Source organism: Amphiura filiformis, chromosome 15 (assembly GCF_039555335.1).
Source record: "Amphiura filiformis chromosome 15, Afil_fr2py, whole genome shotgun sequence".
Taxonomy (NCBI): Eukaryota; Metazoa; Echinodermata; class Ophiuroidea; order Amphilepidida; family Amphiuridae; genus Amphiura; species Amphiura filiformis.
Window position 1 is genome coordinate 10,700,556 of NC_092642.1, and position 124,150 is coordinate 10,824,705.

The window sequence follows — 124,150 nt, forward strand, 5'->3', positions numbered from 1 at the left end:
ATGACATGCTTCCACCAGATCTGTGCTTCCCATTCTGCACACAACATCATCTGCTTCTTGGAATTTGTATTGGTTTCATTGGAGCTCTATAAATAAATGAGTTGTAGATTGATTGATCTTCGCTGATTTGCTGACATTTAAGATTACATAATAATAGCCAATCTGTGTACCTACTACACAATCGCTTCCGTCACCTACCGGTCCTGATAAGTGTTAATCAGGGGGCACACTGACCCCAGTGTATTCTGGACTCATTTTCTCTCAGGATAGAGTTAGCTAATGTAGTCTCACACAACATTTGCACTGATAGACTATTAGTGTAATTGGTGGAACAACTATTAATTATCTAATTTCCTTCATTTCACCCGTTTTCAGGTTTGCTTCTAAAATGTGCTGCTGTCACTGCTAGTATGACACACATAATCAATCAGTGGGGAGGGGATATGGGACAAATCCCCCAGTCACAATGTCCTTATCATCTAGTCCTCCTCCCATCAGCTCATGTACAAAATTAAAAGTGCACAACTTTTTTTGTCAAAATTATTTTTCATATTTCATACTCCCCTAGGTTTGGTTTACATTTCATCCCCAAAATGGTTAAATTTCAAAGAGAGCTCTAGTCCCCCTCCCCCCCTAGTGACTTTGCTACATGTCCCACGACTTGCCAAGGATCCCCAATTGTTGAGGTTGCCCTTCACTCTTCCAAAATTTTACAACAAAAAATATTAAAATCTGTGCTTTATATTTTTAAACAGAATATAAATTTGAACCTCATAGTCTCCAGTACTATCTAAGGTATTGAAGTACAAATGTACAAGCCCAAAATTGGGCAATTCCGGTTGAAATCCATACACCCCCATGAAAGACAAGACCTTTAATCCTCCACACAGAGATTCAGGGAAGCATGAATTTCAAATGGGCTTACCTGAATGGTCTTCCATAGGGTGTGTATGGATTTCAACTGGAATAGCCCAAAGCCAACTGAATATTGTTTGTGTTGTTTGCTACTATTAGATTGTTTGTTTGAACTTTGTTAAGTAATTAACAAGGTTAAGTGTTTGCTTGATCGCTTACTCCCACGCTGGTGTGTATAAGATTGTCAAAAATATATTCCTATTTCTTGCTACAAGATAATATTTCTATACATTTTGATTTAATTTTTGGCATTTTTCTGTCTGACAAATCTGGATATGGAGACAAAGCAATCAACAACCAAGGGGGTGCAGCATTCAATCTCAGTCACATTTATGACCATTTTATACTAAATGTGGCATTTAAGACAAACAACCCCTAACCCTAATCCCTAACCCTAATTAGCATATGGTGATGTTTCTGTCTATAAAAATTTAAAAATACCACATCTACCTATTTTAAACTGAACAATTTTAGAAACATCTTCTAGAAACACCACCAGTGTTGCTGGATCAAGTCATCACTCATGACTAAGAAACCAGACAAGTAGGTTTCGAAACGTCTCCTCAAAAAAGTATAGGTTTTATATAACTTAAAAGGGGTACTACACCCCTGGCCAATTTATGCCTATTTTTTTTTTTCTTAAAATTATAGCACATTGGTGACAAGTAAGATATGCATATTATAGGGGCATGGACTACAACTACTGTACTAAAAATTCAGCAACTCAAAGCAAGTAGTTATTGATTTATTGATCAAATATTGGTTTTCCCTCATTTTTGACTGTAACCCCACAACTGTTGTTTGTGCTGAAATAAAATTTACTGCACAGTAGTTGTATCCTTGCCCCTATAATATACATATCTTACTTGTGCCCAATGCGCTATAATTTTTAAGAAAAATGCTAAAATAGGCACAAATTTGGGCAGGGGTGTAGTACCCCCTTAAGCTACTTATGTTAATACTGTTTTTCAAACATACCTATAAATATAAGTCTGATTCTTTAATTTTATTGAGTAGTATGAACACTGATTTATATAATTAAAACAACAAGTAAACAGTTTTTAACCTATACATGGTACATGCCTGTACATTGTACATGTAAGGAAAGAAATATGATTGACCTTTTATTTCTTGCAAAACTTTGTTGTCTAAACTCATGAAGTGTCATACTTCAGATCAGAAATATTGAAATCCTAAATATATTTGTGTGCGCATATCACACATGGATACGCACCATTTCATTCTATTCCACTATTGTGTATTTGATATCCATTAAAAGTCTTGTCTAGAATATTATTTCACCTTTGTGTTTGCAATGTCACTTTCTTTCATAACTCTTTTTCTGAACCTAATCAATGTATAGGAAGGATCTATATAGTTAACCACATAAAGTAACATTTAATAGTAACAAGGAAATTTCCATTTTTTATTTGTATTACGCAAAACTGAAACTTGAATGGATATGTGTGCACTTTTCTTGGACATAAAATATGTCTAATCATGCCATTAAGGAAGTAAAATGTATGTCTATATACTGCTACTAAGAGTTCTTTCCATGATTAGGCCTAACAAATTGTTTGATTGGCATAACATCACTCTTATAGAGTGAAATGACAAGAGTAAATTATTCTCTGGAAAGAGTGTTATTCACTCTGGAAAGAGTCATCACTAGTAAGCAATCCATAAAAGAGAATATCAAGGCTTTCTCTCATTGAGCTCTGGTTGAGCAAGATCATGCAATTGTGTTCCCAATCCTCTTCTTTTCCCATCCCATCCCCTCCTCTTTCTCTTTTTCCTTTTTCATCTTCCCTTCCCACCCATTCCTCCTCATCTCCATTTTTTCCTCCTCTCCTTTTCCACATGTGAGCAAGCTTCAAAATAACCAGGCACCCAGGTGCCATTTACCCAATGGTCATAACATTTTGGCTCCTGGTCCACACCAAAATCATATGAAGCAGGCTCTACATTTTATTTTAAATAGTACTCTCTAAATGTAAAAGAGTGAAAATTTCACTCGGAACTTGGAGTGATTTCATTCTCACTCTATTCGAGCGGTTAGTCGTTCTTTTAGAGTGAAAAAAAGCTTCTACTCGGTCAATGTAGATTCACTCCTTACAGAGTGATCCAAAATTACCGCTCAATTTACAATTATCACTCTTTATGGAGTGAATCCACAGTTCGTGCAGCCAATCAGAAAGCGGATTTTCACGCTGAGAGCCACGAAAAAATTGTGATTATTCATTCGGGCGAATAGTCGTTGCAGCAATGGCGGTGGAGTTGTCAATAGCAGTTTGGCGAAGAAATAGCCAATATTTTCGTTGGTAAGTATACTTTGAACTATTTTATTTATATGTTGAATCATTGCAGATTGTAATCGACAACTAAAAATCTGATGTTACTGTCTCAAAGGTGATAATTGTACCCATGAAGCTTCTTCATTTGTTGAACACATTGATTCACATTGTCGGTCCGGCATTACGGTAGCACACTCATGCACTGCTATACCTGGTACATGTATTACCGGTACTTCATAAACCTGTAAATGATTGAGTGTACTTGTGTAATAATTGTAATGTTTGTTATACTGCGTCAGCCTTTTTATTGTTAGTATGTACCCGATCACATCTCCGAGTCCGATGCGCTAGTCATGCTATACATACCAGTAGCCACAGGATCACATGCAGCAAGGCCAGGCCATACCTAGCTAGGCTTAGGCTATAGGGTCAGCCCAAAGCATAGGCCTGTTATCTCTGACCAGTCTCTAATTTATCATGTTTATATACTGCAGCACATTATATCTGCATGTGTGATGCCAAAAGTCAGAGGACTATAGGCCTCTAGCTAGGCTTAGGCTATAGGGTCAGGCCAAAGCATAGGCCTGTTATCTCTGACCAGTCTCTAATTTATCATGTTTATATACTGCAGCACGTCTATCTGCATGTGTGATGCTAGGCCCATAGAACTACGTCACTAAGCTTTTAATCATGCCAAAATTACCATTTTAATCTTAATTAACATGTAATAACACTTATTGTGTTGTAATTCCTTTGCTCACAAAAATACATGAATGAATGAACATTTTGTGCCTATTTCTGTGATTATTTTTTGTCAGTCTCATTCACTTCTTTATTTCAGAGCTATTAACTCAAAAAGAGTGGTTTTTCCACTCCTCTTTGGGGCTGTATGAGTGACCACTCCTTTTGGAGTGAAATTCACTCTCTTTTTGAAGAGTGAATTTCACTCTAAAAGGAGTGGTCACTCATACAGCTCCATGTTGGAGTGGAAAGACCTCTCTTTTTTAGCTGTTTTTCACTCTTTCACATTTAGAGAGTAGTTAAAGCAGGTTTTGTATTGAAATTTAAATGACTCTTAGCTCTTTAAAATGGCTCCTGGTTCTCTAGATAATCTCAAGACCAGGAGCTGCTTTTTCCAAATGTGTGGCTCCTGGTCCAGGTCTGCTTATTTTGAGGCTTGTATGTGAGATATTCTGGCAAAATGAGATGGAACTGGGCATTGAATATTATGGGTTCAATGGCATTTCATTACAGAAAGATTGGATACCTGAAACATACTAACTTCAACTTCAACTACTATCCAAAGACATAATCATGATAATCCAAAAGATGTTAATTGTTGATAAACTAGCAGCTACATGTACCCTGCTTTATCCTTTGACCACATAAAATCCAATGTACAGTTCTGCACATGTCATTTTGACAAAGTGCCTTACATATTTGTTTTCCTCCTCCTCTCCTCATTTTCTTCCTCAAAAGGGGGGGGGAGGGGCTGCACATAACCTCATATGTGTCTGCCAATTGTATATTGTTTGTCATTTTTATTCTATTTTCATCATCTAAGCATGATACCCATGTGTCCAGTGGCAGTGCCAGGGGGGATGGAGAAAAATGCCCCCAGTCAGAACTCTTGACCCCCTAGTTTCCCCCAGTAAAAACCAATTTTTGCAACAATTTTGAGCAAAATTTGTTCATTTTCCCCCCTGAAATTCCCTTTGCCCCCAATGCCCCTAATCCCCCCCAAAAAAAATCCTCACGCTGCCACTGCATGTGTCTCAGTTGATAGTTACCTACACCAGCTTCCAGAAAACTATTAAATAAAATATGAAAGTCAAACTATTTTGCTGTTCATCTGCCATTCTTGTGTTTTATTTGTTTTATCTTTCACCTCAAAAAAAGTAACTAACCCCCCTTAAATAATGGCCATTATGGGGCTATTGTATTGCAAATCTGTAAAATGCGTTGGAAGCAGAATTTATTTCTGCGCATTTTGACACCTCATTTGATACGATAGCCCAGAAAACAATAAAACACCGGTCAATTTAATGTAGTGAGGTCCAGATTTGAAAGTTGCACTTACATACAAATTTTTACAATACAAAAACATTCAGATATCATTACACAGATTTCCTTCCATTACACTGAATGCAAAATCAATAGAATTTACTGCAACTTTCAAATCTTGGGCTACATTGTACATTGATTTAAATGTACGCTGTGACGTCAACATTTAGTCAATTGCTACAAATGAGGTGTCAAAATGTGCAGAAATAAATTCTGCTTTCAACAATACAAAAACATTCAGATATCATTACACAGATTTCCTTCCATTACACTGAATGCAAAATCAATAGAATTTACTGCAACTTTCAAATCTTGGGCTACATTGATTTAAATGTACGCTGTGACGTCAACATTTAGTCAATTGCTACAAATGAGGTGTCAAAATGTGCAGAAATAAATTCTGCTTTCAACAATACAAAAACATTCAGATATCATTACACAGATTTCCTTCCATTACACTGAATGCAAAATCAATAGAATTTACTGCAACTTTCAAATCTTGGGCTACATTGATTTAAATGTACGCTGTGACGTCAACATTTAGTCAATTGCTACAAATGAGGTGTCAAAATGTGCAGAAATAAATTCTGCTTTCAACGCATTTGACAGATTTGTAATACAATCATCCGTTTTTGAATAATGGTAATTATTTAAGGGGGGTCAGTTACTTTTTTGAGATGTTTATATAGCCAATGTCACTATCAGTAATCAACTTCCTGTTTTTAAAATGAATGATCATATTTATATTTGATTTTCTCAGGAAGATATAATTTGTCTCATGTTTCACTCTCAAAAAGTCCATACCAATGTGTATGTTATTTACCAGAAACTATATTTAGGCCTAAAAATATTTGTACTGCCCTTTTACTGACTGACCCAAAAATCTGCAAAAATAGGATCACATTTTTTTATTTTAATTTTTATATTTTAATTTTTATATATTTGGTAGAAAATTAGTCTGGCAAGCACAAAATTTCACCTTAATTTTGGGCAAAAATAGGACAAAATTTTAAAAATGTCTGCACTTCGTGCTCAATTATCACAGTAACACAGGACCACTGGGAATTTTTTGTCTTTGCCCCTCAGAAAACTTGACACTAATACGACACTGAACATGTAAAATTTTTGACCCCCCCCAAAAAAAAACTAGAATTATGCGGTTCGTAATTAAGGTGGCCCCACACAAAGGTGTGTAAACAACAAAGGTTTCTAATGCATAAATATGCAAATAACCTGACACAAAACTATCCACCACATCAGGTGACTATACATGTATCAAGACCAAGTTAGAAGTTGATCGCTTATTGCGTTTAAGCTGCAGAGTGGATTTATGAAAATGTAGGCGAAATATGCAAATCAGCTCATTAATATTCATAAATATGCAAATAACACGACACAAAACTATACAGCATATCAGGCCAGCATATCCATCAATCACCAAACTAGGTTTTGCATTGAAGATTCAGAGTGGATGAATGAAAATATAGCCTGCAAAATATGCAAATAAGCTCATTAATATTCATTAATATGCCAATAACATGACACGAAACTACACAGCACACCAGGCCAAAAAAAAAAGATTTTTATAAAGACCACACTGTTATGTGCCCTATGTGGGCAGTTTTTGGTACTCCAAATAGATCACTGATTGACATTTGAATTCGTGGGACATACATGTGTATTGAAAATTAGTTATTTTCTTAGATTTCTTATATTTCAAGAAAAAAATGGTCTATTTTCAAAATTCAAAATGCATGAAGCATGCAGTCATGTTTGATTCAAGCATTAAAATACCCAGCAGTTCTTTCAGAGATATACCCTGTATAAATGTTACATTATGTTTCCAAAATAAGAACCTGAGAGTGGATTCAACAAATTTATAATAAGACAGACAATTGATTGAAAGTGATAGCTGTACCACTTCTTGAAAACATATTTACTCTAGAGATGTAAAGGTCATATCCATTGCATCACAAATAAGGTCATATATCTATTTTGTTTAAAATCTGTTTGTTATTGATTTTATCATAATAAAGTTTAACACAGTGCAACAAGTTAAACTCAATTTACCCTTGCTGAGAAATGGACGAATCCATGTTATTGTTTACCGGGTCCGAGGTCAATCATTGTCATGCAGATATATTTGTATTGTTTGGCTCGACCCGGGAACCAATGGGATTTGTCACCTTCGTGGATTTCGGGCGTGATTAGGTGGTGATTTATTCACTGTTGGTTTGGTATTCAGTATCGAAGTTACGTAATGTTACTATGTCAACGGGATCACGCACTCGAAGGCATACCAAAGTAGCGTGATCCGGTAACCAAGAGAATTACGTAACCACTTCGATGCTGAATTGGACACGACAACAACAACAAAAATTCCCACCCACCGCTCCCTGTGTGGGCATGTGAGAAGGAAGTAAAATATAATTTTGTGTGACAGTAATGAGATAATGACCTGTATAAATACAGATATTTTTTATCTACTACATGGTAGAGTGGTAAATAGCTAATTAAAGCATTTAACTGTCTGCAAGTTTAAAAAGAAAAATCCAGAATTATGGTCTCTGTAGATAAGGAGGGAGGAATAAAGAGTTGACGCCGATCATTAAAATTGCATGTGACTTGCAATTAATTTCCCTTTCTCAGATCTTCAAAGATACACTGTTTAATTAGATCATGTGTTCAATATGTTGCTACATAAATTTTTATATAATTGTTCTGTATCAACCTTTTTAGGATGATAGTTCAAGAGGGAAAGTAAGTCGTCAAAACTATATATTTCTTAATATGTACAGGAATTGACAATCGTATTGTTACATGCAGGCACAGGTGTCATCAAAAACAGTGTTAATAAAGTAGTTTTTATAAGGTCAAAGACTTCACACAGTAAGCAAAAGAAAATAATGCTGGGTTTTGAATTATCTTTTCTGTATTTATTTATTATGATATATGTACATGTCATCGAATGCTAACATTAAGACTTGATCCTTTGAACTTCAGGTCGCACGCCTGTTGAAGAGTCTCAAGAATTCCACTTGGGAGCGTGGGATCTGTTACAGTATGCACCAGTACCGTAATTTATTGTTGAGTTTTCCAGCCATGATATTTGATTTAATGATCCACGGGTTCGGGGTCAAACGCTCAGAATTTAAGCTTCGGGTGGGGGCATACCCGAGTGCAAGTTTGGATCACATTTGGTTTAGCCATGATATTTGTTTTAATGATCCACGGGTTCGGGGTCAAACACTCAGAATTTAAGCTTCGGGTGGGGGCATACCCGAGTGCAAGTTTGGATCACATTTGGTTTTGCTAAACCGAGATTTTCTGCGCCTTTGGTCGTTGTTTCGCTAGAGTCTTGGGTTGGGTATAGTTCGCTCGATTAAAGAATCTCCTATTTTATATTTGGCTATAGTACGGCTGAGAGTTTGTTTGTTTGTTTGTTTGTTTGTTGTAGGTACTTGGTGCGGGTCTTAAACAAAAGTCAATAAATGGTTGTCGTGTCTGATTGCCAACATGCATGCAAATTTTGCGTCCGAGTGTTTTTCAATTTCTCTGTCTTAGGGTAATATATTATTATGAGATATGTATATATTTTTATAGCACTGGAAACCTCTAACTACATAATGTTTATGAACAAAAATATCTTGCAGATTCATTTGTTGGGCAAAAATATCATCAAATTTGTATTTACGTTCTGTTAACAGGATGAAATTACAACACAGTGGCCTATATGCACTACCACTGTAAACTTGAAACTATGTTATGATTACCAGAAGGATAAGAGGATAGGGTACATTTGAAAATTTGTTTTAAAGGAAAAATGCTTGTTATTCAAAATAATGACAATTTTGGCAAAAATGAAAATTTGATGCAGGTGTGTGATTAAAAATTTATGATCCATTTGTGCTCAGAAATCAGGATGGTTGAGATTTTTGATTTGAAAACTAAACTAGGTGAGACTTTAAGGTCTGATTTCTTGAAGCTTGGCTAGTGGTCAGGCTTCTAAGAAAGTAGTCTAACCCTACCAATGTGGATCTATTAGATTGATTTATCTTTCTAATTCATGTATGATGTGGTATTGTAAGCACTGGTATATAGGACTTATTTGGGCTTCAAAAAACCTGATTTCAAGAAAACATAGGAAACAAAATTTTCATTGACATGCAGAAAGCACTTTTTGTGTTCAAAGATACACTACTCTATTTATATTGCATATTGATTTGTTTGTTTTGGTTGAGTTTATGTGTGCGTTTGGTGTCATTTTGCTTATTTATTGGCCTATTAATAAACAAAATAATAGAGAACAGGAAATTCAAAGGTTCATAATTCATGTTTTAAAAAAATTCCCTTTAAAAGGGAAGGCCAGCCTCAATGCAGAAGAGGTCTTGTAAATAGTTTGGGTCACCGTGAAAGGCATTTTTAGGATCACGCTTACATCCATGTTACATGACAGTTCACCAAACCATCAATGGTGAGAACATGCACACTAAAACAGAAAAAAACATTAACTCCTATAACTCCTGTCAACTCTTTAATTCATTACTCCAAATTGTTCTGTATTTTTGTCTTTACTGCTTTTTACCCATGCTTATTATTAAAATCAAGAAATACACTGCAGTTGTTAGTTAATTCGCTATGTTAACTCAACTTACATGCACATTTTATTTTAAAATAATTTTATATTATTTCGCAATACTGACCCCAATTTGGGAAATTCCAGTAAAAAGATGTTTTTGAAAGGGAAATCCTTCAATTTATTGTCTTATTCGAGTAAAAAGGTGTTTTTGAAAGAGAAATCCTTCAATTTATTGTCTTATTCGAGTAAAAAGGTGTTTTTGAAAGGGAAATCCTCCTTCAATTTATTGTCTTATTTGATCTGCCTGACTTTGTGCCAAATGTTATAAATAAATTTATAAGAATCTACTCAAATCGATTCACATAAATCTTTACAAAGTATATTATTTGCAAGTTTACATGCATTGAATTGTGGTTTCATGTGGAAATTGTAGCTCTGGTACATGGTACAAGCCTAAATGGTATATAAAATGTTAAAAAACAGAATAATGGAAAAATTTATGCAGATGAGTCAAGTGTCCAGGTGCTGAGACCTTTGAAGGAAGGTCTAAAAGTGTGTTCAATGTAGGCCTAGCTACATGTACGTACATCATGGTATTAGATCATGATCTGAAACTGAAAGACAACTAAATTATGAATGACATCGTTTCATGTCAAGCTGTTAGCAACATTATCAGTATTCAGTACATGCTGCCAAATCACATTCCTTCCCCCGATTCTTCTAGCTGGCATATGCTTATTTAAGATAAGCATGTCCATCTTGGCTTCCTCATGTACCTCTGGTTCCGGGCTCAGGCTCCGGGTCTTGGCTTTTGGTCCACCATGCTGCTATATATGATGCATTCACGTGAGGTACGTACATACATTGTAATTCATCTGTTTCACACAATTTGACAAACTGAGACTAGACAAGGTGTATAATAATACTGCTCAATATGGTCCAACAGGTTTAACGCTAATGAAAGTTGATTGTAAGTTTCCTGTCATCTTTTTTTTTCTTTTTTTTGCAAAAATAATTCAGTACTGAGTAAATCAGTACTTGTAAAACTTTTATTAAAAACTTTTTCTGGTTTTATACCCTCATGTACAAACTACCTCCTGCATAGCGGTCAATAAATAAGCTGTAGCATATTGACCGGCCACTTTCTTGTCTTCGATGTTTTGTTGATTATTTACCATTAAAAATCCCAATATATTTTAAACAATAAATGTTCCAAAAAGTAATGAATGAAAGAAGAGTTTATTTAAATACCTACTCGCCTCATCACTCAGAAAAACGATATGTGACGTGATGGGAAACTCAACATTAACTTTCATTAGGCTTTTATCAATACACATATTACAAAGAGCATATATGAGAAAAAGGCCCACAGAAACTGAATGAAAATGTTGAAGAGCAGACGAAAAGTGAGCATCTCACCTGCTGCTCCAGCCTGGAGTCCAGGGCTACTGGTTTCAAACTCTGATGATCTACGACGCCGAAGCCTAGACTTTTGATTTATCGTTGTGCTATTGCTACTACTACTACTATCAAGAGTACTACTATCACTACATGATAATGTACCTGTTGAACCCCAGCGTCCTCCTGATGGGGCACTTGTCTGACTTCGCAACAAATTATCCGTTTTCTTGTGTGTAACCACCACGTACTGTAAATGAGCCTGTGGTCTCAATGTTTCGGCTCTGGAAGCTCTATCTGCATCAGTCTGAAATTTGCCGAGCATAGCTCGTACGTTTATTTTCCCCGCTTCTGATGGTGCATCGTCAGCCATGGTTTCGAAGGTCTATGTTTGTGATGTTGTTAATGATTAAACAGGTAAGAGCGATTTATTAATAATACTAGCGGCATCATCTCCACAGCAGCTACTTATTGAAATTGGTCCCGGAAGCAAGTTGAGGAAAATAAATGTTTATCAACTTCACTTCCGTTGGTCAATGCTCGTAAGTTTATAAATAGCATATTGAAATTAACATTTTTAATTATAATTTGGCCATAAAATTACATTACTTTCCACTTTTATATTATATTAGTATATTTATAATGATATTTGATCTCAAATATGAACTTATTGTTATAAATCTTTGTTTTTGGATATTTTCTACACCTTTCTTAATAGTACAAATTGCACCAACCCACCGGTCCTTATACGTCATAAACCAGGAAGTTTACTGATGTCAAAACTAATGAAGCATACAGTAGCAAGTGGTGGCTGGGTATGGATATTTGCACAATACCAAACCTAGGGATATAGAGTAATAAACCAACCACAGATACCCAAACAAATTCCATGACTTGCACACAAACAAAAGTACAAGACAATGATACTTGAGTAGAATGCAAATAGTATTTTATGCAGGCCGTGTAAAAAGATTCATAAAAGTAATTGTCATAGCTTAAATCCCAATTTTGATGAGGCCTGGTCCATACAATGACCCCCCCCCCCCCCCATGTTTACGTTTGTATATGTGGGGTTTTGTCTAACCTTATGTTTTGGCCATTTTAGCCTAAAAAGTGCCAATTTATTTGAATTTTGCGCCATATTTCACCATCCTCATGCGCATAAACTTATTCTGTCGCCAAAAAGTGTTGGATTCACTGTAGTATAAACGCATTCCATCCTCCTTTCTTGGCCTTTCTTTTCTTTCAATTCTTTTTTTCTTTACCTCGTCCAATTCTGGCACTCATTTCGACCAAACATTGCCCCTCCCCCCCGGGCTGCCAAAATTCTTTGCCCCCCCCCCCTTCAGTGCCTCGTGAAATGTCCGCCAAAAATCACTTTCCGCTCCCCTTATTTGGCTTACCAGAAACACCCCCTCCCCCCCATCCCCATCCCCCATTATGGCAGAGTATAGGCCTACCTGAGCAGTGGCGTGGCCTCATAGGGGACGTGCATCCCCCATCGATGTAAAATCCCATAGGAAAACTCAATGCCGAAAAATAGTGGCATCGGTCGGTGCGCCCCCCCCCCCCCTCCAAATAGGATAACTACTTGCACTTGTTTTCTAACTTTTCCTAACTTTCGGCTTTGCACTATGATAACATTAAACTCTGGGTGATTAGCATGAAAATGCGTCTCATCATCGTGAATCAATCAAACCCGTTCAAGGAAAAGACAAGGATGCAGTGTGCTTGTTGCTTGAACTTGAAAGGCTTGATTGTATTAAAATCTTTTTTGTTTCAGTGAAACCTGTGATAATAATGCCTCAGGTTTGGATGAATGATAACAAAACCATTGAATTTAAACTTTTGGCTCAGACTAATGTCGTAGCCAGAACGTTTTCAAAGGAAGCAAAGAGGGCAAGGCAAAAGGGGCGCAATATTTGACAAAAATGTCAAAAATGGGCTACAAAGTATAAAGGCCTATTGAAAATCTTAAATAACAGGGCGGCCGACATGGGGGCAATACTTCTCAGCAAAAAACCCTCTTTAGTTTTTAAAGTCTCTCTTTAATATTCTTATATGCTGTCATTGGTATACCAATGACACCATTTTTTTTTTTTACATTTTGCTCTACCATGAAATTCACCTAGATATCCATTGAATATTAAGTGGGGCCGTCCCCCGGGCTCCGAGGCCTATCTACAATCTTAGAAAAAATGAGTTCGAACGCGTAACTCAAGTTACTCTAATTTCCATGTTCTTCTTACCGTACCACGTACCATAGTAGCCTAAAATATTATGAGCCCGGCGTGGTATTAGTAATATGAGTCACTGGAAACCCTGGCTGGAAACTAAGAATTATATTTACAGTGTCCATTGGCTTCCCGGGATTGGCTTATGAAGATTTTTAACATGGGAGTGAGGGGGCTTAAATTTTTTTTTTAAATGATGGGCCCAGGAACACCGTGTGGGTGACCGAAGGGGGGTTCCCCTGGGAGTCAGAAAATTGGGCAAAATCTGGGTCACAAACACCCATTTTCCCTCTATTTTATCACAATTTTATAACTTCACCTAGGATTATTGGGGGGGGGTGTAAGGTAATCCAGCCCTGCACCCCAAGCCGCCGGTTCCTAAGCCTATGTAATGGCCCCTCTTCTTATTGGGAGAATATCCCGGGGAGAAGATAAGATGAGCACAATGTGCATTATACTACATGGTACGGGATAGAAGGAGACCACTTTCAATTAGGCTATAAGTGTTTGAAAACATTTTTCTGAGATTTGTAGATTGTCTAATATGCTTTTGCAACATGGTTCAGTTACTTCAGTACTTAGCACACGACATAGGCTTGGATGCGGCGCCAGTCAACCACTCTGGCGCCACCATACGAGGGCGCTATTTCAAAATTACAGTGAACCAACTCTTACACATCATTATCATCGTCATTTCGTTATGCAAGTCACTGTGAAAAAGCGAGCCGATGTATTTGTGTTAATGAGATAAGCACTACAGGATTCTACCGATGTTGGTGAACTCCCCTCTCTCTTTAAAGTTTTGATAACAAATTTATCCCACAATGTCTGCGTTATTCAGATGTCCACCAGAGGTCCTTCTACGATCCGCCATAAGGTAATTGCTTAGAATAATAGAACTGAAATATCTGTTGAACAGAATACTGATTTTCTGCCGACTCGACTGGCACTGGCACTGGATTGTTGAATTCAACAGACTTGCACAGAGTCTGTGCAAGTCTGTTGAGATCATGAGATGCTGCCTGAGAGTATATGCAGAATGGGCAAGTGGACTACGGGGTAGTGTTAAGTCTAACTACAGACTAGCTAGCTCAGAGCTAGCTAGTCTGTAGTTAGACTTAACACTACCCTGCAGTCCACTTGCCCATTCTGCATATACTCTGATATTGTATTTAAGCTTAAAACTCTGATTTAATTAATGTGTGCACAATTGATAGATTTTTACATCTGATCTTTTCAGTCACCCTACACCCTCTGTTTGTTAGCTCCCCAAGTGGACTACTGACTTTGGATTGCGGTCAGAGATGCTTAACACGGCTGTCTATGAGCTTCTATGGATGAGATTGTCGGAAATCTGGCCTACTAAAATTGGCCATGATGTATAAATGCATCTTTAAATGGATCTGGCTTGTGATTGGTCGCCCAGATCTCGTTATGGTTTAAATATTCCGGGTACCTATCATTACCATTAATAACTACATGGTACACGAGTATGCCGTCATTGTGTTATGTAATTGCATGAACGCGTCAATAAGTGCATGAGCGCGTATTGTATTTGCTTGCGGTTAAATTTGATTGATAAACAAGTATGATTGACAGTGTGAGTGTTAGGGACTTTGCCCGCTCAAAATCCCGTTTAAAATTGAAAGTCCATAGTCAAAATCAGAATTGTTCAGTGAAATGCCAATACAATTATGACATTATGATATGTTGCATTCAATAATATAAGCCTATGTACACTTTACTTTTACTGTCACTAATATAATTATATAAACTTTTTCATAACAATTTTATACTAGTATATATTTTGATGTAATAAATATCAGTATAATTTCGAGTTCAACTGAATGCTTTCATCATGATTAACATTAATAACATGCATTTATCAAAAATAGACTATGGCATAGTCTAGTCTGTAGTGTACTAGTAGCTGAGCATAGCCAATGCTACAAACAACTTAGTACACTTGGGCCTATGTTTATTATCATTAATATTTACTAACTATGCCACAGATTGAACTTTGATCTGCCATGTGATGTATTGTATACCAGAACAAGCGGCTAGCCCCGGTCCCCGCACTCCGTGCATCCGCGGGTATTCATGCTCGTCGAAAATTTCGCGAAATAAGGGGTGTTTTCAGATGAATAAAACACGATTCGCGAAACACACAAAAAAGGGTGTTTTTTCAAACCATGTGTTCGCGAAATTGAAAAAAAAAGGTATTTTCATCGAGCAGCGTACACGTTTCTGCCAGAAAAGGGTGTATTAGAAATATAGTTCGCGTTTTAGCGAAAATATTATCGAAGTATTGTCGAAGGGCAAATAATTCGCGAAATCGCTAAAAAAAGGGGTGTTTTTCCCCTAAAAACTTCGTGAAATGAGATGCAAAAGGGGGTGTTTTGAAAGTTCACCGACAAGTTCACCGCAGATGCACGGAGTGCGGGGACCGGGCGGCTAGCCTACAAATGAATACCTGAGTGGAAGAAGGGCCCAACTCCATCAAAACTTTTTTTGAGATATTAAGAAAAAACGTAATATTTGGAAAAGTTTTATAGATAGAATGTTTTCATCTTCAGGGGACCTTTAATACATGAACATACAGTATTACATACATTCGAAATCATATATGATGTTTCCATGGCAACGGTACAGGTCTTTATACGAGCTGGAGTTGGGCCCTTCTTCCACTAATATACTGCAAGTGCCAGTTCCGTAAGCAAATGTGTTATAAATAGCTACTGAAAATTGGAAATTATCCATTATTGCATAAGTAGAAGCATGTAATATGTTAGCAAGAAAGTTTGTTGTTTTGAAAAGCAGATGAACAAAATTCCTCTTTAATCCAATATTTGTGGAAGAAGGGCCCAACTCCATGGAGTTGGGCCTTTCTTCCATGAAAACCATGATTAAGTGTACGTGGAAGACTATTTAGAGAGTGGATTTTGGCTCATCTTTCACACACAAGGAAGATCAGTCTGCTGGCAATAAAATGCTGGGTCTAACTCATTTTTGTAAAAAATTGGAGTTGGGCCCTTCTTCCACTCAGGTATTCAAATGATTAAGAGATAACCAAAGACAGTGTACATGGATATCCATGGAGGAGCTGTCAAAAAGTAAATATTTCAAAACAAGGATAACTGCACCCATTATGAAAATTCGCACAAACCCATAATTTTCAAAATACACTGAAACCCCATATTCCATTTATGAAAAATATGATCCCTAATGTTTACTTACTTTTGTTCAGCAAAAACCAATTTCCAGGAAGTCAAATTCTGTAATTGTACATGTCTCCATGTTTACATTTTGTGGACTATAAATACCTGTTTCCAAATAATCCACCCAAAGTGTTAAATGCCAGACACATGTGGGGCAAATAATACTGTGTACGCGTGTTATGTGTAGGCTAAAGCAATGAAAGTTCAGAAGCCAATCAACAACATTTTGGACTGTTCAAAATAGGCAATCTTTACTCAAAGATTGTGGGGTCTCCCCGTCAGTCCGAAACAGGGTTATAGTTAGGGTTATGGTTGGGGTTAGGTTTAGATTTAGGGCTAGGGTTAGCGTTTTATAAGTAATCTTAAAATTTGGAATAGCAGTGGTTCTGACTGATAGTGATAGGGTGTACCCGAATAAATAACATCCGTTATAAATGTCAATGATGACTGACCAAAAAACGATAGTGATGTACCAGTACTCTAGTCTAGCATCGAATGCGTAACTATCATGTGCAAATTCGAAGCTAGATTTCTCTGTACTATAAGGCTACTGTGATGTATTGAAAAAACGGCGGTTTTCATCCTACTGCGCTGCTGTGTAACTTCTGGTCAGCAATAAAACACAAGAAGCCTCATCCCCCCACTTTTCTCAAAAAAGTTGAGATTTTCATACCACTGGGTGCCCTTCAGAATCCTTATTTTGCAACCTGCCATTGCGTGTTGGTCATTCACCCAGGCACAGGATATTGGGCTCACAAATCCAGTGAGACTTCACTGGACATGACACTCATACTTTCATGCAGGCGGCGGATGACATGATCGAGCCGGCAACTCGTGAAACCGTCCGGCCGTATGGCATTTTCCATATACTCGGTTAGTTTTGTGGGGTTCATTATCGAACCCCAACGGTTTTAGCTTGTATTTATATTATTTATCAACATAGGCCTATTTGTTTGTGATATTTCAAGCGTTTTAAAATTTCAAAATAATCCCATTCAATTACACGGTTGATTTGATGAAAATTTACTGAATTTAGGGACTGCACGTCATACACCACCTGCTTTCATGTAGGTTATGCCCATACACATCATCTTTTTAATTAGTCAGTATGCCATTTACCCATTTACATCAAGCCATAATTTATGTATGTACACCAACATCAGGGGCGTAGTCAGCTTTTTTGGTGGGGGGCAAAATTTTTGAATTTTCAGGCTGAATTTCGGTAGAAAAGGGCTCCTTGCCCCTTTTCTTTCTTTGCCCGCCTGATTTTCTCTTTTATTTTTTGTCAGAGGGGCACTTTTTTCGTTCATTTTTTGTCAGGGGGTGATTGCTCCTGTATCAGCGTAATGATAATATGATCAACAATTGCCGACTCTGGGTTTTCTTTTACTTTGTACCGGTACTTCATTCATGTCATTTATAATTTACTGTGCAATATTTTGATGTACCTTTGTGATTATGGTTTGCTTTATCTGGCAAATAAAATAAAATGGTATGGTAACACAGTTTGATTACACAGGTGGCACAAGTTATTAGTAATTTGAAGACTGATTGATTGATTGATGGTAACAAAGTTTGATTACACAGGTAGCACAAGTTATTAATAATTTGAAGATTGATTGATTGATTTATTGATTGATTGATTGATTGATCGATCGATAATCAATTGATTGATTGATCGATTGACTGATAGATTGGTGGATTGATTGACTCTGGATGATAGATTGATATTTGCTTTTTATTTTTCTATTTAAATAGATGCATTTGGTACATGTAGGTTGTAGTGAAATTAATGTGCCTGACAAATTTTCTTCCTTCAACATTTTTCAATATTTTTTTCTTTCAACATTGCTTTTTTTTTTTAATTATCAGAGTGTGCCTGTTACTTCTTGTATTTATATTAAAAATTGGAGGATGCAATTGTATTCTCTCTAGATAATTAATGCACCTGGGGCATTGCATTTTGTAATTAGAGTTCTTTTTTACAAGGATAATTGCCATTACGAATTTACGAGGTACTGTTGGTCGAAGCAGCCAAAAAAAATTGATTTTCATTATCTGAATCAATATATTATTGAAAAATGACACTTTGGTGTTTTGCAAAAGTTCATTCTACAAATCATATACTTTGAAAACTTGCTTAATTTATTGTTTTGAATGAGTTATGTACATTTTACAAAAGTGTTGTTGTTTCAGCCCTCTTTACAACATAACTCAAGAACCACAGGACCTACAAAAGTATGTCTGTGATATTTGAATTCTCCTACACGCTCGCTATGAATTGAGCAATGCAATTTTTGCTAAAGCTCACTACCATTCACAAGATTCTGTGAACTACTTTTTTTCTGCTGCTTCGACCAACAATACATTGTATAACCTTAAATAAATATATCGCTAGTACCGTTTGGAAGTGCACATACTAGTATTTGACAAACTAAACTTATTGTATCTGTGTTTAAAATTGATGCATGCACTGTCCATGTATTCTGTGTCAATACTGATCTGTGAAAACCCTTCACATGGTGACATTTTCAATTTTTTTTTTTTTTTGAGTTTTGTAGACAAAAAATGTACTTTTAGAACTCTTTTTAGAACTGTTTTCATTTTGTACATTTCCTGCAACTTCAACATCCAAAGTTATGAACAAAAAAGGATTGAAAAAAAAAAAAAAAAGAATTAGTTTCGGAGTTTTAGCCTTTATTGGTGTATTATCTTTATAAAACAAAATAGGATAATGTGACATGTGAAGGGTTTTCACAGACCATGTCACATATGTCAACAACCACCTTGACAGTTATTTTACCTATTATGTTACCTACCAGGCTGATTGCTTTCTTTAGCCCCTAGTTCAAACGCTGATTGCACTCTTCTTTGCATTGTGCTAAATTCTCCTGGGTTCGAATCCTGATTAATTCCAGTATTTTCCATAAATGTTGCAATATTTCCAGTGCATGTATCGCTTATCCTTTGATATATGCAGTCGTTTCCTTTAATTCCTCCATCGTATCATCGGTGCATTTTTTCCCAATACAAAAATTACAACATTATCATCACAAATTGAAGTTCAGACAGGTCAGTGAAACCGTTTTTGTAATCTCTTTCCTAGATCTCCAAAAAGTTCAAGGTGTAGCTTGTTCAGGTATTAATATCCTGAATAGCACAGCATTATAATAATACAAGTAACTTAATTCCAATAGATCATCTTCCAGTAGTAAAGTTTACACCATGACTTGGTGGTAGAAAAGAATACATAATAGTCTGTGTGGCCAACAATGAAACTTTGGTTGAACAGGAAGGAAATTCGTTGCCTAAAACACAGCCTTTACTCCAACAGGATGCTCACTGTGGTTCATGCTATCCTCTCCTGATTGAAGTCAGTATCATAATAAATCCAGCATACACAGGACTGGATGAGAGGATATAGGTCTACTATAGGCCTACTCTGTCATGACAATGTCAAGTGGGTAGCCGTCCGTCTATGTGATATGTGTCATGGTGTTGATAACTATGTAACCTTGCTTGGTCATTCATTCATATCATAAATGTATGTTCATATAAAAAAAATCCTTGCTCATTGTGACTAATCCATGTGCTGATTGTTGAAAGATGATCTGTGCACTTCATGGAAATCTATCGCTAATAACACAATGAAGTATCAGATTCCTCACTCCGTGGTGTCTCTCCATTCATAGTGCTCTTTGTTTTATAATTGAAACCTGCAGTACTTTTATGTCTAACTCACTTGAACCTCACCTTAAACCAGGGCAAAGTACATTTTATTTAATCTTTTGAATCCGTAAAAGGGACAACACAATTTTTCATTTCACTTAATCTTCAAAATCCTTAAAAATAAATCACACATTGAATTTAATTCCAGAGCGTTTGCTTATGATGCAAAATAATGAAGCATTGTACTGTTAGTGTCTATTTTGATGATTGATTTTGAAAGTCCAAAATGTGGTGAATGTGTCAAAAGGTTTTGTGAAAGTTGGGGTGAACTTGTGGTTGAAATGAAATGTGAAATTTTCACAGTATGCTAAAAAACTGAGACAACACTTAATTAGATAGACCTTAAAGACTACTGAAGTTTTACAATGTTTATTGATTGTTATAAAAGATATTAAAGACACTGTAGAAACAACAAAACTGAGAATTCAACTTGTGTTTTATGATTTAAAAAATTTATTCCACAAAGATATTTGTTATAAAGTATCCTGTAAATGTCACAGCTAACTTCCTGGTGATAACTTGAATGCACCTAATCAAAAACCATTTTAACCTCCTGAGCACTGCCGATCTAACATTGCCTCTGATTGGTCAATTACATGATATCTTCATTTTAAACACCAATCAGAATGGAGCGTTGCAAATTATACTTGTAGGTTTTAAATAAATGCTACCACTGAGTGAATCTTTCTAGAGTCTGTGGCGAAATTGTACAAAATAATGTACACTATATTGAGATGTTGGTGCCTCTAATGCATGAACATCTCAAGTCCCGGTACATGTGCATTACATTGTATTTTGAACAATTTCTCGAGCAACAAGTGATATGTATTTATTTATGTCATACAGGAGAAAAAATCACAGGATTTTTGCTATTTTTATAAACAAACTTGTCACTAAAAATATTGGAAATGCAAGCAAATATAAATTTTAAACCCGCAAGAAAAATGAACACGTCCAAAAGCATTGCTAATCATATCAAACTAAATAAATGTGAAAACCTGGTATGTATTAAATAGAATTTAAAATATGACCCAAATAATCTCCTTAGAAAGGAAATGTTAACACCTCACAAAGGTTCATATACCAAGAGTTAATTACGTAGTGCTCAAGGTTAATGGCATGCATGTAATCTATATCCCCCTGGCCCGTAACCAGGATTTGGCGTGGGCTGATTTTGAAAAAGTGGATTTTTTTTCAAAATTTGGACCTTTTTTTACCTCTATTTTTTTTGCTTGCTACCCTCTCAAATTGGGACTTTTTGGGTAAAAAAAAGGGGGACTTGTTGGACCTTTGGTGATGGGGGCATCCACCCCAGCCCCCTGGTTATGGACTTGCCCCCCATAGGCCAAGGAAGACTTGACTAGGATTTGAACCTGGAACCCCTGGGTATTTAGATCACCAGCAGCTCTTACCACTGAGCTATCAAGGAAGCGAATGGCATCAAAGCTTTATATATAGGCTATATACTATATTATAGGCCCATGCCCTGGGAGTACTTGACTTTGGAAGTGACATGGATGTGTGGACAGCAGTTTTTTCGGTGAGAGCCTAGACACCGAAAAAGGGAGGTCTTTCAGTGAAAAGGCCCAAAAAAGGGGGACCTTTCCATGGATGGGGGAAATCTTACCAAAAAGGGGTCTTTCTGTGAGACTGGGGGAAATTTTGGGTCAGAACATAAAGTTTTTCAAAAATTTTCAAAAAGTCATGAAAATTTGACATTTTAAAAAAAATTTGAAGAAAAATAATGAAAAAAATGGGGTCATTCGGTGAAAGATTATCAGAAATTTTCCAATCCAAATAATTTTGAAAAAGGGGGTCTTTTGGTGACAGGAAAACAAAAAAGGGGGTCATTGGGTGAGAGGGAGTTCAGTAAAACAAAAAGGGGGTCATTGGGTGAGAGGGAGTTCAGTAAAACAAAAAGGGGTCATTGGGTGAGAGGGAGTTGAAAAATGGGGGTCAATGTGGCTGCACATCCCCGTCACCCATTTGTAGTGAATGCCTCCCCCCACCCTCAGATATGCTCAGATATTCTACTCACAATTTAAGATTGGGGTGAGAAGTAACTATAAGTACTAGTGGGTCAGTGTCGCCTTTTATATGATTACTTGATTAAATGATTCATTCCATTGACCATGTGTCTGCTTTCATATTAATCCATGGTAACCTATCAATTACAAAGAGGTCAATTAAGTTACATCTAAATGAGGGAAAGTTTTCCCGTTAATTGCACCATGAGTATTATATTTAAAAATACTGGATTGCTGGATTACTCCCCCTTAATCCATTTACTTTGTAGCTTTACCAAGGGCTTCAGAATCAAAGGTAGCGCTAGGCTGCATTTGGGGGTCCCGGACGGACCAAAATATACTTCATACCCCCTATTTTAACATTTTCTGCAAGTTCAGGGGTTCCTGTAGACCCCCAGTTTTTCAATCTGTCCAACTCTGACTCACCAAACTTTACTACGGACCCCCTACTTTCTTATTTCTGCAAATTTGGGGTCCCTGCAGACTCTGGAGTGTATTCTAGCGCTATTCCTGTTCAGAATCAAAATGTATACCCCCTCCCCCGACTCCTGGAGTGATGCAGTAGTACTATTACTAATAGCGCGCTATGCGTTGTCTATGAGGATCACACACTTTTGAAGTAGAAACAAAAGTCTTTATTCAATAATGAATAAAACAGTAAACAAATAACTTAATTTCAAAATCAGTTGGTTTTCTTGTATATCTGTTTAATTTGCCTTTAAATTCAGCAACATTTTATTGCTTGTTTCACATTCACACTTTACTCCCCCCCCCAAAAAAAAATAAGAATCCATGTTGTGGCAGTGACTTGTTTCAATCGATACTTAAAGGGCATTGCAAAAACAAGTTTAACTCCATTCAAAGTAAATAATTATTACATTACAAGTTCACACTTGTTGCAATTTTTTATTTGTATTTCTCCTAAAAAAAGACAAATTGTGTTGGTAAAATGCTGGCTCGTACGGCCCTTTTCAGCATTCGAAGCAAAATTGATTTCCAATGCAACAGACTGCCGACGTCATTATGTGAATAGTAGTCTCCTCTGCAGCCAGTTTGGTTACGCGGACCAAACTGGTTGCGGAGGACACTATGTTTTCAAACACAGAACTCTTTTGATGTTCATTGATGTATGTAAAACGTGGCCTTCAATACACAAAATTGGGAAGGCCACAAACGATTAGGGCACTAACTGACTTCTTGGTATATCTTCTCTCCTTTTTTGTTAAGGTTAAAAAAGCCATGAGTTGAAGAACATTCTTTATTAGGTCCACTTATTACTAGCCATGATATAAATTTGGTTCTTTTTAAACTTAGGAACATGTCTGTAGGATTATAGTACCAATTGGCACTTTCGTAGCACATATCATTTTATTGGTCAGTTGTATGTGTTGGGGCTTGACCCCTCGGTCAAATTAATTTAAAAATGCTTCGGACCTTAAATGAAGCCTCGGCACAGTACGAACTTTTTATTTCTTATTTTAATAATCTTTGACTTGCCCAAATGACACATTTGATCTGCTCAATTCAAATTTACTAAGACCATAGCAATGATTGAGCATAAAAATGTCTTTGACATAAAAATTTGACACATACATGTACTATAAGAAATAAAACTAGAGTCATAATCCTTGTAATTACTGAACAGAAGGAACTCAACATGGATTATAAAAATACAATACTACATTATGGTCTCACCTGTATCGATGCCATCATTCCTATTATTGTGATTAATATCTGGCTGTTCAATTCCTTCCTCATTCTCTACCTCATTCTCTACAAAACTAGTTCTCGACAATGGCCTCTGTATAACACCCAATAATGCTTCGCTAGCCTCACTAGCTATATTTTTCATGTCAGTCAAATAGCCCTTCCAACTTGATGGTGTGGACATTGTGCTTGCATGTCTGTGAACATCAGTGGCCAAAATGTATTCACGATAGACTGTCGGCCATTTCAGAATTGGTACTTGACAACACGGTGGCTACCAGCATTGTGATGTAATTTGTATCTTGAATTAAAGAGCATACAAGTCTGTAGCTGCTCTATTTAGACCTGGGACTTAAACCACATAACCAGGGACCACATCCCTGTTTAGACATATTTTCATATAAGTGGTCACAATACTTTGGTAGATTACATTGGGTGTGTGTGGCACCCAGTGCCGCCGAGAGCTATTACGGGCCCGGGGGTAAAATGAACGCCAGAGCCCCCTTTTTACGGGCCCCTCTTTTCTTTGCTTTAATGGGACCCACTGAGGTATGTTTTCTTTATTTTTACGGGCCCCCTAGGACCCCGGGCCCAGGGGTAACACACCCCCTTAACCCCCCTTGTCGGCGGCACTGGTGGCACCTCTCGCATGAGTGTGGCAACTTGGGGAAAAGGGGGGGAAGGCACAAGCATGCTAAAGTGTATCGAGTTTTACCTTCTGATCTGTTTTTTGCCCGATTATTAGAGATCTCTTTTTAGCTGATGCACTGGAGTAAAATGCATGAGTCTTTATGAGTTGTTAAAATTGTGAAGGGAAATAATAAATATGTGTGTGAGTTACTATGTTTTCTAATCATTTATTGGTTTCCTTTTTAACCTGCTGCTCATCATGTCCTGGTGTGTTTTGTACAATTTGTTGGCATTATGTTTATCAGTGTTGTGGTGTAGTTTGTCATGTTTTCTTCTATGTGTTGACATTAGGGAAGTTGCAGTTTCGATACCTTAGAGATAAACCCAATTCATAGGCTGTATTTTTCAAAGCAGATTTACATAATATGTGATTTCTCTATGGTGATCCCTACATTGATTGGATCCAAACAAAATATGTAGCTCAAATGTCTTTGAATTGGGAACTCATTTAAAGACAATGGATTGTTAAAAGAGTGGATAGGTCTTTAGGTGACAAAATGTTGAAAAAAAATGGAACTCTTTGGTTAGAGCAGATGCACCCCTCCCCATCTTGAGCAACTACAAAAGCTATTTGGATCAAAACTTACTGTCATATATTATTATAATACTTTACAGAAATCTATGATAGGGCAGCTATTGATATGTTTCCTTCATCACACTGTTCATTGAGTCATATTACCATTGTATTTGTTGATGATTTACTTGAGGCTTCTTATCAATTAGAATATTTAACTTTGATCTAGATATGAATGTAAGACACTTGGTTGTGAAACCTGCTTGCTGGTATTTGTTGTAGGTGTGCAATGAGCTATTCCAGTTGAAATCCATACACACCCATTGGAAGACATGACCTTAATCTCCCACACAGGGAGTGTGATTAATTTCAAATTGGGTTATCTACATCCCCTGTGTGGAAGATTAAGATCATGTCTTCCATGGGGGGGGGGGTTTCAACTGGAATAGCCCAATACTTTATCAGAATTGCCGCCTGTGACATAGAGCGTGTTTCTACAGAGCCAAATACCGTTTTGGAAACGGTATGGAACCGTTAATCACTCCTGTGGAAACAACCTCCAATGCCTTTTTGCAACGCCTTTTCATCGCCAACGGAAACCTCGTTGGAGTAGGTTTTTGCCGTTGACGAAGCGGGTAGATTTTCTGTGGAAACAGACCTAAGCGGTAACTTGCTGATTATTGAGCAAAATCAAACAAAATGGCTGTTAATCAACATGTTAATTGGACAGACGACATGACAAAAACGTTAATAACAGCCTGGGCAACATTAACAAGTCCAAACTTTTATGTAAAGCCACAATTTCTCCGTGATACGGAAAAACAGAAAAACTCACAGAATTCGGGGTTTGCTCACGGAAATTTGTAAATGCTACAAAATAGTGAAAAACTGTGTAAAATGTAAAACTTTTCTGTTGATTTGCAAAATATAACAAACAAAAAAAGATTATTTAGCAATAATCAACCATTAAACAATCCATTCTAACATTAATTCTCGGCCTACGATGCAAGATTTTGGCCATACTACCGTAAAAGGCCGGGGTAAAAAGTAAGACAAAATGCACTTTTAAAACATGTTTGTCATTCAGATTACTAGTAAACGGTATGAACACGCCAACGGCAAAAACCTGTCTGTGGAAACAGCAGGTTAAACGGTAAGATAACGGTAAGATAGCGTTATCCATTTAGCGGTAACTTAGCGGTGCACCTGTAGAAACACGCTCATATACTGCAAAAGTGGAAATTTTTGTGGACATAGTTTTTTACGTTTTGCCAATTGTGAACAATAGTTTGATCAGCTTGTAATCTGCTGGAATTATAAGGTTTTTACCACTACGCTGAAAAGAAGACCAACGTTAGGAGTAGCTATAGTTGACCTATGGTCTATATTTTGCATGTTAAAGAAAGTATACAAAGTATAGGCATTCAACGTGAAAATTTATGTTCCTTGAAAATTCTCACTCTGACAGTAGGCCTACATGGTCATGGCTAGCCCAGGGTAATAGTGCTCTACAATTTATTTCCTGAATATCTACATAGTGGCATACCACAGATTCTCAATGTAGGGAAATATATATTTCAAACAAATTTTGAAAAAGGATGAATAACAAAGGACTTAAAGAAACCAACAAAAAAATGTAGAAAGAAAAACCAAATACCTGATCAGGGCATAATATAACCGGTATCGCATCACATTTTGCACGTGCCCCCCCCACTTTTGTTGGTCATTCGGGGGAAAACGCTAAAACCGCACCTTACACACTAAAATCAGACTCCATTCGGGGGAACTGAACAATCTGCCCCCCCCACTTTAAATGTGGCGACGCCACTGATAGTCTTGGAGGGTTGGGCAATCAAATCAGGTTTTACTGTTGCTTTGTAGTATTTTGGTGTGCACAGAGTTGGGTGCAGCATTTACACTAGTTGTGTGTGACATGAACGCAAGTTGGGATTGGTGTGCGCAGTAACAAAAACCAAATAATTTTTGCCAATTATAAGCCGAGCAAGTTCACTTTTATGCAATGCACCACGAAAAGACTTGTTGATTTTTTTGCTGTGGATTATACATACCACATAATGTCAAAAATATTTGATTTGATTTGATTAACACTTGTCATTTGATTTTTTTTTTACTACAGGCAAGGACAAAACTTAACCAGAAATGCACAAACACCAAAGCTCCATCGATGTCTACAGGTGTCCCCAGTGTCCAGTGCAAGATCCACACACAGAGCAGCAGTATGCACAGAGTTGGGTAAACCACTTAAACTACAAGAGGTACCTAGCGAAGAACTATGTACCGGCCAGGTAAGGTGCAGACCCTGGGGGAGGGGGCACTTATGGGTGGGTATGTTCCCCAGGATTCGAAAAGACCCATGCAGCTCTGAAAGACCACTTTAATATTACCAAAACAGAGCACTGAAAGACCCTTGATTGTGATAATTTCAGCTCTAAATCACCCCAAAGTGCTCATTCCTCTTGGCGCTTTTTAACCAGAAAGCAAAGAAAGAACCTTGATTTTGACCTTTATACCGATACGCCATCAGCTCCCAAAGATCCTCCATTTCCAGTTCTGCTGGAAGCATACCCCCTGCAGATTAAAGGCCAGCATGTTAGGAAAAATGTAAAATTCAAGAAGCTCCTTCCAGACAAATTGTAGCATTTTGAGGTAAATTTTGGCATTTGGAGGGAAATTTTATTTCCCTAAATTAAAAAATACATGAAAATATTGCAGGAAATATTGCTACTTTGTGGGAAATTTGGTTTATCTTCCCAGAAAATAGAAACTAATAATATATATCCAAAGAGAACCAATTCGATGGCGGTGTGGTAAATCCACCATTTTGGAGGGCAAATAGTGTGCCTCCTGTGTCAGCAAGAGCCCAAAATCCAACAATAATTTGCATCTCATGGTCTGTAAGCTTGAGTGTTACAAATGTATGTGCACTTGGCATACATTTATGGCACAATGCATTGCACGCAAACAACAACACACTTTAATATAAGTTTGATGGACGCATAGCAAAATTATCCAGAGGTACATTATTTGCCCTCCACGAACGACATGCAAACATGGCAGAGTCTGCACTCTTTGAGTATCAAAACAATGATGCAAATTCGCAATGAGAAGGATGGTGTAATATACAGTGAGCCAAAGAATTAAGGTACCAGTTATGTTCACCCCTGTATATCCTAAATAAAGACAAATATGTCAAAATTAAAACAAGCAGTCAATACCAGTACTCTGTAGCTCTGATTTAAGACCTTATTTGTTGAAATTGGTTAAGAATTAAAGAAACGGTGATCTAAAACCTAAAGAAGAAACGAAATCAAAAGTTGCACTTTTGTGTTCTAATCAATGAAAGCACAACGCTAATTTTAACATGCTAATCAATGGAAGTGCAGCGCTAGTTCTCTTGTTCACCAGCACTTTGTGTACAAATCAATAGGGCATTAATGCAGCAAACTGCAACTTTTAAATCGGTATCTTCCTTGGGTTTTGGGATCGCCGTGACTTTATTTCTTGAACAATTTCAACAAATGAGGTCTTAAATTCGAGCTAACAGATGCGGCTATTGGCTGCTGGTTCCAATTATGACATATCTGTCTTTATTGAGGATATACAGGAGGTGAACATAACTGGTACCTTAATGTTTTTGGCTTACTGTATACATGTAAGTGAAAAGTATTTATCTTTCCTACAGAAAGTGCGCTTATCCATCAAAGGCTGTGGTATCAACTACTCAGATTTACTAATGGCAGCAGGCCTGTATCAAGACAAACCTCCCTTGCCATTTATTCCAGGTAATTACAGTGGCACTGACTAGTTCCATGGCTTTGTCAAGTTATTTGCAGTGTACCTCCTCCTGACATTATAGTTTCAATAGTTTATGCGGAAATTCCAACATGTCATTACTTACACAAATTTACTGTACTTTATATCACTACCTCCAATCAGCGACACTAACTTTGAAGTTCAGTGTGTGCTGTGTTGACTTAGCGTTGTTTCTTGTGTGTACATATTCACCACTTTGATCGTGCTCGTAAAAGTATGTACACCAAGTAACGCTAAGCTAACGCAGAACACGCTAAACTTCAAAGCTAGTGTGTGAACTGAACTAATCAGAGAGATTCGACCCAAAGAGAACAGACTCAGAATTGCCTTATGCGTAACTATTGTAAATCCGCCATATTGGTTTGTTATGCATGGAGACCAAAATAGTGTACCTCTGGCATTTATCAGCAATGCCTAATATCAATTGATAATCTGCGTCTTTAAGCTTGAGCATTCCAAAGTTTTGCACGGATAGCATGCAAACAAGCATCATGCATGTACTTCGAATTGAAGTATACCGGGCGTACAATGAAATAGTCCAGAGATACACTATTTTGTTCGCCATGATTGACACACAAACATGGCGGAGTCAGTTCTCTTTGGGACAAATCTCTTTGTATTGGGCTATTAAAGTCCCCACTACCCCTAGGCAGCTCCATTTGAATTTCACACAACTTCTGAAAAAGACCTGAAGCTTCCACAGAGGGAGGGTGAGTTTCAAATAGAGTTGGTTTAAATGTACTAATTTCATTTGAAATTCACACTCCCCTGTGGAAAATATTTACAAAATCTTCTACAGGGAGAGTGTGGATTTTAAATGGAAATAATAAATGTACCTCAGTTTCAATAACAATCTGCCATTTTTGAAACAAAGTGCAAAGAACTTGAACAAGCCCAGAACTGGCCAGTGTCACTTAGCAAGCATTTTTGAACATCAATTAATATGTTATTTTTCTCTCTTCTCTTGTGTCCGGATATTTTGTTGCATAGGTTCGTTTAGCTATCCGTGCCTGTGCAATTAATTTCAGTGATTTACTGTTGGTACAGGGTACCTATCAGCAGAAACCACCTCTACCATTCATACCAGGTGAGGTGGCTATACACAGCTAGTTTCTTTAACCATGATCCATCTTGACCATACATGGCCACTTTCCTAAATCAATTCAGTAGGGTTCCTTTTAACATTACTTCAACATTATATCATAATTTACTGGCCATGGGGTTACTGTTGGCAGAAACCACTTATACCCTTTATGTGAGGTGTGTTAGGGACTCCTAAAAACTACCCAATTTTAAACCAAATTTGATGAACAACAGACCTGAAATGATATCAATTTTTGGAAAAATTTTGCAAATTTAACTTAAAAAATAATGAAAAATTTACACCTTTTTTAGAACATTTTGAAAAATTACACTTTTCTAAACCAAATTTGCAAGAAATTGAGGGCCATCAATAAACCAAAATGGCTGAAAATGCACAGGAGTCTAAACTAAATGGCTGAAAATGCACCCGGAATCTGTCGCACATCCTGTACCCTCATTTACAAGAAGAACCTTCAACCCCTCCCGCTGGGTCCAGCTTTTCCCTTTTCATTCTTAATTTACTGACTTTGAGCTTTGTGTGAGCAGAAACAAGCTCTACCATTTTAAAACAACTGAGGTGACCATACACAGCTAGTTCCTATCCCCAGCCACTTTTCTAATCATGTTCATTCAAGTTAGTTCATGATTGACTACTTTTTGAAGTTACCATTAATTACTAGCTTAAATCACATACACTAGATGAGAAGACTATTTTACACAGCCAGTGTCTTGTCTTGATCATGGTATATACTTGCTGACAATACACAGCTACTTTCCTTATCAAACCACCTTACTACCAGATCAAGTGACCCCAGAGCCACTTTCCTATTCCTGATATCCAGTAACCATAGCACTGGGCCAATTTCTAAATAATTGCAGCTAACTTCATCTTCCAGTCCTTCCAGTCACTCATCATCATTTTTCATTTATTTATATCAAAATTAGGGTTCATTATCAATATCAGTGTAAATACTAAAGGTTTTATTATTTTATTTTATAAAATAATACTACAGTAAGATAAATTTCATTTGAACAAAACCAAATATTTACTCACTATTGATGGTTTCGCTTATCATGGTCGATATGCATCACCAGAATGATGTTGGTAGATCCTTACTTCCGGTAGGACGTATCCCGACTGTAGTGGATGTATTTACAGTCAGGAGAGGATTATACACATGACTCAGGTAGTGGGCCCCTCATCTCTGTTCATGATGTTATGTCCTCTCAGGCAAAGTCCTCAATGCAAATTGTACTCTTTTAAGAATTTTCTGCACCTCTACTGATTTTCTGAGTAACTATGCTGTTAGTTCTGGGGTCCATTTCACTAAACTTTACGAAGCTTTGTAAGTCTCAAAATCATTCGTAACTTACGACGAGTCGTAAGTTCCATTTCATTAAACATTCTTAAAAATGGTACCCTTCATAAGTAATAGGGATTTACTACAGGGACTCTTCGTAAAGTTACGTCTAGTATAGGGTAGAACGGTTACATGAGTTACGAAAGGTTAAAAGTTTAGTGAAATGGACCCCTGGTCACATACATGTATGTGGACATTTGATAATTCAAATTGAGGGTGCTATCACATTAGTTTTCATTCAGTTTTAGGCTTTTGATCTTCATAAATTTGCTCTCCCTTCTGGACCCCTGCCCGGGGCCACTGCTAGCACTTCTTAATTATTTGGGGTCTCTCATGGCCATATTCATAATCAACATAACATGATTTTTTTTCTAATGATCATTTTAAGGAGCATTGCATGATCCAAAGCATCAATCCCATGGCTACATTATGTTTATGTATTAGAAAATATTTTTTTTAAATTGCAGATTAATTCATATAGCAAATATCTTGAAATTTGAATTATGTTCTGGTACACCAGAAGGAAATGACAGCACATTGCCTATGGAGCACATAATCATGGATAACTCAAAAATTGGAATCAACTGAAAATTTGAAAATAAGCTTTTTTTGTGGATATCTACTGCAAAATGTCATAAAAAGAGGATGCTAGGATCACAAAATACTCCTTTAAAGGGCATTTCGTGATCCACAGCCTCATCCCCCACTTTTCTCAAAAAAGTTAAGATTCTTATATCACTGGAAACCTCTGGCTACATAATGTTTATGTACAAAATATTTCTTGCAGATTAATTCGTTTTGCAAAGATATCGTGAAATTTGAATTTCGTTCTGGTGCACCAGAACGAAATTACAACGCATTGTCTATGGAGCAGTGTAACACATAATCATGCATAACTCGCAAACGCAAAATCGGAATCAACTGAAATTTTGGGAATAGGCTTTTTTCGTGGATATGTACTGAAAAATGTCATAAAAAGAGGATGCTAGGATCACGAAATCCTCCTTTAAATAATGTAAAATTATTATATATACACGAAAAAAGTTATCACAAACTGCTGTAAAAGAGTGCTCGATTATAAGTTATCTCCTAAACAGCTAAGTGATTGCCTGGTACCTTTTTGAAAATTCTGTTTGTAGGTGCAGAGGTTGCAGGAGATGTAATTGAAGTAGCAGAGGGAGTCACATCAGTATCTAAGGTCGGTATCCACTATCGAGTGTTATAGCCACGCCGGTCGGCACGGACCGCCACTAAAATATTTTTTTTTAAATTTTATTTTCCCCCAAAAAGTGAAAAACCAAAAATATTCCCCCTATCCTATTCTCCAATCCATCATGTTCGCTAAAAAGATTGTGCCCCAAGCTAGTGCTCTAATTGGATAGTAAAATTAGCGGGCACTCAACTTGGTCTAGCTATAACCCTGTAGGTATCAGGTGCATGTTTATGTCGGTCACATCACATACAGATAGCTTTAAGTTTAATATCATTTTAAACAAAATCATTACACATACAGAGCTATAACTTTAATACCATGTTACACAATGTTACTTGAAAAATTAAAATGTTAAAGTGTCTTCTTCATAAAAAGGGAAATTAATTTAACAGTTGAAGTAATTTTGAGGCTAAGTCTAAAACCAGTATTGTATAGCTCTGTATGTGCAACACTTTTGTCTGTTTTCGTATAGAACAGTATGTGATGTGATGTGACCAATGATTAGTGTTAGAAATGGAAAATAGAAAATGCAACAGCAGCTCTTACCAGTGTCTTCTTATTTAAAACCTATTGAAAAGTTTATTGAACTTGGAAATCAATCAAATTCACAAAATAAGGCCAAAGTTGCACATAATGGAATTTTCAGGCTGCAGAAGTCTGGAGAATGTTTTAAATGTTATATTTCGACAATTTTGTTCAAATGATGAGCAATTAAACCTCAATTACTAGCTATAAACACTGGTGCAACCCTCAACATAGTATAGTCAATCGATAAGCTACTGTGTGTCTCATATTTCAATAAATTTGTAAATCTGATGATGTAAATTGAAGAAAACCTAGCATTAGTGCATCTTAAAACAAAATGACAACATGGTGTACATGTGTTAAAGACATTGGCATTTAACATCTTGCAAATTGGTGTTTTCCAACTTGGTCAGCATTGTCACCGACATTTGATTAGATCTTAAAATGGATAATCATATCTTCAACTCAGGAGGGTGATCAAAAGAGTCCATAACTCATCAACACATAACTTTGTATGTTACTGAAAGATGTTCAGGAGCAAAAACCTTTGGTATGTTACTATAAATGAAGGAGGTGATGTAACCTTGTCATGTACCTTTTATGCTTCCATAGAGTTTAATCAAAAATGTTGTAAAAGTTAAGATAAGTGTCAGAAATATAATGCATTCACTATCTTATTTCAATCACTACAGGGTGACCGTGTAGTTGCCATGGCGGCACTTGGTGGCTTTGCAGAGCAGTGCATTGTCGATGAAGAGGTATATGTGGCATGTTAACTATTAAAAATGGAAAAGCATGAAACATTATATCCAGAGGTCATATAATTACATCCAATTATACCCAATTGTCATATAAAGCACCATATTTGACCTAATAAGCACCCCACCCTAATAAGCCGCCCTAGTTTTCAGACTTGGAAAAGGCAATCTCTAATACATGTAAGCCCCAATTTGCAACACGTCTTGCATGAAAAATGAAGAAATATTAATAATATCATGCCTGAGGGGAGGCAAATTGTCAACATCCACCTGATAAACCTCAATAATATGTGATGCGATCAAGCAAAATCAATTGGAACTCGGAAATATTGATTTTGAGATATAGCCAAACAAAGGAAATATAATGTTTTCTCTTGTTTTGGAAACTATTTAATTGCTCATATCTTTGGAACTGGTTGATCAATTTCAATGGGATTTTCTGCAAAATCCAGCTTTGTAAATGCTTTTTACTAACCTATAAGTAACTGAAAATTTAATATTTTCTGAGTTCTGACTGATTTTGCTTGATTGCATCACATATGGACACTAGGGTGTTAAAAGCACTTACATGTATAAAGGCAGGCTGTGGTAATTTGACATCCATGGACTTACAAAATGGGTGTCCTAATAAGTGCCCCCTCAAAATGACTGATGTACATTGTAAGCACCCAAGGTATTAGGTCAAAGACAGTTCTGCTGGTCAGTAGTCATCACTAAATAGTTAATTTAGTTGAAACGTTGGTGTATGGCAACATGGTGTTTGAGCTCATGTAAGTTTGCTTGTGTGTACAAATTGAGTCAAAAAGAAATTCTCCCGGACAAATTTGACTCGACTGCACCTCGTCATGATTTATACATGCAAAAACTTGATGAGTTAATCCTGTCTGCAATGGGAAGTTGGGATGATGATCTGAAGCTGCAGTAAATGTCAGAAAATTTATCTGAAATAAAAACAACACCGGTCATCTGTTATTAAAAAGATGTTTTCATTCTTTTCAATATGATGAAATTGAACATGCAATCAAATTTTATAATCCATTCATTTGAACTCTCTTACATTTTTGACATGATATTTTACCAATATGTTTTGTTACAGAGTGTTTTTCGTATGCCAGATTCTATGAGTTATGAAGAAGGGGCCGCTGTGGTAATATCATACGGTACAGCATGGTTGGGGTTAACAAGAAGGGCTAACACTAAACCAGGGTAAGGAAGCATAAACCAGATTAAGGAAACTTTAAACCAGAGAGTAAACTGATTGATTGGTTCGCCTGTTATGTGTTATGCCCCACATGATGTGAGGCCAAAGTTATATTAGCAATTTTCAGCAAGAGCCAAGCATATCTTGGAGAGGGCACCGTGCCATTATCTTTACTTGATAAATCCATCAGGACTTTGGTCTTCCTTTGCCATCTTTCCTTTGCCCAAACCAACATGTTGTAGCCATTAAGTTTTGAGATGTAGCTAAATGGTTGACCCATTGGTCATCGAGTTTGTATAAGGAGCCGAGACTTTGCCTCTTCTCATCTCGTACCGGGAACTCTAAAGAATTAGGAAATTTGTTTTAGGACAGATGTACTGAACTATAAGTGCCAATGTTTGCATTATACGATCTGGTCCATGGGGGCCAAAGGCAGCAAATTTGAAACTGAGATAAAGGCAAAAATATGAATTAAAAAACAATAAAATACATAAGAAAATAGCCATCAAAAAACTTTAGAACCAAGTATGGTACACCTTTGGTGTTTTCAGTATATGATTGTATGTGTAATGTAATATTTACAGTAACTCAATTTTCAAAAATGCCTCCTTTGACCCCCATGGACCAGATCATGTCACATATTACCCCTCATGTTACTGAATAGTGGATGGGGTAAAATTGAATTGAGAAGCATAATCAAATTGAACACTTTGTTTGTATTCCACAGGGAAACAGTGTTAGTTACAGCTGCTGCAGGAGCTGTTGGCTTAGCTACTGTAGACTTGGCAACTAATGTTATTGGAGCAAAGGTTTGTACAAGTACAGTCCTCTTTATCAAAAGTAAAATGTGCTTTGTTTCTTAATAAGCCAATTGAAATTTGCAATGCACTGTGGGACAGTTTTTGCAGTTTTGGGACACTTTGCTCTCTGACTTATCAGGAAAATATGTGCGTACACAATTTTAATTAAAAACTTTTTACTGGAATAAAAATTGTTTAAAAACATGGTTATTTTATAAATTAATTATTTAAAATATTTTTAATAATAACATTATTACAATAATAAATAAATGAATAATAATTACAGCTTTTTCCCCGATATGACAGAGGTCAAAGTGTCCCAAAACTGCTCTCAAAAACTGGAAGTTACAATGCCGATTGGGCTTATTACATGATGCATGATGATGATTTCAAATTGAATTTAGTAATATTTTGAATAAACAAAAAAGTTGATGTTGTTAACAAGAAATCACATCATAACCTCAAATATGGACTAGTCTTGCTGTAAATAACTCTATTAATATTGTACTTTTTCTTATGCTTATTAATGGGCAATAGGAGAGATGAATTGAAGTAATCCATTTACAACATCTAATCATATTTTGTGACAGGGCTCAAAATGCCCGTTTGAATATGAGAGCTATTTTGAACAGATATATCTGCTTTTGTAGTTTTGCCATTGACAAACACTTTCACATGGGCTATTTTGTGAAATAAGAGGATAGATTGCTCTTAATGGAGTATTTTGTGATCCTAGCATCCTCTCTTTATGACATTTTTCAGTAGATATCCACAAAGAAAGCTCATTCCCAAATTTTCAGTTGATTCCGATTTTGTGTTATGCATAATAATGTGTATTACACTGCTCCATAGGCCAATATGTTGTAATTTTGTTCTGGTACTCCAGAACGTAATTCAAATTGATGATATTTTTGCTAAACGAATTAGGCTCCAAGAAGTTATTTGTATAAACATTATGTAGCCAGAGGTTTTTTTTTTTTTAAATGCCCCTTTAACCCCATGTATTTTGAGCAGAATTGTAGACTTGTGTCATGTGGCTTGGACTAGAGTTGCTATTTTTATAACTTATGATTTGACTTGCAACTATTGACTTGTGACTTGACTTGGATTTGTGAAAAATTACTTGTGATTTGATTTAGACTGGCAAAAAGTGTCACCAATGCAAGTAAAAAAGCTATCCCCTCAACTTCTGAAATAATAGAATTCGTAGTAGGCTAGTGTAGATTATTGTTAATGTGTTACTTGAGCAAAATAGTGTGTGACTTGACTTGAACTAGGACTAAGTGACTTGACTTTGGATTGGAACAAATAACATGTCTTGACTTGGACTTGCAAAAATGACTTGAATTTGGACTGGAATAAATGACTTGTGACTTGGACCTGGACCTAATGACTTGTGACTTGACTTGGACTTGCAAAAAGTGACTTGCTACCATCTCTAAATTTTTGATCCTTAGGCTTATTTGTGATTGACTCATATTTGTTACGATGATACAGGTTATTGGTGCAGCTGGTGGTCCAGAAAAATGCAAGGTTGTTGCAGACAAAGGCGCTATTGGGACTATTGATTACAACACACAGAGTATAAGAGACGTAGTGAAAGAAATGACAGATGATAGAGGAGCTGATGTAATATGTGATGCAGTAGGGGGTGATGTATTCAAACAATGTCTCAGATGGTTAGTATTATATATACTTGATCTCATTTGGAGTTGAGAGTGCTGCCACTCCTTTTAGGTAGTTGCGCCACAGGTGTATTGACATACTACCTTTGTTTATTCTCTGCACAATTAGGGAAGCATGCACAGTTTGGTACTGTAACCAGCAAAATATGCATCTATGTTACTCTCAACTCCCAATGAGACCAAATAATTAGTAACGGAGTATCTAGGACTGTTGATTACAATGCACAGAGTATACGAGATGTAGCAGTCAAGTTAGCTCAATCGATAAGGCGTTCGACTATGGTGCGAGAAATTGCGGGTTCAAACCCTGGTGGTGCCTAGTACGCTCTCGTGGAAAAATTGAGTTAGCTTAAAATTCCCTTGGACAAGGAACTAACTGGTCCAAGAGATAGCAAGAATTTCTTTGACAAAAATGACCAGGTGTCTTGTTATGAGAGTTGGATAGAACATCCCATGGGACATCTGAAAAGTGAAGTCTTGAGTGTCGTGAGCGGTGGAGCGTGACATCAGAGGTCAATGACCTCAAATTTGACCCGCTTTTCCTGTATAATTCAGATTATGCATGCTGTTTATTAACAACAGCCTCGATTTTCACATTTTTGGTGTCTAATGAAAGATATTAAAATTATCTATCAAACAAAGCCAATATCAGTGAGATTTAACAATGTTTCAACCCTAATTTTGAGCCAAAAACGTCAAAATTTAGCATTTTTACCCATATTTTGCAAATTGATCTGACATAAAACTTATAATTTCCTGAAAAGCGTGGGTGCATTACTTAAACATTCTTACTCAAAAACTGACCCATTATGTTCACAAAAAGATGACCAAAAACAATGTGTGTGGATAAAGTCGTTTTTGGGCAAGGACATTTAAAGTGCAATGACCTCTTAAATTGACTATGTAAGAGGTTTTCTGCACATATAGACTGTGGGCTATGCTAACCTCACTCCCCCCAGGGGGATTTATGGAGGCAGGTATTTTTGGGACCCTAATGCATTGAGGTTTTGAAATCCGCTTGCCTGCACATTGGCCAGCGGTGGGTGAGGCGGTGAGGGCGCTTTTTTCAAAATGGCCGCCAAAATCACAAAAATCAAAATAACTAGCTATAGGCCAGTGAAGCTCCTAGCAGCATAATTTTGATGTCTACACCCATGTTTTTAGGGTCAAGGAATCCTATAATATCACTTACATCAACAGGGGACCTAAATTTACAAGATGGCTGCCAAAATTTCAAAATGGCCGACATTGAAAATGAAAATTATCTATATAATCTCAGTCCTTGAAGCTCCTGGAAGCATAATTTTGATGTCTATACCCATGTTTGCAGGATCAATGAGTCCAATAAAATCACTAAGAACAGCCCAGGACACAAATTCTATGATGGCTGCCACTGAATTTTAAAATGGCTGCCATTTAAATCAATTTTGTCTATATCTCAGTCGTTGAAGCTCTAAGGATTCCAGCCAATACATTTAGGTTTTGAAATCCGTTTGCCTTCACATTGGCCAGCGGTGGGTGAGGTGGTGAGAGCGCTTTTTCAAAATGGCATCAATAATGACACCATAAATAATCAACGACATGTCTATTACCTAAGCACAAGAAGTATCAAAGCCTTAGTAATTTACTTAGTAGGATAAGTGGGTAAGTGCAATAGCTGTTCTGTGAGCATTTGGCAATATATTATATATTGTACTCATATACACATGTCAGCTACACATGGCAGCTATTCCACTTACCCACTTGGGCACTCAACAGTCGATGTCCCACATCCAAGATCAACAACTAATCTAATCATATTCAGTAACTCTATTTGTAAAAGGATTAATGTCAGCAGTAGATGGTTAACACAGCAACAAGCAGCAATTGGTAGCTGCTTCGTCAACACCAATATTAGCAGTAGATGGCTACCTTAGCGCCAATGAACATTTACTTCAATTGAAAGCTGCTTCATCAACACCAATCAGCAATAGGAAGTTACTTCATCAACGCCAATATCAACATTAGATAGCTAAACCCAGCAACAATCAGTTGGTAGCTACTTTATCATCACCAATACCAGCAGTAGATAGATACCCCAGTACCAACCAGCAATTGGGAGCTACTGTATCAACACCAGTATCATCAGTACAGTAAACCCAGCACCTATCAGCAACTGGGAGCTACGTCATGAAGCTACTCTTAGCTATCGTTTCATTTTTTTCCTAGAATTAATCCTTTTACAAATAGAGTTACTGAATATGATTAGATTAGTTGTTGATCTTGGAGTTGGGACAACGACTGTTGAGTGCCCAATTGGGTAAGTGCAATAGCTGCCATGTGTAGCTGACATATGAGTAGTACAATATAGTGCCAAATGTTTACAGGACAGCTATTGCACTTACCCACTTATCCTACTAAGTAAAGTACTAAGGCTTTGATACTTCTTGTGTTTAGGTTATAGACATGTCGTTGATTATTTATGGTGTTATTATTGATGCCATTTTGAAAAAGCGCTCTCACCGCCTCACCCACCGCTGGGCAATGTGAAGGCAAGCGGATTTCAAAACCTAAATGTATTGGCCGGAATCCTTGATTCTGACAATACGGCATAATGCATCAGAGACATGCTCCTTAGAGCTTCAACGACTGCGATATAGACAAAATTGATTTAAATGGCAGCCATTTTAAAATTCAGTGGCAACCATCTTGGAATTTGTGTCCTGGGCTGTTCTTAGTGATTTTATTGGACTCCTTGATCCTGCAAACATGGGTATAGACATCAAAATTATGCTTGCAGGAGCTTCAAGGACTGAGATATATACTGCGCCAATAAAGTATCCTTCCACTTGGAAAAATAATCTCAATTTCAGAACGGAACAATATTGGGGTAAATTTTTTTTTTTAATAGATGCACTAGCTAATCCTGCACATTATGACACCACATTGAATCCAATGTGACTTCAAGAAGCAAAGTTACAAGCATTTGATTAGACGAAGGTCCAGTTTTAGAAGTGACAAACTAGCCTATTCAAAACTCCACAGACTAGACATCTGGTTTGAGAGTGGTGACTGGCTAATTTATGCGTTTGGCTTTAATTTAAAACAAAAGGAACAAAAGAAAATTGAAACAAAAGAACTGACAAATTAAAATGAAAGCTTTGAAAAGTACAGAGAAGTAAAAACTTAATAAAAACTGTTTTAAATAATGCTTCATTGAAGAAACTGTGTTGTCTCTTTGTTTCGCTTTGTTGGAATCTTTTTGCGCCTTGTATAGGCCAGTTTGTCACTTTTAAAACTGGACATTCGTCTATTCAAATGCTTGTAACTTTACTTCTTGAGGTCACATTGGATTCAATGTGGTGTCATAATGTGCAGGATTAGATAGTGCATCTATTAAAAAAACAAATTTACCCCAATATTGTTCAGTTTCAAAATTGTGATTATTTTTCCAACTGTAAGGATACTTTATTGGCGCAGTATAGATAATTTTCATTTTCAATGTCGGCCATTTTGAAATTTTGGCAGCCCCTGTTAATGTAAGTGATACTATTGGATAACGGAAGTATAACCAGTTGAGTCAGCCTTTACCCTGCCGTGGACATTTTAATCCTTGCAATTCTTCATTTTATCATCTGATTTAACTTTTGGATTACCGGCGCATCTCGACCATCACTTTCATTTTCATCACCATTTGCCCCGAAGGAAGTCTTCATTTCGTCACTTTATTATTTTCATCATTTGCTTTAACTTTTGGACCCCGACGCATATCAACGCTCATATTTTTCATCGCTATAACTTTTGGACATGTTTTACACTTCACCTGTGGATTATCACCGGAACAATATAATGTCATCACCATTTTGATAACTTTTAGCTCCAGTTCGCCCCGGATCACTATATATTTTAATTCAGCATCATTTCATCGCCTATTCAATTTTGATTTTCGGATCACCGTCGCATATTCTTCAGAAGACGAAATTTTCTACTGGACTGTGTCGACAACTACGTGTGTCACATCAAATTATTCACTATTCATTGGAATCCTACCCGGAGTTATTCTTCAACCTGTAAGAACTTTCAGTGTGGTATTCACTCCAATTTATATGTTTATTTTGTGTTTATATGTGGTGATATCTAATCCTCCCAGATAAGGTAATATTTATTTTATATTGTATCTTATTAAATATACCACTACTTTCATAAATACACCCTCTTTAGTTTTCCATGTCATTTACATTAATTTACCCCCATGCTTGGCCACCCCAGTACACCCCGCAACGTATTCTTTTGTATTCCATTTCCGAAAACCCCGCTTCTGAATTGTATACCGTTGTTGTTGGTGCCGTTTTTAACCAACTACAAGATCATTCTCACTGTCACCTTATTTTAGAAGCAATACTCCAAAACCCAAATACATTTTTAATCGGCCATTGGTGCACCCCCGTAGCACACTCAGGATCTAATCCCCAGCACAGTTTTCAATTTGCTTCTCTCTCTCTGTGTCAGGTGGCGCTGTGTAGCGCTGCTGTGGTCTTCACAAGAGTACGCCATCTCACTCGATCTGATGCCAAGTGCGTTGCACCTTGCATTCCCTGGTTAGAAACCAGCTTCACGTCATTAGTCCAAGATGTTGGTGGACGTCCTCTTCCTCGTTGCCTTCCATAGCCCCTTGCAAAATCTGTTTTCTACACCTCCATGTTTCCTGACAATATGGCCAAAGTACTTCAGCTTTCTCTCCATTATGCCGCTTCTGATGGTTAGACTAGTACCAATCTTGTCGAGGATCCAGGAATTTGTTCTCCTGTCTTTCCATGTCACTCGTAGAAGCCTCCTGTAACACCACATCTCAAAAGCATCTACTCTTTTCCTATCATTCTTGGTCATAGCCCAAGACTCGCATCCATAAGTGGCAATGGAAAACACAGTTGCACGAAGTAGGCGTACCTTGAGGTCAATGGATAGGCCTCTGCTTTTCCATATGCTTGACATGCCCTGCACAGTTGTCCTTACAATAGCCAGTCTTCTCTTAATTTCAGTTGTGCTGTCACCACTGTTGTTAATCATTGAACCCAGATATTCAAATTGCTTCACCTCCTCAATCTGCTGTCCATCTATCACAAACTCATCACTTTTCCGCTCTCTGTCTACAACCATTATTTTTGTCTTCTTTGTGTTCAGGAGAAGGTGTTTTTCTTCGCTGGCCTTTGCTTATCACACTCAAATTTCGTCCATTAATACACAATGATTGGCTATGAGCATTAACATTCAAATTCCACCTTCATGGCCACCCCCCTTTAATCCAACGATAATTTATGTTTCAGTAGAACCATCTTCACATAATACACAACTTGTCTGCATATTAGCCGAGATCAAATTCGAAAATCTAACGGGCGACCAAAATTTGCAAATAATTCAGGAAATGAGAAACAATAGTTGTCATATTTTTAACATTAAATATATCGACACCCACCAACATACATTTTCACTTTTAATTGAATACGTTCTCAATTTTGTCCGATAATAGTCTAATCACCTATAACAGTTGGTCAGACGTTACGTTTATCAATCAAAGTTAAACAAATCATCTATATAATAATTATTTACCCCTTTTGCCCCTTTTTGCTTTTACCCATATTCCAATCAATTATTGTTACATGTCTATATTCTTTTTAAATCGGTACATGTTCCACATTTTGCATATTATCATCAGTTCTTAAAATCTTGCTGAATCTCCCTGGGCATGAGTATTTACATAAGTATCCCAGATGTGTGGTCAGAAAACTTTCAGCCAACACTCCTTTCAGTCTCCATTGTATCCATTAACCAAAACACTTTTAAGAGTACACTTCAAGTCCGTTTTAACAATTTGACAATTTCACAAGCCGTTGAACTTATTCAATTTTTTAACCAGTGGCAACAATTGATTCGAGGTGTTACATTAGCCCCTTTACCACAATCGCTGTATGCACTGACCATCAGATACACTTCTCTTGCCGAGGTATATTCAGAAGGATTTGTATTAGCTCATCAAGCATAATTGGCCTGTATTGCACTCAGCTTATTTGCTATAACTATTTACTATTCACATATGTTAATTGGTAAGAGCTCAACTTCTCACTGATGCTCTAGTACTTACCCCAGGCATCTCCACTCAGCAAATATTTTGTGTACTTTTGAGTGACCTTACTATTACCCTACAACCCGTTACGGAAGGGTGAGTTCAGTTCAAAACATTACATTTATTTGTGGACTTTTGTAAACCAAAATACAACATGGCAATGCAAAACCAATTCCAAATGACTTTGGATTTACCCCAATTTCATGGTAAACCATCGGATAACATCGCCGATTGGTTTTCAAGGATCGAAGATTCAATACGCCCTCTTGCCGAGGACGATGACGATCTGAACACTCGTCTAATATCAATCCTCCCCCAAAAATTAGCAGGGAACGCATACAAAGTCTACAGAGACTTTACCCGAGACATAAAAGAGGACTACGACGCGTGCAAAGAACATCTTTGCGATGTTTTTAATAACCAGGATTTCATACGAATTTTTCAAGGCTCTTTGACAGCCAGACCTCGTAAACCCGAGGAGAATATTGAAGTCTATATCGCGGAACTGAAAAATCTCACAAGCCAAGCATTTCCAGATTATTCTGTTCCCCAAAAACAACAGGAAACACTGCGCCGCTTGATTGCAGGTGTTTCCCCCTTTCTCAGAGCAAAATTACATGAGAATGATGTTCAAGACATCGCCACTGCTGTCAGAGTTGGCAAAAACAACGAAAGAGCCCAATTGGAGTATAAAAACACTCCACACATTGATTCTGCATCTGCCCATGCACCAATTGTGGCCCAAATCGAGTCAGTTGATTTAATTCAGCCCATCAATAACCCGGACCCTATCTTACAACAACTTTTAGAGGAATTCAAAATCCTCTCCACCTCCAACAATGCAGATTCAAAGAATATTTTGGAGGAAATAAAGCGTCAAGGTGACACTTTACAGCGCATCGCTTCAAACATGCGCCCCGATTACACCGCAGAGCGGCGCGACAACAACCGCTTCGGCGTGGCTATGACCGCCAGCGACATTACGGTAACGGCGCCGCTACCAACATAGGTCTATGTCTTTTGATCGAGCACGCGATTTCAATCCAAATTATGATAGATCACGAAATTTTAGCTCGTCTTACGACCGCTCACGCGATTCGCGCGCAAGATCATCTTCTTTTGAACGCCCCCGCCAAAACGGCAATGGACCCCCACCCTGGCGTCAAGACACACGCAATAGGAGCTCGCCCTCATTCAACCGAGATCGCAGCGCGTACAACGGCCGATCAGACAGATCATTTTCAGGTGACCGTAGGCCTCAAAGTAATTTTAGGCACTATAATAGTCCTTACCCAAACCGCTCACCCTCGCAGGGCCGTTCCCCATCACAGTCACCACAACGTGACCGTAGAGTAACTTTCAATTTACAGGGAAACCGTCGCTAGGTGGTGATGTGGGTCAATCACCACCTGCCTCACAAAACCCCCATACTAACAGTCATGTGACCCAGGTAAATGTAGAATTCAATGAACTACACGCAGATACTTCAGTAAATGAATTTTCTCAAACCATTATCACCAAAATTAATGGCCATAATGTTCATACATATCTTGATACAGGTTCCGGGGCTAGCCTTATCAGGCATGACACCTTACTTTACCTTACACAAAATAACCCCGTCTTCATCGGTACACCAAATATTACTTTAGTTACAGTGACAGGCACACCATTAAAGTTGTTAGGATCTGTCCAATTAACATTGTCAATTAACAATACTACTATGCGGCATATTTTTCATGTAATTTCGCCACAGGGCAGGATGAAACCCATCCTCCTCGGGCTAGATTTTCAATCAAAACATGATATTTCAATTCATTTCAAACACGGTAACCTCCGTTGTCAACAGCACCAAATTCCACTCTTAAGAAAAAGGGACCTTATACCTGAACCTTGCAAAGTTTTTTGGCTAAACTTTACAATACCCTACCACATTTGACCGTCGCCGAAGCTACCCTAGTTTTAGCCCTGCTACACCGACGGCGCGAAACTCGATGATAGGATTACATTGAATGATGTATGGATTAACTCAGTGCAATATATAAATCACTTAATTTAGCAAATTAAATAAAGCGAACGAGAGAGATTCAAAACAACATTGTAGTAATTTAATTAATAATGCCACTATATAATGAAGAAGAGGAACATTAGTAAATTTTAAATTTAATTAATGTTCATAATTATTGCTTTGCTTCCCATAATCAGCCAGGAATCATAAATCTGCATAATGATCGGTTTCCATTCATTAATTATCTTATTTAAAGGAATTATTAATTAACTTAAGAACATTAAATAAAAACATTAACTTTTAACAATACTCAGTCATTAATTACCGTATAATATGTAAATTATGATGCACACGAGGAAGGTTACCGTTGTTGCAGGGCTACAGCGACATCGCCGTTTGATAATTAATGAATGAATTAACAAACAAACAAACAAACTTGATAAATATTCACCCATTAATGCGATGCCTATGAGGAAGGTTATCGTTGTTGCAGGCTACAGCGACATCGCCGTTTGATAATTAATGAATTAATTGACAAACAAACAAACAAAACTTTATAAATATTCACCCATTAATGCGATGCCTATGAGGAAGGTTATCGTTGTTGCAGGCTACAGCGACATCGCCGTGAACGACAATTTCTCAACAACCCTACTATCGATTTCCATGATTTTTGTACCAAATTTCTTCTTTTTAAACGACCTTGCTAAGTACAGGCCTAAATGATAAAAATTATCATGATTATACGTCGTTCATAAAACGCCCTACCACTCACAAGCTTTACTTTACATTGACCGCGTTCTTACGTTCAATACAAATCTGAATAAAGATGGAAGATAATTACAGTTCTGTTTCATTCACAATGTTTTGTTGAACTTGTAAAAAAATGTCTTATGATGCTTATTTTTTCACCTAACTAGTCGGGACTGTATGACCATTTTCTTCTTAATTAACTTTTCAGTGGTCTGTTTTATTTATAACAACTAAACAACTACAACGTATGAAATCACATAAACCAGTGTGTACGTCGTTCATAAAAGGCCCCAACCAGTGATAACCAGGTGCAAAAGTTCTGTTTCTTTTTAATTAACTTTTCAGTGGTCACGGTCCTGTTTTTATTTATAATATCTGGAAATTATGAAATCACATAAACCAGTGTATCGTGTTCATAAAATGCCCCAACCAGTGACAACCAGGTGCAAACTAAGTTATGTGCATTATGCGCTTACCAATGACAACTTAACTTAATATTTCCTCTTGCCCACAAACAAGCAACTCCCCATTTCACATGTGCATCATATGTATATCGCCCAAGCATAATCATCTACAATCCAACGATCACTTGTATCAATATGCAAATATATGATTCAATACGTGCATATAATAATAGGGAATAGTTTTTTAACGGCTTTTAAGTCAGGCCTGGGCGGTGAGCGTAAATAAACATGTGTTGCTTAATCCTAAAACCAAGCTGGTCATTTATTTTTATTCTTTAAATAATCAAATAATAAAAAAAATAAAAAAAAAATCACCCAATGGCAAGGTATAGGTTAGCGGCGTCGCTGTAGCACGGCAACAGCGATACCTTCCTCCTGTTCATTACATTTATTTGATCAAGTCATGACACCATACGCAAAACGTCCAGCTTTGCGCCGCCGCTGTAGCACAGCAACAACGATAGCTTTGCGCCGGTGTAGCCCAGTAAAAGGTATAGCCGGCGCCGTCGCTGTAGCACGGCAACGGCGATACCTTCAGCGCTACGTCGGTGTAGCCCAGTAAAAGAGTATAGCCGGCGCCGTCGCCGTAGCACGGCAACAGCGATACCTTCCTCCCCTTCATTAATTTGGTGACATGACCAAATAAGGTATACCTCAGTGCCGTTGGTGTTACCATACGGAAATATAGGTATACTTTCGCGCCGTCGGTTTGGCCCCTCAAAAATGTCTAGCTTTGCGCCGTCGCTGTAGCACGGCAACAACGACACCTTCGCGCCGTCGGTGTAGCCCATTGAAAAGGTATAGCTTCGGCGCCGTCGCTGTAGCACGGCAACGGCGATACCTTTCAAGCGCCCGTCGGTGTAGTCCTGTAAAAGGTCTAGCTTTGCGCCGTCGCTGTAGCACGGCAACAACGATACCTTCCTCCACCACACTCATTTGCTAATATGACAACTTTAACAATTAGGCCTACTTAAGATGCACCTTTGCACCGTCGGTGTAGCCTTACGGAAATAGGTCTACCTTACACGCCGGTGTAGGCCCCTCATAAATGGTCTAGCCGGCGCCGTCGATGTAGCACGGCAACAGCGATACCTTTGCGGCGTCGCTGTAGCACAGCAACAACGATACCTTCATTCACCATCACATCATTATTCAATATATGATACTTAACGTATTTACTCCATGAAATTAATGCTACTCATTCTTAATCAAACCACTCATTAACAATTAACATTCCTCTTATCAATATAACTTTAATCACTATTAACAATCATTGTTAATTACTTACAACAACCCTCTTATCCCTCACACTCATTATTATTATGTCATAATTATTAATTAACTACCATCGCCCTCTAATCCATCATAATAATTATAATTATATAATCATTCATAACCAATTACAATCGGCCCCACACTAATTATAATTATATCATGCTTATTAACATCATCTTTTGATGCGGTCATCATTACTTGAGTACATTAAAATCTATTACGCATAATTAATACTTCTAAGCCATTATATAATGCAATATAGGCCTAGTTATTTCATTATGCTTAAATTCAATTCAAATGACATTATTACTATCTAGAAGTAACCACAATAATTTAATCGTACTAACACTTATTACCTTGATGATTGCAAACTTCATTAAGTCAAACGCCGACATACTTTATTAAAAACCTGACTCATAAACCTCTAACTTAATTTAAATCTATCCCATTAATAAGTAATTTGTGCCGACGCCGGTGTAGTTTTACAAAAAAGGTGCAGCTTCAAGGCGCCGTCGATGTGGTAGGGTATTCTAAAGGTACTCCAGTTTTTTTGCCTACCAATGTAATACTCCCAGCAAGATCTGAAACTATTGTTCAAGGATTTCTGAATATTGATCACCTCAGTAGCGTTAGAGAACATTTCACAGGCTATGATTCAGTTTTTGAAGCCACCAAACTAGATAATGATTTTGTTCAAATAGCACACAGCGTTGTCAAATCAGTAAACAATGAAGTCCCTGTCAACATAGCAAACTTTACAGATCAACCTATTGAATTACAATTGGGCACTATTATAGGCAAATTGTACCCATGCGTTGGACATTTTCAAATCCTCACAGCTAGTAACCAAGGGTCAGACCAAGTACCAAATGCAAACAAAGTTAACAAACAAAGCCCCATATTTGACTTGTCACATACGGACCTGACCAAGACTCAAAAACAACAAGTTCAATCTTCACTTCTTGAGTATGCTGACGTGTTCTCTACAGAGGAGCACCCCTATGGTCAAACAGACCTGATTACACATTCTATTGATACAGGGGATAATCCCCCAGTCAAACAACGAGCATATAGAAACTCACCAAAAATCAGAGCAGAAATCGATAGACAGTGTAATAAACTTCTAGAGCAAGACTTGATTGAGACCAGTGATAGTCCCTGGTCATCTCCAGTAATATTAGTTAAAAAGAAACCAATTGGCAATGAACCCCCTACCTACAGGCTCGTTTTGGATTATAGAGCTGTAAATCGATCCACAAAGAAAGATTCGCACCCTGTCCCCTCTTTGGAAGAAACAATTGAGAGTTTAGGCGGAAATAAATTTTTCAGTTGCATGGATCTGTCCTCTGGATACCATCAGACACGACCCCCCAGGATCGTCCGAAGACTGCATTTACGACTGGGGTCAACCTCTACCAGTGGAAGGTCATGCCCTTTGGCCTTTGTAATGCTGGTCAGAGCTTTCAGCGCCTAATCGAGAAGGTCTTCCGAGGTATAAGATGGTCAAAGGTCGTCTGCTACTTAGACGACATTTGCTGTTTTGGACGTACATTTGAAGAAAAATTATCGAACCTCCGAGAAGTCCTTGACCATTTACAAGCAGCAGGTCTTAAACTAAACCCCAAGAAATGCACATTCTTCAGCAAAGAAGTTCACTTCTTAGGTCACGTGATCTCAGGTCAAGGATGCTCACCTGACCCCCGTAACATTCAAAAGGTCAAAGACTGGCCACGCCCACAAACGCAACCCAAGTACGTGGATTTTGTTCACTAGGATCTTATTATAGACGTTTTATCAGGAATTTTAGTGAAATTGCCAATCCACTAAACAAATTAACTCAGAAAGATGTACCCTTCATTTGGGATGATGAATGTGAGAAAGCTTTCACCACCCTCAAGACGGCTTTAACGTCGTCACCCATCGTTTCACATCCTGACTTCTCTCTGCCCTGGACTTTGTATACCGATGCTTCAAACACCAGCATTAGTAGCGTACTAGCACAACGAGACCTTAACGGTAAAGAGCATGTTGTTGCATATTTTTCGGCTTCTCTCTCTAAAACAGAGCGCAAATGGTCCACCTTTGACAGAGAATTCTATGCCATTGTAGCATCCATACGTAGGTTCAGACATTACCTCAGAGAGTCGACATTCACTATCATTACTGACCACCGACCACTATTAGCATTACGCAAATTAGATTTGACCTCTGACCTAACAGGTAAACGCACAAGATGGGCATTAGAATTAGACCCTCTAGACTTCACTATCATACACAAATCTGGATCTAAGCATACAAACGCAGATAGCCTCAGCCGCTATCCCTACTCTGACTCTGAAACCAGTAACAACGAGCTACCAGTACAAGACATATTCGTGATTGACCATGACACCACAAATAATATGAATAACCAAGACATTCTAGGTCCAGATGTTGACGAAACTCCAAATGCAGACAACTCACCAGAAAACATTCTCTCTTTTTACGAAGAAGACCTGTATGAATTACAACAAGCTGACCCACATATCAGAACAGCAATTTCATGGCTATATGACAACAAACCAAGACTACCCAAACAGAAAGATCAGTGTTGATGCCATTTACCAAAATCAAAGTTTGTTTAAGTGTTGTGCATCCTTAATCATTGCATTCCTATGGCATGTTTGTTTATGTGATGAGCGCCCTTGAAGTATAAGCTAAACATAGCCTGCAGCCCATCAATCACATGTAATTTGGTGCGAATTTGGCACTGGAGGCTGTCATCTTGTATTTTGAAGTATTGTAGTGTAGAAGCTCTCGGTAAAGACACAATTAATCTTTACCTGAACCAACATAATTAGTATTTGTGACAAGAACAAGAAGAAGAATAGCAAGTGAAGATAATAAACATCATCAAGATACGTTTCAGCTAAAGTGTATCCTTGGATTTGTGATGATTTGTGTCACCTTTTGTTGTTGGTTCCGAGTCATCGAAGATTGTATTATTTTAGTACCAAGCTTCTGCTAACCACGGAGCAATCCAAGTTTGCCCCTACATTTGTAAAGATTAATTGTCTGTAAGAAGATGCTATAGTTGGTAAATAGTTACCAAATAAAGGTTCAGTTGAGCGTCTGTTTGTAAGCTTACCTAAAAATAGCTAAAAGCTTAAGGTCGTGTCAGCAGTGTAAACATAAACATTGCATTGGCACAGACAGTCACCACAGCCTCCAGTCATGTCAGACGTCACTGAATATAGCAAATATTAATGAGTGTGCATGTAGATAAATGCACACTTGGTAGAAGCTTATAGATTAGAACTTCAAAGAAGTTATCAAGGCCTATGAATCCGATTCAGAAATCAAATAAAGATATCAGTAGTAGTGCCTGCATGTACATTTCTAACACTCCCACGAGTCGCCACGACAACACAAGCACAAACTGACACGGGACTACTACTGAAAAATAGCTTTGTGGTATTTTTTAATAAATATCTAATAAAGGGTAACAAGTTTACTCCCACCCGTCATGAAGTCGCTACGACAATTCAAATAAAGTTTGGTAGTAAAGTGCCTGCATGTACGCCTCTAATACTGTCATTAGTAATCTTGCAGTTGCACAGCTAGTGCATGCAGGAATAACTCATAGAATCATACAACACTGACACAGGACTTCTACCTAAAAAAGAGTTTTGTGGTATTTTGTTATCAATAAACGGACGCAAAGAGCTTACTCCCGCCGTCGGCACACAATAAACGGGTGCATCGAGCTTTCTCCCACCCGTCGGTAAGCAACGTAGGGCCTGCATTCAAGCCGAAGTTTCGTGTATACTGACATTCGCATTTATTTCAGGTTTCGACACATGTAGCCCTCACAAAGCACACCTTACACAGGTCCTACGTATAGTTTCTCACATAAATTTGTGAACCGTTGTTCACTTTGAAAATATTTGGCGCCGTTGCTTGCATCGGCGTCGTTTCGTTAATTCGTTCGTTTCGGTACTATCGAAAACATCATGTCGAGTCATAACAGCGGTTCCGCATTAAGAAGCAGAAGATCTTATAAAAGTGATGCACTATCTAAAAGTACAGAATATGCTTTATTACAAGCAGCAACGAGAAAGGTAGAGCTAGAATGTCGAGCCAAAGCATTGAAGGAAAAACAAGCTTTAGAAAGTGAGGAATTTAATATCCAAGCAAGGGCAAGAGACTTGGAACAAGAAATGCAAGCCAGGGCAAGGGACTTGCAACAACAAAGAGAGTGGTTGGAAATGAAGACCGAAATAAACATAGAGCAAGCCAAAATAGATGTATTGGAGGATTATGAACATAAATCCCAGAGTTTAAGAAGTAGACCAAAATCGGTGCTTGATGACCTCACAGAAGCTCAACCAGATACAAACACATCAGTGAGGCAGTGGTTGAACCACAACACTAGAGAAGGTCAAGAAATTGATGGCAAGTTCCTAGCTAAACATGATACAATTGGTGCTGTAGGTCTAAATCCAGGGGCAAGACCAAAATACACACATGTGGAGTTGGGACCTGCAAAGGAGCAGCCAGCAGTGGGCATGACTACTGATGGTAAAGTACATACCGATTTAGGTCAACAAGTTCAACCAAGAAGCAGGTTAACAACCAGTCAAGTTATGCAAGTCAACTTTCCACCACCAAGTGAAGTCTTGTTTCCTGCAGCAGCACCTGAGGAATCAGAGAGTACAGGGACAGAATACCCCACATTATTTGTCTGCCACTAAATATGAAAATATTGATGAACAGTATGGTCAAGAACAGTACAGTGAACAGTATGAACATGAAGGGCCTTCATCAGTAAAGTACGGTCATAGAGTAAATTTGTCACCAGAGCCTGATGTGAAGAAAAAAATAAGTCATGTTGCCACGGCAACATGTAAAAAAGCGAGCCAATAGAAGTGAAAGAAGATACCAGTATAGAAAATTTGGCACGCATAACCAAGACAACTTGACAAGGCTGCTGGTCGAACAGCATAAACAAGCAAGTTTACCAAAGCGGACATTACAGACATTTACTGGAGACCCGCTTTTGTATATTACGTTTATAAGAGCCTTCGAATTCATAATCGAAAATAAGAGCAAAAGCAATAGAGACCGTCTGTACTATCTTGAACAGTACACAAGAGGTGAAGCCAACAGTTTGGTGAAAAGTTGTATTCACATGGATGATGAGGTTGGTTACCTGGAAGCAAAAAGGTTGCTGGAAAGGAAATATGGTAATAAGCACAAGATTGCAGAGGCTTACTTAGCAAAGATGAGGCAGTGGCGAATGTGAAAGGTGATAGTTCAGGGCTACAAGATTTGTCATTATTTTTGTTAGAATGCAAAAATACCATGACCAGCCTGGGCTATACTAATGAGTTGCAAAGTACAGCAAACATTAGAATGTTGATGATGAAGTTACCATATAGTATGAGAGACAGATGGAGGAGACAAGTAGATTATGTAGAAGAAGAAAGAAACAAAGTGGTAACATTTGAAGACTTCACCTCCTTCTTAGAAAAACAGACTAGAATCGCAACTAATGCTGCCTACGGTAGAAGTGTGACGGAGAAGGAAGATAGTACTAAGAAGGAAGAAAGGGTAAAAACCCAAACTATCAGACTTATAAAGCTAGAAGAAATCTAGCAACAAACACAGAAGCTGTGTCGGCAAGTGTGACATCAAATAGCCCAGGAGCCAGACCAAATGTAATGTCATATAGTCCAGGAGCCAGGCCAAATGTGTCGTCAAGTAGCCCAGGAGCCGACAAGCCGTGTACATATTGCAAGGGTAAAGATCACACTTTGGAAATGTGTAACAAATTGAAGGAAAAGCCTATAAGTGACCGGTTGCAGTATCTAAGAGAGTTGGGAGTTTGTTTTGGCTGCCTAAAGAAAGCAACACATTACAGTAAAATCTGCAAATACAAGCTTACCTGCAAGACATGTAAAAGCGCCATCCAACAGTGCTGCATGTGAAACAGGAAGAGACAAAGAAGTCTGGTGAAGTTGCCAATCAGACATGTGGGCTTACAGGCGCGGAGTTAAATCTAGTGAATCATATCCCACAATAATACCAGTCATAGTCTACTCAAGAGTTTCCAGAATGTCTGTAGAAACTTACGCCTATCTCGACAACGGCAGTGATGCTGTATTCTGTTCTGAAAGGCTGCAAAAGGAACTGCATGTTAAAGGCAAGAAAACCAAATTGGAAATTGAAACCATAACAGATGATATCATAGTAGACAGTGAAATCATCCAAGATTTAGAAGTTTCTGACATGAACAGAAATAATATCATCTCTCTTCCAAAGGCATATACACAAGATAAGATCCCTGGTGACTTGGCTGACATCATCAACCAGGATGATATTGATGCAATTCCTTATATGGAAGAAGTTAAGCTAGGAAGATTAAATGATGAATCTCAATGCCATATTGGTCTCCTCATAGGAAATAATGTGCCTAAAGCATTTGAGCCAATACATGTAGTAAATAGCCAAGGTGAAGGACCTTTCGCCTGCCAAACTAGACTCGGATGGACAGTGTATGGTGTCAAAAATAAAGAACACAAAAGGACATCAGTCATCCACAGAATTAAGGCACATGACACTATTGACCAGCAATTAGAGAAACTCTACAACGCTGAGTTCAATGAGCGAATCATTGATGATAAACCAGAGAGAAGCGTGAGTGAAGGACAATTCCTAAACAGAGTAGAAGCATCAATCAAGTATGTAGATGGGCACTACCAAGTAGGTTTCCGCTCAAAGATGATGACATGAAATTGCCGAACAATATACATCAAGCCGAACAGCGGGCATGCCATCTGAAGAGGAAGTTAGAAAGGGACTCGGTTTTCAACGACCAATACACTGCATTCATGAATGATATGTTTAAAATGATTATGCAGAAGAAGTGCCCAAAGATGCATGCAATAGAAAGGATGGCAAGGTGTGGTACGTCCCCCACCATGGGGTGTTTCACCCCACCAAGGGCAAGCTGCGAGTTGTATGTGATTGTGCGGCGAAGTACATGGGCCAGTCTTTAAACTCACAATTGCTAAAAGGACCCGACTTGACAAGCAACTTGGTAGGTGTGTTGACGAGGTTTAGAGAGCACCCTGTTGGAGTTGTAGCAGACATAAAAGCAATGTACCATCAAGTGCGTGTACCAGAACCAGACAGAGACTTAGTAAGATTTCTATGGTGGCCCAACGGTGACCTGAGTCTGCCTCTGAAGGAATATAGGATGAATGTGCACTTGTTCGGTGCAACTTCGTCACCTTCATGTGCAAATTTCGCACTGAGAAAGACCGCTGATGATGGTAAGGAGAAATATAGTGAAGAGGTGTGCAACACAGTGCTGTCCAACTTCTATGTCGATGATTACCTCAAATCTATCGAAAAAGAAAGCAAAGCTATTCAACTCGTCAGTGATCTCACCAATTTGTGTAAGGATGGTGGTTTCAAGTTGACCAAGTGGTTGAGTAACTCAAGAGAAGTGTTGCAGTCAGTTCCTGAAGACGATAGAGCTGAGACTACAAAGACACTAGATTTGAAGAATGAAGAGTTACCATCAGAAAAGGTGCTGGGGTTGCTATGGTCACCAGAAACCGACAGGTTTGGCTTCCATATTAAGGTGAAAGAGAGACCTCCTACCAGAAGAGGCATCCTAGCAACTGTAAGCTCCATCTATGACCCGCTAGGATTTGTTGCTCCAGCAATCCTGCCAGCAAAACAAATACTGCAGAACTTAAGCAAGCTGCAGCTTGGTTGGGATGAGTCTATTCCTAGTGAGCTTCTGACTGCGTTGGGAAAGATGGCTTGATGAAGTACCGAAATTGTCAGATTTCACCATCGAAAGATGTTTCAAGCCCAAGGACTTTGAAGAAAGTGAAGTCCAGATGCACCACTTCTGTGATGCAAGTCAGAAGGGGTATGGTTCAGTGAGTTACTTACGATTCGTTAATGAGAGTGGTCAAGTGCATCTTACTCTCTTGACAGCCAAGGCAAGAGTTGCTCCTTTGAAGATCATAACTATACCTCGCCTAGAGTTAACTGCAGCTGCAATGGCAGTAAAGGTCAACAACATGTTGCAAAAGGAACTACAGTTGAAAGTTGAAAGCACATACTTCTGGACTGATAGTCAGACCGTGATCAAGTATATTAACAATGACACCGCCAGATTCCACACCTTTGTGGCTAATCGAGTCGCATTGATTAGAGATGGCTCCCAGCCACACCAATGGAAGTATGTAGGAACCAGCTCAAACCCTGCAGACGACTGCTCAAGGGGCGTAGCCGTTGATTGCTTCCTCAAGAATAGAAGGTGGACTGATGGTCCAGATTTCTTACACAAGGCAGAAAACCAGTGGCCGAAGACTACCATTGGAAACAGTGCTGAAGAGCTAGCTGATGATCCAGAAGTTAAAAAGAAATTAGTAGTCAACACAGCGTTGACAGAAGAAGCAACAGATACAATGGAGAAACTACTTACACGATTCTCCTCATGGTATCAACTTTGTCGTTGTGTTGCATGGATCCTCAGAGTCAAGAAACATCTCCGCAAGATCTGTCGTGATAGAGATGATGACAGAGTTGATGATAGAGTTGATAATGGAGATGATGATGGTAGAAAGAATGATGAGAATGAAGAGCATGGCAACATTACAGATTTGCTTAATGTTGCTGACATGCAAGAAGCAGAAAGAGCTGTGATAGTATATGTCCAAACCAAGGCATATCCAGAAGAAATTAAGACACTAAAAGAGCTGCAATTGAGAAGTAATGACAGTCAGCCAGAAGACAACTTGCGACAAGTTAGCAAGATTAAGAAAGCAAGTCCTCTCTACAGACTTAATCCATTTATAGAAGATGGAGTAATCAGAGTAGGTGGTCGACTGGCTAAGTCAGCTCTACCTGAAAAGACAAAATTTCCATCAATCATACCAAAGAAGTCCCACATTGCAAAGTTGATTTTACATGACGTCCATGAAGCAACTGGACATGGGGGCAGAAACCACATGTTGGCGCATCTGCACAAGAAGTACTGGATAACAAATGCCAATGCAGCAGCTAGAAAGGTTATCAACAGTTGCATCACCTGCAGAAAGAGGAATGCAAAAGTACAACAGCAGATGATGAGTGATCTTCCCAAAGACAGAGTCACTCCAGGAGAGCCACCATTTTCAAGAGTCGGAATGGACTATTTCGGTCCACTAGAAGTTAAACAAGGCCGTAGTATAGTCAAGCGATATGGTGTAGTGTTCGTCTGCCTTGCATCCAAAGCCATACACATTGAAATGGCAGCGTCTTTGGATACCGATGCCTGCGTAAATGTCATATGACGATTCGTGTCCAGAAGAGGCCAAGTGAAACAGATCCGCTCTGACAATGGCACCAATTTGATAGGGGCAGAAAGAGAGTTACGCCGAGAAATTGCAGCTTGGAATCAAGACAGAATCCATGACTACCTTCTGCAAAGAGAGATTGAGTGGACCTTTAATCCACCAGCAGGAAGTCACCATGGAGGCATCTGGGAACGTCAAACAAGGACAATCAGGAAAGTGATGTGCTCTGTTATAAAGGAACAAATACTAACAGATGACTCTCTTCATACATTACTGTGTGAGATAGAAGCCATAGTTAACAGCCGACCACTCACCAATGTTCCTGGAGAAGTATCTGATTTAGAGCCACTTACACCAAATCACCTTCTTCAACTAAAGAGTGACATGATCTTACCACCAGCCGCTGCAGGAAAGCTGAGTCAGTATGCCAAGCGTCGGTGGAGGCAAGTCCAGTATCTGGCAGACCTGTTTTGGCGCAGATGGATCAAAGAATACCTTCCTCAGTTACAACAAAGACAAAAGTGGATTCACCCACAGCGAAATGCCACGCATGGCAGATGACATATATGATTATTGCACTACATGTGAAGCATGTCAGAAACATGCAAACCCTGTCCCCGCCATGAAAGCGCCACTGCGCCCGATACAAAAGCCAAGGCGAAGCCATATTGCAATTGACATAACTGATATGCCAGTGACACCATCTATCTGGCCATTGCTGTATTCTCACGGTAACCGATTTATTCACAAAATATATCGAATTGTACCCAATGAAAAATCAGACAGCCATATCAGTTATAGAAGCTTTATTTGACCATTATGTACCAAATCATGGTCTACCAATTAGTATCCATTCAGATCGAGGCGCTGCTTTCGAATCACGCGTGTTTCAGTCACTATTGAAACAATCAGGTGTAACAAAAACGCGCACAACTAGTTATAGGCCTAATTGCAATGGTCAAGTTGAACGTTTTCATAAAACTCTCAAAGACCAACTGACTAGACGTTTAGAAGCAAATGGACTAGACTCACATTCATGGATTGATATACTTGGGCAAGTTAAACTTTGTTATAACGCCACAGTCCACTCAACAACAGGATTCTCCCCGTATTCACTCGAAAAAGGTGAGGAACCGTTACTACCTATACACATCCTCTTAGGTAATATTGATGACTCAAATGACACCCAAGTACATTTACGCGATGATCATCATAGGTATCTCAACAATTTACAAACACGTTCGCGTACGCTTATGAACTAGTTCAGTCACATTCTGCAACAAGTAAACAATCACAAGCCCACTATTATGATAGATCAACCAGATTTACCCCATATGAACGATTGGATTTGGTCATGTTACGCAATGAGAGGAGACCCACAAAATTAATGCCACATTAGGCTAAATAATACATAATATTCCACGCCTAGGCTGAACATTTTACCACATGTACTTGCATTTCGATACACATCTAGGCCACACAATGATCACCATTTATATGGTATCAATCATGCACGAACACATAATTACACTTCCCTGGTTTGAGATACACTTACATGTAGTACGCACAAACTTTAATAAGCTATTGCGACCTTTCAAAAAAAATAAAGAAAAACAAATGGACACCCACATTAAACAGAATAATATGAAGCACATTTCATACAAATTAATGTGGGCAAACATCCATATTTACTTAACGTCGAAACGTCACAACACCTTTCACATTGCGCGTACTCCAGGCTATAATGACATGGTTTTTTTTACATCATAGCTATGTATCTCAAACCAGCGACCCTGTGCAATCATTTTGTTTTGATGTTACAAATATCTGTTATTGGTTTTTTTTACATTCTTTTATTTACATGTATGTCCATCATGACTAACAATAACCCCCCAACCTCAACGGCTAAACGGCCTGTTTCTTTCTATCATGAATACAACTTACAAATCAGTCCCATTTACAATTGCGGCTATTGGCCTATTATCGAAATATTCGATCTACATCCGAAGATGGTTCCAGAAAACATTACCGTCCGTGGAACGTAATACTACCTGCATCCACAAACCAACACCTACATGTCAATCCTCCATCGAGGCACACACCTTGCGTGTAGATCTCAAATTTCCCGTAGAACCGGACACCAACAATCCTCCACCTTCACCGGCCCTAGATAGGACCCCTGATGCCCCACTATACTTTGCCCACGAATATAGTCCCCTACCCTTACGGGCTTACTCCCTCGTCCACTGCCTCCATTTCCTTGCAAAATACGCCCAAAATCAACCAGCAGACTCTGAACTCACAGAAGTCCCCGCCCACGATATCCTCGATGTAGCTAATTTTTTAGACTCCAATTGTTTACGATTTGAATGGGCAAACAAACTCATAAAACGAATGACCCTCGTTAATGCCCCTTCAACACTAGCAGCAATCGCTAGACAGACATGCACAAAACCACCCGCCAACCTCATAGATATACCGCCCCCACTAAGAATCGCAATCGACCATCTCCGGACCCTCTACCCCCTCAATCTCTACCCTGACCTTTTCCCGGACACGGAATCCATATTTGATTTGATAATAAGCCCACATGCATTCCCCCAACAAACACCCTTCCTCGTAGTACCTAATACTAACCATCCACCAACCAACCAGCTTTGGCAGTTGCCCCCACCCTCACCAATCGATACGACCCCCCTTTACCTTTGGATTAGATCAATGACCGACCTTCACGAAACAGAACTACAAGAACAGGCTCGTCTGGCGCAGCATCAGTTTATGTGCGCAATCTGCTCCCACCAAGGAGAAACGGAACCTCCAGCCAGACGAAAATTTGTGCTCCCATGTTGTGCTTACCCAGTACATTTACAGTGCTGGGAAACGTTTCATTCTGAACCCTCACTCTTTGGATTCATCACAATCTGCATCCAGTGCGGTCAGAATCCCATGTCCCCAGCCAGTCCCGAACCCACACTCGATCAAGAGACTAAACTAACAGCACCGACCCCCCAAATACCAACCAATCTACCCTTGAGTGATTTCACCCTATAACCCAATTTGTTTAAGTCATATCAACCCAGTCCTACCCAAAAAGGAAAAATAAGTATATGTAAACAAAACAAATCAGATAAATGAAGGTATAAATGATTCAACAATGATACCAATTCAATATTAATTCCGTCCTTCCCCCTTCATTTACATCTATTCAACAGGATCTATATTATAACACTCAAATTAAAACTTTCGGACTTACCAAACAAATAATCTCAAGACAGCCACCAAAATTATTGTAAATACTCTTAACATGATTGCGTGTGAGAATCTAATCTGAGTCTATGCAAGTACATCTATAATAAATATTTGTACCTTAAGTATTTTGTGTGTGCCATGATCGCAATATTTTGAAACCTTATTTTATCATATTATGTTTTCACAATCTATGATTTTATACTGTACCTTCATTTTCATATACCTTAGCCATGATCCCTCACCACAAATGAGGCGGGTAAACGCGACAAGGCACCTACCGTTACATGAGCTCCTGCTTTGACTGCATATACAGCCCAATATATTTATTTAATTTTATTCAGCTCTTCTTAAGAAGTAAAAACACGGAGTTTGTAAGCGCACCGATCTGGTAGTACTCCATGGAGACTAGGTAAAGCATCATTCGGATATACCAGCTGGACAATCCCTTAACAGAGTGATGTGATAAGCCGCTCAGTCTAACTGGGTCCACAGGGTGATACAGAAAGTTTGACGCTTAAGGCATCCCCATTTCCAAATCATTCAATTAACCATATTTTCAGCATCATGGCCTCATAATATTCAATCGCAAAATCACACACAACATTAAAACAACACCACCACATTAATTACAAATTTCTGTATTTTATTTGTAGTAATAAATACCCTATACCCTTTTTTGTTCAATCCCAAACTTATCTACTTACATTCATGTCCCCAAAGGCACCTCCCACCGAACGAACTTATTGCATTATATTAGTGGATATCCACTACTATCAGTTCAAGTTCATAATGCGGGAGCGTTACTTTTCCAAGGGGGATGTGAATGTAAGAGGTACAAACCTATCAAAATAGTATTATTAACTAATCCCATAACGAGTAACTGTCCAAATATTATTAATATGTTAACATGTTTTATGTCAACAATACCTACCAACACCCATCACTTAACAGACATTAAGTCTCAATCGCCAGGATCTTTAAGTGTTAAAGTAAACATATTGTCTCTTATCCTGCTGAAGTTACCCCATTTAAGTACTCTCTTTAGTTTACTCAAGGTTGTGTTTGTACAAACGAATTCAGTTATACAAACACAGCCTTGTGACTTAACTCATCCCCTTTGTAATTATTGGGAGTTTTCTCCCCAGATCTTGGTCAGTTCTTGTACGGAGCAATATTTATCTACCTGTGTAAGAATACTATTAAGATGGCTTGCTAAGGAAATAAAAGACGGCCGTTTGGCTGTCCGAGGCTTGGAACTGTTATAAATGTCTGTGTGAATTCGTCTACGTGTATTAATATTATCTACTAACCATGTTTTGAATAGTCATCGTAAATCAACCTACAGGGAACAGAATTTACACTGCCAGGAGCTTCACTAGCCTAGTTATGTTGATTTTTGTGATTTTGGCGGCCATTTTGAAAAAAGGGCCCTCACCGCCTCACCCACCGCTGGCCAATGTGCAGGCAAGTGGATCACAAAACCTCAATGCATAAGGGTCCCAAAAATACCTGCCTCCATAAATCCCCCTAGGGGGGAGTGGGGTTAGCATAGCCCACAGTCTATATGTGCAGAAAACCTCTTACATAGTAAATTTAAGAGGTCATTGCACTTTAAATGTCCTTGCCCAAAAACGACTTTACCCACACACATTGTTTTTGGTCATCTTTTTGTGAACATATTGGGTCAGTTTTTGAGTAAGAATGTTTAAGTAATACATTCACGCTTTTCAGGAAATAATAAGTTTTATGTCATTTCAATTCGCAAAATATGGGTAAAAATGCTAAATTTTGACGTTTTTGGCTCAAAATTAGGGTTGAAACATTGTTAAATATTGGTTTTGTTTGATAGATAATTTCAATATCTTTCAATAGACACCAAAAATGTGAAAATCGAGGCTGTTTTTAATAAATGGCATGCATAATACGAATTATACAGGAAAACAGGTCAAATTTGAGATCATTGACCTCTGATGTCACGCTCCACCGCTCACAACACTCAAGACTTCACTTTTCAGATGTCCCATGGGATGTTCTATCCAACTATCATAACAAGACACCTGGTCATTTTTGTCAAAGAAATTCTTGTTATCTCTTGGACCATAATTGTCTCTTTGTACCTGTACAAAACTTGGGGAGCTGATCCTGGTTGCGAAGGTTATTTGTGGAATGTCTAGGGTGTGCGCTCTTGAAGCAGCAAATCCCTGATTTGTTGTTAAATGGAATGATGTGAGGCCGTAGTGGTCAGCGACAACCTGTAAAGTGTGCTGAGGCTTGTGGATCAACGTCTAGGCGTTGTGCCTGTGCGTAGCGCACTATAAATCACTGCGCTTTTTTTTTTTAGTGAAAGAAATGACAGGTGATAGAAGAGCTGAGGTAATAACATGGTGATGTAGTAGGGGGTGATGTGTTCAAACAATGTCTCAGGTGGTTATTAGGTTGTACTATTATGATTTAGTAAGACCTGAGGCAGAAAATACCCTTTTCCCAAGTTCACTCAAAGGTGCAATTAACTCACTGCTCTATAATTAAAAACAATTTGTTTAAATGCTCTGCACAAGCGATTTGATACTTCAGTGAAATATGCATCCAACGTCACTCTCAACCACCATAATTTTGAATTTTAGGGTGTTCTGGTTGACCAATCATAGATTAACCCAATAACATAAAAATTATCTCCTTTTGTTCACAGCATAGCATGGGAAGGTAGAATACTTGTTATTGGATTTGCTGGCGGTGACATCCCGAAGATCCCTGCTAACATCTTACTGGTGAAGAACATCTCTGCTGTTGGTTTGTTCTGGGGCAACTACCGAATTAATGATGAGAGCACACACAGAAAATCAATCCAAGATGTTTTAGGATTTTATCAAGAGGGTAAAATCAAGCCTCACATTGGAAAAACTTTTTCATTGGATAAGGTATGTATGTGCAGCTACATGATATCCAAAATCAATCAATCAATCAGTTGCATTTATAGAATACCAGTACCAATAGCCAGTACACTAATAAGGCACAAGAAGCAAAGAAAAACAATCATCATACAAAAAAATTATAATGGACCTACAGTGCTACAGTAATTTTAAGCATTGGTTGTACTTTGTGGCAATGATCATGAACAGATGTTTAAAATTTTCTTGAATGTGTTCCAAGACCCAGCAAGTTTGACATGATATGGCAGATGACTCCAAATGGAAGGAGCATGGCATGAAAGTAGAATCATGGCACAAAGTCAATAATTATTGTTGTATATGTCTCAGAAAAAATGGGATATTCCAATTGAGATACATACACCCCTATGGAAGACATGATCATAATTTTCCACACACGCAGGGTGGATTTCAGATTAGGCTACCTGAATGGGCAACTCCATTTGAAAACTATACCCCTGTGTGGGAGATTCAGGTCATGTCTTCTATTATAGGGGATGGATTTTATATTGAATATTGAGGGATGTTTTTGACCAAAGGTATATTATGCCTCATAAGTATTAATTATAGGTTAATGAACCCTTATTATTTGTTGGGAGAGAAATTAGACAAAAATAATGCACGCGCGCTGATTGATGCGTCTAATGCAAAAGTCCTGAATATATTTGTCTCAGGCTTAAACCAGTTCAGGGTTTCACTGATTAAACCTGTTTAAGATGCCGAATTTGTTCCTTCATTTTATCAAGACACTTTTGTTTCTGTTTCTTTCAACAGGCCAATGAAGCATTTATGTACATCCACAAAAGGAAGTCAACTGGGAAAGTTGTGATAACAATGTAGTGATTTATGCTGCAGTAACTTGAAACCCATCAAATGTTGGAAGTCTTCATTCAAAGATAATTATGAAAATATGAAAAAAAAAACAAAGGAAATAGTACAGACTTTGTAAAATCACTGTTTACAACTGATATCAATTATCAACAGACAAATTAAGGGTCACTTGAAAGCATATTCGCCGTTTGCACGGATCCGCCATTTTGCTACCAAAACAAGATTCTTTCTGCAAACGCATGCCCAAAAAGTGCATTTTTATTTCTTGTGCTTTCCTAGCAACGAGCAAGAAGGCTTTTGCAACATGTACACGGTAATTAAAGCATGCGTTTGACAGGCGTACACATACACAGCATGCACTTTGCATATAGAGTCTCGTTTTGAAATGACTGTGCGATCGGCGAATAGTGTGCTGTATGACTCTGTTACGAAATGTGAGACTCCATTTTGAGCCAACTGTTATGATTGTATGTGATGGTTCACAATAATTTGTAAATGGGATATTCCAGTTTAATTCCATACACCCCTGATGGAAGACATGACCTTAATCTCCCACACAGGGGTGTAGATTTCACATGGAGTCACCCATTCATGTAGATTTATTTTGACAAAAAAACAAGCAAAGCGAGGGAAATAAATTTGCACAAAATTGTAATTTATTTACAGATTTTGCTGATTTTTAAAGTCATTATATTAGCTAAAAAAACCCTGACCAAGAGACAATATACAGGGTGTATCAAAATAAAGTATACAGTATAAAATCACTGGCGTGTGATAATTAAGAAGGACTCAGTTGCTGTTTTTGGGAGCTGAGCAAAAATGCTGTTGCGCCAAGTTAATTAAAATCAGAGCAACTTGAAAATAACGCTTTGAGTAATAGTTTAATTTTACTTCATCTTGAAAATAACATGTTTAACCACTTTCTTTACAGTAATTAACAGTCATAGTATTCCACTTGAAGCTTGGCCTCCAGTAGACCCTCCCTCGGGTCCGTGGAGAACGACTGGTAATGTAGATTACATAGCATTAAAAATCAACCCAATACACGGACCCTCCCAGTCTGTAGGCAATTTGACTTCCAGCTCCCACAAACTGCTGGAAGTTCACTTTTACGGATTTGGAGTCACGCAATCTTTCTATATACCACGTCCATGTTTTCACTACATTAACGTTTGTGTAGCGACTAAACAACGATATTGTATCCGACCAATCAACGCAGCTTGGCAGCGGGATATTTGAAAAGGCTTCCTAGCTAAATAATGTGCAAACATTTGCAAACCGCACGCGATAATGTACGCAATATGGACAATAGGCCTAAGTCCGAGTCGAGTGGTTGCCTTTTATTATTGCTTGCGTACCATGGGTCTATCAGACGCGTGCCACTTGAGCTCAATACCTCTCAGTTGTTGACAAGTGTCCCATCCGATCTTAAGCGTCACATCCCGCGGCATAGCTTTGTGCTACCATATTTGAATTGAAACTGGGGCGGGGCTTTCGTAATTGACATCGGAATCACCGTGCTTCGTTGAACGAATATTTGGAAGTGAGATCTCTAACAGATTGGACCAGTCTCGGAATCAGCGCTCAATGGACTTTCGCGTTCACTTATAATACGAGTATATTTCTATATTGCTGCATGGTTGACTGTGGTGGGTGTAATTAGTGGCGTCGATTTGTGGATGAAGAGGAATGGGTTTTGGCATTGAAGAAAATAAGGGGGGAGTTGGCATTTTTTTCATAAGGCATTACGTAATTATTTATTGTTACATTATCCAGAGATGGAACCGAACCGAGACTGGGGGCCAGTCTAGGCCTCCAGGGCATGGCCACCATTCCTCTGTATGCAGATAATCAACATGGCATTCACACCACATCTTATGAGAGGTTTGTTCTGCCTGGGGATGTCAACTTGTGCAATTATGTGTCTCTTGAGTTCATCCATAGACCATGGTGTATGGTTCATCAAGGTCTGAAGGAGGTCTTGTGAAAACCTTTCGATTTCAGATAGCCCCACAAGAAGAGGTGTAAGATCAGGATATCTTAGGGGCCATTCCACTTGGTGCTCCAAATCAATCACATGATTGCCAAACAATTCTGCAAGGCGTTCTGTCACTTACTGTAAAGAAACTGGTGAAACTGTGATTTACATGTTATTTTAATTGACTTTGTGCAACTGCATTTTTACACGACTCACAAAAATAGCCACTGAGTCCTTATTAATGGTCACACGCCAGTGATTTAACAGTTGTGGGAGGAGATGTTGATTCAACTATCAACCAAAGTATTTTGACCAAATACCTCATACTTTTATTCTAGTGGCATTTTATGAACTGTATACTTTATTTTGATACACCCTGTATAACGGAGTTTTTTCGTTGTCTTATCTTGTATTTTTGAAAATTGTTGAATTGTGCTGGATTCCAAATAAAAAGCACTCATTCACATGGCATCAACATTTTTCTTGATCTGTTTTTGATATAGACTTGATTATTGTGCAATATACTAAATTGTATCGCCATTTTTTATGGTAACAATAAAGACTTGATAAAATCACATTACACACAGAACACAGTTTTTCCAGGGGAATAGCGAAATATTTGCAGGTATTCTCATTTCCCATGCATGGATGTCATGCACACATGTTATAGTCTGTTTTTTCAGTTGCCAGTTATAGAACTTCTGATTCCTAAACCACTCATGATCAACACATGTTAAATCAATTCAACATAGGAATCAGAGAGTTGTAGCACAAATAATTTAAGGTGGCAAATTTGGTCAAAACTTACCAAGCTTTATAACAAATAATAAGTTTTATAAGGAGCAAAAAATACCATTAAGGGTAATTATGTAACATGCAAACAATGATGTATTTTAATACTAGTATCTTAATTACTCATGTGAATATGACTTGGGAAATTTTAAAATAAATATGTATAATTTTTTAGAAAATTAGTTCCATACTGCTTTATTTGTCCTGATGTGCGTATTGTTATAAAAATAGATGTGCCATGGGCCTTCTTTTAGGCCTGTTACTTGCTTACTATAGCCCATTGAGAATAAAAAGCACGACAGCTGGCTACACTTTTTGTCCTGAACCATATATAGCCCATCACCATACAGTGTATACTTATAAAATACCTAGGATACAGGAGACGGTGAACCAAAATGGGATTTCTCTGCAAGTTGAGGTTAAAATTTGAGCTATTATTGTTGAATGGAGGCCACTAGATTAGACCATATCAAATTCAATACCGACTGAAAATCAAAACTGAGTCCTCTTTGTAAAAGTAAGTCTCGCTCACAACTAAATTCAGGTGAACCTCCCAACTTTCACCCTTGCTTGTAAGTATTTTGTCAGATCTATTTGATCTCCTGTGGAGGAATTTGAGTAAAACAAGAGTGTTTTTTCATACTAATAATAGAAGTCTACCCACCTGAATATGTTGATACAAATACAAATTGCATTAATCTACCGATTATGCGAAACACAAAAACCCTCTCACACAGAGATTTTTCTGACCTGTCCCTAAGACCGACCTATCGGCGCCCTTTGAGTTGAGCGCATGCGTGCAACAATCCCTGTTCACTCCCCACCGCCCAGAGAAATAACATACCGCAAGGGGGTTAAGGGAGGCGGGATCAACATATTCAGGTGGGTAGACTTCTATTATTAGTATGAAAAAACACTCTTGTTTTACTCATACTTATACATAGAACTACCCACCTTCAATGTTGATACAAATACAAATTGCATTAACATTGACTAGCACCGCTAATAGGTGGTAGAGGTGCGGTCTGTTATTTAGACGCGAGGTCAGGAAAATCCCATTTTGCTTAAAAAGCAAGATACCAAGAAGATTGCTTAAAAAGCAAAAACCCTGAAAATTGCTTGAAAAGCAAAAACAAGAATTGCTTAAAAAGCAAAACCTAGACTAAAAAGACAATAGGATTTCAAGAATGTCTACAAGTAAAGTTATTCAATACACTTACGACCTGGTCATTCCTGAAAACAAATAAGGTTAGACAATCAATGATTAAGACATTAATGCTAATTGTTATCTTACCCTTATTGTCTGTTAGTCGAAGTCCTCGTCAAGACTGCTTTAGCGAACTTGACCCTGGAGTCGCCCTCTCCGACATTACGCAGATATGTATCAGTAAACGAGAGGCGGTGCTCCAAGATATAGTTTCGCAAATCTCGTTCAGAGTGACCCCTTTCTGAAATGCCCACGAGCCTGAAACTGCTCTAGTAGAATGTGCCGCGAGGGGCACATGTTCCTTCGAACGCTTTAGCATCTACTATGAGCGAAACCAACCATCGTGCTAGTGTCTGTTTCGAAGCTGCCTTGTTAGGTTTAGCATGGGTTATAAAAAGTTGGTCAGTCGATCCCCTAATATTACTGGTCCGATAAATATAGTGTTCGATAGTCCGCTCAGGGCACCATAGTCTATGACTTAGTGCCAATCCTCGGAAGCAAGATGGACCCGTGTTGAAACGTCTGCTCATTTTAGCTATGAAACCTACTTTAAAGGTCATAGAGACGCCATTGCGTGAAAAAACAAGAGTTTTGAACGATAAAGCTTGCAATTCCGACCTACGACGGCCGGTTGCTAGCGCTACCAAAAAGACCGTTTTGAGAGTGATCTCTCGTAACGTGGCAGATTTCATCGGTTCATATGGTGCTCCTTTGAGAAGCTCCAAAACTTTGCTTAGATTCCATGCAGGAACGATTCTACGTTTAGGGGGACGAGAATTGTACATGCCATTGAGGAGAAGACGGATGTAGTCATTCTTATATAGAGTTGATCCGTCCTCAAATCCCCTATGGATCGCTGCGATAGCCGATTTATAGTTGCTAACTGTGGCTACCTGTAAGCCAGAGTCGAACACTTCCGTGAGGAAGTCGGCTATCTGAGACTGAGTTGCTCTGGCAGGAGAGCAATTTGTCTTTTCGCACCACTTGTAGTATCGACCCAGACGTCCAGAATAGATTCCGAGTGTTGAGTCTGTTCTACCGTCGGCGATGAGGTTAGCAGCTTTTTGTGAAAAGCCGCTCTCCTCGCAGCGTTGCCTGATAACGGCCATGCAGTTAACCTCAGATGACCCAGCTGAATGGTCGGCACCACTGTCTCCAGATCCTGCTGTCTCAGGAGGTCTGGTAACTGTGGAAGAAACCGAGGTGTACCTATGAGAAGGTTCACCATGGGCCGAAACCATAGATGCCTTGGCCAAAAGGGTGCTATGAGTATTATGTTGCAATCTTCGCTGGCTATTTTCTGTATTACTCTCTGTAGCAGCGAAATTGGAGGAAATGCGTGAGCCGTCATTCCTCTCCAGTTCAAGTGTAGTGCGTCTACCGCCAGTGCTCTTGGATCTCGCATCCTGGAGCAATATACTGGTAGTTGGTGGTTGCTTGCTGATGCAAACAGATCCACTGTCGGATAAAACATTACTCGGAAGATGGTTTGGACCACCTGAGGAGACAGTGCCCATTCTGTCGGGCCCGCACCTCGGCCTCGAGAGAGGTTGTCCGCTAGAATGTTTGTGACCCCGGCTATGTGGATAGCCTTGAGTGACATTCCTCGATGGTGACACTTCTTCAACAAGCGAAGAGTGTGCATGCACAACAGGGGAGATTTTGTACCTCCTTGTTTGTTGATGTATGCTTCCACCGTCGAATTGTCCGACTGCACTATGAACTTGCAACCCATCAACTGATCTTCGAACGCCTGGATCGTTCTTTCTACCGCCCAGAGTTCTAACAAGTTGATGTGAGACTTGGCTTCCGTTGGGGACCACAGGCCCGAAGCCGTCTGATCCTGAATATGACCCCCAGCCCATCTTCGACGCCGTCCGTCGTGATGGTAAGCTGAGGAGGGGGCAGGAAATCTGACCCCTATGTTCAGGTTGGCCGTCGTGGACCACCACTTGAGTTTGTCGCGGATCAGTTCCGACATTGGAACCATCCTGTAAACTGAGTGGCAACTGGGTCTGTAAAGCGCCAGTAGGTGCAGCTGAATTGGTCTCATATGCATACGACAATTCGGCACCAGGTCTACTAGACTGGCCATGAGTCCTAACACTCTTAGCCAAGCAGTGGCTGGAGCGTGACTTTCTGCACTGAGAATCTTGACGCATTGTATTATGTTCATAATTCTCTCCGGAGAGGGCCTGGCCAGGCCCTCCGATAAGTGCAGACGGGCCCCCAGAATCTGGGGGATCTGTGTCGGGACGAAGTTTGATTTCTTCACATTTATCACAAAACCCAAACTCGCCACGGTCTCTTGAACCATTTTTTTATATGGTGCAGAGCCTCTACCCTCGACCGACTGTATATCAGCCAGTCGTCGAGGTAAACGCACAGATTGACGCCCTTTCGTCTGAGATAAGCCGCCACTGTCTTTACTATACGAGTAAAGACCCGTGGGGCTGTGGAAAGACCGAATGGAAGACATCGAAACATGTATGGCGGGTCTTTCACCCTGAACTTGAGCCATTTCTGGTCGCTCGGTGGATGGGTACATGAAGGCACGCATCTTTCAAATCTATTGACGTTGCCCAACAATCTTTGATTGGACATGTCAGAACAGTTGCCAGATTGCCACTGTCCGGTCTGTGGTACAGTAGTATACAAGTTGGGATTGGGCGCGAAGTTAGCGCGGTTGGCAACTCTCGACCTTGCGGGAAAGTTGAATGACCGCTGGGTTCCTGCTGACTAGTTGATTGATAAACACTAGTATAACCTCGAGGATTATCGACCGTATTGGGAGAATCCGAGGTCAGCGCTGCTTGATTGAACACTTGATGTAGTGTACTTGGGAGTTATTCATCATTGAATAATTCGACCCATCAAGCATGACCCTAGGTGATCGACTATCAAAAGGATGAACATCCTCTTGAGACCGCTCATGAGTAACTTGAGCAGTCGGATCAATACCTGATGATAATAACTTATCAGGGGGGTCTCCGCCCATGTCCACGCTACCCTGGATATCCCGGGTTGCATGTAACGGGGGTGCCAATGATAGGCTCGAGGTAGCACCTTCCGCATCTACCGATCCTTTCATTACTGATCTAGTCTCGTTCACGGGGGACCCCGTTACTAGAAATTGGGTCTACCACTGGCTCCGTTTCTTTCGAGAGGTTTCCCTACTCCGAACTAAGCCTAGTGGGTCCCTTGTCACTTTCGGGATCGCTCCCTTACTCGTGGCAACACTAGATCCTGGCCCCCGTGTTCAACAGAACAGACTGTTTACTAGCGAGAGAACCAGTATCAGATCCTCCTATTTTCCGGGGTTATTCACCCCTGTACTAATGGGTAGATCTTTGGAACCAACCACTTTCCGGGGTGACCCTGTACTCATGAGTAAGTTCGATGAACCCTGCACTTTCCTGGGGTTTCCCCCCGTACTAATAACTGGGTTCATTGTATCGAGACCAGCTGTGTTCCCCGGCACTTGCGCACCTGTACTAACTGCTGGTCCCAACTCTGACATTTTCTGTGGCACTACAGTCGCACCCCTACTCGTGTCTGAGCCTTTAGACCCCAATTCAGGATTCCGGGGAACCTGAACCAGAGAAAAGGGCAGGAGCCCTAGCATCGGTAGCCCCTTGCCGCCTAACTTAAGCGGTAGCGGGCCTCCTTTGCTATCACGCTCGCTTCTCAACTAACTTACCCGACTTACCACCTTTTGAAGGTCTCTGCTTGGATGGTCTAATTCCCAACTGCTGACCTCGCTCCAAAGCGTCAAACTGCTCCTCTGAAATCCCTATACATATGGTACATCTGGCGGAACGCGAACACTCACGATGAACATAACAAAGTAAATGAGGGTCCCAGCCAGGAACCGGTGATGGGCACTTAGCACATCGACGGGAAGACATAATATGGTGTCCTCCACGGGAAATCAAACACTATATATAAACAAGACCAGTTATATAATATATAGTGGATACAGGTCACTTCAAAGTACTAGCAAGATGGTATAATCTTTATTATGGTAATTAGATTTCGATTAAATTTTATTCAATCTACACAGAGAAACGGCACAAAATAGAGATTATATAGAATATATCTCTATAAAATATGACTATAAAAACCCGTCACTCGACTTCGATATAGCTTCACTGATAGTAGCAATCCACCATCACACAACTTTCACCTACTGTACGTCTCTGGTATGTTGTCACTAGTCTAATTCTAACAACTGCCAAGAACAACAGGGAAAACGCTATATGAGTATAACAAGTTACGGATATCATATATAGAATAAATTGTGTGATTAAACTATACAGCGGACGCTCTAGCAATGCCTTCCGAAAAGCTAGGCAATCACACGGTAACAAAGGGCGTATCCTTAGATTAGCGACCGCCATGTTTTGGGCGATCGCGGGAATCGAAAAAAATTCGACTAAAGGACACATCCCGATAGTTTAATGAGTTTAAAAGTTCCCCATGATACTTAACACTCTCCGCTATAACTGCTATCCTTCCGATTGCAATACACGGCTGTTTTAGTACACAAAATCGTTTCACCAACAAGCACGACCGCCGGAGCTCATAAGCAACACGTCTTTCTTGGGCGGTGACAAAAATTTTGAACAGGGATCGTTGTACGCATGCGCTCAACTCAAAGGGCGCCGATAGGTCGGTCTTAGGGACAGGTCAGAAAAATCTCTGTGTGAGAGGGTTTTTGTGTTTCGCATAATCGGTAGATTAATGCAATTTGTATTTGTATCAACATTGAAGGTGGGTAGTTCTATGTATAAGTATTAGTAATTTGTTGCAATTTTTAAATCCTATGCAGGAATCTTACATTGCATACAGGCAACAAGCATGGAAATCTAACAAGACTTTGATTAAGGTACCCTCAAGCATATGAACACTGAACAAATTTTCTTGTAGAGCAAGACCTCATTTAGACAATCCCTGGAAGCCTTTGCAAACTTAACCAAGAATACCATTACGTCACCATAGATATGCAAATTGTCACAACGTGCACTTGACCAATCAGTGATGATGTGCGCATAGTCAATGCCATAATAATTCTTGAATTCATTTGCAAAGGTGTCCGGTATATAGTGAGCAGGTGAATTGGAATCACTGAGAGACCTAAACTTGAAATACATAACTAAAATAAATGAGGATTTTAAAGGTAAAAAACTCAAGATATCACACTTATCAGTATATCATTCATAATGAGATTTTATTTTGCATACCATAATTATGTACATTGTACATGTGTATGGAGAACAGTTTCACACTCTCATATATAAATACCTACACCCAGGGCCCAAATACATCTTGAATAACAGGAGCAACTGTTGATATAATTTAGTTCCTGTAAGTGAAGCACTAACCAGATACACTTTTTCACAAACAAATGCCGTAACTTACATATACCAAACATGCCATGTTAAATACAATGAAACTCATCTGGCTGAAAACAGTGTTGTCACTTACCGAAAACACTTGCAAGGTGGAACTAATAAGCTGGATTGCAGAAACAGTTATGCACAGAACATGTTTGCTTCATTTGGCCTGTGTGAGCTGGCAAGTCAGAATTCTACTTCCAAAACAACCATGTTCTATGCATGATCAACTCGGCACTCACACCCACCTCTTTGCCAAATCACCAAAATGTGTTTTCAAGGTGATGTGCACCTTTTAATGCTCGTGATGTCCCAGAACAGGGTTTAGAATTAGGTTGCACGTTACTAATCTTGCATGAATCATATGATTAAACCTTGAAAATTAACTAAGAACCTTTTTATGCACATTAATTCAAGGATTATTGCCAAAATTCTAATCCTGCTGACAAGTTTTATCTTTACCATAGTTACCAAAATATGCCGGAATCAAATTGCGTTTTCAACTTCCACATATACTAGTATCTTCATTGAACAAACAAAAAGATTGATGAAGCCCCATAAACCTAACATAACGTGGTCGCTGAACTTTATTGATGTATTGCTTTGTCGACAACATGTCGATATCGGATCTTGAGATTTGATGATTGTCGACAATGGAAATTCTACTCGACAACAGCTCTACCTCTTAGTGAAACACAATGGAACATTCACAAAATAGGATCCATTACCTTCAGTCCCTCAATAACAACTTTCCGATTAATATTTTTTACAAAAGAGATTTCACAGCAATTACTTCAAAATACTATTCTTTGGCATTTGAAAGTAAGGAAACAATGAGAAAATGTAAACAGATAGGAAAATTCTTTGCAGTAAAACCCATGTTGTAGTTCAAGATTGAAGGCAAGCCAGACTTCTATGTGGATATTGGCAGGGTTCGAATTTGGCTGTATCGCATAGCAGTTTACTCCTTATTTTGAAGCAACTGCTACCCAATTTTTCATTTGTATAGCAATTTTTATAGTGCTTTAGTATATAGAAGTATCCTGATTATGATGAATTAGCCAAAACCTGCTACGCAAATTTTTTTAACGAATTCGAACCCTGGATATTGGTCAATGGTAATGCAATCAAGCAAACTGTATTTATTGCGATTGAACACTTGATTTGGCCACTCGAAATTAAAGCAAGCAAAAGACTTGTTTGCTTTATTACAACAGATTTAAGGAAAATTAAAATTGTGACATAATATTTTACTTAACAACATAACTTAAAATACAGGATAAATGTATATTTCTTAATAATATTTTTACAAAACTATACAAAAGGAAACAAGAAATCAAGATTGAAAGCTGTATTTTTGAAATTCACGTTTTAAATCTATATTGTATGCAGTAAGTATAAAGCAGAACTTGATTGAAACTACCCAAAAGATTTCTTTCCACTGCAAATTGGAACTCTATACTTTCACCTCAAGTTCAGTAGTGATGGCGTTACAGTTGTGCATATTTCGCTGGTCGCTGTAACCAATCGTTACCAACACATACACGGGTGGTTTGCGGTGCAACCGCATAAAAGCGCAGATGTCACTACCAAACTTGAGTTGAAGTATAGTTGTGTGATCCCAAAGATATCTAGAGTCAATGCAAGTTATTACATAATCAGAACAGCAGCATTAATATATTGGCATTAAAGGTACTCTATATTTCAATTCAGTCACAGAATAGTCATACAAGTAAGCTTGTCAGGAATTAAGAACTGGATCTGCTCATGAAGGGTTGCAATTAGTTTATATATTGGAAAAGGTTGGTTGCCATCAATACCATTTTCTGATAAATTACTCACTGAAGATGATGATGATTAAGATAATGACATCGATGAGCTGGATGTTACATGACACCTATCAATCAAGAGGGTATGATGGTGCAGCATTAAAGGGCTTCAATTGCTTGAACCTTGCCGGTGCCATCATGTCATGCAATTATCATTTCTCTTAACCATTGATACCAGTATTCGCTGTCGAAGTGACGTAATTAATCGCATTAACTACCATAGCAATGGATGAATACAATTAGAGAATAACGATAGGAATTTTATTTTGCCTATCCTCTACCGTGTGATAGGCGACAGGCAGGTCCAATATTTTGAGTAGTGGATGCCGGCAGCCGTATCCACTACGATAAAAATATTGGACCTGCCTGTCGCCTATCATAGGTAGAGGATAGGCAAAATAAAAATTCCTATCGCTTATTCTCATTCTTAGTCAGTTAAATATTATTTTAATAACTGTAAACAAATTTTTTAAAAAAAAAAACTCATTATAAAATGAACGAAACTTGTTTACAACTTCACGTATTCTGTTGCGCAGTATTGTTAGCGCTGCTCGCGATTCCGCACTAGTCTCACGCATCCAGCGCGATACATACGCCGCACCTCTACACGCGTGTTACGAATTATCAAGACGCATGATGACGTGGGGTCGCTTCACGCCCTGATAGACAGCACCAAATCATACGATTGTCCAATCAGAAATGTGTCTACGAACTAGACCACTCCCACTGACTAAGAATTTGTAATTGATCGCCCTGCACGACATCGTTCATGTGGTATCTGTTTGGTGACATACACAGGTAATTAGTGCAATCTGCTTGTAATGCAGGGCGATCTTTCAAAAAAAATTATTCATCTATTGCTATGGTAGTTAATCCGATTATTACGTCACTTCGACAGCCAATACACCAGGGAGGGCAGACTGATGGATAGCGAGGGCAAAGTGGTGAAAATCCACCACAGCATATGACACCGAGGAGTGGTCAAATGCCCACCTGTCAGCATTTCTCTCCTGGTCATGACTATTTACCATTAACCTTACATGACAGCTACACTTACAACATGCAATCAATGCAATTACTATTATAATTAAAGACAGAGATAAAAAGAATTTATCGCGTCTGATGTCACTGTCAATTACGATCCTTGATTGGTTTACACAGGTTAATCGCGTAAAGGAAGACCGATCTATCTGGTGCTGATCGGAGAAAAGGAATTGCAGCAAATGGCGAAAAATACGTACTTTTACAAGGCAAAAAGCAGCATTGTTGACATGGTGCCTTCGCCAAAGAAAGTTTCCTACTATAAAGACCTAACTTTTGAGATGGTTTGCATGTTTGAAGGTGCAAAATTAACAAAATTGTAAACAAAACGTGATCAAATTTGATTGACAGATGACGTCAGACGCGATAAATTCTCTGTCTTTAATTATAGCTTGATCCTTACCAGAAAATATCAACAGGGTAAATCACAATTAACATCCGAGTCGCCTGCGTCTAGTTTGTCATCTAGACATATTGGAAACATGACTGATAAATCACATGACCATCTCTTTTCATTTTCTTCAAAAAACAGATTATGTGACATCAGCTTTTCATACAATATGCACTGTCTACAGTAGTATATCACAACTGTGATTTGACAAAGCTATTGTGATGCCCCACTGGACGCCATGATTCAACACAGCGTGATTAAGCTGCAGTGTTCCTGTATCTTAGATGCAGTGTTAAAAAATAAAATTTCAACTGTGTGTCAGATTAAATCTAAATATTAAGAACAGTGCTCATGTAGACCTAACATTGTCTTGCAACCTCCTCAAGTCACTATTTGCTATTAGATTTGGTGTAAAACAATTGTTTTTCTCAATTAAAAAAAAACCAGTTTTTTGCCAATTATTTTAGAAACATGACTTAATTTTGTGAGCCACATTTTGAGAGTGAACTGGTGGTAATAGCACTGCATCCAGGACATAAAACACATAATAATATATTGTCTATCATATACAGTCCAAATAAAAAGCATAGTCCAGGACTAGCTATCGTCACTGATACTGCATCCCGCCGCCTCCAAACTGTTGTGAATCTTTTGGCCCTAGCTGTGATGGATCTTCCATTGTGGGATTAACTGCAATGAACAGAAAAACAAATTAAGGTTAAATTCAAACCCAGACCCATACCACCCCTCCACTATTATAATAGACATGCCTTCCTCGAGTCAGTTAAGTAAAATCAAATTTTGTGATTTTTTTGCAGTATTCTGTTATGCTGTTATTCTTTTAACAGTCCTCAAAGTAAACTTTATCTAATGATATGTACTTTTAAAAGTGTGTAGCTGGGAGGAAAAGCCATCCATCATTTGAAAATTGACCTTTCGCATTGAAGATAAACATCTCCCCCCCCCCCCAAAAAAAAAAGACATTACATTTGTAGGTCTTTTTGGGAAACAAATGTATATCTTCAATGTGAAAGGGCAAAGGCCACATTTTAAACCCATGTTAAGAGGTTAAGAGTGCTATAGTTGATCTGCCTAGTCCATAGTGTGCGTTCTAAAGAAAGTAGACAAAGTATATGACTTAATAAATAATATGTGATGCTTCTGGGAAGATGTCTCAAAACAATTCTCTAAGTAAAATACTAGTATATAGATATTAATCCGCGATGTTTAAAGGCCTGCCAATTACAAGCTGATCAAACTATAGGGCTATAAGAGTTCCCCATTTCTCCAATAAAGTTTGACCTTTTCCGTAAATCCCATAAGCGGGTAGACCACTGATGTTGTCACACTGATGCGAACATTGTTACTGTGCACATCACAGCCTAACTGGGCAGTTACAATAAGTGCTAAATATTGGGTCGAGGAATAACCAATAATGGCAAACATCGGCGTGACATCAAATGACAATATCTCATGTCTACCCGCAAAGGCTTATGGGATTTAATAAAAAGGTTAATTGTGATATATGATCATTGAAAGTGTTCCTTACTTGGCCTAAATTGTTCAGCTGACATTCTTGTCATGAGGATACCGATGCCTTCAATCATTGCTAACAGCACACCGCCTATCATGGCTGACCCTGCCATAGCCATTGCTCCACCTGCAAAACAAAAATAGAGGTCCACATTACAATATAATCTGTTGCAAAATCTGAAGATCAGTTCAGGTTTATTTTAATCACAACATACAGTGGTGTGTAGAGAGATGCAGATGTCACAGAAATGTTGAGCATGTGGACTTGTGGCACCGATTTAATGGTCCTAAAACAACATGTGGTCTTAATTATTTATATTTAAATTGTGGGATAGGCTTTTACGATGGGAATTCAAAACAATTAGTGGGTTTTTTAGCGGGTTCGCCGTCGGACAAGTTTAGAACTGTCAAGCTTTCGTCAGGAGTAGCTCTGACTTCTTCAGGACAAAGTACAGTAAGAATGAGACATGTAGACCACCCCTTGTCTACTGATGACTCTGAAAAGAGCCGTTCACTGAAGACTGCCCCTTGTCAACAGAGAACAAGCAGATTTCGCCTATCTGCTAATATAAAGATTTTGGTAGCTCTGAAAAGAGCCGTTCACTGAAGACCGTCCCTTGTCTAAATTATTTATACCCAGGGATACATGCTTTAAGATTACAGTATAAAAGTAATGTCAAATACAACCAGCGCAGCTTAAGCAAAGATATATTAGGCTGCAAATGGCAATTGCAGCATTGATGTAATGCTGGTAATGTAGATGTATATAAATATGTGTTTTATATGTTTTGACAACAAAGGGTTGTTTTTGGACACTGCTGGTTTATTTAGCGAATCATTTTAAAGCCCGAGCAAGATGCGATAAAGATTGACAAAGAATTCACCAAAAAAGTTTAACCGAAGAAAATACTTGAACTGCCCAACTTGCTTGATGTTAGGTCACTTAAATGATATTTCTTTACTTCATATCATGCATTTTCCTTCTTTACAATATCCACATATCTTTCAATGTCACAGGAATTTTATGTATTGAACAAAAACCTTGGCAAATGTTTGTGTATCACATCAAGATTCAAGATACATAAATTAGCTAATCATATCTGTCTTACTTCTTGCTGCTAATACTGCTCCTGTGAGTGCCCCTGATGTAATAGAATTCCATGGGTCTTCTTTCTGTCGTATGTGTACTAGAGCACAATCAAATGTGGAAAATAGACCTCCCCATACTGCAAAATTACCTGCAAACATTCAAATAATACCACAACTTATTTCACATGGTAAATGGTGATTATACAAAACTGTGTATTTTAGGTTCAAAATGCACAAATGCTGTTTGTAAAGAACATAGTTAATATTAACCCTAACACCCAACCCTGCTTTTTGCTATCGGAAGTTAAAGAAGAAACAAAAAAGGAGAGAAGATGAAGAAAGAAGTCACTTGGCACTCCCGGGATTCGAACCTTAAACCCTCCGTATGCCAAGCACACGATCACGGACCGGTAGCTACCCGGGTAACGCTGCCCCAGGCAGCAATTTTGTGAGCATTTAACACTTAGGGTGATTGCGTCATCGCAGACCCTGGGATTCACGCATGCGTAGTGGTTTTCATTGTGGTATTTTGTGGCATCTATGGATGTTAGGGTTAATAGTGTCTCTTGACTCGCTTCTATGCCCAACTACAATTCACAAACAATTGTCTGATATACACTGTATCCTGGGCCCAAGCTTATTTCTTGATCAACCTGCCCATAGAACAAGTGGCTGTGGTTTGTGCCCATTAAACTCTCAACATATTATTGAATACTTTTGGAACAGTGCATACATACTGCAAGCTCAAAGTTCTGATTATATATAGTTTTAACAAATGTCTTTAGATAAGATTTACTAAAAGATTGAAATTCACAACTAAACATCCAGCTTGTCAGCCAGCTATGTTTACAAGGCAATTGCCAATGGGCTAGTCCAGTTGAAACCCATACACCCGATATGGAAGAGATTACCTCAATCTTCCACACAGGGAGTGTGAATTTCAAATGGGGTTACTTGAATGGCTGACTCCATATAAAATTAACACCCTCTGCGTGGGAGATTAATGTCAATTGTCATGTCATCTATCCTTTTGGGATATCTCATATTCAAACTATGATTTTAGGACAATTGTAGTCCATATGAATACTTACCACCCACTATAGGTGCTTTTGTTTTAACAGCTACAAGACTACCAATAAATCTGTTTCTATAACCCTGAAAGAAGGAAATAAGAACAATGTTACTATCATATTTATTCCTTGAGTGATTTAAAATAAATCTATAATTGAAAGTAGTCCAACCTCAACCTCCTGTATTCAACCAGGAGACTTTAACATCAATTTAGTATACTGATCACTATCTTGTCACTCAGTAAGAGAATTACAGACCTGCCAATCTTTTAAGTCAGAAAGAGGGACATTGAGGAAACACAACCTTGTACATACATGACACAAACCAGGAACAGACACATTCAAAGAGTTGAGGTGTGCCATACTTTCAGAGTTCAGGGAAGGTTTTACAGGTCTAAATTTATCACAATAAGGAGAATGCAATAGGAAAATTTTCAAATGAAATTTGCATAATTTTCTGCTGTAGTGCTGTTCTTAAATTTGAATTTGCTATCACTGAAATTTTCAGAAAGAAGGACTGTCCCTCTTTTTCACTTTGGAAATCCCCAAAAGAGAGACAGACAGTTGGCAGGTCTGGAATATTTACAACTGGCACTCTATCAATTAACTTTGTTATGAAAATCATCAACTTCTGCATAAATAAGTAAACTATATATTGATATATGTGACCGTACAGCACGAATGAGCCGTAAATGTCCTCAATTGTATTCCGAGTTACAGTGTAAAATGGGCATGAAGGTCATATTCATAGGTATTTCAATTTGGTGCTACGTGTATCTCATTAAGGGCAGAGTAATGGGAGAGAACATGGACCTTTTCGAGCTTCATTATTTCTGAATTGTATGTCCAAAGTATATAAAACTATACATTTTTGGAAAGGAAATGAGTCAAGGAATCCCATGGTGACGTCAGATTTGTTCAAAAATCTCAAGTTTTTGAAAAAATCACAAAAATTCACTTTTTACTCTAATTTTTTTGTGACAACTTAGAAAAAAATCTGTTCGAAGTAAAAAAAATTCAGTTAACTTTTCATGAAGAAGAGACATGAACTTAGGGAAGGTTTTTTTATTTTTTTGAAATTCGTCTCTTTTTTCGAAATATTGAAAAAAACATGTGAAAAAAGCCATTTTGTCATTCTATTAATCTAAAAATTGCACATAATGGTGTATATTTTTATTTAAAACAAATATTTTGAAAAAATGAAAAAACCTTCCCTAGACTTTGATGTACTCTAAAGGATAGTGCAAAAAGTTTACCCTTTGCTTGCATATTTTTTGAGTTATCTTGTCACAAAAATCCCGCAATATTGTCAAAAGTGAACTCTGAGAAATCGACGTTTTAGTAAAAAAATGTCAAAATTATGCACAAAACGTCCTTAAATTTTAAAACGGTAAGACTTTCACACTTGTAAAAGCTGTATCTGGTGCATGGTCTAAATATGCATCTTTTTGCACCAATGAATCTATAATTTCTGCTTTCAGTGCGCCAAAATTCAAAATAATTAAAAAATCCAAGTGGCATTTTGACTGCAAATGTTTGTTTTGTTTACACCACATTTGCTGGCGTTAACAACATACCGAATGCGCCTTGACTGGCGTTGGACATACGCCAGAGAGTTGCGCCGGCGTCACGCTTGACGCGAATCGTGCCAGTAATCACAATATTTCGTGATTCGCAAGCATTTCTGACTCATTATTTCCGCCAATTTACTAAGCTGTCTTGAGCCATGTGACTTTTAGAGTTGAAAAGAGTGAAATAAATCAAGCAAAAATACAAATAAATATTAGCAAGTTGTATTTTATCAGTTTCAAGTGAAAGAATACATCTTAGTGTTGATAAATATCAACAAATCTCAAATTCGGTCGTTGACGAATGTGTCTTCCATTACTCTGGCCTTAAATGAGGTACACGTAGCACCAAATTGAGGTACCAATGAATACGACCTTCATGCCCATTTTACACTGTAACTCGGAATACAATTGAGGACATTTACGGCTCATTCGTGCTGTACGGTCACATATCACTATTTCTTCTCAAAAGAAACTGTAAATAAAATTTAAAACAGCATACTTGTTTCTCTGTTTACAATCATTGGGACCACAATGCAGTTCCTGCGTACCAACATATTGGCTTGCTAATTGAGCTGAATAATTTGCACTGAAAATGGATGTAATAAATAGGGTGCGATGATATTTGACAATACCAGAGTTTGATATCCTGACCTAAACCAATAGGGTCATCCCCTTTAAATGGTGCACCAGTTACATGTACTTCCTAATTGAATAGAAATATTAGGATGTTAATAGAAAGGGTGCATATCAAGATTAAAAAATATTGTATGAACTTACTGCTGGTGCATTCCTTGCTCCTAATATTGTATGAATGACACCTCCTCCTATACACCCCATAGAAAAAGCACCTCCGCAATCATCCACTATCCTCCAGGGGCTGAAATTACAAAGAATTCAATGGAAAGAATAGTTAGTTATTCTGCAGAAAGTTTTTGTAGCCAGATATATCATTATTACCTTGGGTAAGTATAGAGCGCTTGCACAGCCTGCAACTTTTTTGTATTGATCCATGCCTTGGCGATTTTGCTGGAGGACAAACAAAGCACTGTTCACTGCACTGAGCAATGGGGGAAAACTCCGGTTCATGACAAAAAAAAAGTTCAGTTATCTCCATTTAATATTAATTTTTCACCAGAGGAATTGTTCAGAAATATTTCTTTATTTTTTCAGCAAAAATTTACAATTTTAATGATGAAATTGTGTTTTAAAGACTAGTTTTCCTGTCTCAGAGCATGACTGTGCATTGAAACAGTGCAGAAAACTTTGCTTGCTTGTCCTCCACCACACTTGACTGACTTCACTTAGTTTGACCTATTGACCTACTGTGCAAGGGCCCTATACTCAAGCCTGGCATCATGACAGGGATTAGGCCTAATAAAAAAATAAACATGTTTCACATCCCCTCCTGCTTCCTTTGATTTCTTCAATGATATTTTTATTTTTTGAAATTCAGTTTTAACTTTTCAAAAAATATGTCTAGGAAGGCTATGCTTTCTATAGCCTTGCCTTGCTAATAATATACCAGAAACACCTTTGTAAGGTTTTGTGATAAATTAGAGGGGGCTACTTCTCAGAATAACACTGATTTTGTGATAAAAACAGAAAATAAAAAAACTAGGTATGCCAGGTGCATTCAAATTTGCCATCAAACTGCATCATTTTATATATCAAATTAAAGCCCTTGAGTAAAGAAAGCCAAAACTGAAAACTGAAAACCTTTTTTTCATAGCACTTTCCGTAGCGAAGTTACATCTTGTCAAAGATTGACTTTCATCAAAAAGATTCAGCTAGCAAAATTCCCAAAAAAAGCATTTCGGTGGTGTTTCTAGATCTTAGTCTCATGTTGATAGCAGCTTTTTGAATGGAACTGCTATCAAAATCCTCAAAATTCCATGTGCGAGTGACTTATCACCATAAAAAATCATATATTTGGGTTAAGTGAAGTATAGACAACATATTTATGTAGGTTTCCTTCTTAGGCCAGTTCTTTTATATTTCTATGTAAATTATGTATTATGTTCTAGGCGAATTTGGCTGACTAGCAAATGTGTTAATTAAGGGGGCGCAACACTAAATAAGCGTCCCATACATTGTAGGATAACGTGTGATTTCGGCCTACTTGAGCGCCATTCCTGGCGCCCCTGCAATACTTGGCAAAATAAATTTGGTATCAAATTAAATTGTGGGATAGGCTTTTACGACGGGAATTCATAACAATTAGTGGGTTTTTAGCGGGTTCGTCTTTGTCCATAACAACGGTAGACCGCCCCTTGTCTGCTGGAAGGACAATTATGGAATCATCATTCTTGAGTGAATTCAACGCTTCTCTCTCTTCTCGAGATATATTTGGTTGAGGAACTTTGGCTTTCTTGAGAACCCTGAGAACATCACTTCGCACTAGGTTGGCTTCACCTTCACATAAGTCTTTTAAGCCGTGTTCGGTCGCTGCTATTAACTCTTTGACCGGAGTTGGTGAGAAATTCATGCCTTTGCTTAAGATAGCATTTTCAGATTCACTAAGTTCCCTACTACTTTCATTGCGGACTGTATTTTGAGGAAAGTCACTCTTATTTCGCCAATCACGCCTTAGTATGTTGACCGGCAGGTTTTCTTGTTTTAGACAGGCAAATTTCTGAAGATGTTCTTGCTTAACACATGAGTATGTTTTGTCGGCTGCTATCTTGGCCACACGTGATACAGTTTTAAAATCCATTTCATTCATATTATCTTTGAGCCAATTGTACGTTTGATTTACTTCATTGGATATACGTTGCACTTGCTGTCGATTTTCATTAATCGTGGCTTTGACAAGAGATAGACCAGCTTGTAGCATAATGCGTTTTGCTTTATTAGACTTGAGACCCGTTGTGGGCATTAGACCTTTAGGAACAATATCATTGTCTCTGCATCTTCGTTGGAAGAGCAATTGATTGTGCAGTGTAGCATTCTTGCATAGTAGTTTCTTATATTTCTTGGAATATTTCTTGCCGTCCTCCCCGTAGAGGTTAAACAAATTGTGGGATAGGCTTTTACGACGGGAATTCATAACAATTAGTGGGTTTTTAGCGTGTTCACCGTCGGACAAGTTTAGAACTGTCAAGCTTTCGTCAGGAGTAGCTCTGATTTCTTCAGGACAAAGTACCTAAGAATGAGACATGTAGACCGCCCCTTGTCTACTGATGACTCTGTTTCTGTAGATTCAAAAACTTTTGTCGGCATATATCGATGACCGTTGACTTTTTTTCGCTATTTCGCGGTGCAAAAAATATGGCCTAAAAATATACTAAATTCACCACTCACATTTCAAAATCGGAAGTTGTCTTCATCCGCCACAGAGAATTGCTTTTGAGATTAAATGTCCGGTTTTTTCTGCATCTTATCATTGAAGACACTTGTCGAATTCATATGAGCTGATTTTGAGTGATTTAAAGTGAACATGTCGGTAGATATGGTCGCTAAACAATCTCATATTCACTATGGACTATATTAGCAGAATTTCGTTCTTACATAAAATGCGTAGTGATTTAGTGTTGCGCCCCCTTATAAGGATTTAAAAGTTTTCAAAATCCACATTTGTCACTTGTTAATTAAACTAGAGAAAATTTGTAGCTCAACACCGAAGATTTCATGTCTCTGCGACATTTCGTTCAAGAGAAATGTTGTTTTAAAGATCAGTGCCGAAAGGCTAATGAAAGTTGATTCCCAGTTTTCCGTTACCCTACTCCGCTCAAAACAATTTGCTGGCCAAATATTTCATTATTTTGAATAAAATGTTGATTTCTAACAAACTTTAACATACAAATAAATAATTGTGGTTTTAAATATATCATAAATCTCTTTCTGTTGATTTTCAGGGATTTTCTTTGCAGTAGGAGCATGGTATATGGTTAATAATGAATTATTAATGAATACCTACAGCCTACTCAATTCTCTGTCCCGCACTTTTTGATCTGCTCTGATCTCATCCCGTAAAAAATATTGTGAAACTTTTGATAATAGTTGTACAATCACCTTCATGTGGTTGTAAACTACATCTGTAAACTTCAAACTGTGATTTATCACATGTATACATGGGTAGTTATTGGTTTACACCTGTAACAGATGCAATAATGAAATGGTATAAAATAATGAATAATGAATAATGAAATGGTCATCTACACAGTTATGAAAAATAATGTAACGGGAAACTGGGAATTGACTTTCATTAGCCAAACGCGGAAAATCGCATATTTCAACTTTTCCCCCAATATGCGAGAGTTTGTACAAAACTCACTAAACTGGTGACAGACAACAATTTAAGCACGTCTTTGAACCAAGTTTAATTTCTTTTCTAGATTATCTGTCTTGCCATTTTGTTTTGGAAAGCACTTGTTTAATGAGTGTGAAGTATAAACACCCCCCCCCCTGTTTCAGTAGTAACAATTATGATCTTTTTGCATAGGCCTACTGAATATGCAGCAAAACGGCTTCATGCAGATTAACAATGTCTATTAACTTTGACGGAGCCTGCTCGGCCAATAAGGGACGCACCATTAGATACTCAGGGTGGGGGTAGGAAGTTTTTCAAAAAAAAAAACTTCACCCACTACATGAGCAAAAAAAAAAACTTTCCCCACCAACACTAAAAAAAAAAAAAAACCTTCCCCACCCAACTGCGTCTAAAAAAAAAAAATTTAAAAAAAAAAACTTCTTACCGGGTGGTGAAAAAAAAACTTCGCAGCTTGCCGGGCGGGCGAAAAAAATTTCTTCCCCGACCCCAACTTCCTACCCCCCCCCTGAGTATCAAATGGTGCGTCCCTAAAGCGTTTTTCCCAATAATAATTCATCAGGGTGACTTTTTGTAAAACTTGTTTATCATCATGATTGAAATAGAACACATTTCATGAAACGCATTTCTTATTTTGCGCGAAGAATGTGAAAAGAACGCGTTCATAACGACGGCCGTTACAAGGGGGGCGCAACACTAAATAAGCGCCCCATAGGATAACGTGTGATTTGGCCTACCTCGAGCGCCATTCCTGGCGCCCCTGCAATACTTGGCAAAATAAATTTGGTATCAAATTAAAGCTCTGTTTCTGTAGATTCAAAAACTTTTGTCGGCATATATCGATGACCGTTGACTTTTTTCGCTATTTCGCGGTGCAAAAAATATGGCCTAAAAATATACTAAATTCACCACTCACATTTCAAAATCGGAAGTTGTCTTCATCCGCCACAGAGAATTGCTTTTGAGATTAAATGTCCGTTTTTTTCTGCATCTTATCATTGAAGACACTTGTCGAATTCATATGAGCTGATTTTGAGTGATTTAAAGTGAACATGTCGGTAGATATGGTTGCTACAATCTCATATTCACTATGGACTATATTAGCCGAATTTCGTTCTTACATAAAATGCGTAGTGATTTAACTTGCGCCCCCTTAAGGTTTGCCTGGGATACCAAATACCAGAATAAAACTGAATAACCTAATTTCATGTATGCTTACATGAGGATGGGCTGTGTTCTTATGACACATGCTGCATGCAGTTTGACACACCATTCATGATTAATATTAATTTAAATAGACATTTGGTTAGACATGTTAGACAAATGTTAGATTTGTTGTTAAGTTGCATCTAGACACAGACTTTAAGGTACATATTTCGAGGTGCATAACAAACACCAAATTGGTGTCATAACAAACACCAAATTGGTGTCGATGACCTGACATGCATGCATTCTTTTGTCGAGAGTTCACATGGTCTTTCAATTTGTGCCGAGTGTCCTGGCAGACTTGACTATGCTTCAGTGGTCATGAAAGCAGTGTTCGATTTACCACCTGCATACCCAGCCCTCGAATTAAGGATCTGAAGGGGCACGGCAACTTTTTTAGGGCAAGTTGATAATTGCCGTGGATTTTCACTGAAAAGGCAAGGCAGCACGGCAATTTGTAATATTTCAAAAGGGCATCAAGGCAACTGTTGAAAATTTGAGAAGGGCACCAAGGCAATTTTTCAAAAGCGAATAGATGCATTACCGTCAGCTGAATTCGACACCAAAGTAAAATTTGACTCTCAACTTTACACTAAAACTAACCTGATTGCTTAAAAAACCTGCTTTATAATACAGTTTAATTTACTTAAATTTTGCGATCCCAAGTTCTGAGCTGCAAAACTGACTCGAAAATAGCGATGAAACAGCTGTAACTTTGGTAATAATATTGATCAAATTCGCCGGGATAAAAACTATTTCGTGCAAAACATATCTAGAGATGGGCTCCCATGTACAAGATAAGACGATACCGGAAGGGTATCGCCATCGGTTTGCAATGGGAAGTCAATGTTTGATAATCGAGAGAACAATTGATTTGCCCAGAACTCAGATTTTGTTCACGACACAAGGTCAAGGAAGCTATAGTTACTAACAGCGTTTCTGATTGGTCTATAGTATGCGTTGAAGGTATTTCTCTGACCAATCGAGAAAATGAAGTCAGATTTCTAGTAACCAGATAATGTATAAGCCGATGTGATTGGCTGAATATGTAAGCTACGTAGGGGTAATGAATATTAATTCACAACAAACTATTGTGTATACTGTGATTGATAGCTGGGTTACGATGCTCAAAATAGCGATCGTGTTCAAGATTTTCGATTTAATTTTCCACAATTTTGCTGGGATTTAACCAGTACTTGTTAATGATTTTATAATGAAGGGGCAGGGCTGGCCGGCTAGGGCACCCACGGCAACTTCATTTAGGGGCACGGCAAGTGACTGCCGTCGGTAAAGGCCATATTTTGAGGGCATTGCGGCAATGGGGGTGGGCACCCACGGCAATATGCCGTCGGTGCCGTGGGTTGTGCATACCTGCACCAGTGCATGTAACATTCCCTCTGTGCATGCAGCTTTTCACTACCTGCCTGCACGCGTGCATGTACGATTTTAGCGCTAGCGATATGACAAGGCAATACAAAAGTAAACAAGCAGTCAGTCCGATTTGGAAAACCCAATCTATTTTTAGCGCAACATCCTGACTTCATTATCAGGGCTGGCGCAAATGCACGACAATTCCCGATACCCCTATCACGTGAGAACTGTCACTTTTTTTTCATTGACTTCCTAGTCTTCTACACAGCCAGTTTGCGCCGGTCTGATACTTGTCGATCCTAACGAACATTCGAGATAGCCACATACAGTCTGGTCCGAGACTATGACTTCCCTTAGAGGGGCTAGCGTAATGTGATGTCATCCACCAATTCCCGATACCCTCGCACATGTAGAAGCTGTCATTTTCATTTTATTGAAAAAAAAAGAACCGGAATTTAAACCGTGGGAAATATTTGTTTACGTACGGAAAATAATCATAATAATGTCCAGCAAAAAAGGAAATACCTCAAAAAACACTTGCATCATTCTGGAAATCGTGCACCTCGTCGGCGACTAGTTCTAGAACAGATGAAGCCACAGCATCCAGTGTTTTGGCTAAGAAATCGGTGAGTGATCGGCATATAAAAAATGACAATGACAGTGGAGCCGGGAATATTATTACAAGCTTAACTGACAATGATCGTGATTCAATGTGATTTTATGTTTGCTTTAATTTTGGTGCATGCACACTTTTTGCTGTGCATGTAGAAATTTTGGGCTACATGCACCAGTGCAGGTAGGAAAAAATTTGTAAATCGGACACTGCATGAAAGGATTCAATAGATAACCTCTGCCCCACTAATCCCCAGCTATTGTCTGAAATTGCACCTCGGAAGATATATTATAACAACTCAGTCCCTCAAATGATAGTCATATAACGACCAAAAGATAAATGACTGACTATCATTGAGGACTGAGTTCCGCAGTCTAAGTTGCATCATCTTTTTCAACATGTTCAACATGATTTGTTTACTTAAATTCTAACCTTTTAATATACCACTTTTTACTGGATCTTAGTGCTGTCAGAAAAAACAACACAAGTAGCCCTATCCTTTTATGTTTCTAAGTAACTAAACCATTGTCAGTGATTGTAACAAACAAAACAAGATTAGATTTAGAAGGCAAACCTGCCGAATTCGGCAGAAATTTTTAATTTGTAAACGATATCAACAACAAGTTTCGGTTGTAACACTACAACCAATCTCAGACTGCTTTATTTTATGGATAATAAACAAAATAGAAATGTTTAACTTTCCTATAATTGTAAATTTAAGTCGATCGAATTCCTACAAATTATCAAATTTCTTAGAAAAAGCTTACCAAGGTTCACGTGCGTATTCTTCCATTGCGATGTCGTAAGTGATTGGTTCCCTGTGAAAATTAAGATCAAGAGTTGATCATACTGATGACTGCTACAAGAAAATGATTCGGTACCAGCAAAATCAGAAATTGGTTAGCTGCTTACACAAGCAACATCAAGCACGCTCTTGGTATGGTATTTCACAACATAAAAATTAAATGCGACGCTAGCATTGGTTGTGTAAGAGCTGAAAAGGGAACTTTAATGACCTTTGACCTTTATTTACAAGACTTCGCGCCATCGCCAAGCTTCCGAATTCGTCTACCTTTCGAAACAGTGAGATTTATTCGCACTATTCTTGGCTGCTTCTGGTGCTAAACCAAGAAGTATAGCACTTGCTTTCTTTTTATGGAGATCACTGACCCTACAGATTGGCCAAGCTCAATGACGGAGCTACGGGTAAGCTAGCGCCTACTGATTTAGTAAGCCTGTAAACAAATTTTTTTTTTAGTACATGATTTTACAATTACAATTACGTCATTAGATTAATTTAGAGTAAGCTTATAAATTGTCAAAAAAAAAATCTTTTAAAATTTGCATTGTCATTGATTGACATGATAATGACATTTTACTAAAATTGATATCCACCGGTACCAGGGTTCCCGTTAAGGATTTTAAAATGTGCGTCATGTGTGACGCAAGTTTGCTGACAAGGTTGAAAAAACTTGCGTCCAGACATATTTTTGTGCGTCCATCTGAAATTCACGATCAATCATACCGGGAAATTCTGCGGGATTCCATGATCAGAACGACAGCCTCTTGTTGGTAACACACGTACCCGTACCCCGGGTGTACACTTCATCAAATTGATAAAATAAAAGTGCATTTTCGCCGTGATATTCATGTATTCCATCTCCAATCGCTATGATAATTTTTCTCATTTCTGTGTCAGTTTTGGTCCGAAACGTGCTCAGAAACAGCTGCAAAACATGCGCAAATTTTCGTACTTTTACTTCCGGGTTTTTTAATTTTAAAACGTGTTGTTGATGCTATATAAAGCTAAAACACGCGCTGCCACAAATAATACAAAACAAGGTTATCATTTGGATTTTGTCTTTAAAATTGCTTTTATTCATCGTAACAATAATACTAATAAAGTAAACGTAGATTATTTATGAGAAAATAAACTTAAAACATTAAAAACTAAATATTGTCAGCTTGTGATAAATAATTAAACAAACATTAACTGCATGTTAGCCGCACGTTAGATGCTTTGTTTACTGTAAACAAAGCATCAATGGGGACTTTCCCATCAAACAGCGATCGTACGGAAAGCTTGCAAAAAGTGCACGATTTCCTGACGTTGCATTTACAAATATTACAGATTTTACTACAATTCTTAAGCAGGTGGGTCAAAATTTTGGGGCTTTTATTATCTTAAAATATAAAAGAATAAAAATTTCAGTATTTTTATCATCAATTAATGATTAGATTTTGAAGTTTTGTCTGCGTCCACATGCATGTGACATGGACGCAAAATACTTGATTAGCCATGTGAACTTGCGTCCATATTTGTAAAATACGCGTCTGGACGCAATGACGCACACTAACGGGAAGCCTGACCGGTACGTATGTTTGGTTCCACGCAGTCGCAGCCAATGGCAATACCAATTACTATTTATTTTTAAAAGTGTCTCGTCTGACGTCTCAAATTAACTTGAACAGTACCGGTATAAAAGTTACGTAAGTCGTAACATTGATGGGGGGGTCGTAGAATTTTTAGACCAAAAATTGGGAAGTTATATTGTTAACACCAAAAATATGGGGTTAGGCCACTAACAGCCGATTTTGAGTTTCCTGTCACATACATAATATCTGAAAACAAGTGAGGTAACTTTTTCATTATTCTAGCGAGTTCGGTGGAATTAGGATTTTCCAGTTTATATCTGATCGTGTGTAAAAATTGTTCACAAACTTGATTTATTTTAGGGTTCAAAAGTGCCATATCGACAAATATAAACATAATTGGTAAATATATAGATGAATCTACCCACATATGCACATATTTTCATTTTTTGCACGAAAACCAACCTTACATTGGATATGACGTACGTAGAGTGAAAATTCTACGGTCTAATCAGATCCGACGTCATTTTCCTACTGACCTCGAAACAACAACGTTGTTTATAATTACTACACAACTGTATCTGATGATGTAAATATTCATATCATGTCAAAGTTCAAAGAATGACCTTTCTTCTGATACCAAAATAAACTCATTCAGACGAAGCAGAAACGGAGTGCGATCAGTCCAAACAGGGGTTCAAATTCGCAATCAATTGCGGGAACCAGTTTAGGTTCTCGCAAATGGCTTTTGCGAGAACCTTTGGTTCTCATCAGAACCAGGCTTTCGATTCCCGCAAAATATTGAGAAAAAAAAACCCTGTAAAATCATAATACCCTATAAATAGGTGGGAATTTGTATGCAACTTCCTATAACATTATTAATAACAAAACCAAGTTGATTATCTTTTTTTCAACTTTGAATCCTGAAAGTAATTTTAGTTTACCGAACGTAAAATACTGACTACACTGACTGTACACAGCAAGCTCAGCAACTTTCTTTAAGCTTATTGAACTTCGACTATCGCTGTGACTTACCTATCATGCATTAATGAGACCTCAACATAACATTCATGTATTAAATATAGTGCAGTTTAAAAGGTTTTACACCTGTATGAGTTCTATTTTTGGAGAATTTGAGGCGGCGGATGACCCAATCTCCTACTGCTAGCTACGCGATGAAGAGATGTCAAAACATGAAAATATACCATATACGCAATAATACCCCTAATTTCACTTGATTTATTCATACCTAAATTTATTACAAATTTCCTTAAATGTTAAGCTGAAAATTGCTTAAAATAGCTTTTGTATGTACTGTTATATGATTCGCAATTTTAAACCATATCTTTTCAAATGAAATGCAAATTAAATTAAATTTATTCCACGTATTATTTTGTACATCGGGTAAAGGGTGAGCACGTGTGTAATAAAATGACGACGCTCATTTGACGATTAATTATTCATGTTACGATTAATTATTCATGTTTACCAGACACTTTCGTAAGAAAGAGATGCCGTGATTGGTGGAAATAGGCAAGGTGAAAGCGATACAAACCAATGAAGGAGACTTTCATTACTAGCGAGGTCACGGCTATTATTATGGGGGTGATCGTTTGTAAACACTAAAATTACATGGGCCATGAATTTCATGCTCACTGTGCTTTCTGTTCGTGATCGTACAATAAATTGACAGCTAAAATGATGAAATCTTTGCCTTTCCCCCCAAACATTTCAGAATTATATATTTTTTATGCACTAATGATGTTATTAAGGTGAGCACATGCGTGTAATAATTATATAATAAGCTTTAAATTGGCGATGCCATTTAACGATTAATTATTCATGTCATGATTAATTATTCATATGACCCGACTCTTTGGTAAGAAAGAGTTGCCGTGATTGGTGGAAATACGTGAGATGAAGACCAATGACATAGACGCTTTTATTACTAGCGAGGTCATATCTATTATTATGGGATGGTGAGTTGTAAACACAGGCCAGGGCGAAACTTTCACGCTCTGTACGTGATCGTACAATATAAAGTAATCGACAGCTAAAATGATGAAAACTTTGCCTTTTTTTCCCCAACATTTCAGAATTATATTCATGGATTAATGAGATTATTAAATCACATTTCGTTGTAGTAAAAAAGGTAAAAATAACACAAAATGTGATCTTAGACCAATTTTGGTTCGCCCAGTTGCAACCCGGCGAGAACCTTCACGCGAACCGGTTCGCGGGTTCGCGTCGGATTTGAAACCCTGCCAAATTAGGTGAAAAATACCAGATAATTTTGCGATTTTCTACTCTCAAAATCAGTTTAAAATGCATATAGGAGTTGATGAAACATATATGAAACATAGATTGTGATAAAATTTAGAATTTTCTGAGTATATCGCCAAAGTTTCATTGGGATTGGGGCTATCACAAGGAAGCACAACAGCTAAATGTGGAAATTACGTGATCATCACCATTGTCAAAATGTGTCGTCGAAGCCAGAACTTCTTGGTGCCGCGGCGCTGGTGCCGCATTGAGAGCATCATCTTATGTGATTTATGATCATATTTCATGTAATTATTACTAATTTAAAGATAATTTGTAACACGTTTTAAGACATTTTGTGTATAAAAGAAATATATAAGGCCAAATAAAAAAATACACATGTTTCACGTCCCCTCCCGCTTCCTTTTTTGAGGTTTTCTCAAATAAATTTTTATTTTTGAAATTCAGTTATAACTTTTCAAAAAATATGTCTAGGAAGTTGGGATGCTTTCTATAGCCTTGTTAAGATACAAGAAACATTTTAGGAAGGTTTTGTGATCATTAGAGGGGTATAACTCTCAGAACAACAAATAAAAAGGGCCTCCTCCTTTTTCCAGGCATTATTGTATGTACGGATTGTACGCTAAAACAGCTCCAAGTATGGGTATTTACACCAATTTTGCGATAAAAATAGAAAATAAAAAGCCCCTCTTCCTCCTTTTTTTCGTAATTTCTGACGTGAAACATGTTTTATTTTTTACTTAGCCTAATCAATCCACTTTCCGCATCAACAAATTCTTAGCACCATGTGCATGATGGGAACAGATATCGTGTGATATCAAAATATTGGGCACTGGAATAGGGAAACCCTGAAAGTGTTGTATGTCTTCCCAGGATGCATTGCAGTTTATAAACACAATTACATCACTGCATTGGAAAAACCTCAGTCGACGCTGGTTTTCTGGGATGTGAATATTTTGTGGGGTGTGCGTGTTTGGTGTTAGTGATAACTATCAATTGTCCTAAAACATCTTCCCATAATGCACTGTGTGTGACCCATCCTGGTATAATGTTGTGTATGAACATGAGAAACCAGTGTATTCATGTCAACTTCTAGAAGATTTCAGAAAGGGAGATCTCCAAATTATTGTTTAACTACTTCTGGTAAGTTGATATACCATTTGAATCACTCCTGTGTAGTCAGCAAAATGATATTTGCACCTTAGTGTTGTTGTTCATGGTACAAAATGGGTAGGTAGTAAAAGGTAGGATTTTGTGAAATGCTGACAAATGTATCTAAAGTTGTCTTTACCTATGGTCATGTTTTTGGGCGAGGTGCGGCGTAGCCGCACCCGCCCTATATTTCTCTGACTATTGACCTACTTTTTCTCATGCAGTGTTTGCAGAAAATATGTGTGCTGGTTATATACCCAAAAACCCACAGAGGGATAGTTTACGGTGAGTTTTGTAATTATTACTTGATTTTGATATTTAAGTAATACGATAAAGTCATCATAGGCAGTAATGTGTTTGTATTAAAAGAAATAACAAAAATAATTATTTAAGTAATAGAAATACTATTTGGAAATTGCAGCAAGATTTGCAGATGTTTTTATTTGAACAGTACCAGTTCTCCAGTTTTCCTATTTTTCCTAATCTTTGGGCTAAATTAATAGCATCGTGAAGGTCATATATATCATTTTATACTGAAAGCTTCAGTATGTACTTTACAGCCTGTATGTGCATTGTGTTCAGTGTGAACATAGGCTATTTACTTTTCAAATCTTGTGACAAATTGTGCTGGCTGATGCTTGTATAATGTACTCGTATTATAGACAAATTATTAGAATGCATGTGCAGCCTAGCGCTGTCCTGCATGTATATAGTACCAGTAGAAATGGCCCAGGTTGAATAAAATAAATAAACATAAGAATGAATATTTTATTCCCTGGATTATATTTGTTGGGACAAAATAATGATATAGTTTGACACTTTGAAATACAGTTATGTTAATCATGATAAAGTTACAAAGTTAAAAAATAATATCGAAATATTGTAAAATCAAACTTTTCCCCTCATAAGTTGTATCAAAACAACATATTGAGGAAATTGATATGACAGATTTTGAAACTTTGATATGGAAAGATACCCCAGCCCTGTTGTCTCACCAGAGAAGAAGTCTTTCTATCTGATGATAAAAAAACACTCTAGGTATGATTACGAAAATGTTGTAAATAACTATTATCTACAAAAATTTTATAACAATGTTTTATATAAAATGTTAACATAAAACGTCTTCTGTTATGATGTGAAGGGTTAATATAAAAACAGGGAAAATCTGTTCCAACTGACCAGCAGGGAACCAAAGGATAAGCAATGGATAAGATTAAAATCAGGGAAAATATGACACAACCTCCAATGGGGGAATAACATAAACGGAAAAAAGTTAAAAACTCTTTTAACTTTGTTTATACGTTTTGTGTTATTCCTCCATTGGAAATCGATGTTGTGTCATATTTTCCCTGTTTTTTTTATCGTGAAGGGTTACTCATTCTTTCATTTCTCTTGACAATTTTTCATTTGCTCGCCCTATTCCTTTTAAAGGAATTTTTATTTGAGGTGGGACCCAATTGCGTCACATCTTGCAATTTGTCAAAAATCAATACCTTTTTTGTATCTTACTATAATTTGCCTAATGTTGTGTGTATGTATGTGTGTAAAAGGCTCCGTCAGTTTTGATCCCAGCCTCGCCAAATTCGCACGGGGATGCAGAAAATACGGGAGTGTCGTAAGCTACCTTTGGTCGAAATCGGAGGTCGAAGGTCAAAGGTCAAATTTTAAACTTGGTCCGATTGGGCTGTAATTCATACGGGAGATCAAGGAAAATACGGGGAGTGTCCTAAGCTACCTTCGGTCGAAATCGGAGGTCGAAAATCGGAGGTCGAAGGTCAAAGGTCAAATTTGCAACTTGGTCCGATTGGGCTGTAATTCATATCGCCAAATTCGCACGGGGGATGCAGAAAAATACGGGGAGTGTCGTAAGCTACCTTCGGTCGACATCGGAGGTCGAAGGACAAAGGTCAAATTTTAAACTTGGTCCGATTGGGCTGTAACTCGGAGGGTGGACTCCTTGATGCGAGGGGAATGCGGAGGTCACATTTGGTCGAGATCGGTAAAGGATTGGGCTCAAAATCGGCGAAAATGTGATATTTTGTTTGTTTTATCCAAAATCCACAGTATGGTATATTGCACCCTGAATGCCCTCTCTGTTAATCTATAAATAGCTCTGATGATATGTTCTGATCATGCTGATACATGTATAGGCCTTGCACAATATACCAACTCTTGCTATCAAGCCAATGTCTTCCACTGTGGGTTTTATAACCCACTAAATGAAGGAAGAAACAAAGTGTAGTCAGTAAAACAATAAAAATATATTTATTAATTGATGTAGTTAATTACCGGTAAATAAGTGATGTCATCTGAGGTCAAAGGTCATCCAATAGGTCATCCAGGGTCAAAGGTCATAAGGGGTCAATGGGGTGAAACAGTACACTATCAGCTGGATTGAGCTTATTAACTTGGTAAAATAAATCTGAGGAATCAGGCTATGATAAATAAAAGTCCCCAGGATTAGACCTATACCACTTTATGCTGGTGATTGTATTAGGCTATATTAACCCTTTAACTGAAGAAAGAAATGGTCAGTTAAATAAATAAATAAATTCATTAATGCATACGGCCATACGGGTATACCTCTAGTTTCTGATAATATTTCTAAAAGTTTTCACCCAAACTATGTAAAAGTATACATTTTTATAAAGCATATATTGTCAGGATTGCAAATCTGTAAAGCTTGGGTGGATATACAGGGTGTGCCAAAAAAATATACAGGGTGATTCCACTCAAAAATACCTAAAAAATTACATTTCTTTACCACTCCAATATACATAGTATATTAAATTGGAAAATGAACTTGATATTTGGAATGTACACAATTAGTCCTTTCATAAAATATATAGTTTGCACTATATTTGTTAAGCCCATTGTGTTATACAGGGTGTGAAAAAAGTTGTATTTTAAATTGCTTAATTTAATGTAACATTTCCCTAAAGTGCCATTAATTGAAAGCAAATACACTTTAAATTTGGAATATGTATTCAAAATAGTTTAAAGAATTGCTATAATATCACATTTAAATATCTAATTCCCATAGGGTGTTCCAAAAATCAATATACAGTGAATAATTTGTCACAATGGTACATGTAGGTCTACATGTAGGCATATACATGCACAATAAACCTACATCAATAAACTAACAATAACTAGAGATCAATATGTCATCAGATTAAATCCTTTTGACTGTAATAATCTCCTTTGAGAAGATTTAAAACAATTTAAAACCAAAAGATCTATTTATGACATTTAATTAAATTTATTTTCATTCCTTTTTTCATGCATGCAAAATTTAAAGCCCACTGTATTGCATGACACACATTCCACTGCATTAATTGAACTTTAGCCCATTAAATCCTTAATTATTAAATTTATTAAGATTACCTAGAGGCAATTATAATTATAGAAAGTTAAAAAGTCAGATTAACATTATGTTTTACTTCTACTACTACTAGGCAACAAAGTGAACAAATTTTATTAATGAACACCAACTTCCCATTGGAATTACACAGAGCTCCTCCTCTACCGGCTCCTCCTCTACCGGCTCCACCCCTGACTAATTAACTTAATTAAGCAGTTGTAATTAATTAATTACATTTGTTCAACTGTATTTGTTATTTTTTCATTAAATTAATAATTTATCTTCAAAATAAGACCAAAACCATCTCTTCATGATGGATTCTAGCCAAAATATAGGAATAAGAAGATAACAATTTTTGGAAAATGTGACAGCTCCACCTTTTTTGGGTGCCCACCTCAAAAAACATGACCCTATACTTTAAGCTATGAGGTTGATATAATATTTAGTTAAGTTTATACATAAAAAGTCTTGCAACAGCATATAATTCATAAATTCAACTACTCAAAGTGTTATTAAACTGGTTTCAAAAGTGTATTCCAAATGTTGGTAGACCTTGTGTAAGACAAAAATCGTCAGACACAAAACGGACATTTTTGACCTTTAAAAGGGCATAACTTCCCTATACTTTGTCGTATTGGGGTACTTATTGCATCATTGGCTTTCTTTTTCAATGCTCTTTCCAGTGATACCAAATTTGTGGGGGTTGGTAAGAAAAATCCAAAATCCACCAAACTCGCTAATTATTCATTATTCATTATTTTTCTGCCTTTCATTATATGACCAACATGCATGTAAAATGTGTTGTTATTTGCCACTCGCGCTCACTCACATGAAGATGGATGTTAACTTTAGCCCAAATGAGATTCAAAAGTATACTATAAGAGTCTGCAAGGTTGACAGCAAAATGTATGTTTTGATTTTGATTTTTCCAAAAAAATAAATGGATATTCATCAATTTTGTTGCAAATATAACCAGTTTTTGTCGGTATTTTTTTGAAAATTATATAATGAATTCAAGTGAGGGTCAGAAAATGAAGTGTCAGAAGTGAGGGGCGGGTGACGGGAAACTCAAAATCGACTTTCCTTGGCCTTATATATAAGCTGTTGACTCAAAATTTTGCGCACGCTGCGCGCGCATGCATTTTAGCCCAGGGGTAGTGCAATAATTATGTGTACCCCTGGGGTGGTGAATTAAAGGGGGCAAAGATTTTTTGGCAGGCCAAAAGGGGGGGGCAAGCATTTTTTGGCAGGTCAAAAGGGGGTCAAGCGATTTTTGGCAGGTCGAAGGGGGCAAGCAAATTTTGGGTACCATTTTATATTACGCCCTAAAAAGGTGTAGGAAAACGTTAGGAACACGTTCAAATATGCAAAATTTCCTGTTCGCTGCGCTCACATTATATGATACTAGACATTTTAAGGTTTTAAAGTCGGTTTCCCAAAATCTTGCATGTGTAAGGGGGGGGGCAAAGATTTTTTGGCACATCAAAAGGGAGGGGCAAAAGTTTTTGGCTTATCAAAGGGGGGGGGGGAAGCGATTTTTGGCAGACCATTTTGAGAATTCACCACCCGGGGTAGGCCTACACATAATTATTGCACCACCCCCCACGATGGGGAGACATAAAAAATTTACTCCAGTCTCCGACATATTCATCATAACCCCCCTTCCTATGAAAATGGCATCCCCTAACACCGTCCCCGGGTAATACTACGGCATGTTGGATTTCGCAGTTGCAGATTCAAATAAGTGCGTCTGTAAATCAACAAGTTAAACCTGAAAGAGGAGAGAAATGTAACGGATCCGGCATAGTCCCACCTTATGACACATGACCTCATGCGTTTGAATGGGAAGTGTTTTGTGCACTTTCTATGCTTAATGGAGCACATGATTTTTCAATATTTTGACAAGTCTCGGGTAAAAAAATTTTCATTTTCAGCATGTTGTGCAGAATTTGGGGGTAGCTTGACAGCAGTGATCACAGCACATCTCAAATAACTCAATACATGCACAATGTGTGGACCAAAATATTTGTGTACATAATGTTAGGTCTGTATCAAATTGATATTTTGTACAATTTGTACAGCTATCGAATCTACCCTATCACGATCAAACATACCTGTATGTAAAAAGTGTCCATAAACACTGGACATCGCCAATATATTTATGACAAACCGTGTCCAGAACACGAAAAGGGTCCAGCTCTCACACTTGCTCTCTCGGCTACAACAATGATGTTTGTTATGACGCGGATATGACCTGACCACAGAGGTCTGTGACCTGACCTTGTCAGACCGATTCGCAATTAACCGAGTTACATTGGGTGACAAAGATTTGTGAAATTGTAGCGTTGCACAAACAGCTTGTATAGCTACACTTCTAGTCCAGTCGTTTTTAAAAAATGGTACAGAAAATCAATATGTATTGTATATAATTATCTTATTCCAGACAAATCCTGTCATAATTTCTTGAGATTAACAAAACAGTACCCCTCTTTGCGAAATAAAACAACTAAATGGCCGGCAAACACACTCGTTGGATGGCGAGTGCAGCGCTCTCGCAGTCGCAGGGGCAATTTCTTTTTCCCTACATCATTTTTATCTGGCAACACTGACAAAATCGTGCACAACGTGTACAGATCTGACAATTTTCCACAATGCAGTGCGCATTTCCCACAATGCCGTGCGCACCGTGGGTGTGAGTGAGTCTCACGCATGCAGCCACTTTCTCATGGTCTCATGTCAAGGTAGTATAATCTCATGCCAAGGTAGTAAATCTCGCGCCAAGACTGAGCTGCCAAATTAGCAAAATGTCATGCATTATAAAAATAAATTGTTGTTCCTACCCCCTTTTTTTACTGCCTTGGCATAAGAGAAAGTCAAAGTGCTTGATGTGTAAGTCTCATGCTCAGAAGCCGCAGATGCTCAATGCACGGGAGTTGGCAGCCCTGATTCAGGTGGACTCGTTTCGTATATGCTTGGCGAAGGTGACCCACCGGAGGGATCTCAAATTTCTCTTTATCTTACCTTTTGTATATAATTATAAGTGCATTAAAGTGGGAGGTGGTCAATTCTGGAGATGTTATTAACATAGGAACATCTTGAGAGTTATCACATTATCACATCAGATTGACTATTCAAAAATGAAAAAGTGATACAGACGGGTAACATCTTGAGAGTTATCACATTATCACATCAGATTGACTATTCAAAAATGAAAAAGTGATACAGACGGGTAACTTGGAATCCATTGCATCAGTCTACATGTAATGTACACAGGTCTGGCAGATGGTAAAAAAAAATTTAAGTAAAATGGTAAAATTGTTATCAGCACAATTGATGTGTCCAATTTTATTGCTTTTCAGACTATAGATAATTTACTACGATGCTCCATTTGTTATGAATTCTTGAAGACTGCCATGATTCTGCCAGGGTGCTCACATAACTGTAAGTATGGTATCTGATTCCTGCCAAGGGAGGGGTGGCCCGGCTGGCCTGGGTCTGCGCAGTAATAGTAGATAACATTTCAAGAAAAAAGATGTTAGGATTTGGTAACTATCCAATTATGGGATGTTACCAATATTTCATTTTACTGAGGGATAGATCTTCCAAATAAACTATAACTTCAGGCTTCATGGTTTTTTTTATACCTGCAGAAAGCTATACTTACCTAACCTTACTATGAAAGACTCCATAGGTTTTGATCCAAATATGGCAAAATTCACACAGAATATTGAGAAATGAACAAGTTTAATATATTTGGTTGAAATCGGTAATAGCCAGAATAACAAAGTTATTATGCAGGGAGTAAAACATTTTGTCTGCAAGGGTTGTTTTGAACACATTCTATCAAAGGTAGCCTTTGTGTATCCTTTTTAGCTCCCTAGCATTAGCCATAAAAGTGGATTTAAGCCTATTGCATATCCTTCTGTTTGGGTATGTCTCTGTTCCATATTGGTTATGTGTTTCATTTGTCGTGATATTTTGTCACACATTCATCCTATAGTGGTATAAAATTGGATCAATTGAGCCCATATTTATTGGTCGAGCTATGAGTTTTAAAATATTGGACGAGACGTAGTCGAGTCCAGTAAATATTGGGTGTAAAGCATCCAATTTTATCATTATTATGTGTTGGATCCAATATTTTCACACACTTGGATTCATCAAAACATAATAATGAACGAAACTTTGTGTAAGTTGACTTGAATATGCTTCACACAATTTAAAGGCCTTTTCAAGGTCATCGTGGGTCTCCTGAGGTCAAATTACTAAAATTGTTAGATATAAACACGAAAAACAGGAATCATTAGTTGAAATCAACTTGACTGCAATCAAAGAAGATTCCTGTTAAAAGTGTTTATAGCGCTACAGTGCTTTAGGAATCATTGGTGTTGTATTTCCCTCTGACATTACGCCCCTGATTACGCGGAAGTCACAGCGCGTGACGCACCTCTTCAGTCAAGCGTCAACGCGGTGATCTTAGCAACAAGGCACTCCTCCGTACCCACAAGATGGCGGTGTTGACGTCACAATGACTACCTCTATTGCCAAATATTTTACAGCATGTTGCCCTTATCCGCCTTATATTTTGATCCTAGGCTCCCCACCCCCACACACACACACCTTCTTGCAGCTTTGAATCATCTTGTTAGACATTTAATTTGTTTTTGTTTTTATGTCTTAGTTTGCTCTCTCTGTATTCGACGATACTTATCACATGAAAGCAAGTGCCCAACATGCAAGAAACCAACTTCAGTACCAGAACTGAAAAACAACAGGGTACTAGATGAATTATCCAAGAACTTTGTAGCTGTCAGGTAAATAATTCTAATAACTTTCTGTCCAAATTCTTTGTTCATGAACATAAGCATAAAGTATGTTTAAGCTTCCCTACGTTCCCTTCAGTCTTTACAGTTCTTATTCAATTTTCATTCAAGATGTGACAAATATACTTAGGAAAAATGCAGAGTGGCTGCTTTTATACTACCTATATATTAGTTACGTTTAGGTGAAATTCAAGATTGAAAGTGACAAAAACTTCTACTTTTGGCAAGTGACTCTACAAATGACTGAATGTATTGTATTAGTTTCTTAAGTCAGGGATCTTTTGCGGATCTTTGTTGATATTACTTGACGCTGCACTCTGGATGAGCAAATGGAACCTTTGCCCAAGTTTTTTTTTTTTTTGCTCTGAAAGACTTGAAAAAGAGCACTTTCTATTTTCGATTACCATATTTTATAAATTGGTTCTTTGAGGCTGACTTTGTCTTATGATGACAATTTTTTTCTATTCTCTTGTAATTTCATCCAGGTATAATGAAAATGCATCAGAAGAGTCTACCTCCGCTAAGGGGCTGTGCAATAATTATGAGCCCTGGGGGAGGGTAAAATTGGGTGGGGGAAAGAAATTTTTGGCGAGCGAAAGGGGGGGCAAGCAATTTTTGGCAAGTCGAGAGGGGGCAAGCGATTTTTGGCGCGTATTCACGGGCGCCTTTTTAATAAAACGCTCTAAAAGGCTTAGGAAAGCAGTGCGGAAACGCTTAAAGATGCAAATTTTCCTGCTCGCTGCGCTCGCAACATATATCTAGACCATTTAAAGTTTGGAATTTGGGATCCCAAAATTTGGCATGTTCAAGGGGGGCAAAGAATTGTTGGCGGGCCGAGAGGAGGGGGGGCAAGCGATTTTTGGCGGGCCGAGAGGGGGGGCAAGCAATTTTGGTGAGCCGTTCGAAATTTTACCCCGGGGGCTGATAATTATTGCACAGCCCTAAAACATTTTAACAATGATAGCTTATGGTAGATTATCCTAATCCTCTCATAATTAAATAAATTCTTATTTGCAGACCTCATATACTTAAGTTATGTCTAGAGAATGATGCCATTAATTCACCCAAGCCACAGAACAGCACATCACTAGCAACACCCAGCACATCACTAGCAACAACTAGCACATCGGAAACAACACCAAGGAGAAGTAGTAGGAGTAATAAAAGGCAGGCCTCTTATGAATCTCAGGTAAAGAAAAAGCACCACATTTGAGGTAATTTACCGAGGTCATTATTGGGACATTGTATATTCACAATCTATGTTTAGTTATTGGCTCTGAGCGAAGCTAAAAGGGCCTATGTGATCCAAACAATTAGAGAGCCAATTCGGGCGTTGGTTTTTATGCTAAGGATGTTTGTCTGTTTGATATTTGGTCTTGAAATTTGTTTCTAAATTTTGCTTATTTATTTTTTAATCGATTGCACTCCATGTGGATTTCTAATAATGTCGATAAAATATGATTTTTTGGTAAAAAAGCCACGATGAACGAGTTGTTTTGTGGTACCCCGTGTGTGCTAGAGATTATTTTGGTCTATATAATTTAAGTTGCGTGAAAGTGACGGAAACCAACGGAGGGTAATTTCTTAAGATTCAGTTCAGATTCAGAAGTTATTTACTATTTCATAACTTTTCTTAACTATTTCTTTACAATTTAAATAAAGAAATAGTTGAGGAATGTCAAAAAATGGTCAAGAACATGTCTGAATCTTGAATAAATCTGAACTAATGAATCGGGTAAATGAATTTCCTAGTGGACTATTTTTCCTTGCGCAAGTGCACATATTTTTGTGACCTCAATTTTTGTGCAAAAACACAGACCGAAAGTCATGAAAAATGTTTGTATTTCATCACACTCATTGTAGTTTTGTTAGCATATAGTTTTAAAAAGTCAATTTAATCATATTGTGAACATGATTCTGAGGGAAAATAATATTTTCAATGAGATTTTACTTTACCACACGTCGCAATATTGAACATTTCCGTATTTTTCCATAGCAAAAACAGTCTAAATAAATCATGTTCCACTTTGCACAACAATTTTATACTTCAGAATATCAAAGATTGATATGTTTTCTCTTGAAAAACAACATGGTTTTTAGGCCAGGACTTCTTAAGAAATTCAAGACCAAGGTTTATTTGATCGATGTTACGTCGATGGTCCCGATCTCGCCATGATTTTGGACTGCAGCTTGCTTGTTTTATGTTTACAATCAGGAGGTCATGACCTATGGCGTATTGATCGATTCTGATCTGTTCTGATTGGATGGTCTCAAGGTCGTCACAGTTATGATAAGGATAATGAACTGAGTGCAATGCATTCGTCAAGATAATCGCACGCGCCGTGGAGTTATTGCATTTAGCTTGAGAGCCGATAGGCTCGAAAGCTAAATGCAATAACTCCATGGCAAGTGCAATTATCTTGACGAATGCATTTGCACGAGTACATTATCCGTCATACACTTTGAGTGTAGGCCTATTAAAACAATAGGCAATATTAATTGCTGCATTCATTATATTAGTTTTAATATTAGGAAAATATCTTACATTTTAAAAACACCGTCAGGACATTGACCAGCTACGTAGCATTTAACTGGTAAAGAAAATCAATCCCTGTAATCAATGGTATCGATTGCGCCATACGTCATACTAAAGCTAGCTTCAGACTCCGTGTATTGTACGTACAATATTGTATGCAACATATCTACGTTATTTAATCTATTGCCATTCTATTTCCAGTAATGTTTAAGTTCTAACGAATGTTTGATGACGAAAAAATCGATAATATGTTACATGTAATATCTAGTAGAAATATATTATCGATTTTACGTCATCAAACATTCGTTAGAACTTAAACATTACTGGAAATAGAATGGCAATAGATTAAACAACGTAGATATGTTGCATACAATATTGTACGTACAATAAAAAGTCTGAATACTGCTTTAGGTAACTTATTCACGCATGGTTTAATTGACTTGACTTTATGTTGTGATCATTTAATATTGTGGTTACGAACACAGAGAGCACTGAACCAGTTGGAAACGATCGATTTAGATGTCAGACTAGTACTACGGTGAATATCAACTGGACTTTATAGCTCTATAATAATTTGAACTACTTATATTAAAACACACGACATTGGGATTTAACAATTTGTTCAGTATTATCATAGGCCTTCAAACACATGTGTTTGAAGGCCTATGGTATTATAAAGCATGATCATGATATTATGCGCTAGAGTGTGTTCCCGGGCCCGGCTATGTTATTTTAGATATAGGCCTACATGTACTTCATTTGTAAAATGCTGAATATTTTGCAATGGTGTCATCTTGTATAATTATGATCCACCTGTTTTTGGCCCTTTTTAATTAATAGAAGCTCGATTATTCTCATTTGATGTTTGATTTATTTGAGGTCATTAATCATAATTTATGACAATGATATTTGCAAGGGTGCAACTCTACTAGTCTTATTACAAGACTGCCCTATCCCAACCCTAAACCCTAATCCTAAACTCCGTAAATGAGGACTGGACTCAAGTCTAGCGAGTTGCACCTTATTCGTAATTGTACACTATTATAGAACACCGTTTGTAACTATACCATTTTAACACCACAGAATGTATATTTGTACTTTTTTGTTGGTATATATATCGAACAGACAATTATATAGTTATGTGATCTCTGTGTCTAAAGCGCCACCTAACTCTACTTTATGGTTATGTGAAAGTAGTATTTCTAGTATTTGAGCGTGCACGTATTATCTAGAATCTATTGTTTAGCGTGCAGGTTTTAGATAATGCATTGTTTAGCGTGCAGGTTTATATAATTTGGGCTGTGAAGGGTAGTTCGCGAAAATAATGCACGGGAGAATAATACATAACGATGAATAGAAACGGGCACTAGAAGTGTATGAATGAATAATTCACAAGGTCATAAGGGGGGGGTGGCAGTAATAGAAAAGGTCAAAATAATGTTGGATAATGAACATAATAATGTATAATAATAATAATAATTGAATTCAAATGTGACTGAAATTAGTGGTTTCAGAAATCATTGATTGCAAGTTGCAAAGTTTCATCTTTTACTATAGGCCTAGGCTGTGCAATATTAATTATGAGCTAAATTTTGAGAGAAATCAAAAGGAATGGCAAGCGATCAATGACAGCAGGGGGTGGGGAAATCCCTTTTTTTAGTATTCCCTAATCAGAAAAAAGTTACAAAGATCAATTATTTGACCCGATGGCTGCTTTCGGAAACTAATAACAACTAGTAGGCCTATGGGAATGAAATTTGGTAGGTACAGTCAACATTTATAGCCAAATTTTGGGAAGGTCATTTTGGGGTCGCCAGAGGTCATCTGAGGTCAAATTAGTAAAAACTACTGGATGGGCGTGAAACTTGGTGGATACAGTCAACATTGGAGTCAAATTTTTGGAAGGTCATTTCGGGGTCATCTGAGGTCAAATTAGTAAAAACTGTCATATGGACATGAAACTTAGAAGGCACAGTCAACATTTATAGCCAAATTTTGGGAAAGGGGTACAAGCAGGAGGTCATGACCTTTTGGCGTAGGGCCTATTGATCGATTCTGATTTGTTCTGAAGGTCAAATTAGGTCAAAATTGGATGGGCATGAAACTTGATGGGTACAGTCAACATTTGGAGTCAAAGTTTTGGAAGGTCATTTCGGGTCACCAGGGGTCATCATATGAGGTCAAATTAGTAAAAACTGTTGAATGAGCATGAAATTTGGTGGGTATACAAATGTAGTCAACATTTAGAGCCCAGTTTTGGAGGGTCATTTCATGATCACCTGAGGTCATCCAGGGGTCATTTGAGGTAAAATTAGTAAAAACTCTTATATGGACATGAAACTTGGTAGGTACAGTCAACATTCAGAGTCAAATTTTTGGAAGGTCATTACTGGGTAACCTGAGGTCATCCAGGGGTCATATGAGGTCAAATTAGTAAAAACCGTTATATGGGCATGTCAACATTTTCCCTTGGGATAGGCCTACTTTTTAGTCCCAATTTGTAGTGACATCACTCTGTATGTTTAACATACCAAATTTTACAAATTACTCTTATCAAACAATGTATTCTTCATGCACATTAGTACCCCCCCCCCGCCATGTGGTCCCTCTCCCACATACCCGAAGGAGGAGGGGCAGTCAAAATTTGATGAATCATTGTTTTTATATTGCGCATTATATATATCAATTTCAGTCATGTAGGCCATGTTATTAGGCCAAAATAAAACTTTGAAGAATGTCTCTCGTGTACAAAAGTATACGAAACTGAACATTTAAAACCACTTGTTTAGGATGAAGGAAGCATTTTTTCAAAAAAAAAGTCTAAAACAGGTTTTTATATCAAAAATGGCCTCTTTTGGGGTGCTAAATCTGCTAAAATGTTTGCCGTCCTGAAATTTTAACCAAAAGCACACTGACCGTCAAGCCCCAGGATGGGGTGCCGGTTGGTGGGGGTGGGGTGGGTGAGGCAGTGGATGCCAAGCACAAAAAATGGTTAATTATTGCCTTATTGTTCTGCTTCACATATATCCACATCAGCCATATTGGTCATGTAATAAAGCCAAAAAAACATTTTTAAGAGTGTCTCTTGTGCATAAAAGTATAGGAAACTCGAAACTTTAAAGCTTGTTTTTGGAAGAAGGAAGCACTTTTTATTAAAAGTGTAGAGCAAGCCAGGAGCTTTAAAATGTTCTTTTTACCCTCTGAAATGGCCTTTCCCGTGGTGCTAAATGTGCAGAAGCCATCTGGACCCCACCGGGGACCCTTAAGAGGACCCCCCAGCTGTGCTGGGCAAGAGCTCCGCTCGCTATGCTTAGCAAGTTCAGGATTTTTTTGGGTCAGCTTGTGACATCTCCGACTGTTGTATAAGTCTGAAACTTGGTGGGTAGTCACCAATTAGAGCCAAAGCCTTATTCAGACTAACACTATTCTTGACATAGGCCTATTTTGATACATTTTGATTAGTTTTGACCCATTTGGACCCTTCTCCATCCAATTCCACCCGTTTCGATCCATGTGGCTAAATAGTAATTCCCAAGTATCATTGTATGCTCTGCAAATGAGATCGCTACCAACCGACCAGATGTACCCATTGAATGTAATATGTCACATATACTCAAATGATTTCACCTGTTGCACATTCGACTTTCACTGTCACTAAAAAGCACAGAGCCACAGCGCCATTGGTGCTCTTGTTTGGAGCTATGCATCTGATAGATGTATTACTTGATATGCAGATAATTAAAAGAAAAAGAACTTTTTACTGATTTTCATTAGATTGGATTGTCATCCATAGGGACTTAAATAATGCAACAGATGCGTCTTGTTAAGCCTAACCCAACCCATAAGTAAATATGTGATGTGATCAAACAAAATGAGTCTGATGTCGCTAAAAATTAAAATTCAGTTTTCAATTTCCTTACATGAGTCGTTATTCTAAGAGCTTTATTTTGCTGAAAAGCCCATCAAAATTAGAGTTACAGCTCCAGAGATATGGCCATTTTAGTATTGTTCAGAACAATAAAATACAAATGAAGTGGAATACTATTATTGGCTATATCTCCAAATCAATATTCCCGACATCCTACTCATTTTGCTTGATCACATCACATATTCTGTAAATGGCATTAATAACCACAGTGTGACTATTAAACCCTGTTTGAGAGAGCACAGATTGACCAAATGTTTCAAATGTTTTCTTCTTCTAGGAGACTTCTTCTAGTGATGAAGCACCAGCGCCTAAAAGTTCTCCCACCAAGCAGTCCAGCATCACCAGACACTTCCGCTCAAAAGCAAAAGATGCACGTCTGTCTAGAGCAAAAGATGCTCACCACTCCCAAACTGCACAGTCATCAGATGATGATTTTGTGACAGTCACACCATCTCGTAACACTAGTGTACCGTCCACTCAGAGTTCTTTGAACCGATCAAATGAGGAGAATATATCACCGGATGTTGCTGATGAGGATTGCATGATAGTGGATGATGGTGATGGTGATAAAGGAGCTGCATCAACAAGTTCTGACCATGCTAACTCACAGCCACAATTGTCATCTGCTACAAAGAAGGATAAAGGTATTAACATGTAATTTATATATTGAAGGATATATAATTTTTGTTAAAATTAAGCGATTAAGTGAGATCTGCATAACTCATGGTATGATAGTAGTTCTACTGTCCTTGGTCTATACTGTTCTCATCTCAAGTTGAGAGTTACATTCATTTTGAATTTTGCAGTGGCAGATTCGAATCAATGCATTTACATGCTTTCGGCACCAGTGTATGCACAAATCCCACTTCTACGCACGTTTATACGCCCTGCGGGATTATGTTAGCATGTCTGATTCAAATCTGCCACTGTGAAATCCAACATGACGTAAGTTACTCTCAACTTGAAAGGAGACAGAATATAATAGAGTTCAGAAAGAAACAGGTGTATTCATAAAACATGCATTTTAAACATCTTGTTATATTGTATTTTCACATTTGCAGCTTCCTGTCCTGTGTGTGGTGTGAGTGTTCAACCCAAGTATATCAATGCACACTTGGATTCATGTCTCCTCAAAGGTGACAAACGGGAGAGCAAACGAAGGTATGATCCTCACATGGGTAACTGTATGAGAATTTATTTATTTTTTGTAAATGTTTATATTTGTATTGAATGGAGGACCAGAGACCTATGTTGCAATCAGTACTGGTTGCAATAAGATAATGGTAAAACAGAAAAATACCAAAATTACATTTTTAGGGGGTGATACCCATGTTTATACCCTCGCTAAAGTTATTGTGCCCTGAGCCGGCGCTCCAATGGGATAGTAAGATTAACTGGCATTCAACATGGGCTAGCTGAAACCCTGATAACAAGTCAAAGAATGTTTTTGCTGAAAGCCATGTATTGTTAAGGTTTCTTTTTTGGATTTTATTAAAGTTAAGCGAAACATACAATATATAGATTAAAAGTACTTGTGGAATTTTGACAAGTTTACCATAGCTCTTAGGTAGTTACAATAAGATGTCTCTTTGATAAACAAAGCTCATGTGACCATTGCAATATTTGTTGTACTTTTTTTCTATGTTTGTGGTGATCAGGGAAATAGCAGTATAATCTCGGGATTGACAGTGGGTAATAAGCCGAGGGGTAACCAAGTTTGGTTTGGATAGGGATGTGCCACTGAGAATTTGGACCCATCGCGATAGCAAAAGTCAAAATGTTTGGCCAAATTTAATGCAAATTTCCAAAAGTTTTTACCAATTCCCAAAATTGTTGACAAATTATGACAATTTTAGCTACAGTTAGACAAAATTAGGCTATTTTCGTGGGAAAATTAAAATTATGAAATTTTGACAAAGTGACCCATCTATGTAGCAAAATTGGCCTAGAAAAGGTGGTCATTGATATATCAAATGGCCGAAAATGCTACCCATGTCTGCAGCACATCCCTGTATAGTCATTTGAACTGAGTACCCCCTGGGGAAAATGAAACAGGATGTAAACAAATTTTATATATATGTGATGCGATCAAGCAAAATCAGTCGGAACTCGGAAATATTAAATTTTCAGTTTCTTATAGGATAGTAATAAGCATTTATAAAGCTGGATTTTGAAGAAAACCCCATTGAAAATGAACAATCAGTTCCAAAGATATGAGCAATTAAAGAGTTTCCAAAACAATAGGAAACAAAATGCAATATTTGCTTTGTTTGGCTATATCTCAAAATCAATATTTCCGAGTTCCGACTGATTTGCTTGATCGCATCATATATATATTTCTATTTCTCTTGTTCACTACCCCAGGACTCCGAAGCAGAAACCAAAACGGAAACCGTTACCCAAACTAGTTTACAATCTAATGTCTGATAAAGATATCAGGAAGAAATTGAAGGAATTCAACCTGCCTCATCAAGGAAATAAACAGGTAAAAATATCATAACTCAGAACCAGAAGTTTGTTGTCTTATGTTATGGAATAGAGTAAGACAGTAGATTCACCATTGTGTGTGTTTCATAAAAATTCTCAATTTCTTGACTTTGCTAATTGGGTATTTTCTCAACTCTGTGGGTTTCTTTTATCCTGCTAGCTAATAAAAATTAACAGACATGAGAATTTTCCATGTACATAACATATGTCCTGTAATTAGGTGAAATTTCATCAATTTGTAAGCCATGCATTGCAGCATGTTTTCAGCATTTTATATTTATCCATTCAATACATTGCAGGTCATGGTTAAGAGGCTACAGGAGTTTACATTACTATACAATGCTGAATGTGATTCGGACTCACCCAGACCTGGTAAGTAAGGAAGTACATTATGTGAAATTTGGAATTGAATCAAACTTTGGAATTGATTTACATATGGAATTTGCCAATTTGGAAATTGAATTACATGTGTAATATGCTGCAATAAATTTAGAGAGTAAACGATAAGCATTTTTGTTTTACTATCCTCCACCATGATGACAGACAGGACCAGGGTTCACAGTTTTTCGCATTTTCGCGTCCAGGACGCTTTTTGTACTCACTGGACCCGGAAAAAGTAAGATTACATAACCTGAATGGGTCCAGCAGGCTGTGCTTGGACCCGGAAAAAATCCCATCTGAGAAATTGTAAACATGGTAAATAGCATTGGCGACATTATTGTAACATAATATTTGAACGATCCAAAAAAAAGTCCACCTCTTCTGTAGTTCCCCTTGTATCACTAATCAAACATCTGTGCATGAAATAGCGATGGGTGAGCCCACACTGTGTATCATGTAGCAGTGATTTTAGTAATTGTATGTAATTTATGAATGAAAAGTTGTTTTAAATATGCTGTGAGCCGACTGAGCTGAGTAGGTGGTACATTTCCTGGTGAAAATTACGAAAACACGTTTTTGCGGTAGATGTATTTACAACTGAGCAAATATTATAGCAAAATAACAAATAATTTAGATGATTAAAGTAGTGCATATTATTTGGTAGTAATTGTAGTTTTTTTGAGAATAGTAGCCGATTACGGTAAGTCGTCTTTTATCCAATAATTTGGCTCGACTTGGATAGGTTTTGGGTGCCGAATTCGACATACTTCACGCGCCAGTTCTGAGTGAAGATGGCATTTCCGGATGCCTTCCGTACATCGGATGCATACAATCAGCTTGGGACCCGCAAATTTCAACTAAATGGGCTCTGAATGGGTCCAGCATAAAAAAGTGGACCCAGTTATTTGAGAGCAAACTGTGAACCCTGGGCAGGTCCAATACTTTGAGTAGTGGATGGTGTTGCAGCCAGTATATTGGACCTGCCTGTCATCTGTCACACAGCAGAGAATAATAAAAACAAAAAAATTTCTATCATTCATTCTCATTCTTAGTCAGTTAAATATTATTTTAATAACTTCAATCAAAATGCAACGGGAAAAAGGAAGAATGGAATTGGTGGAAGTTTATATGATTCAGGGCATTTCCTGATTATATGACTTTTTCTTTATTTTGTAGTGGAGGCACTTGTGAAAGAAGTTGAAAAAATGGAAAAGGTCAAAGTTCAGCCACCTTCTAAGAGAGAACAAAGGGTTACAGTAAGTATATGTCTAGTAATACATAGGAAATTGACAATGTAGACAATATAGGACTGCTCTAAAAAGCATCCCTATTTTTCCTAAATGTTTGAACCCTTCCTATATTTTGCCATTACAAAATGTCCTATAATTTTTGCAAAATTTAGGAAAGTAACATGTTGTTTTTTCACTTGCACAAGTGAATTTTACTGGTCTCTGATACCCATGTATTTTACTCTGCTGTCCTATAATAATTTGTCCTATATTTTCATTCAAAGTGTTCCTCTATTCTATTTTCAAATTCAAACAGCATGAGAAAAAGTGATGTACAGGTAAAAAATCACTAGCAAGTAGAGATATATTGTGTTTGATTTTTTTGGGGTGGGCAAGCTTCATGAAAACATGCTTCAAAAGTGTAGAAACTGTTTAGAATACTAGTAATATATAAATTTGATAAAAGTTACATATATTTCATTCTTTACACAGAGACTGAAAGTTGAAAAAGGCCAGTCTGAAGAAGAAATGGAAAAACATCAGAATGAATATTGTAAGTATTTATTGACAGAAAATTTGTTTTTGGTGTATTGTTGGTGCTGTTCAGCAAAGAAGAGTTTGTTTTGATCTGATCCAGAAAATGCATTTGAAGGCACGGTTGTGCATCGGTACAAGCTCCGCCTCGCAAGACCTCACAATCAGAGGATTGCGAGTTGGGAGTTTGAGCTCTGGCAGTACCATCATGTTGTGCACTTGGTAAGGTGCTTTACCTCACTTGCCTCTCTCTACCCAGGGGTGATATGGGGAGCTGTTATGAATATTGCCCATTGAGCACCACCCAAAGGTATGAGCATGCCTTGGGTATTGAATGGCAGCTGACATATTCTAACGAAAGCGGAATAAATGTAAAGTGCTTTGATTTACATTTCAGCAAACACTGTTGCCTTAGTAAACACTTGATGAGTGACTGCTACTGGCAAACTGCCAAGCGTTGCCAGTTGATTTTCATCTGGGGATTGTCTTGATCCCTGTTGAAGAAGAAACTCACATTTTTGATGAATAGGTCATCATCAAGTGTTAACAAAGGCAACAGTGTTTGCTGAAACATGCACAAGTAACTGCATTGTCTGGATCAGATGCAACAAACCTTATTTACTGAGTTTAACCATGTTGATGTTGTTATTTTTGTTCTTCCTGGTTAAAGCCATATTACATTTCTGTAAAAATAGATTAGTATTTATTTTCCATAAAATGTTAGCTTTTACTGTCAGATATGTCCCCTTTTAATTTTGAGCCGAACAAGTGAGGTAAAGCATAGAAAATTGGAATTTACTACTAGCGCCAATGCATGTTACTTCCACGGTTGTAATACAGTACGATCCTTGGGGTGTGTGTGTATGTGTATCCCGCACGCCGTGTACGTACTGTGCATACGTGTTCGACTAATATTTCCATCGTAATAATAAAACGCCGGTTCCATCGTTTTATTCAAAATTCAGAGAAGTTGAGGTGTATTTTGTTATTTTAGATAATTGTGTGTGCAATTTTTAGTTTCATAAATGTTTGTGATTTTAATTGCAGTGAAAGCTCACAAGAACCAATTTGACAAGTTAATTCAAGAGGCCAAAGAACGAATGAAAAAGGCACATGTACGCATGCCAAAGAAGAAAGCTTCAAATCTTGAAAACGGTCCATCGACCTCCACTTCTTTACAAATCAACAATGATGATGATGAAAATTCTAGGGACTCTGTAACTATAACTGAGATCAAACTTGGCACAGATGCCAAATTGACTGATACCAATGGTGCCGGTGACAAAATAGTAACAAGTGTGAATTCAGAGAATTTACCAACACCAGAAGGTGCAGGACAGGATAATAACCGGGCAACTAAAAAAATTAAGCAAACTGTAAAAGAAAATGCAACAGTAATAGAGGCTGAAAAAGACAATGCTCAGGATGATGATACAGGGAATGAAGATGATAACAGTAAGCACAATGCTCGTGTTTCATTATCGTTTGCTGGGGAAGGGGGCATAAAAAAGACTGAAGTCAAGGAAATGAAAGAAGGCAGTACCAAGCCGTCATCAAGTAGTACGATATCAAGTCCTCCACCAGCTGGAGGGGATGAAGAACCTGAAAACATGGATCAGGGATCAAGCTCTACAGAGTCTATGGGTATGTATTGTGATGTAAGATGTTAATTGGGGAAGAGGAACAAAAATGCATTGCCAGTGTATTAAACAGAGACTTCTCTAGAGTTGAACATCAAAAGTTTATTTTAATCCTTATTTTTATGTGTGTAATAAAATCAAAAGCCTTGTTTGTGCAAATATTTTTTTAAGATTGTGGTTCTTGCTTCCTGGCCTCCCCTTTGGCCAAGCCACTGATCCTTAAAATATATTAGTTCCACGAACATCTCAATCATGACAAATAGTGTGCCCAGTGAGTATCTTTAATACAGATGAACAAAGTTTCATAATAGGGCAGTCTCATGCATGTAGCAGTAGCAAGGCAAACTTTCAGACCTTTTATTTATATAAATGTGACTTTCGGTTCCCGTCACTAAACTGTAAGTGATTCATCCTTTCCATTACTTAACTTTTGGTAACAGAAAACAGAACAGATGAGAGTCTAGAGGAACCTGGTTCACCATCTTTGCTTAGTAGCCAGGCGGTTCTTGGTGATTCTACCAACTATAGTGTGTCTATACACAATGAAAGTAACTCCAAATTAGGGCATTCAGGTAAGCAACATGTACTTTATATTTGATAAATTATGTAGTTTTTTATTTTATTACTTTTGGAAGGTTTCTATGTTTGGATTTTGATGCGATGTCATTGGGAGTGATTCTTGGATGAGGTTTCCTCAGATGTTTTCAGGACTCTGAGGTCAAAGGTCATCTGGGGTCATGTGGTGTTTTTAACAATTATGGGCTCTTCACAAATATTCTTAATTCAACCCAAGAATAAGTATAACAGCAAAAATAGAAAAAGCAATAACAGGTGACTCTTGTGAACCTGTTGCAAGGTGCTATGAATAGATATGAAAAAACTTGCTTGAGAAGGAAAGTACATTGATTTTTTGAACTGGGGTGTTGTGTCTCTCAAACTTTTTGCAATGAAAAGTAAAATGTTTCCTCAAACTAAAAGTGCATGCAACCTACTGGAAACAAATTTTGTTTTTGTCTTTATTGTTTTGTTTGTTTTTGTTGTTGATGATGTTATTGAATGCATAAAGTAAGCATAGGGAAAATGTGCTATTTTTGAGAGTAAAATCGTATGCCAGTTTTTGAAAGCGCATAATTTATGCATTTTTACCAAAATGCATGATTTGTCTCTCCAAAAAGTTCAAATATATGCAATATTTAAAAATTGTTACTGTTTTTCTTCTATATTTTCTAGCAAATTTTTGCAACAGCCTATTTTCTATACTTTTTTTTAACATGGATTGCATTGCAGATCATTATGAATTCTTTGATTTTAGTGAAAAGGCTTTTGGAAAATGAGTCATTGAAAAATGGTTATTTTGGGCAAATCTCACAATTTATGCTGACAGCCTTAAAATGCTAATTTTCTGCATTTTTGTGCATCGCGCATTTTCCCAGTCCTTCGCATAATGGAACTACATGCATACTATGTTATTAAGTTGTTACACATAACTTACACTACATTATCCTACATGTATTCCACACACAGGTCTACTAGATACACTAATGTCTGATAATGATGAGAAGCCATCAACATCCAATGAGACGGCAGTACTAGTACCACCATCACCTAGTGCAACATCTAAAGCTGGGGATGATGTACAAGCAGATGCTAATCAACTGGTAAGGCTTACCCCTACGGACAAATATTATCAGGAAAAAACAGGATGGAAAATAATCGAACATGATCCAAGCAGGACAGAGTTAAATCTGACCTGTTTTGATATTTCCCCTCAAACTGGATCAACAACTGTCATTTTGGCTCCTTTAGAATGACCCGGCTTGACTTCAGTGGATGTTATGGGGTTGGAGAGGGATATATTTTTTTTAATAAAAAAATCAGCAACCCTGAAATACTGTCCATTGTGTGAAATGAAGTGGAGTCCACACACGTTTGTTTAAAATTAATCTGCAAATCAGATATAGATCATTCTGACATTCAAAACCTCACTACCTGTATGTAAATGTAAACAGTTGATTGACAGATTTGCTTAAAAGCTTTGACATTTTGTCTCTTAATTTTCTTATACAAATGTTCAACTAATTCGCATTATGCTTGTGTTTCCTTGCAGGATGGAAGTGAGCCATCAAGAGTTGAAGATGACAGTCCACTACAGGACAGTGTTGATCTCAATTGCATTCCTGAAAGGTGAGTGACCATTTTTTTCCTTTTAATTTTGACTTTTAATTATTTTTTCGAGTTAGTTTGTTTTTTGTCTTCTCAAGATCCAGTGAGGATAGGGCCCAGGCCTCAAATAGTTTCGATCTTAGGTAGTGGAGAGGTTATACTCACAACCAGTAATCGTAAGGCCCCAGGTTTCAATCTCCCTGATGTCAAAATACTGTATCTTTGGTATTAAAAATTGCAGTGTGATATAGCTCCAGCAATTGTGACGATGATGATGATAGTGATGAGAATAGCGATGGTGCGCTATCTCTTAGGTTCACTATCTCCAACGTGTAAATACAGTCGGAATAAAATGTTTGCTATTTCTAATACAGAAAAGGGTTCACTATACCTAAAAAATTGTCTGCTACTTCAAAGGTTCAATATCATTAATTAGGAAGATTCGCTATCTCTTATTTTAAATAATATTGGAGATAACGAACCTTATTTAAAATATTAGTGATAGCAAACCTTATTTGAAGTTATATCGAACCTTAGAAGTAAAGAACGTTACTTATAATTAGTAATATCGAACCTTAGAAATAAGGTCTTTTTTGTAAAGAGTGATAGAGAATCTTATAAATAGCGAACCTTGGAGATAACAGGGTGTTACAATGAGAATGCGGATGACAGAATCATGATTTTAAACAAAACTCTCGTGAGAGCTGATGAAATAATTTTATAATTGAAAGTCATCAGAAACTGTTGAACCTTTCCAATTTCTTGCTATTTGTGCATTACCTTTGTTTGTTTGTTTTTCAGCCCTCAGCCATCGACCAGTGGAATACGACAACGAAAACGTCGCAAAGTAGACACATACAACAACAGCGAGAGTGGAAGCTCAGTAGGTGACGATTCGGTGGGTCTGCGTAGGAGTAGCAGACGGAACAAGAAAACAAAGCCAAATGCCTAGGGAGTCATGGCAACCATTATCTTGGTTAAGAATTGTTGTATTATTTGACCTAATACAACTAAATGTGTCTGAGGTGAATATGTGACCAAACACACTTGAATGAGGCTGAGTTAGCAATTCAGGATGTTAGTTCTAATTCACATTGAGTACCTTCCGAGATAAATGGCAAAGATTGCTGAATGTCCTATGTCCATGTACTTTCAATAAAAGGAGGTGGTTTTGTCCATGCAGTTGCAATGCTCTACTACAATATTCACTATGAAACTTGCGTGGGTATAGATAACCCCCTTGTAGCAGAAACTGACACTAGCTCTATTTTCATTTTTTTGTGTCTTAACCACCTTTTCGAAGTAGCATCCTCAATAATTGTAGGTCTGATTTATAGGTGCCAAAGTGCCTTTAATGTAATCTTGTAATCTGCATCATGATTACATAAGCATGAAGAGAAGCAGTCAGAATTTCAGTAAGATTTCTTAATAAATGTTAATACAGTATACTAATTCATAACAGAGGTTATTCCTGGTATGGCACATGTCCGCCATCTTGAAGGTACATGCCTTTTTTGGGTGCCTTCAGCATCCGATCCTTCACTCACAAATGCAAAACACAGTGCCAACGCACGATAACAGTTTCGTAATGCACTGCGCTCTGCTGTCCAGCACATGTACACGCAAATTCATTTGTATCCACAAGATGGCAAAAGGAGTAATGACATCTACTGTGATGAATTTTCCTGCTAAGTTGGGTATGATCATAAAATTTTGAAGTTTTAAATTGTATAGTCCAAAATTGTAAGGACTAGAAAGCTGACACATTTTCCTGTAAAATGAGTGGTCAATCATGCATTTTGAGCAAATGAAGCTATAGATGAAAGAAAAGTATTTTGCCAGACTTTGCGTAAAAATTGTGTACAGGTATATATTAGCAGTCTGCAATGTTATTGTTAGACTTTTTACAAAGATCACAGAGGGGAAATTTTCTGGTCGTTCTACATGGTTTTTGGTAATAAGTGCATCAAGGAATATAATACAACATTTACTTGGGGTGGGAAGGGGCTTAACTGATTGGTCATGGTTTTTGAACACCAGTAATGATCATACCTACAATCATCGAAATAAGTCTTGGAACGCTTGCATGTAAATAACGGAAAACTGTCACCCCCTCTCCCCCATGCAATGTTGAGAAAAGCCAATGTCTTCAGCGGTTTCCCAATGTGTTCCAACATTGATTGATGGGGAGAGGGGAAGGGTAAATCATTGTTGTAGATGTCATGTTTGTTCCCTGGCACAATATACGTCATTTCCATGATCATTTGAAATTCTGCACGGAATTTCGACAGAGTGTGCCAAGCGTTCCATGTACTTTTTTCGAAGATTGTAGTTCATAATCTTGATGCCAAATTCTACAAATTGACTTTTCACAACATTATAATAATGTATTTTCATGTATTTAAGGTCCCCTGAAGATAAAAACATTCTGTCTCTAAAACTTTTCAGTATATTATTAGAACTTGATCAGTTCCCTCAGATTGCGATGTCCAAACAGGAGAGGCACTTAGCGCCGACATCTGCTGCCCAGTGCATCAGAGAAGTGAGATTGCTTGTGGATATGGTAGTATATCTGTGGTATAACAGACCTCATAATTGCTGGTGTATTTATGGGTAGTGGCAGAGGCTCTATACTAGAGCTATATATTATTGGTAGAAGGGCCCAACTCTGGCTCATTTTAAAACCTGTACTGTTGCCATGGAAACATTATCACATATATCATTTCACATGTATGTAATAATGTATGTTCATGCATTGTTGCCTGAATATGAAAACATTCTGCCTCTAAAACTTTTCCAAATATTAAGTTTTTTCTTAATATCTCAAAAATAGTTTTGATGGAGTTGTGTCCTTCTTCCTCTCAGGTATTCAAATGTGTACAAAACTTTCAAAAGCTGTCTTCCACCATTGACTTGTATGTACAAAGTGCTTGGTTTATTTACTGTCATTTATTCTAATTTCTTAATTTTTTATGTATTCCTGATAAGAATGTGTGTTTCTTAAGATAAACCTTTTATGTTAAATTTCAAGTTATGTTATTTACTGATAGCAAAAGATTGATGAAGGAACTTCATCATGAAAGTAAATAAATTGTATTCTAAATGACTATGAATGCTCAAATGTTATTACTGAATCTTTGTGTTGTTAATAGATGAGGTGACTGGAGGTCAAGAATTGTCAAAAGTTCAGCAAGCTGTGCTCGAAATAACAGCATGACCATCCCTGTAGCCTTGCTGTTCGTCATGTATTCTAATTTGGCATGAGCTTATAAAGCACAGGGCCCTACAAAACACGATGAACGCGCACACATTAGGAACAATTACCATTGCCGAACAACTGTTCGGTCATAATGTTATGTCACCTTATCCATAGCACCAAAGAGGTTGGACCCATACCAAAGAGTGCCAACTCCGCCATTTTTTATTTTTTCATGGAGGTCAAAATAGTGTACTGCCATCTCCACTAGTAAACTTGGCATTGAAAAAGTGCATGATTGTTTGTATGCGTAATGCATTGTGCCGATGACTATGCAAATCTTAGTGTTGGTCAAACTTCAAGTTCCGAATTGTCATTCAAAATAAGGTTTTGCTGATAATTTGTGATAAATAACAGAAGATAAACTGTTATGGTCTCCATACACGACAAATCAATATGGCACTACCATTTACGCATGGGGCAATTCCAAGTCTAATCTTTAATAGAAGTAGGTGTCAGGCACCAAAGATCATTAACAGAATAATAATCACTCAGAGTTCTTCTCTTAGTTAGTCAATGAAGTCTTTGCCAGTTTGGTAATTTATTTAGTCTCTACCCCAGCTTGCTGTAGACGCTTGTAATACATGACACTGTCGTCATGCTCCCATGTCATTATATAAGGCTGTGGTAAATTTGTCAAAACATGCTGTACAAGATATGTGTATCTTACTGTTACATCCAAACATTTATTCCTACTTGTTCCTGTGTGCATGAACCTCAAACCAGTTTATATTCTCCTGGTGAGTTTCTTTGTAAGTGTCTTTGGTTTCTCTGGAGATTTCCTCTCGATCTTTTGACTGAAATAGTTATTTTGCTGAATTTGTCTTATCCTGTTTCACACATTTCCTGTGAGCCTTCTTTTAAGTATTCAGTTTCTCTTTGGAACTTTCCTCACCAACGCGAACGAATAGTTCAACAGATCAACAACGAGAAACGAGCAAGGGATCTTGATTTCAGGCCTTTGATATCCGAAATGATCGCTTTGGTTGGACTTACTTTTCTAAATTGTCTTGCAGTTGCTGAATCTTCTTTTTAGCAGTTCAAAAACTTTGTCACGTGTTGACAATAAACCAGCTGGCGATCTCAGTATCAGCAGCAGATGGTTACTTCATCAATACCAGTATCAGCAGTAGGTGGCTACTTCATCAATACCAGTGTCAGCAGTAGATAGCTACTTCATCAATACCAATATCAGCAGTAGATAGTTACTTTATCAATACCAGTATCAGCAGTAGATAGCTACTTCATCAATACCAGTATCAGCAGTAGATAGCTACTTTATCAATTCCGGTATCAGCAGTAGATAGCTACTTTATCAATACCAGTATCAGCAGTAGATAGCTACTTCATCAATACCAGTATCAGCCGTAGATAGTTACTTTATCAATACCGGTATCAGCAGTAGATAGCTACTTTATCAAAACCAGTATCAGCAGTAGATAGCTACTTCATCAATACCAATATCAGCAGTATATAGCTACTTTATCAATACCAGTATCAGCAGTAGATAGCTACTTCATCAATACAAGTATCAGCAGTAGATAGCTACTTCATCAATACCAGTATCAGCAGTAGATAGCTACTTCATCAATACCAGTACCACTTTTACCAGTATCAGCAGTAGATAGGTAATTCATCAATACCAGTATCAGCAGTAGGTGGCTACTTCATCAATACCAATATCAACAGTAGATAGCCACTTCATCAATACCAGTATCAGCAGTAGATAGCTACTTCATCAATACCAGTATCAGCAGTATATAGCTACTTCATCAATACCAGTATCAGCAGCAGATGGCTACTTTATCAATACCAGTATCAGCTGTAGATAGTTACTTTATCAATACCAGTATCAGCAGTAGATAGCTACTTT

The 124,150-nt window shown here is 37.8% G+C and overlaps 4 protein-coding genes across 6 annotated transcripts; 2 read left to right on the plus strand and 2 right to left on the minus strand.

Annotated features, from left to right (window-relative positions):
- The first annotated feature begins 14,188 nt into the window (after positions 1-14,188).
- Positions 14,189-67,708, plus strand: LOC140171242 (quinone oxidoreductase-like protein 2 homolog). Of its 3 annotated transcripts, none has more exons than XR_011861581.1 (11): positions 14,189-14,361; positions 27,507-27,675; positions 30,194-30,290; positions 32,787-32,845; positions 34,078-34,143; positions 35,240-35,349; positions 36,072-36,153; positions 37,642-37,823; positions 63,706-63,934; positions 64,718-65,739; positions 66,586-67,708. XR_011861581.1 is itself a non-coding variant. In XM_072194471.1 (10 exons), exons 1-10 carry the CDS (start codon positions 14,309-14,311, stop codon positions 64,781-64,783), a joined length of 1,116 nt encoding a protein of 371 aa, XP_072050572.1. In that variant the 5' UTR covers positions 14,192-14,308; the 3' UTR covers positions 64,784-65,936. The 3 variants fall into 3 exon arrangements, 1 of the variants encoding a protein (XP_072050572.1); XR_011861580.1 differs by lacking the exon at positions 30,194-30,290 and adding an exon at positions 29,073-29,172 and having other exon boundaries at positions 14,192-14,361; XM_072194471.1 differs by lacking the exons at positions 30,194-30,290; positions 66,586-67,708 and adding an exon at positions 29,073-29,172 and having other exon boundaries at positions 14,192-14,361; positions 64,718-65,936.
- A 1,312-nt stretch (positions 67,709-69,020) lies between these two features.
- LOC140170708 (uncharacterized) lies at positions 69,021-70,913 on the minus strand. The gene has a single exon (XM_072193945.1). The coding sequence runs from the start codon at positions 70,911-70,913 to the stop codon at positions 69,021-69,023; it is 1,893 nt and encodes a 630-aa protein (XP_072050046.1).
- A 5,763-nt stretch (positions 70,914-76,676) lies between these two features.
- Positions 76,677-90,986, minus strand: LOC140171237 (mitochondrial import inner membrane translocase subunit Tim17-B-like). The gene is made up of 6 exons (XM_072194460.1): positions 90,896-90,986; positions 83,449-83,548; positions 81,122-81,185; positions 80,051-80,179; positions 78,958-79,068; positions 76,677-78,098 (listed from the first exon to the last, which is right to left on the minus strand). Exons 1-6 carry the CDS (start codon positions 90,919-90,921, stop codon positions 78,016-78,018), a joined length of 513 nt encoding a protein of 170 aa, XP_072050561.1. The 5' UTR covers positions 90,922-90,986; the 3' UTR covers positions 76,677-78,015.
- A 67-nt stretch (positions 90,987-91,053) lies between these two features.
- LOC140171236 (uncharacterized) lies at positions 91,054-120,966 on the plus strand. The gene is made up of 15 exons (XM_072194459.1): positions 91,054-91,334; positions 102,660-102,741; positions 103,982-104,114; positions 105,141-105,312; positions 110,865-111,231; positions 111,649-111,748; positions 112,952-113,072; positions 113,374-113,446; positions 114,632-114,711; positions 115,177-115,237; positions 116,266-116,862; positions 117,299-117,430; positions 118,383-118,516; positions 118,966-119,042; positions 119,823-120,966. Exons 1-15 carry the CDS (start codon positions 91,284-91,286, stop codon positions 119,971-119,973), a joined length of 2,331 nt encoding a protein of 776 aa, XP_072050560.1. The 5' UTR covers positions 91,054-91,283; the 3' UTR covers positions 119,974-120,966.
- The last annotated feature ends 3,184 nt before the right edge of the window (positions 120,967-124,150 follow it).

Coding starts and splice junctions, on each gene's coding strand:
- LOC140171242 (XM_072194471.1), top strand. CDS start 14,309: ATGTCTGCGTTATTCAGATGTCCACCAGAGGTCCTTCTACGATCCGCC. Junction 29,173..32,786: donor TCCCTTGCCATTTATTCCAG/GTAATTACAGTG, acceptor TTCTGTTTGTAG/GTGCAGAGGTTGCAGGAGAT. Junction 34,144..35,239: donor AGTGCATTGTCGATGAAGAG/GTATATGTGGCA, acceptor GTTTTGTTACAG/AGTGTTTTTCGTATGCCAGA.
- LOC140170708 (XM_072193945.1), bottom strand. CDS start 70,913: ATGCGTCAAGATTCTCAGTGCAGAAAGTCACGCTCCAGCCACTGCTTG.
- LOC140171237 (XM_072194460.1), bottom strand. CDS start 90,921: ATGGAAGAATACGCACGTGAACCTTG. Junction 83,549..90,895: donor GAATACGCACGTGAACCTTG/GTAAGCTTTTTC, acceptor TTGTAATTTCAG/CCCCTGGAGGATAGTGGATG. Junction 80,180..81,121: donor AAAAGCACCTATAGTGGGTG/GTAAGTATTCAT, acceptor GAATGTTTGCAG/GTAATTTTGCAGTATGGGGA.
- LOC140171236 (XM_072194459.1), top strand. CDS start 91,284: ATGGAGATCACTGACCCTACAGATTGGCCAAGCTCAATGACGGAGCTA. Junction 104,115..105,140: donor AAGAACTTTGTAGCTGTCAG/GTAAATAATTCT, acceptor TCTTATTTGCAG/ACCTCATATACTTAAGTTAT. Junction 115,238..116,265: donor AAAACATCAGAATGAATATT/GTAAGTATTTAT, acceptor TTTTAATTGCAG/TGAAAGCTCACAAGAACCAA.